We start from the raw sequence: 144,179 nt of genomic DNA, 5'->3' as shown, positions 1-144,179 counted from the left end.
AGGATACACGGTTCCAAAATATTGTGCATCTAATCTAATCTTCGTTTCCACAAGAAACCTGATCTGCAAACAAACAAAATAACCATCCTGTCAGTAAAATGTCAGACAATGAGGATGAAAGAGAGGCAGTTAGATTAGCAACTGAACTCGCAGCAGCTGATGCTACCATGCAAGCAGCAGACGGGGATATAATACTCATCCCGGTCATCAAAAGGAAATCTATAACTTTAAAACTTATAGAAAATGGACTGACACCTAGAGGTGGCGCAGTCATATTCGTAATTGATTCAGAAAAGGGGGTGGTGATGAACAGAGTGTCTGAATTAGGCAGACCACTCTTACCCAGTCCAAAGATCAGGGCTTGATCCATCACCGTTTTTTAGCTCACTGCACCATCCCAGCTCAGAACCTGGCTACATGCAAATTAGTCTGTTCCTGTCCCAGTGCATGATGGGAACAGGGCAAACCAAACTACCAAGCCAATTCTTATACTGGGAAGGAAACAAGCTTCCGGGGACCGGTTTCTGGCATTTCAGCCGTCGTCGGCCCGGCTTGCTTGAATCCTGATGGTGCAATGAGCAAGGGACTCACATCTGAGTATACCCTTCCACGCTTATGGTGGACAAAATGATTCAGAAAAGGGGGTGGTGATGAACAGAGTGTCTGAATTAGGCAGACCACTCTTACCCAGTCCAAAGATCAGGGCTTGATCCATCACCGTTTTTTAGCTCACTGCACCATCCCAGCTCAGAACCTGGCTACATGCAAATTAGTCTGTTCCTGTCCCAGTGCATGATGGGAACAGGGCAAACCAAACTACCAAGCCAATTCTTATACTGGGAAGGAAACAAGCTTCCGGGGACCGGTTTCTGGCATTTCAGCCGTCGTCGGCCCGGCTTGCTTGAATCCTGATGGTGCAATGAGCAAGCGACTCACATCTGAGTATACCCTTCCACGCTTATGGTGGACAAAATGATTCAGAAAAGGGGGTGGTGATGAACAGAGTGTCTGAATTAGGCAGACCACTCTTACCCAGTCCAAAGATCAGGGCTTGATCCATCACCGTTTTTTAGCTCACTGCACCATCCCAGCTCAGAACCTGGCTACATGCAAATTAGTCTGTTCCTGTCCCAGTGCATGATGGGAACAGGGCAAACCAAACTACCAAGCCAATTCTTATACTGGGAAGGAAACAAGCTTCCGGGGACCGGTTTCTGGCATTTCAGCCGTCGTCGGCCCGGCTTGCTTGAATCCTGATGGTGCAATGAGCAAGGGACTCACATCTGAGTATACCCTTCCACGCTTATGGTGGACAAAATGATTCAGAAAAGGGGGTGGTGATGAACAGAGTGTCTGAATTAGGCAGACCACTCTTACCCAGTCCAAAGATCAGGGCTTGATCCATCACCGTTTTTTAGCTCACTGCACCATCCCAGCTCAGAACCTGGCTACATGCAAATTAGTCTGTTCCTGTCCCAGTGCATGATGGGAACAGGGCAAACCAAACTACCAAGCCAATTCTTATACTGGGAAGGAAACAAGCTTCCGGGGACCGGTTTCTGGCATTTCAGCCGTCGTCGGCCCGGCTTGCTTGAATCCTGATGGTGCAATGAGCAAGCGACTCACATCTGAGTATACCCTTCCACGCTTATGGTGGACAAAATGATTCAGAAAAGGGGGTGGTGATGAACAGAGTGTCTGAATTAGGCAGACCACTCTTACCCAGTCCAAAGATCAGGGCTTGATCCATCACCGTTTTTTAGCTCACTGCACCATCCCAGCTCAGAACCTGGCTACATGCAAATTAGTCTGTTCCTGTCCCAGTGCATGATGGGAACAGGGCAAACCAAACTACCAAGCCAATTCTTATACTGGGAAGGAAACAAGCTTCCGGGGACCGGTTTCTGGCATTTCAGCCGTCGTCGGCCCGGCTTGCTTGAATCCTGATGGTGCAATGAGCAAGGGACTCACATCTGAGTATACCCTTCCACGCTTATGGTGGACAAAATGATTCAGAAAAGGGGGTGGTGATGAACAGAGTGTCTGAATTAGGCAGACCACTCTTACCCAGTCCAAAGATCAGGGCTTGATCTATCACCGTTTTTTAGCTCACTGCACCATCCCAGCTCAGAACCTGGCTACATGCAAATTAGTCTGTTCCTGTCCCAGTGCATGATGGGAACAGGGCAAACCAAACTACCAAGCCAATTCTTATACTGGGAAGGAAACAAGCTTCCGGGGACCGGTTTCTGGCATTTCAGCCGTCGTCGGCCCGGCTTGCTTGAATCCTGATGGTGCAATGAGCAAGGGACTCACATCTGAGTATACCCTTCCATGCTTATGGTGGACAAAATGATTCAGAAAAGGGGGTGGTGATGAACAGAGTGTCTGAATTAGGCAGACCACTCTTACCCAGTCCAAAGATCAGGGCTTGATCCATCACCGTTTTTTAGCTCACTGCACCATCCCAGATCAGAACCTGGCTACATGCAAATTAGTCTGTTCCTGTCCCAGTGCATGATGGGAACAGGGCAAACCAAACTACCAAGCCAATTCTTATACTGGGAAGGAAACAAGCTTCCGGGGACCGGTTTCTGGCATTTCAGCCGTCGTCGGCCCGGCTTGCTTGAATCCTGATGGTGCAATGAGCAAGGGACTCACATCTGAGTATACCCTTCCACGCTTATGGTGGACAAAATGATTCAGAAAAGGGGGTTTCTGAATCGTTTTTGGCCACTATAGGTGTGGCAGGGTATACTCAGACATGAGTCCCTTTCTCACTGCTCCATCAGGATTCAAGCAAGCCGGGCCGAAGAGGCTGAAATGCCAGAAACCGGTCCCCGGTAGCTTGTCTCCTTTCTGGTGAAGAATTGGCTTGGTAGTTTGGTCTGCCCTGTTCCCATGATGCACTGGGCCAGGGACAGACTAATTTGCATATAGCCAGGTTCTGAGCTGGGATGGGGCAGTGAGATAAATAACGGTGATGGATCAAGCCCTGATCTTTGGACTGGGTAAGAGTGGTCTGCTTAATTCAGACACTCTGTTCATCACCACCCCCTTTTCTGAATCGTTTTTGGCCACTATAGGTGTGGCAGGGTATACTCAGACATGAGTCCCTTTCTCACTGCTCCATCAGGATTCAAGCAAGCCGGGCCGAAGAGGCTGAAATGCCAGAAACCGGTCCCCGGTAGCTTGTCTCCTTTCTGGTGAAGAATTGGCTTGGTAGTTTGGTCTGCCCTGTTCCCATGATGCACTGGGCCAGGGACAGACTAATTTGCATATAGCCAGGTTCTGAGCTGGGATGGGGCAGTGAGATAAATAACGGTGATGGATCAAGCCCTGATCTTTGGACTGGGTAAGAGTGGTCTGCTTAATTCAGACACTCTGTTCATCACCACCCCCTTTTCTGAATCGTTTTTGGCCACTATAGGTGTGGCAGGGTATACTCAGACATAAGTCCCTTTCTCACTGCTCCATCAGGATTCAAGCAAGCCGGGCCGAAGAGGCTGAAATGCCAGAAACCGGTCCCCGGTAGCTTGTCTCCTTTCTGGTGAAGAATTGGCTTGGTAGTTTGGTCTGCCCTGTTCCCATGATGCACTGGGCCAGGGACAGACTAATTTGCATATAGCCAGGTTCTGAGCTGGGATGGGGCAGTGAGATAAATAACGGTGATGGATCAAGCCCTGATCTTTGGACTGGGTAAGAGTGGTCTGCTTAATTCAGACACTCTGTTCATCACCACCCCCTTTTCTGAATCGTTTTTGGCCACTATAGGTGTGGCAGGGTATACTCAGACATGAGTCCCTTTCTCACTGCTCCATCAGGATTCAAGCAAGCCGGGCCGAAGAGGCTGAAATGCCAGAAACCGGTCCCCGGTAGCTTGTCTCCTTTCTGGTGAAGAATTGGCTTGGTAGTTTGGTCTGCCCTGTTCCCATGATGCACTGGGCCAGGGACAGACTAATTTGCATATAGCCAGGTTCTGAGCTGGGATGGGGCAGTGAGATAAATAACGGTGATGGATCAAGCCCTGATCTTTGGACTGGGTAAGAGTGGTCTGCTTAATTCAGACACTCTGTTCATCACCACCCCCTTTTCTGAATCGTTTTTGGCCACTATAGGTGTGGCAGGGTATACTCAGACATGAGTCCCTTTCTCACTGCTCCATCAGGATTCAAGCAAGCCGGGCCGAAGAGGCTGAAATGCCAGAAACCGGTCCCCGGTAGCTTGTCTCCTTTCTGGTGAAGAATTGGCTTGGTAGTTTGGTCTGCCCTGTTCCCATGATGCACTGGGCCAGGGACAGACTAATTTGCATATAGCCAGGTTCTGAGCTGGGATGGGGCAGTGAGATAAATAACGGTGATGGATCAAGCCCTGATCTTTGGACTGGGTAAGAGTGGTCTGCTTAATTCAGACACTCTGTTCATCACCACCCCCTTTTCTGAATCGTTTTTGGCCCCTATAGGTGTGGCAGGGTATACTCAGACATGAGTCCCTTTCTCACTGCTCCATCAGGATTCAAGCAAGCCGGGCCGAAGAGGCTGAAATGCCAGAAACCGGTCCCCGGTAGCTTGTCTCCTTTCTGGTGAAGAATTGGCTTGGTAGTTTGGTCTGCCCTGTTCCCATGATGCACTGGGCCAGGGACAGACTAATTTGCATATAGCCAGGTTCTGAGCTGGGATGGGGCAGTGAGATAAATAACGGTGATGGATCAAGCCCTGATCTTTGGACTGGGTAAGAGTGGTCTGCTTAATTCAGACACTCTGTTCATCACCACCCCCTTTTCTGAATCGTTTTTGGCCACTATAGGTGTGGCAGGGTATACTCAGACATAAGTCCCTTTCTCACTGCTCCATCAGGATTCAAGCAAGCCGGGCCGAAGAGGCTGAAATGCCAGAAACCGGTCCCCGGTAGCTTGTCTCCTTTCTGGTGAAGAATTGGCTTGGTAGTTTGGTCTGCCCTGTTCCCATGATGCACTGGGCCAGGGACAGACTAATTTGCATATAGCCAGGTTCTGAGCTGGGATGGGGCAGTGAGATAAATAACGGTGATGGATCAAGCCCTGATCTTTGGACTGGGTAAGAGTGGTCTGCTTAATTCAGACACTCTGTTCATCACCACCCCCTTTTCTGAATCGTTTTTGGCCACTATAGGTGTGGCAGGGTATACTCAGACATGAGTCCCTTTCTCACTGCTCCATCAGGATTCAAGCAAGCCGGGCCGAAGAGGCTGAAATGCCAGAAACCGGTCCCCGGTAGCTTGTCTCCTTTCTGGTGAAGAATTGGCTTGGTAGTTTGGTCTGCCCTGTTCCCATGATGCACTGGGCCAGGGACAGACTAATTTGCATATAGCCAGGTTCTGAGCTGGGATGGGGCAGTGAGATAAATAACGGTGATGGATCAAGCCCTGATCTTTGGACTGGGTAAGAGTGGTCTGCTTAATTCAGACACTCTGTTCATCACCACCCCCTTTTCTGAATCGTTTTTGGCCACTATAGGTGTGGCAGGGTATACTCAGACATGAGTCCCTTTCTCACTGCTCCATCAGGATTCAAGCAAGCCGGGCCGAAGAGGCTGAAATGCCAGAAACCGGTCCCCGGTAGCTTGTCTCCTTTCTGGTGAAGAATTGGCTTGGTAGTTTGGTCTGCCCTGTTCCCATGATGCACTGGGCCAGGGACAGACTAATTTGCATATAGCCAGGTTCTGAGCTGGGATGGGGCAGTGAGATAAATAACGGTGATGGATCAAGCCCTGATCTTTGGACTGGGTAAGAGTGGTCTGCTTAATTCAGACACTCTGTTCATCACCACCCCCTTTTCTGAATCGTTTTTGGCCACTATAGGTGTGGCAGGGTATACTCAGACATGAGTCCCTTTCTCACTGCTCCATCAGGATTCAAGCAAGCCGGGCCGAAGAGGCTGAAATGCCAGAAACCGGTCCCCGGTAGCTTGTCTCCTTTCTGGTGAAGAATTGGCTTGGTAGTTTGGTCTGCCCTGTTCCCATGATGCACTGGGCCAGGGACAGACTAATTTGCATATAGCCAGGTTCTGAGCTGGGATGGGGCAGTGAGATAAATAACGGTGATGGATCAAGCCCTGATCTTTGGACTGGGTAAGAGTGGTCTGCTTAATTCAGACACTCTGTTCATCACCACCCCCTTTTCTGAATCATATTCGTAATTGAGGCACACGAATATCGGCAGACAGAGGTATACTATTCATGGATACATTTTCCAGCAGCAAATGCTGTAACAAAGTACTTCCACTATTACAAAATAGAGGAACCTCCTAATGAGTACACTCCTTTCGAGGAGGTGGAAGTACCACTCAAATTTCAAGAGCATTTGCTCTTATTTGATGGCGCCCTAAAACATAATAATCACATCACCAGGCTCGGTCCTTTAGGTAGACCAGGAGCAACGTGGCCGGTCCTAGCCGGATACACACCACATCCAGACATCAATGAGATGCCAGCAGCAGAGCTGTTAACACAGCTAAAACAATTACTAAAAATACACAGACAATTAGTCCAATATGTGATGCGGACTTCAACAATTCAGCCAGCGATTAAACTCCCACAGCTGACCCCTCACCAGGGGAACACAAATAAAATTACACCACAGAACATTCAGTCCTGCCTAGGTAAAGTACCGGCTAAACGGGAACAAATACCATTCTGGTTGGCACAGAAAATCACCCAAATAGAGGCGGTGTTTCCAGACACCACCCCGTTAGAAAAACACAGGATTCTGACTATCTGTCTCCCAATGGGAATCGCACCACACATAGAGGACTGTGACACTTGGGGTACAGTCTTTGCTTCCATCTACACAAAAACACACGGTGTTCCATCCATTTCGGTAATACCAGATGTGCTAAAACAAATTCAAGATGAATATGGTCCTGAACCCGCTTTAACTCTTGGTATGAAATTACTGAAAGACTTCAAGCAGGTCTCGGCTATACTATTAGCCAACATAAAAGGAGAAGCAGCAAACGTGGCGATCCGCCAGAGGTTAAAAGAGACAGATATAGCAGACCAACCAGCTGAAATTGCCAGAATCATAGAAAAATCCTATGAGGAACTAGGTAGAGATAGTTTAGGTGGAATACCAGTAAAACCGCAACTGATTGAAAGTCCTGAAAAAATATTTTTTAATAATAATTCTACATCACCAAAAAAGAACTGGGATGGAAACAAACAATCCAATCCTAAAGAAAAGAAATTCCAGTCCCGAGGAAGGTCTCCTAGGCGAAGAGAAAAATCTCCGAACCAGAGACACAGGTCACCTCAGAGTGACCCCTCTGGGAAAAGATATAACCTTAGAAATAGGGATAATATTAAAAAGCCTGATAGATATCAAGACATTGATACACGTCCCTCTCAATCTTTTCAAACTTCCTCGCAGAAATCGGAAAGAAGAGGACGATCAGAACAAAGAGAAGAGCACGCCAAGTCCAAAGACAAGGAACCTGCTCAACTAAAAAAGAAATTACAATTTCCAAAAAAGAAGGTAGCCAGTATCAAGGTATTTAACAATGCCGAGAATACTGAGGACACAACTGAAAAACGGAGAGTGGGCTCAGACAATTTTAGACAGTGCAGCAGAAGTGAGCATAGCTCGCAAAGTCCTTATGAATCATCTGGAGACAGTGGACACGAATGAATATCTTCAAGTGGAAACTGCGGACACCAGAGTTAGCAAACCTCACAAAATATACAAAATAACATTGCGTATAGAGGGGGATAAGACTAGGAAAATAAGGGGACTATTTTGGGATAATCTCTCCAAGGGCTATGACATCCTTCTAGCTGAAAAAGACTGGCCACCAGAGTTTGTCAGGGAGTGCCCTCATGGCGAAGAAATAATTATGCCTGCCTTCTCAAATCAAATTCCAATTCATAAAAAATACACACTTGCTAGAAAGTGGGCAGTGGCTCTAGCTCCTGCTTTATATAAAAATCACGTGGGATGGGATGAGGATTCTCCTCCTCACAAAATCCAGTTAAAATCACAACCTACTGCACAAAGGCAGTACCCAATTAAGCAAGAAGCTAAAAAACAGGTAAATGAAATACTAGATCAGCTAGAATACCAGGGGGTGATTGAAACTTGCACCTCACAAATGAACAACCCTTTGTTTCCGGTCTCCAAACCAGACAATTCATATCGTCTAGTTTTGGATTACCGACACCTTAACACATGTTGCAAAACTTTTGCAGTGCAAAACTCACACAGTGCTGCACTAATGAATAACATAGTGCGCAAAAAATACAAAACAACCTTAGACATCTCTAATGGATTCTTTTGTCAAAACATAGCACCAGAGAGCAGATATTTAACTGCGTTCTCAATAAATGGCACTCAAAAACAATTCTGTCGGTTAGCCCAGGGGTACAAGAACAGCCCGGGGGTATTCTCAGCGAGAGTAACAGAATTACTACAACTATATGATGATGAAGCATTATCTTATGTCGATGACATTTACTTAACAGATGATGACTTGGAGACTCACTTGAAGAGAGTGAACACCATAATACTTGGGTTCGCAGCAGAGGGTTACAAATTCAACTTTAAAAAATCCAGAATTGCCCATCTGACAGTCCTATTCTTAGGATATGAGTTATCAAGTGAAGGCAAAAGCCTGGCTGACAATTTCCTAGAAAAATGTGCCGTACTCCAAGCACCTAGAACACTAAAAAACCTACAGCCAATTCTAGGCTTCATAAACTTCGGAAGAACATACATTACAAATTACGCAGAAAGGGTCAAACCCCTTTATGATATAATAAAACCAGATTTTAAAAGATCCAATTGGACTCAAATACACACAGAAATTTTGAGATCCCTACAAACAGACATGCTAATTAAAACAAAATTAGAAACACGTGATAACACACGCAATCTTGTGATTCGAGTCATCCCAGGGAGATGCGGATTGACATACCTGACCTCTAATGAGGGAGAAAAGGTACCACTTGCATTCAAATCACACTTGTACACTAAGGCTGAAATGAAATTTAGCCCAACGGAAAAAATTCTTACGGCAACTCAGACAGCTATAGCAAAAGAACGAGCCCTGGCACAAGGTAAACGAATAATAATCGTGACACCAATACCAGCCCTAGAGGCGGTAACAAAGGCAAGCATTCCAAATGCTAAAGCACTCCATCCGAGATGGATACAATGGGCTAATTCTCTTGCTGCAACAGACGTGGCGTACGAATTTGATCCTTACTTAAAAACACAAGAATTTCTCCAATATGAATTTGAATGTCCTCCGCCGACCGAAATTCTGCCTCTAGACCACTACGGCTGTATAATATATACAGACGGATCAGCACAACCCGCAGTGGAGGGTAAGCAAGCTTACAGTGCTGCGTGCGCGATCGTTAAAGGTCGCTGGCACGAAGGAAAATTTAAACCAACAATCACTAAAACACAAACTTTAGGAGATTGTACAGCTCAGCGAGCTGAACTACTGGCATTCAAGATGGCGCTTGAAAATACCGATCGAGAATTCCCCACACTCATAGTGTGCGATTCGTATTATTGCGTTCAGTCTTACAATGAATACTTGCAGGTCTGGCTTCAGAATGGTTTCAAGGATGCGAAAGGTGGCACAATCAAGCATAAAATGCTCTGGGAACAAGTAGTTCTTTTACAAAAAGAACTACCAAAGACTCACGTGATACATACACTGAGTCATCAATGTGATGGCGTTCACGTTGCAGGGAATTCATTGGCTGATGAGGCCGCGAAGGCAGCTGTGCAAACGGCTTCCGTAGCTGCCATCACCCGGTCAAAAACAAAAATAGACAGCGAAATATTACAAGCTGTCAGCGCTTCAGAAAAGGATTCGATAGACACACTCCCGAAAGGCTTTCCAGTAAAATACTCATACATAACTGATGCAAACAATGTTCCTTTTGCTCGAATCCCTGGAGTGGGGGATAGGGCAATTCCAAACATGGAACATAGGTTAGGACTAATAATAGCGGCACACGAAGGGCTTGCTTCTATCCATGCTGGCGTCTCAGCCACAGTATCATTATTAAAACAGAGATACTGGTGGCCACAAATGAGAAGACAAACAAGGAACTATGTTCTAGAATGTGAGATATGTCAAAAAATGAAAGTATCAACTGTGAGACGTCCAGCTCAGACGCCCCTTCTAATCTCGGATAAACCATTAGCCTGTGTTTACCTAGACCACTGTGGTCCCTTACAAAGGGATGGTAACTATAAATATATCCTGGTCGCAGTGGATTCATGCACAAGATTCATATGGATGTGGCCCCAGCGAACGGCTGATGCCAGAACTGTTATAAAAGATTTGCGAGTCTTTATCGGCACATACGCAATTGGCATGCTGCATTCAGACCACGGTCCTGCTTTTAGCTCTCGGGCTTATAAGGAGGCCATGGTCAGCATGGGCGTGCAATTGCGGTACTCTTGTCCATTTCACCCTGAGGGGAACGGAATTGTTGAAAGAAAAAACCGTGACATAAAGCAATCTATAACGGCGAAGGTATTAGGTTCGGGAGCTGGGTGGGTCAAACATCTAATAAGTGTCCAACGTAGTCTCAATAACTTGCCAAGAAATTCTCTGAAGGGATTCAGTGCGTACGAATTATTATTTGGAACTAGGATGATGATCTCTGACATTGATAGTCAGACTTCAGTGGTGAAAGAAAAAAGCTTTGATATCAAAGACCGTTTGGCTATTTTGCAGGACTTAAACAAAACAAGAAAAGACCTGAGCAACATAAAGTTGAAACAACAGCCAACAACCACTGAAGAACCACCACCTGTCCCAGCAAGACCTGTCTGGATTCCAAAAGTCGGGGATCTAGTCAGGGAGAAGATCGCGGTAAAGAAGGAATTTGGGCCTTCTTACAGAAAAGCAGTTCCTGTCTTGTCTGTCAACGGGACAAGATCAGTTGTACTACCGCCACTTGCTGGTAAAAAGGAGAACCGAGTTGTATCCATCGACCTGGTAAAACCACAATCATGTGGCCGATAACAAACAGTAGGCCAAGTGGACTCCCAATAAGTAGCAGAACACCAAGGTTTGCTACCAGTACAGAGGTCCTAACAAAAAGGCTCATCACATTCGAAACGCCTACAGAAGAACAACATGGACTATGCAACAATGCAATAGAACTAAGACCTCTGAAATCCCAAATAAAAACATTTAGCAGAGACACACCAATCTATACTGAAGTACCAAACGAAAATGCAAGAAACAGAAATCCTGAACCAATTGGAACAATTGACAGAACTGCATCCGGCTACTTCATAAACTTCGATGATTCCTCTGAAGGCTTCAGTGAATCAAAGACACAGCCATCATCAAAAACCTTTAAAGATAAAGCTAAAGAACTTTTGAAACAACTGAAAGAAACATATCTGATTTCTCCATGGATTGAATTTTGGGTGGGTTTTGGTGCATTTATCCTCATACTATGGCTCATCATGATACTAACTTTGGGACGCTTCATTGAGGGAAAATATGCTAAAATGGACACAGCAAGTCAGAAAATCAACTTGATCCTCAAACCACACACATCTTCACATGTCGAGAAAAGAGAACTTTCTTCAGCCAACTTCACAGCCAATCCGATACCTGGTGGGGTAGCTTGGGACAACACTGACTATGAAATTTATGGTGCGGTCGAGATCCTGAAATATCCACACCAAATTAAGATCTCCTTGAGTGACTTTGTAAAACCAAACTCATTTGCTGATGATTGGGACTTCGAAAGCATTAATAATATGATGTCTGACTTAGTAATGTCTGCTAAATTTACCAAACATGATTATTTGCAGGGTTCTACAAATTATGATAGTATGTACTGTTATAACCACTATGGTAACCATTTTTTTACATAGATCTGCACAACCTAGAAATGTTTTAAATTATAATCAATGGGAACATTGTGCAACACCTCCAAAAGGGAGCTCAAGAACCGTTTACGACAAATACTCATATTTTTCAGGTTTTAACACAAGTAATGCTGAAACATTTTATTTTAAATTGTCAAACAAAACAGGGACCAAGACCATGATAACCAACACAAAATTGTTATATTCAGACTCATTCTTTGAAAAAATGAATACTTTTGGTTTTGATTATTGGGACAAAAATGTTGAATTGAAAAGTGTTTGGGGTACCAAAGATTGGCAAGTACAGGGTATAGAAGCTTTGTTTAGAGCCTGCATGATCCCAGAACAAATGATATTTTTAAATGACACTGTTCAACAAACCACCTGTCTTGGCCTAGCCAAAATCAAAGATTTAATTAAACCGTCTATTCCAAAGCCAACAATGTTTAGCAACACCTCTACAGATGAAGAGATAGACGTAAACCATATATTAAACCAAAACAGAACACATCCTGATTGGAAACAGTGGTTGATCTGGCCCACAGATACTAATAACTGTCAAGACAGATTCCTGAACAAAACACAGGGGTTCAAAATGACCAGGCCAGACCCTAGATATCCTCAAAGACATCACCCAGGGATAATAACCACCTACAGTGTGGGCAAATTATGCCTTCAATGGCTACAAACTTCCACACTGGCAGAAATTAAGCAACACCTAACTTTACTTACTGATGGTGCTGACTTGCGTGATTTCACTTTGGGACCACGCAAACAGCGTCAAAAGAGTTTCATAGCAGCCTCTGTATATGCAGCATACAATGAGGCCTGGAAGGTTACTCAAATTGAGACAGCAGAGAGAATACGGGAAATTGACCGTATTAATTTGGAAAAATCACTTTCTGTAGTGGACAATGGGTTAATGACTCTGTCCTCCAGAATTTTTTCTTTGGACAGCATTGTGTCTTCAGCAATCGACATATTATCGCAAGACTTACTGTTATTACAACACGGTCAGTCCCAATTGCGTTCTATTGTACAGCTTGGCTGGACGTTACAAAATCTGCGTTCAGGCTATGTGCCTTGGCGTTTAATCAACACAACGTCACTATTCTATATCTTTAACCTTACTGATAGACAAATCAGTATGGCCCAGAAGGGTGCTGATTATACAATCCTGAGCATTGAGAAACTTGAGAGATTACCAATGACAATGTCAGAACGACCTGTCAGTGAATGGATAATACATGGGATAATAAATATTCCGATCTCAACCTTCAGGTTTCAATACTGCCAAAAATATATACAGGCTGGCATGTACGAGAAATTGGGAAAAGGATACCTTAAAACAACATGGAACCTGCCCTATTCACATGCATGTGTCAGTAATAAAGGACAGAAAGTGTTTCTTAGTGGCAATAATTGTGCGATGTCACTAAGCGGCACGTTTCTGTGTAACGGAATTAGTTTGCATGGAGCCTGTGAAGGGAATTCATACAACCTTTCATGTCACCAGCAAGGCGCACCTGCAACAGAAATAGAACCATTCTTTCAAAGACTCTATAATGGGAGTTACATTCTTATTGTAGACCGCAAATGTTGTAGTCTTATGCCCGGGACTCCTTATCTAGTAACTACGACTGCGAAGGTCAAGTGCTGTGGACGCTCATTGTTCCCCAGCTCCTTCCCAGACAGGGAGGCAAGGGCATGGCCCGATTTGAAAATTACTTCTATTCGAATAGATACTTTAAGCAGAATGAAAACAGTGCTTCTTCAGATGCCTACCAGGCTCTCGTCATCAAAAGAAACGTATGATCTACAAGTCGCAAGGACGACTGCAGAGATACATACATTATTATCAACTAATTCCCCCGTACATTTGGCGGAAATCCTGAATGAAATCTTAAATATTTCTGATACCAATGGGGTCTCAAAGGTATTTAAGACAGTATTTTCGATGGCATTAACACCATTCAAAGCCATACTGGGTATTTTTCCAGATTTCGTCCATTCGATTTTTGGCGGACTTCCCCTGATCCTGGGACTAATTGCAGGAATCCTATTCTTAGTCCTTATTTTTCGTTATGGCAAACCATGTCACAGACAAAACTCTTGCGACAAGGGAAGAAACAATCCTAGCCATTGGATACCGGGACCGGATATCAAAAATCCTGGGACTATCCCGGCTTAGAGACCTGAACATGACTTGGTTTCTATCATTTCGACCAATGTGGCAAAGATGTGTTTTACCTGTATTGAGGTGTCTGCTATGCGGAGAAGAATGCGTGTTAGACACCTGTCTAACGCTACAATCGGATGCGCCAATGGATGCAGAAACATTGTTGAGCCCGATCAAGGTTCATGCTTTGTGCTGCCCTCAAAGGCTACCAATCCTGATGACGGCATTCGTGGAAGCTTCACCACTACGATTGATGGGTAGTGAAGTTCAAGATGAAAGCAGCATCGAACAGGTACGACCTTCTGTCAGTAATGCAAATCAGAATGTCAATGGAGACAATCATGCGCAAGAATGCATGATTACACCTATTTCCGAGTTAGTGGAACTTTCCCAGGAAGCTGTTGACAGTTTTTTCGAAAGCCTAAATGATATGATGTTCTCACCAGAGCAGAAATAGAGACTTTTGAGCAAGCTCGCACACGGAGTTCCCTGAATTCGGCCTTCAACTTTAAAAATAAAGTCACATGAACAGATTTTCCCTCCAGTTCACGGACAGCAATTTTTCAGCAGCCCCAAATATTTTTGCATATTTTCGGGACACTATCTTCTGCTTAAAGTAAGAACTATTCTTAAAGAACTAAGGTTTCTAAATTTTAGATAGCTTATAGACATTAGCTGCCCGCTGATACGTTCATAAATATTTTATTCTGTGATGGAATGGTCTCGAACCTTTTTCTGTATTAAGAAGCCATTTCATGTGTAATTCTCATATACCAAATAAGCAATAATGTATACAAATGCGATTACTTTGGCATTATTCTTCAGCTTGAGTGCATACAATACATATGTCTGCAATTTTTCCGTATATTTGAAAAATTTCGAAATGCATTTATGTATTTTGGGGTGGTAAGGTATACACTATACTCTATAGTATGTTGTACTATGTTATACTATGCATAGATTAGTAAATATGTACATAGTTAGCGTGGAGTGGGTGTGATGTATTCCTATAGGTTCTGAATCGATCCCCCTATTCCTGACCCTATTCTGGTTAGTAAACTAACAAGTTAACTAGTAATCAGCCCATGAGGCAGAAAATCCCCATGATGCAGATACCGTTATCTGACGCAGTCACACTACGGCACAGGAACGTGTTATCTGATTAGGTCATAACGCTTGCGATCCAATTAGACAAGCGATATTCCTCCAGCCCCTGATAAGGCATACGGAGTTCTCATAACAAATCAAACCTATGACAACCTGGGCAAAACCCTGCGGCCATTGTTTTGATTTCACCGAGAACTTCAGTAAAAGAATGTGCTAACGAGCAAGTCGTATGACATCCTTATTGACGTATCTATGTCCATCCTTACGTCAATCTCGGCACCTTAAAGGTATAAATATTACCGATCTTGCCCTATGCAAACACACGCGTGGTGACGAGACGGAGCAGCCATACTTGCCGAAGCCAAGAGCAGAGCAGACCCCGCTGGCAGCAGCCCCGCCTTCCTGACGCGCTGAGAGACGCGCTGACTTCTCCTGCCGAGAATTCCAGCCCCGGCGTTTCTGGGTAGCCCTCGCAGGCAGCCTGGAATATCGAGACCAGAAAGAGAGATACCATTCCTCATTCATCCTAACTTCCAGGTACAGAACTGAATAACCCCTCACAGAGAATTCTTTAGTCATTCACTTGGCAAAAACAAACTTAACTTAAACTGTAACTTTCTATTCCCGCCCACGTATTAGACTTAGGTCAGGTACACGGGGTAGGCGTATCTAGAAACACCAGTTGAGTACGTTTAGTCAAATGTATATGTGTATGTAATATATTTTATTCATTTTAAAACATCTTATGGCTTAGAAACCATATCAATGTTTTTACAGTATTATTTTATACTTCTGCTTCTAATGTATGCACTTTACTTAACTATAAGTATTGCAATAATATCGATCCATTTCTCTTGTACGAGAAAAGAGACTGATCAATAAATAACACCTTTTTATTGAACACGCCCGTCTCCTCCTTTTCTCTACAATCTGATGAGACTAAGAATGCACGTACTGACTGAGTAAAATAAATTGCCTTTTGTTCACACGACTCTCGAGATATACTCTTGATTAGGGGAGAGCAAAGTTGTCATGTTCTATGGTTGTCAGAAACTAAATCCCTTCTTGTCTAATCAGGGAAGTTAAGTCCTCCTTGAACATTCGAGAAAGTTTCTAGTGAACTCTGAGCTAAGCTGGCAAACCCAAAACTTTAAGTCTAGTATCGACAGTAGTAGACCTAGTTAACGTCTGGTCTAGGCCTTTACTGCTGTAGGTATTATTCCAATGCGCAGAGCCTATTGGGATGATAGGAACTACACTACACCGTGAACTTCACAGGTTCTAGGGAGCCCCTGGCTGTCTTGGTTTTTCCTTTGTAAGTGTTGCAAGGTACTGTTAGGAGATATTGGAACCGGGCAGCGTTGTAGCAGATTCTACTGGGGACATATCAAAAGTTGTTTTGCAGCGATAAGTTGTCGAACGGTGGACCATAGGAGGTAGTTCCTCATGGATCCTCCAGAGATGTGAATGCTTGCGATCACAAGACAAGCACAGGACATGGTTATCTATAACCTCGCCACTAAAACAATTCTAATTCTACCCAAATCAACAATGTGTCCTTGTTTGGGCTGCAGGAAGCCATTACCCTAGAAAATGCTGCACAATATCCACATTAAAACCATGACCATGCATCTAGCAGATGTGAATGCCAAGCATTTTGCTGAGCATCACAACAAACATTCCCTGTTGGTCTAAACATATCCTCACTCTAACCCTTACCAGGTCCCTTTGGCATACCAGCAATAGGCACAATAAAACATATTGTAGTGTAGCTCCTATTTTCCCAATAGGCTCTGCGCATTGGAATAGTACCTACAGCAGTAAAGGCCTAGGCCAGACGTTAACTAGGTCTACTACTGTCGATACTAGACTTAATTTTTGGGTTTGCCAGCTAAGCTCAGAGTTTGCTAGAAACTTTCTCGAATGTTCAAGGAAGGAATTAACTCCCCTGATTAGACAAGAAGGGATTTAGTTTCTGACAACCATAGAACATGACAACTTTGCTCTCCCCTAATCAAGAGTCAATCTCGATAGTCGTGTGAGCACAAGGCAATTATTTTACTCAGTCAGTACGTGCATTCTTAGTCTCATCAGAATGTAGAGAAAAGGAAGAGACGGGCGTGTTCAATAAAAGATGTTATTTATTGATCAGTCTCTTTTCTCATACATGAGAAATGGATCGATATTATTGCAATACTTATAGTTAAGTAAAGTGCATACATTAAAAGCAATAGTATAAAATAATACTGTAAAAACATTGATATGGTTTCTGAGCCATATGATGTTTAAAATGATTAAAATATATTTACATACACATATACATTTTGACTAAACGTGCTCAACTGGTGTTTCTAAATACGCCTACCCCGTGTACCTGACCTAAGTCTAATGCGTGGGCGGGAATAGAAAGTTACAGTTTAAGTTAAGTTTGTTTTTGCCAAGTGAATAACTAAAGAATTCTCTGTGAGGGGTTATTCAGTTCTGTACCTGGAATTTAGGATGGATGAGGAATAGTATCTCTTTCTCTGCTCTCGATATTCCAGGCTGCCTGCCAAGGCAGCCCGAAAGCGCCGGTGCTGGGTCTCTCGGCTTGAGATAGCAGCGCGTCTCTCAGCGCGTCAGGAAGGCGGGGCTGCTGCCAGCGGGGTCTGCTTCTGCTCTCGGCTTCGGCAAGTGTGGCTGCTCCGTCTTGTCACCACGCGTGTGTTTGCATAGGGCAAGGTCGGCAATATTTATACCTTAAAGGTGCCGAGATTGACGTAAGGATGGACATAGATACGTCAATAAAGATGTCATACGACTTGCTCGTTAGCACATTCTTTACTAAAGTTCTCTGTGAAATCAAAACAATGGCCGCACGGATTTCCAGGTTGTCATAGGTTTGATTTGTTATGAGAACGTCGTATGCCTTATCAGGGGCTGGAGGAATGTCGCTTGTCTAATTAGATCTCAAGCGTTATGACCTAATCAGATAACACGTTCCTGTGCCGTAGTGTGACTGCGTCAGATAACGGTATCTGCATCATGGGGGTTTTCTTGCCTCATGGGCTGACTGTTAGTTAACTTGATAGTTAGTTTAACCAGAATAGGGTCAGGAATAGGGGGACTGATTCAGAACCTATAGAAATACACGACAATATGCACTGACCATGTGAAAGCTAGACAAACACATTCCAGCTTACTCGTGTGGGTCTGTTGGTGACACGAATTTTAGATTGGAGAAGCACACCTTAATTTTGCCGTCACTGAACTATTTGTGATGAATAATCTATGCGTGCAACATCGGTGGCACGTTTGCCCTCACGTGCCCTCACTAGAACCAACCTAACTCGAGTGAATAACACCCGACCAATGTGCACAGTTGCAAACTCTTTTGAGTTTATTTTCAAAAAATGTTTTAAACCTTTATCAAATTCAATTTATACCAACGTAACATCTCAATTACAAACATTGAACATAACAGTGTTTGTTATTCAAACATAACAGTTCTTTTCAAGTTCAGAACATTGCAGCATTTATAGCATTACACATCTTTTCACATGAAACAATGAACATTTGAAAAGCCCGATGCATTTCGAGCCCTTTGAGGCTCTTCCTCCGGGGCCTGAAATCTAAACAAAATGTTGGAAAACAGCGTTACAATTTAGGGGACCACTGCTGAATTTAAATCAAAAACAAATAAAAACGAAGATATTGTGCTCCACCACCATCTCCCCGTGTATAAATTGTGTGGGGCTTACCCTCTCCTTCTATGACTGAATGAAAGAACCTGAATAGTGAAAAACGCAACATGAACGCTCAAAACCATTGTGTCAAGAGACTATTGATTGAACACCCGCAGGTCACGTCTATCTAACATCTGAACTTACCCTCTTAAAGACGCATCGCCGCAAACTGTTTCTACGAAGGAAAATAAATCATAATCAGTCTACCGGACAACTTTGCGAACTGAAATACACTTCCCGCTAACCAGTCCTCCAAGCTGCATACCTTGTGAGAAAACGCTGTCAGCTCATAAATCACTCTGGGCTGTTGCCAGACGGTCATACGAAAATGCCGAAACCTCGCGCTTAAGACTACACGTCATCTACGCGACTCCCGATGGAAGTCGCAATACTGCCTCTCACGTCACTCTAACAGCTAGAGCGGGCGGCTCTCTCTGAGGACGGAAATACTTCCTTAACAATAATCCTCACATCATACCCACGTGTTGGTGACACACCACGTAGACATTGCACATTTTAACATGAATTAATAAACAATACTGCTTCACATGGCCTACCACACCTCTAATGTTACATGCGTCCATGCATTCTAATTCACACTGCAAATTCTCACCATGATGTGATTATGATGCACCCAACCAACTCACTACAAATTCCAGACAAAGGGAACTCACCATGACATTGCTGTAGATGGTGAGTAATGATATATCAGGACACTCATAACTGCAGAACTGTGAACTGCCCATCACAGCCCTCCTAAGCCCAAACTAGAGCTTCTCTCCATGTATGACCCAGGATAGAAAGGAAACGCCATCAGCCTATTGCCCATCAAACTCATTTTTATTGTAGTCAAGACTGACACACTTGTAACTTGAGGAAGGAACCCGGCAGCAGACTGACCCCGCTCCTAAAGGGTAAACCAAGAAAGGGGTACAGAACCTGGCAAACACCTTGATTTTACCTCTACCTATTTTGTAAATATTTCTCTGGCCCTGAGCGTACTGAGTATTATAGGACCCCAGGTAAGGTGCGGAATTCACTTGACTGAATCCCATGTTCTCACTTCCCAATAAATGCTCCAGTATCCCTCCATTCATGCTTCGATTAAAAAATTATTGTGCTGCCAGGTGACCATCCTCTGCCACCATGATCCTTGATTGCAAGGCATCATGTAATGTGACTGTGTCACACTCTGGGTTTCTTTCTAGTACACACTGCTCCTCTCCATCCACAGCCTGGGAGAGATTATGTGCCTCACTCAGTGCCATGCAAACACAAGGAGATGATGGGCGGAGCGCTGAAACTTTTCAGACACTCACCCCCATTCACAGATCTGGGTTGAATCCATCATCGTTGTTTAGCTCACTTCGCCACCTCAGTTCAGACCCAGCTATATGCAAATCAGCCTTGACCCTGTGCCTCATGGGAACAGTCCAGCCCAAACTGCCAAGCCAGGTCTTCCCTGAACCGGAAATAAGCATCCTGGTACTGACTGGCTTCGGGGTAACACCCCTCATCAGCCAGGCTAGCTTAAATCCAGTGGCAAAGTGAGAAAGGGACCCACGTCTGGGCATACCCTGCTAACTGTTGCAACCAAGGCAAACTCAAGGAGATGATGGACGGAGCGCTGAAACTTTTCAAACACTCTCCCCCAGTCACAGATCTGGGTAGAATCCATCATTGTTCTTTAGCTCACTTCGCCACCTCAGATCAGACTCAGCTCTAAGCAAATCAGTCTTGACCCAGTACCTCATGGGAACAGTCCAGCCCGAACTGCCGAGCCAGGTCTTCCCTGAACCGGAAACAAGCATCCTAGGACAGGTTTCAGGGTAAAATCCCTCATCAGCCAGGCTAGCTTGAATCCAGTGGCAAAGTGACCCACGTCTGGTCATACACTGCCAATTTAGGGCAAACAAAGTAAACACAAGGAGATGATGGAGGGAGCGCTGAAACTTTTCAGACACTCACCCCAGTCACAGAACTGGGTTGAAACCATCATCGTTCTTTAGCTTACTTCACCACCTCAGTTCAGATGCAGCCATATGCAAATCAGTCTTGACCCTGTGCCTCATGGGAACAGTCCAGCCCGAATTGCCAAGCCAGTTCTTCTGTGAAACGAAAACAAGCATCCTGGGACCGGTTTCGCGGTAACACCCCTCATCAGCCAGGCTAGCTTGAATCCACTGGCAAACTGAGCAAGGGATCCACATCTGGGCATACCCTGCCAACTAAGGGCAAACAAAGCCAACACAAGGAGATAATGGTCGGAGTGGTGAAACCTTTCAGACACTCACCCCATTCACAGATCTGGGTTGAATCCATCATCGTTGTTTAGCTCACTTCGCCACCTCAGTTCAGACCCAGCTATATGCAAATCAGTCTTGACCCTGTGCCTCATTGGAGCAGTCCAGCCTGAACTGCCAAGCCAGGTCTTCCCTGAACCGGAAACAAGCATCCTGGAACCGGTTTGTGGTAACACGCCTCATCAGTCAGGCTAGCTTGAATTCAGTGGCAAGGATGCCACTGGTCCCAGGATTCTAATTGTGTGGCTGTAATACCTGCACACCACAGGACTGCACAAGGTCACTCATCTCTGTGCATGGGTCATGCATGACCAGTTTTCAGTGCGTCTTTGTGAGGACCACACTTCCTTCATAATTATGCAAGCACGGGTATTTGTAGCATGCAGGCCTAGCAAGAACACATAGTAGGAAGAGGGTTAGGTGGCTTTTAAGAGGTGGGGGAACGCAAACAGGTTTTATATTCTGTTTTATGATTCACTACCTTAATTCATAATCACATCTGAAACGCACTGACAACACCTGGGCACATTGATATGTGGAACTAACCCTTTTCTCCCTCATTCCTTTCTCTGAGTGGGTATTGTGCAGTTCACAATCTCTGATGGTTCCCTATGGTAATTCATAGCTGCCATGTTTGTGTATCTATGGTATCTCTGCTCACCAGGTGTGCCCATCCCCGAGGCATGCTGATCTCTGTGCCTTGGCACTTAAGACGTAGATTTTGCAAATCAGCTTGTTCAGTCAAACTTGCATATATTATTGCTACTTGGGAATGCCATGTACTCTCATGAGCTCATGTTCTTAGTGAGAAATAGACCATGTGGTTGATATTAGAAACCATCTGTAGCACAGTATAAATGTGCAAGTTGGCTTTGCACTGGCAGCTTGCCTTTATTTGCCTATGAGGGGGAGCCCCTTGCTGGTGGCCTTTGTAACTCACTGATGATTAATATTTACAATAAACACCTTACAGACTGACGGCAAATGTGAGATGGCGTTTTCTTCGATAACTCTTGGTACTTTGGCTGGGAATTCCAGTGACTCGACCGAAAAATGCAACTGATGGTGGATTGGACAGGCGTCACCCCACTGCTTTTCGCACTGTAAATAAAGGAAAAACAAAATGATAATAACTCAACGTTATTTTATTTTGTCCTGCTGCAGCAGCTTTGCAGGGCGGAGCTGCTCTGATCTTAGAGCAGGGGGAGGCGTGGTGGGCACACCCTGTAAGTGTGCATGAATATTTTACACCCAGGCTGCCTTACAGCCTAGGTGTTGGGTGGAGAAAATGCCCAGGCTTCAATTCTCTGGCTGAGCGCTGAACCACGGCACTCAGACTAATCACAACGCTGCATTTCAGCATTGGGATTGACTATGGGGAGCCTGGATGCTTGTTGTTACCAGCCAGATGCTATAGACGACAGAGGAGAGACGTGGCATTAAGGTAAATCATTTTTCTTTTACATCCCGTCCCCCACCCCCAGTGACCCCTGATCTGTGCCAGCTGTCACTGGATTGGATATCCACTTGATGAACCCAGATGCCAATGGTAAGACAGTCTTAATGAGGACATGTGTGGAGGATGCTTCAGAATTCGGCTGGCCATCGGATCAGTCTTACAAAACCTGAATTTTGAAATGCGAGTCTGTTTGTAGTTATTGATAAACACTTATTGCCTTTTCTTTACGTTAACTTTGGAAAATATAGCTGAGCAGGAGATGGAAAGAAATGTTTGTGAAAAGAAGAGGGGAGTCTTGGAGCTAGGACATAAAAGTAGGAGTGATAATTCAGAGACAGAGCAGAAGGGTGATAAGGACAGCAAGGGTATAGCTTGGATCCGCCAGTACATACCCTATTGAATGAATGCTGTTTAAAGAGATAGGCTGGTTCAGCTGCCCTGGGCCTACCTAGGGGTTCTCCTTGCATAGAGGACAGTGAACAAGCATGAGTGCATTCTCACCCCCCCGCCCCACACCTCTAGGTTCAAATGATGGGAAAACCTGTCAGACTCATCCTTTCCCTCTTACCCAAAAAGCGTTTTTCCAACCTCCCTCACCTTCACAGTGATGAACTGTGGCGATAGGTGGCAGCATACTAAAACATCTTACCTTTGTAAGGGGGATGGTACATTAGGAACATTGGAACCGGACAATCACACCAAACCAAGGGGCCACCCAGAGGGACTCTGCCACATCTGTACAACCTTCATGTTAAAAGGACATGAATGTTCAAAATGAACAGGGATCAAGTGCACTGAGGATGACAGAAGTAGGTGTTTCCCCAAAGAAGGTATAGTGAGCATATAAATAACCTTAAACCAAAAAATAACCCCCACATGAACAGCGATTGGCCCCGGGAGGGGCATGATGTGAGCTTGGTCCTCCACTGCAGCGCCTCCCACACACACATCTTTGGCCAGATTACTGAGGAGGTGCAGGAAAACAGAACAGGATATCTTAAATATCTTGGGTTTCCCATTCCGGCTGACATGGTTGAGGGCGCACCAGCAGATATGCCTGTTGTAGGGTCAGCCGATGAGCTGGGCGATGGGGTCCAAGCAGACAGTGCAGATAGTGTGGGCACAGTTGGATGCAGTGAAAGCACTGAGCACCACAGTGAACACAGCCTGGAGAAGCGAGACCGGCTGCAGTGCAGCTGGTGCCAGTGTGGCCAGTGAGAGGACTGGCCAAGAGACAGGCATGATGACCACACGTAGCACTGTCGCAACAGGAGGTTTGATCTTCTGTGGTACATGTTTGGAGCGATTGGACGCATAGACTGATTATTAACTGGAGTAGTGTGTGATCGACTGACTGCTCAACAAAGGGCCAGAAACCATGAATGTGTAGAATGACCCAGTAGATGAAAGCTGTCCCCCATTAATGAAGATAGCAATGGCTACTGTGCCCTTTCTAATACCCATCCATACGCTCTCCTGACCTTGAAACAGTATTTAGGTCCAGGAGAGGGAAGACCGATTACCAAACATGCTCCTCGCTCCATGTCCATCTTTTTAAATATCACCTGAGAATTCCACCGAACTTCTGAAAGGAACTGAAATGTGTGTTTGAATGTTATATTTCTGTGGTCTCATTTATGAGACCCCTTGCACTGCCGAAACGTCCCTTTTTGTGACGTTCTGTGGTGCAGAAGCCATCTCCATATTTACGAGGTAGAACTAAGCCACTTTTATTTGGCATAATTCTGCTTTGTAAATATTGTCCCCTTTAACACAGTTTTCTGCGTTAAAGGGGAGTGCAATAGGTGTTGCTGGCGGTGTTCCCAGCAACATCCATGGCATTTTGACACTGCCCCAGATTTACGAGAAATCGTAAATCTGAGGTAGCTCCAAAAACCTACGCCTCCCAGTGTTGGTGTAAGGGAGGCACAACAAGGTAATATTTTTATTTCTCTTTTTTTCCCCTTTTCTATGTATGCTGCATTCTGCAGCACACATAGAAATATGAAAAAGCCTCTTTTGATTGTTTTTGAGCAGAAAGGTTTCCCTTCCTGCACAGAAATAATCATCAACTCAACGCAGGCACCCTTGCACCATGGTGCAAAGGTGCCTGCATTGGCGCAAGGCAGCCCATTTTGTGCAGGCACAGGGGAAAATGATAGGAATGCACAGTATCCAATAGATACAGCACATTCCTGCCCCTTTCTTTTACCATAGGGCAGCACCACATGAAGGCCTGTGGCGCTGCTCAGCTGCAAAAACTCATAAATGAGGACCCTAGATGGGCGGACATAAATGTTAATTGGAATTTGTAGAGCTCATAATCACCGGCAGGTCTCTAAGCGCTAAGAGAGAGTAGCTATGGCCCACCCCAGTGAGTGACTGTTGGTCCCAGGTCAAAGAGTGCATTATGTCCAGGCTTCTGTAAAGGGGAGGGTCTTCAGTTTATTTCTAAAGCCGAGAAGGGCTTTTTCTGTACGAAGGTTTCCTAGTAGCTCATTCCACAACTGCGGGATCAAGACCGAGAAGGCTCGACCCCCTTTGGTTGCTGTGTTGAACCGTGGACAGGGCAGCCGGCCTGTCTCGGCTGACCAAAGGGTACGTCCTGCGAAGTATCTCCACAGGCGCTCCTTGATGTATCCTGGAGCCTGTCCATGAAGGGCCTTGTGGGCAGTGCAGAGACCCTTGAACCTGGCTCGCTGTTTGACGGGGAGCCAATATAGCTGTTGCTGTGTGGCCCGTGCCCGTCTAGGGAGCTTGAAGATCAGCCTGGCTGCATCATTCATTGCTACTTGCAGCTTACCTAGCAGCTTTTCAGGTAGTGCAATATATAACGCATTGCCATAATCTAGGCGGGACACAATCAGTGTGGTCACCACCGTCAACAGGGTGGAAAATGAGAGGAGGGGTGATAATTTCCTCAACTGCCTCAGCAGGCCCACACTGGTCCCAACCACGGAGGACACTTGATTAGACAATGTGAGTTTGACATCTATTTTAATGCCTAGGCTTTTTACGACTGGAGCTGGAGGAGGTGTGGCACTCAGCTCTGGTGGCCAGGAGCGGCCGGTCCACTGGTTGCTTCCTGTGGTGATGGCTAGGACCTCAGTTTCGTCCAGATTAACTTTAAGTGAGTTAGCTGTCATCCAGTTGACCACGTATCGGAGGATATTTTGCATGCATGCGTGGGCTTGTGAGGTATTGTCAATTTGAAGAATTAATTGTGTGTCATCGGCATAGTTAAAGACCTGGCAGTCCATTTGGGCCAGGGCCCCCACCAAAGGTCTGAGATACATATTGAACAGTAGCGGAGATAGTGTCGACCTTTGTGGGACTCCACAGGTTAATGTCCCTTTATTGGATACACAGTCATCCATCTGGATCCTTTGAGTCCAGTCTGCCAGGAAGGAGGTGATCCATTGATATACCATCCCACTGTTGCCCATGTCCCTGATTCGAGCCAGGAGTTGGCTGTGGTTGACCGTGTCGAACGTAGCCGAGAGGTCTAAAAGGACCAAGGAACACAGCTTCTTGCTGTCTGCCATGAGCCTGAGTTCATCCAGCACCGACAGCATCACCAGGTCTTTGGTGTGGTGGGCCCTGAATCCTGCCTGCCGAACCTCGATTTACTGATGTTTCTCCATAAATAGGGATAGAGTTTTAAGGACATGCTATTCCACTATTTTAGCCAAGAAAGGAAGTTGGGAAATGGGCCTATAGTTCTTAAGGTTAGCGACGTCTGCCCCACTTTTTTCAATAGGCGGGTACTCTGGCGTCCTTGAAGTTACTTGATCAGAATAAGGATCTCTTCCTCAATCACTGGTAGAGCCATCTTGAATATCCTTGGTGGGCATAGGTCCGCTGGTGAGCCTGACTAAATTCGAGCCGTAGTGTGGGACAAGGAGTCTAGCCTTGGAAATAAGGCAAGAGGCTCCCTGAAGTCACATTGTGGCTCATCCATAACCAGGGGGTTCTGGCTGGTGGGGGTGTTATGTATGTCAGTTAGGATGCCCTTTACTTTATCTAGGAAAAAGGTCAGCAACCTGTTGCAGTGTTCGGGGCTAGCAACTGTTTCCTGCGCTTGCTTTTGACTACGTTCCTTCAGAATTCTAAAGGTTTATTTTTGTTTGTTATCTGCTTCCATGATCCTGGCCTCATAGCACTCTGCGTTTCCAGCTAAAATTGCTCTTTTGTATGTGGCTAGCTTGGCCATGTATTTCTTGAGGTCATATGACTTACGCCACTGCCTTTCATGTTGGCTTAGGGCCTGTTTCTGCCCCCTTAGGTCCTCCGTGAATCAGGGGGCTCCCTTGCCCTTATTCCTCACTCTTTCTCTACCAGCAGGGGCCACCCTATTGATGGCTGCTCTCAACTGGTTGGTGATGGATTCACTCCTCTCCTTGAGATCCGCCGGCTGTAATCTCCTAGGCGAGTTGCCTTGCAGAGCGTCCCCTAGGCTGCCTGTCTCAATTTTGCTGCATCTTCGTATCATTCTCCATTCTGGAGGGGGTTGCGTGGGGCATCTATCTTGGGGGATCTGGAACCTGATCAGGTAGTGGTCCGACCAACTACAAGGCCTGATATCCGTCAGTTTGGCCGGTGGCTGAGTGGACCAAATGAGGTCTAGGGAATGTCCCTTCTCATGGGAGGGGGAATCCACGAGCTGCTGCAGCCCTAGTGTGGCCATGCTTTCCTCTAACTGCCTGGCCTGTGATTCTCTGGGTATCTGGTCCCAGCGGTAGTTGAAGTCCCCCACAACCAGGAGTTGTTGGTACCGGGAGCGTAAGTCGGTGACTGTTTCAGTGAGAAGGTCGTTGAACCAGGGGGTCCATGAGGGAAATAAATTGTGGCACATTGTTATTAAGCTTAAATACATATGGGACCAGTTGTTCAACAAGGCCTGTTGGCCACAAAAGGCACTCATGGACATTGCTGCATTTACAGCTGCTAGAGATGCTTTTCTGCATGCAACAACAGACGTATGCCGGAACAAAATAGGCTTGAGGAAAATTAATAATTGTAAGCGAAATAAGGGTGAATCTCCCACTGATTTCCTAGATCGAGAGAAGAATATGTTTGATTGTCACTCTATACTGCTAACAGTGCTGAAGTTGCTCTATTGACAATGGGGGCAGCTTTTGAACAGAGATGTCACAGAAAGCGCAAGAATACCTATGAGCAATATGCGTCCACTGGTAAAATAAAAATATATTTGAATTGGTTTCTGTACCCAATTGTGTAATTGTTAAAAAAACGAAAGAAAGAATCTGCTGAAATAACATTGAAATTGTTGCAAGTGTAATCTATACAACAAATAGTGAAAGGAAGGGGCTAAGGAGGACAAGGAGACAGAAAGGCAGTGAGGGGTCAGTGTTGGACCAATGTGGACGGCCTGAACTTGCGACTTTCCCCATGTCTAGCATGACCGGATGACAGCGAATAGTGCTTTGTGCTTTTAGGCACTATATCTACTTAAAACTCTGGTTCTACTGATTGGATTTTTGTCATTCTGGTGTCATTTTATTTTTTTAAAGTTACTCTGTGTTTCCAAATTGGTGTGCGTCTTGTCTTGTGTTGTGTTTTCACTTTATTACTGTTTGTGTGATGCATACATACATTGCACATTGCCTCTAAGTTAAGCCTGACTACTTTTGCACTAAGCTACCAGAGCATTAAGCACAGGTTAATTTAGTGACTTTTATTATTCACCCTGACAAGGATTGTGGTTGTTGTTTGAGTATGATTTCCAACCCCCTTAATCAACACCCTGATTCCTACATTGATGTTTAGTGGTGGGATTCTTTACTTGTATTTGTGCAGTGCCACTCTGTAATTTGGTGTAACACTAAAATCCCCAAAATACCCTGACATCAAATGTGATTGTTTTTCGTAAATTCTCCTTAATTTTAGATTTGGCTATTTTTTTTTCCTTTTTCCGAATTTAGTTTTTGCTTTCCATCCCTTTTGCTACAATAGACATGGAGCTGATCAACGTTAATGACCTCAGCAAGGCAGAGCTGCAGAGGCTTTTCGAGGAGAGGGGGCTGAATGTGGGGAGGAAGACCACAAAGGTGGACCTCCATGTAGCTCTCTGAGCCTTAGTGGAAGTCAGAAGGAAGCAGACCACCTCTGAGGAGCTGGAAAATGATGACCATGAGGATGAGGACTTAGAGGAGGAAGATGTGGGCTTGGCCATAGGTGCTGAGCTGCAGCACCAGAGGAGGAGGAGGACATCTTGCCTACAGGATTGGAGCTCCCTGCCAGGGTGTGAAGTACTGTGTCCTCCCACGACCTATCCCCTGAGGAACTGGAGGACAGGAAGGCTATGGGATGGAGGATAACATCATACGAATGGCTTTCAAGCCTATGAGGCAACCCTGAGGATGCACAAAGTTACTAGAGGAGTATATCAGGGCTTATCTATGGAAACATCCCTACAGTGCGGAGGGATAATCTGTGCTTACTAGATGTAGAGGGCAAGATGAGGTATGCTCCCATAAAGTCCATTATTCTTACTAAGTTTGGACTGATCCCAGAGAAGTATCGCATGAGATTTAGGTACAGTCAAAAGTTGTGAAACTTGTTTTGGGTGGATTTATTTTATTACTCCAGGAAGGCACTGAGTGGCTGGGTGAGGAGCAACAAAGTGAGTGATTTCAATAGGCTGCATGTCCTGATTTTGAGGGAGAACATGCTTTGAACTTTGTTTACAGAGCTGCACAAAAACCTCAATGACAACAAGCTCAGTTCAACTAAGGAGCTTGACCAGGAGGCGGACCTCTGGGTCAGCACTGAAGTGTCCAAGACGGTACCTGGGAGTGACTCAAAGAAGGTTGATTCATGTTATCCCCAGCAGAGTGAGGGGGAGGTCCAGGGAAACCCAGACTTAGGTAGTGAGAAAGGATTCCCAAGCCGTTTTTGAGAAACAGAAGGGAGATTCTGGTGGGCAAGGACTGAAGGCGCTCCATTTCCAACCCCGTGCTTTTAGTGTTTTCACCAATGAGCACAAGCAGGGGAACTCTGTCTGTCCCAAGAAACCACCCAATGGTGGGAATTCTATAGGAGTGGCAATGTGGCCTTAGGGGTAAGTAGCCCCCAGGGGCAAGTGGCAGAACATACCCCAGTCTCCCTTAGTTGGGAGATAGACTCAGAGGGTGAGCTCCAATTGCCAATGGTTAGACAAGTTGCAAGCATTCCTCCCATCATATTTTGTGTGTTTGATGTAAAGTCCTAAGTGGCCAAGGGTATGCCTGGAGATGGGTCCCTTACTCACTGTGCCACTGGAACCAAGCTACACCTAACTGAACAGCCCTAATTAGACCAAAACCAGTCTTGGGTTGCTTGTGTTCCGTTTTCAGAGATGACCTGACTTGAAAGTTAGGACTGGACTGTTCCTATTGGAGCAAGACAGAGGTTGAATTGCATATGGCTTGGTGTAATCTGAGGTGGCACGGAGGGCAAAAGAATGGTGGATTGGAATGCTATTTAGCAATTGCAAGTGGTTAGACAAATTGCAAGCATACCCGCCATCACCTTTTGTGTGTTTTATAATCATTGGCAGACCAATAATTCTTTAGTCCTCCCATCCAGTGTCTCCAGCTTTGCCTGATTTTAACCTGTCTGATGGTTTTCAAGGCAGAAGATTTGCTGTCTCAACAATTTACATTCTGAAGTAGAAGCTATGCTACCCTTCATCCTGAGGGAAGCCTGTCTTGACCTGCAGCCAGGTGACTGGAGTCATGTGAAAATTCACCAGCGAAAAACAGTGCTTCAACTCTGATGGCAAGGTCCATTCCACCTGCTTATCAAAAAAACTGCCTTGAAGTGCTGAGGATTGCTCAGCTAGATCCACGCGTCACTCTACTAGCACACCACAGAGCCAAGAGATGTTGGACCTGCCCACAAGAGCAGCTCTTGCAGGCAAATCATGAAGATGCAACAAAGATGCAGCCCCTTCTCCTCATGGCTACTGTCTGCGACTGTAGCAGAAAGCCTCCCAGCTACCTGAAACCCTCATGCTGGATGTATTCCAGGGTGCCCACTAACTGAAATGGGTGTGTTCTCATTATCCCAATCAATTTGAATTGGAGGAACAATGCACTAGTTTACACTCCAACTTTATTACCGAGTATGATACCTTGTCACTAAAGTGGATGTTGATGAGCTGCCTGTGCCCCTGCATGATCCAGAGGTTCTGCCCCTGCCGTTCATCTAGCTTCACCTGCCCATTGACTGGTTTGCGAGGAAGCAAACAACAGCATCCTTATGTGATGCAGTGACTGTAATGTGACCACATCATGTGTAAAGAACCCATTCCGCTATCAATGTCTACCCACCTTGATGTTCCTAACACCACTTTCCTGAGTCCTGTACACCCACAGTGGTGTCTCCAATCAAGCTCGGGCTTCCTGTGCATGGTGGTGGCCTATGTGTGGCTGTCCAAAGACTGGTCCTCTTCATGCTGTCCTGGGTAAGCGATGCTTACAATGAGACATTCAATGAGACTGCCTTCTGCCTGTGCAGAAGGTAAAAAAAGAGACATTTCAGAGCCTGCATGATTCTACGCCATCTTGATACCCCTCTGTGGAATGGGCCTAATATTCGGAGATTCAAGAAGTGGCTAATTCAACTGTGAATCATCTTAATCTCATAACAACTAGGCCCGGGTAAAATGTGTGTTATGCTGGCGTCATTAGCATAGTTTTGGTAATGTAGCATTACTTTGGTTATGCAAAATTTCTGAAATTAGACTATTACACCACATCATGTAATTACTTAATGTTCTGATTAAGATTTACTACAAAAGTATTGAAAATTATTCGCCAACGCACAGGAACAACATGAGTGTGTGTGGCTGTTGTTCGCAGCTCTTTAGTGTTTTATGCACTATTTTCCCATCTTAAAAGGCATCCTCGCATCCAGAGTGGACAGGAGGATGCATTTCACACTAAACTACAGAACCTAATGCCAGTGCTGTGTTTCACATAATTTCATTTTGCCAACATTTCACATAATTACCCAAAACAAAACTAAGCGAATTTTGCACAAACATAAAAACGACTCAATTAGTGACACTAAGAACTGCAATTTTAGAGAACAGGGTGGCTCTCAATTTCCTTCGATTGATTAAGAGTAGAGTTTGCATATTTTTTGGTGGTGGATGCTGTGTATATATTCCCTACACCTGTGTAGGTGTTAACAAAAGATTAATAGTATTTGCAAACGACTCAAAGACTTACATACTGTGGATAAGGGATTTGAGTGGAGGGACATTGGTGGGGTTTGCACAGTGTATTGTGTTTAGGCGATGAAGCTATTGAAGATTACCTTGATCATTACCATACCTGTGTTCATTCAATTTCTCATCTAAATTTATATCACCAAGAAGCAAGATAAGTTCCCTGTCTTACCACATAATGGCTTATGATGGCAATGCTTATGATGAACATCATGAGGACACCGTAGAAAGTAGAGAAGGAAGAGGAAAGGAAGTGATTGGCGTAATGAACATGGAGTTGCTTCATGAACAGAGTTGTGCATTAAAATAGTGCACGAGGGAAGAATTGTGAAATGTAATAACTGATGCTTGACAAAAGAACCTGCAGCTGCCATGTTTTTCTGCTCATGCTATCTTTGCTTACCAGATGGGCTCAACTTTGAGGTAAGCTGTGCCTTAGCACCTGATATGTAGATTTTGCTCATCCAAATGTATTTATATAACTGTTGTTTGTGAGGGTCTTGCACTAGTTAATCACTTACTTGTATTCTTGGAGAATGTAGTAATTTCACCAGTACTACAAACCATCCGTTACAGTGCTATTGCATGATAGGATGTGGCTCGTCTAGATGATGCTGACTGGGTGGTGGTGAAGAAGGTCCCTCAGGGACTCACTATATCTATACATGTTAGGATCATTGAAATGAAATTCTTACATCAGGTTTACTATAACCCACCACTCTACGCAGGATGAAAGAGGAGGTCCATCCACATTGTCGATGATGTAAAGACGAACTAGGACCTTTGATCATACAGTCCGGTGTTGCACGCTCATACGACCATACCGGATCCAAGTACACCATACACTGTCCAGAATCCTGGGTTGAACCCATGCTGCTAATGGCACTCTAGGATTATTGGAAGAATGGGGGGCCCTAGAGGTCCAAGACATTTGTAGCAGCCAGATTACTGATGGTGAAAAGAGACACCATCTGCCACTGGAGACTAGACACAGCCCTCTCCCTGGGGGGATGGACCAGGGCAATGGACCACTGCGTGAAAGCTGAGGAACATGTGTGTACACCCACGGTTGGTCTCAGAAGTACCATAAACTGTGGGGTATGTGTTGGGACTATCATCAGGGACTGCATACTACATAGGGGGCATTCTACATGCTCAGTAGAATACTGGAACTATTCTGTTTATATTGAGCATGACTATGTTGCATAAAGCTGTAGATTGTGGTTTATAGAAAGCAATAAAATTGAAGTGTTTAAAAAAAGAAATCATCTGTTACAATATAAATCTGTGTCTTGGGAGCTTGCTGCTATTTGCTGTTAAGGAGGATCCCTTGTTGGTTCACTCTGTGGCTCATAGAATATCCTTTTTGTAATAAACAACCCAAACGAGAGACAATTCCTTTGACAGCATCCAGTTTAGAGGAGTCATTCTAAACCTGTTCCCATGCCTCTCCAGCTTACCAGTCATTTGTTTTAATGTACTAGCAACCACTTTGTATTACCGTTTGCATGCTAAGAATATTTAAGAGATAAAGAATGGCTAATAAAGTCCATTTAAAAAATGTCTCCTCTTACGAAAATTCATAGCAGTACAGATCAGACCACCATAACGAAGTGCATTATACTGCATCTCAGACATTGTGGAAATAACCAAAGATCTATGTTCAACTCAATATGAATTCAGTTTATTAGGAAAATAATTTACTTACATTGGTCCATTGCATACAGCAAAATAAAAATGTCCTGCATTTTAACACTGCTGTTCATACATAATAATATACAAAGCAAATATAACACTGATTTCTGATCAAACATTTTGTTGTCTCCAAGTAAAGTGCCTACAACATTCTTTTTTTTCCAACCCACCTTGCAGTTATCGGAATTTGTGATACACCAACCTCTGCCCGGAGTCCTGATTTCTTAAATATTTCATTCTCTTATGTGCCTCCTAACAATATTGACAGTATAATTTCCCACATCTTGGAAAGTCTTTAAAGCAACGGCCTTGAAACCCACAGTGTTGTACAAAATCAGTAGTATGGGTTTCTGAAAATCTTTATCCTCAGAGAACTATCTACCAAGGATCCTGTGAGGACAAGGCAGCATGATTGAATTTTGTGGCAGGAAAGTTACTCTTAGTTCTTGAGCAGTGGAGGCTCCTCCCTGCTAAAAATGAAAAATAAAATACTTTATCATTTTATTTTTGCCTACCTGAGGCGACGCGAACCTTCAGTGGGGCCGGCCAGGCAATCCCCTGTAACAGGCAAGGCAGGGGACTGGTGGTGGGCATTTTTATGTGCGAATGACAGTTTGGCCGGCCGTCTTAGGCCTGCCAAACCGCCATATGCACTTAGGTTTCTCTTGCACAACAAGGTTGGAAAAACGCCACCGACTCCCAGTTACTGTCTGAGCGGCAAACCAGGCTGCTCAGACCAATCCCAGCGCTTCTCTCATGGTGGGAATAGTATTTCCAGCAAGAGAGAAGTGCTGGGATTGGCATCTGGGAGCCAGCGCATTGTGCAGCTGGAGTCAACGATCATCAGTTGAGGAGTGAGGCGGCGTCCGTCGGAGAGGCGGATAAGTGCAATTTTATTTATTTTAGTTGTTTCATTTTGTTTGTATTCCCTCTCACCTTTACCACCACTAACTAATGCCAGACGCTCCAACTGTTCTTTAGGGCAGACAGACAAGGCTGACAATGGTATCTGCTCATTATCCCAATTTTCTACGATGATCTTGTGTCTTTTATTGGCACTGCTGTTTGGGGAGAGGATTAATGGCCTCAGGCAGGACTTAGTGTTATGGGAACTGTGCCACACATTTGTTGGCTTCAGGCCCCGCTTAACTTACTGTTCACAAGCCACGATTGGAGGGGGATGAAGGTCTAAGTTTGGAAGAGCCCAGACTTGCCTGTCTTTGTTGTTGGAAGCTCTTGACTAAATGAGCGGGCAGTCTGTTTCCGGGTGCTGAAGGTGAGGGTCTCTGCTTACCTCAAGTTCTGACAGGCTGAACAAGGCATGCTCGCGTGCGTCACCACAATTCACTATACAATATAGAAGATTTAACATAATAAATAACTATGCTGGCTATGCATTCAGCCTTTTATCAGAAGTCTGAATGCAGCCTCACAAGGTGCATCACATCAGGCAAAAGTTAATCACGCCCTGGACAAAGTGTCAACTTATGCTAGGGTTTATCTTCCAATATGCCCAAAAAATTGAATCTAATTATGTGGCATTTCATGTTGAATCTTGCCAGCTTTGGAGTACTGCGAATGCTACGGAAGATCCTCCCTCTCATTCCTGAACACACTCGCAGAACCGTGGTCCAGGCCCTAGTGGTGTCGCAGCTGGTAACTCCCTGTATCTTGGTGCACCCAAATACGTTATAAACAGACTGGAAGTGGTTCAGAATGCCGCAGCTAGGATACTGCTGCGCATTCCCAGACAGCAGTCAGCCAAGGCAGCCTTGAAGACACTACACTGGCTCCCTATTCAGGTCAGGATCAAGTTCAAGTCACTATGTATCTCTCATAGAGATATGAATGACAAAGGTCCAGCCTTAATCAAAACGCTTGTCACACACTACATCCCTGGCAGACCCCTAAGATCCTCTGCACAACTACTCATGAAACAGACTAGGATAAAGAGAGCCCGATGGGGAGACAGATCCTTCTCGCAACTGGCTTCTGGCCTATGGAACTCCCTACCTAGGGAACTGCGTATGCTGACTGACTAATTGCTATTCAAGAAAAGACTCAAAACTTGGCTCTTCCCTTAAATCTCCTATGCACCCTGACTGCTATCTTTCTCCTAGCGCTTGGAAGCCTTCGGGCAGCCATGCACTTTACAAATCCATAAACACATAAACATCTTCACATGCCCTGCCACTTCCAATTAGTATGCAAATGTCTCATGCACAAGCACAGACAAACCTGCTTGGAGGGCAGAGTTCCAATGGTTACAACATCATTAGGCTTTACATAAAACCTACTTTAGTGGCAAAATAAAACTTGCATACACACATAAATACAGAAAATTGCATATGCATGCAAACAATATACCCAGGCACGTCCTCCTTTTCACATTTACCGTATTGAATACCATGGTCCATACTAAGCTGTGCAAAAAACATTCCTATTCATTTTGTGAGGTAGTTGTAACAATAATCAATCTATAAAGACAATTCACACTATTGTTAGCACTGTTGAATAGGCAGTTTCTAGCACTTTGTAAACATTATCCGGATTCTTCCTCAGCATCCACTGAACACACCAGAAGCAGGTGCTGTTGGATTGCCTGTCCTTCCAATCATTATACAGATGTCAAAACAGGAACCTATGGAGACAAAACAATCACGTCAGAAAATTACATATAGTTTTGCGCCAACTATTTATCACATCCTGAGATGATGATAACAGACATGATCACATTAAACTAACCAGCAGTCAACAATGTCTCACTAACCAGCAGTGAGTCACCAACAGTGGACTACATTTACAACAGTTGCATTGCCGTAAAGCAATCCAAAATGGGCAGTGAGTGCTGCCCCTCCAATGTACCTGAATGATATATGTTTGGCAAACTCAATACTGAGAAGGCAGCCCTGTCACCGATGCCGGCAGCAGCACTGCTACCGCTGGAGCAAACATATTGGGAATTGGAGCCACTAATTGACCAACTCTTTCCGTATGTTTTTCTTGGACTGATTAATCTCAGGTTTCGATTTTTACAATTTACTTAATCTCTTTTTTTGGGGGAGTTACGCTATAAATTAAAAAAAAATCTTTAAGAGAGGGGGCTCCCCTTTAGAACCCTTCTTTCTCTTAACATAAACGGTTTCTGTTTTTCCCCCTCTTGCATTGATAGCTCGGTACCCTTCTAATTTTTATGGACAAGACCCTCTTCAACTCTTTCCTCAGCTGATTCTTTTTAAGTTTTGCCTGCACAGCGTTTGTGCTGTGCTTGTGAAATCTATTGTGAACATACATCTTAAAAGGGGCATATATCCTGTCACCTTGATTTTCATTGGTTCCTGTGCTTGCCATTTACTTTTCCTCCGTTTCTATTGGCTGTAGCATGCTTTTCCTGTTCTTCCTTTTGTGTTTGCTCTCATCAGTGTGCTGAGGCCCAAGTACTGTTTTAATCTGCTTTTGAAGCAAAACTGTTTTTTTTCATGTTTTGCCTACACAGCGCTAGCGTGCATACCCGCCAGCTCTCAACCCGCCTCCCCCGTCATACGGAACTGCATGTGCCTCATCAGTTTCATGTCGGCTCTTCTCTTATTATTATTATTATCTTCATTGCGCTCACACAGCCTGACTTTAATATGTACGCCTCTTAGGACGTTGCCTTGAATGAAAGTACGCCAGTTGACTATTGGATCTCTTGGATCTCGCGGGATATTATTATCTTCGTTGTTCTCACACAGCCTGAGTTTAATATGGCCGCCTCTCAGGATGTTGTTTTGCATGAAAGCATGCGAGTTGACTCTTAGATCTCACAGTAATGATGTCATTTCCCATGGAGTTTCCTGATACTGGCCAATGACCGTGCACGTCATTGTGAAGAAGCGCAATTCAAACCGGAGGCAGGTCTAACAGTTGAGACCAGGCAGGAATTGAACCTTGCTATCAAAACTTGCTCGTAGAAATCAACTGAGAACCTGCATTGTGCAAGTGCACAGTTGCAGGAAGAGGAGACCTTTGTCTCTGGTTAGCACGAGGCAGAGGTATAGGTCATCTCCACTTGCAGCCTGTTGCCTGGGCCCCTTTATGGATGTTTTGAAAACATAGGGGAAGATCCTTGTTGTAGCGCTTACTTTAGTTGTGTCCTGGCATGTGCAGGAACAGATGAATTGACAGCACATGCTGAGAGTCTGTCAATTCCGGTTACTTTTGATTACAAATGTTTTTAGAGGCCACATGAGCACCAGCTCATGTGAGGCCTTACACATATTATTAGCTTACAAGATTGATAGCTAAGCATGAATAAAATGTTAATGTTTCACACAGGAAAATATGAATAATTATGTGCATAAACGTGAGTTGCATATATGTAACTTGTTCAATCCCTATATTATATATGTTTCTTACTGAGCATTCTAATCACTGTAATTATCATGTGTTACTAGCACTCAGTTTAATGTCACTCAGTTGTCCTCCATTGGCATCATGAAGGGCTGAGCCAGACTTACCAGAACGCGTGAACAGAAGGTTTATATGCATTTTTCGAAGGGATTGTAAATTACCATCAACTTGAAGTTGATGGTAATTTGCGATTCTAAATTGCGATAATGTATCATATTTAGGAGATCGCAATTTGCGATTCCCTAACTGCATTCGCAATTAAGGGAATCGCAAAAAATTGTGATTTCCTTAATTGCAAATTGCAAAAAAGGGATATGCATCCCAAAATTTACTGAATGTAAAGATTTACTGAAGGTAAAGAATCCCGATCTGGTTTTTATCACCGAAACCTGGCTGCCCGATACTAACGCCCCAGATTTGGCTAATGCACTGCCTAGCAATTATAAAATTATTAAACAAGACAGAGCCGGAAGTAAAGGAGGGGGGGTTGCTATCATATTTAGAGACCATCTGACTTGCCTTCCGAAGCAGATAACCTCTTACAACGAGCATCAAATTCTTCCTTTTCAACTACTCTATGACGGCCTCATCATTCTAGCAGGAGCAGTAATCTATAAAACCCAGGCCAACAAGTTAACTTTAGTGCCAAACTGCTCACCCAACTCCTACCAATTTGCTTAAAATATAAAAACTACCTAGTAAACGGAGACTTCAACATACATTATGAGAAAAAGGACACCCTAGCTGTCTCCCAACTGGAGAGTGACATGGGGATCCTCAATCTTAAACAGTGGATAGAGGGTCCAACCCACATAGCAGATCATACGCTAGACCTACTCTTCACCAACATCGAAGCCACAAATATCGGTCAGGTCATGCCACTACTCTGGACTGACCATTCTCTCATAATTTTTACAGTGGACTTACCCACTAAATCATCGAAACCCAGGGCAACCCACCAGATCTCTAACCGAGCCTGGAGGCTAGTTAATGATTCAAATTTTGATACACATTTCCTGGATGCTAACATAGATGCTCAGACGATACCTCAGTATGCTTAGACGCAGCCACTCTCGAATCTGAGATTTATCAAATACTAGACAAGCTGGCCCCTATTCGGAAATCCAGGAAACGACCCCATACGGAAAAATGGTATACCCCACAATTAAAAAGCCTCAAAAGGGAGTGCCAGAAACTAGAACACCTATGGAGGCAGTCCAAAAATGAAGCTGACAAACTAAGCTATATGCTCACTGGAAGTCCTATAATCTCTCCATAAAAAATACAAAAAGAAATTACTTTTCCCAGCGTATCCAGGAAAATTGTAACTTGGCCAAGGAACTTTTCAGAATTGTTAAGGAACTTAACGAACCGTCTAGCATTACTCAAACCCTTACCCCTTCGGTAGAGGCCTGTGAAAGAATCAGTGCCTTCTTTACTGAAAAGATCAGAAAGATCTACTCCTCCTTTAGTCCCCAGAGCCCCTCTAGCATAACAGACGTAGTAAATACCTCTATTACAATTAACGCAGTAAAGACCATTGGGGCCGTCCCCTACTCGGAAGCCACTCCAACCCCTGGCAGTTTCAAGCCCTTCACAGCAGATGAGGTTCTGAAAGCTATGAGTTCCATAAAATCTGGCTCTCCACTGGATCCCTGTCCCCATTTTGTTTTCTCTAAAATTGCCCCCACGCTCTGCCCCTTGATTACCCAACTCTTGAATAAGTCTTTAAGAACCGCCATCTTCCCGGACTTGTGGAAGCATGCCTCAGTGATTCCCCTTTTGAAAAAAGCTGGGACGGACATCCACAACCCCGAAAATTATCGTCCCATTTTCCAGCTCCCATACCTTTCTAAGGTTCTGGAGAAATTGGTGAATGGCCAGTTGACCAGTTACCTGGAAACGAAACATCTCCTGGACCCCTCCCAGACAGGTTTTAGAGCAAGTAACAGTACAGATGCAACGCTGCTGGCATTGTCGGACAGTATCAGATTATGCACCGACCAAGGTGGGGCGGTGGCTCTGATACTGCTTGACCTGTCGGCAGCGTTCGACACGGTCTCCCATAACTGCCTGCTGAACATCCTCCAGGAAAAAGGAGTTCACTCTACTGCCCTAAGCTGGCTATACTCTTTCTTGAGCAACCGCACCCAAGCAGTACATATGGGCTAATTCCATTCTAAACCCAGCCCCATCAGTTGCGGGTCCCCAAGGGGCCTCACTAAGCCCCACCCTTTTTAATGTCTATTTGTCATCTTTAGCTAAAATTGGCAGGAAGTGGGGCATTGGCATCTGCTCCTATGCGGATGATACGCAACTGATGGTGGCTTTCGACGAAAAACCAGACATCACCAAATCTAAACTGCACAACTGTCTCTCTGAAATGGCACAGTGGATGCATACACATTGCCTGAAGCTGAACGCCGGCAAATCCCAAATCCTTCTGTTCGGCGGTGCCAAACGAGTGTGGGACCCTACTTGGTGGCCACCCACTCTAGGTAGGGCTCCCACCCCAAAACAACACGCCAAAAACCTGGGCGTCATTATGGACGACGCCCTGACCATGAAGGATCATGTGCGATCCCTCTGTGGCAAAGGCTTCACCATCCTTAAGCTTTTAGCTAGACTATTCACATGGATACCACTGGACTGCAGACGCTCGGTCACACAAGCTCTGCTGGTCAGTCTCTTGGATTATGGCAACGCCTTATTTGTAGGCATGAATGAGCATTTATTCACTCGTCTACAAGTACTGCAGAACGCAGCGGCAAAACTTGTCTGCAACAAAGGAAAGCTTGAGTCTGCTTCAGGCTGTCTGAAGAAATTGCACTGGCTACCAATGCGTCAGAGAGCAGCTTTTAAGCTGCTTAGCCATGCTCATAGAGCTCTTCATAAAACTGGCCCCACAATACTCCAGGAGAAGATTGAATTTTATGTTCCCACAAGAAATCTACGATCCCTCCAATCAGCCCTCATCAGAACAAGATGCATACATAAAGTAAGGACAGGAGGACGCTCATTCTGCTATCTAGCAGCCAAGAAATGGAATGAGCTTCCTCAGGACTTAAGACACACCGCCAACTATCTTCAGTTCCGGAAAAAACCAAAAACATATCTTTTTCACAAACCCTAATGCATCCGCTTCTAACGTCAGTTCCGCAGAATTATCAGCACTGGTATAAGCGCCTTGATATCCCTTGGGATGAGTGTCGCGCTCTACAAAAAAAATATAAAAAAAATAAATAAATACAATTTTGAGATCGCAAATGGCCGAATTTTATGATTCACACTATTTGCTATTGCAAAATGTGCTCCAAAGTCTGTAATACCTTGCTTGGATATTTCATCAGTTGTTTTAGGTGATTACTGCCTGGCAAATGTATACGTCTGATATGCAGCTGGTGGTAGAAAGTGTTGTTGGATGGCTTGACAGCAAGGTAGTTTCATAATCGGGATGAGTTGGGTGCATGTTCTGTGTTTGGTTACAGTGTGTACTGTGATATCTGAGCAGCAAACCCTTAAGTCAATGTGCCATGCTGCTAGCTAAGAATAGTTATGCAACAGTATGGTATAGTTCTGCTAGTTTCTAAGGAGTGGCTCAGAGCGGCAATTATAAATGATGCTCTGTCTACACCAATAAGAGAGAAAGTCTTGCAGCTGGTTGAATATTTCACCAAACAAAAGCAAAGATTCATCCCTGTATTTTGCTTTTAATAAAGTGCTCTTGTTACATGATTTCATAAACCTGGACATTTGGATAGGGTGTATTAGAGGACATAATTGTGCATTGTTTTAACTAGATTTTCATGAAAGAGGTCATCTTTCTGTATTATAAAAGTTTATTTTGCTGCAAAACGCTTACATACCATGTACCTACTCTAAGACACCACTCACCCTGCACACTCATCCACCAATTACTCTGCACAGTCATCCTGACATTGCACTGGCAGTCGGATACTTCTCACCCAGCACTCACACAGTGCTGACTCTGCTGCTCTGCACTCACATGCCACTGACATACCTCGCATCCAGCACTCACATTCCTCTTACCCTCCACCCACACCTCTCACCTTGAACTCAAACTGCTCATCCTGTACTCGCACACCTCTTACCTTGTACAGCAGCGCAGAGTGGAGGTTTTCCCCTTACACGGGTAGCCAACGTTCGGTTGGCGAGTGCAAGCAAGGAAATTCGCTAGACCAACTCCTGGCGAGATTTCTCAACGCGGGCGGTCGCAGTAGGTCACTACCGCTCGAGTTGAGAAACCTGCCGGTCACGTTGAGGAAGCTGCTGCTCGAGTACAGCATCTACTTTGGCAGCAGAAAGAAGCAGCACCCTCTTGTGCTGCGAGTTGTGCAGTTCGTGTGGATTTTATAGCACGGGACAAACTCCAGCCGATAAAAATCAGCGGGAGTAGCTCGACTTAACTCACTCAGCCGCTTGCAGAACTCCGTGAACTCCGCCCAGGCCCACTAAACACACAATAATCACCATGCATTGAGACACTTTCACCCTGCACTCGGACACTTATCAACCTTCATTCATGCACCACCCACCCTGCACTGAGCGCACTCACACAATTCTCCGGGCACTCATACACTGCTCCTATACCTCTTATTAGTAATCTTAATGGTGAAACCTAATGCATTTACCAATGCCTGTTCTGTTTCTTACTACACAAACCTTTCTCTTATGCTATACCTTTCCCTCAGCATTACTGGAAGGCTTGTTCTTCGGTGTAAACCAGCAGTTTTCCTTTGACTCTGATGTACTCTTTATTTTAAGCAACAGTTTGATGGGTCCATTTTCTCTAAAAATCACTTTTGATGGAGCCCCAGATTGGAGACCCCCAATTAGTTTCCATACCATTAATCTCAGTGGGGTATTCCCTCCCTCACCCCATCAGTTTGAGCCACGGCTGGTGGGAGTATTATGCATAGTTTTTGGGGTGGCAATCAGGGAAGCTATCTATTTGCCTTGCCATATGGTTCATGGCCACAGGCTCGGGGTAACAGGGGCCCATTTATTTTTTATTTTTAAGAAATCTAATGCTTGTTAACATTATGAACACCCCCATTATTACCATAATGTTTTCCTAACAGTATGAGTGAGGTATGATAGAGAGCAGCGGTTCTTAACCTGTGGTCCAAAGACCCCTTGGAGCATGTGAAACCTACTCATGGGGTCCGCAACAGCTTAGAAAAGATAATAATACTGAATAATATTGATATTAACAGATTAATAAAGTGCACATAAATAAAGAATCGAAATGTGCAATTGGAAATCTGTAAACATTCTGTAAATGTGAAAGAATTTGAAATGGGAGGCTAAAATTTCAGTTAGTATTCTGAGATTGATTTCTGGGAGCGGTGCAAGTGCATCAGACGGACAATAAGTGGTCTCCGTTAAATGTAGAAAAGCTCCAACCTTCCCATTAAAATTACAATTTTGATTTATGTTTGTCAATTAAATAAAACATTTCAGCATTAATGTATTTGCTTGCCAAATGTTTGTTTCTGTATTTTTTGTTTAATGTTTTGTGGTTTAAATAATTGAAAATGCTCAGGCTGAAGCTCAGACTTCCAGTGGGTGTTCCCAGACTCCAATAATGATTCATTAGGGGTCCCGCTGTTCCAGTAATGATTAAGAGGAGGTGTACAGAAGTCAGAAGGTTAAGAACCACTGATATAGAGTGTCACAAATATTACTTGTGCACCTGGTGTTGGTGTTATTCTGTAACTATCTGTGAAGGTTTACTGTAAGGTAAAAATGAAGTTTGCAAGATGGAGAGCGAGTGCTGCTCACAGAGGGCACCCCATCCCTATTTCATCATGCCCTCTGCTGCTGTGTGTAGAATTCTGGGAAAGTTGCAATCAAATCATCCTCTGTGACACTAGAAACTCTGATTCACTGACAGCTTGGAACCTTGAGATGCACTGGACGCTGAGAGGCAGTTGGTATCTACCCAACTGTTCATTTTATTTTGAAATATAAACTGCTGCACCCCAAGTATGGCTTTATTAAGTACAACACTTGTGGTAGGGGCCTATTTTGTGCTTGAATTTGACATTTTAGTGGTTCCCAGTATGACAGAAATATCAGTTTGCAAAACTACATCCCAATGAATCCAAGCACCCGCTCACATGGGTCATTTGACTGCAGGTGCAGTGGCCTCAGCTCCCACTTTCCTGGACCAGTCTTAGGCCCTTTTGGCCCTTGCCATGCTGACTCGAGTCCCTGCGCCGCTCTTGCACTCCTTCTCCTCTCTTGCTCTCTGCTCCTTTCTCTCGTCCTTCTCTCCAGTGCCCTTCTCTCTGTCCTTTTTACTCTCTCTCTCACTAGTTTGCCTTCGTCCTTGTGGCCACTCTCCACTCTCTCTTTGTGCCTGTTCCCCACTCTCCACTGTCTCTTTGTGCCCATTTTCCACTCTCCACTCTCTCTCTTTGCTCTTGTTCCACTCTCCATTCCCTCTCCTTGTTCCTCTTTTTGCCCGTTTTCCCTGCACCTGCTTTTCCTTTGCTCCTGTTCTCCTCTGGTTCCTCCTGTGCTTTCCCCGCTCCCACTGCTCCTTACCTGCATCCCCCTTCCGTGTTTTCTCCCGCCTCCTGCGCCCTGCCCTTGCCTTGCCCCCCTCTCTGCCCCCCAGCAAGCCCCCCAGGACCTACTTAATGGTGGCTGCTGCACGACCCCGTTGAGCAGATGCCTAGGCCCCAGTTCCTACTTACCCGGACCGGTCCTCTGTCCAGTCTAAGGCCCTTTCGAACCTGGACTGGCTGCCTCGAGGCCCTGCCTCGTTCTTGCACTCCTTTTTATGTCTCGCTCTTTGCTCCTTCTCACCCTTCACGCCTGTCCCCTTCTCTTTGTCCTTTTCACTCTCTCTCACACTCTTTTGCCTTTGTTCTTGTGCCCATTATCCATTCTCCACTCTCTCTTGGTGTCTCTTTATACCCGTTCTCCACTCTCTCTCTTTGTGCCCATTGTCCACTCTCCACTTTCACTCTTTGTGCCTCGTTTTGCCGTTGGTTCATTCTCCACTCTCTCTCTCTCTCTCTTTGTGCCTCTCTTTGTCCATTTTACTGGTGCCCGCTTTTCCTTTGTGCCCATTCTCCTAACTAACTTAGGACTAACTTGCATGCGTTCTCCCGCATCCAGCGCCCTGCCCTTACCTAGTCTGCCTCTCCCCCAAGACATGCTAATGGCCGCTGATGCAGAACCCCATTGAACAGGTGCCTAGGCCCCAGCTCCCACTTACCTGGATTGATCCTCCGACCAATCTAAGGCCCTTTTAGACCCGGCCTCGCTGCCTCTAGGCCCTGTCTTGTTCTTGCGCTCCTTCTTTTCTCTCGCTCTCTGCTCCTTCTTCTTACCCTTCACTTCTGTGCCCTTTTCTTTGTCCTTTTAACTCTCATTCTCACTCTTTTGCTTTTGTCCTGGTCCCCACTATCCACTCGCTCTTTGTGCCTATTTTTGCCCATTTTCCTTGAGCCTACTTTTCCTTTGTGGCCTTTCTCCTCTGGTTCCTCCTGCACTTTACTGCCTCCCTCCTCCGCTCCTTACCTGCATCTGACCTCACATGCCTTCTCCCGCTTCCAGCGACCCACACTTCTTTAACCCCGCCCTCCTTCCCTCCTTCCCTCCTAGGACCTACTTAATGGAGGCCGCAGGGGGACTGCGCAGTGGGCGCACTGCTGGAGCGCTAGGGAACACCAAAGGCATGCCCGTCTGCATCTGGGAGCCCGCCCAGCACCACGGACCCTAGTCCGAGTGAACGCCACAGCTGCACAGACTCCCTCCTGCATGCACTCAACACTGGGCACCACGACAACAGCTGCTTCAATGCAAGACAAAAGAACTCATCAACTGGCTGCCCACCACCACCACCAAATCAGACCACCAGATCACAAACTGGAAACCCCTCACCCCAGAGGACACTACTGAAATCATGAGAATAATCCACTCTGGGGCCCCCATTGACCCTTGCCCCCACCATATCTATGAACTAGGAGTAACTCTGATGAGCTCACACCTCACCACAACTATCAACACATCCATCCAAAGTAGAACTTTCCCAGACAACTGGAAACATGCAGAAATGACAGCTCTCCTGAAAAAACTCACGGCAGACCCAAAAGAGCTCAGCAACTACACATCTCACTCCTGCCCTTTCCATCCAAGGTCATGGAGAAAGCTATCAACAAACATCTCACCAACCATCTTGAACAACGCCACCTGCTATGTCATGCAAATGCCAAAGATGCCTCAAAAAATATAACTGTAGTGTTAAGCTTCTAACATTTACTTACACCATTGAAGACGAGAGACCTTTTACAGCAGTAATTGGGAAGCCTATTTCCTTGGGCTAAAGCAGAATGTGGTGTAAATGCTCAAATATACTTACACAGGCTGGGTGAGCTTTTTGTCTGTCATGACATTTCATCCAGAAGAAAACCAAAGCACAGACACTGCAAGCATTATTATAATTGGGGACACAACCAGCACCAGCGGTGATGATGAAGCAATATCTGTGGAAAGACAAAACCATTCAGGAGTTAAAGTTATGAAGCTTGATTTATTCTGAACATACACCACACACACACACACTATGGTAGAGATGTGGATAGATGCTACTCTGCAGCTTTATGGTGACACCCCTATTATAATCAAACGTTCTCTTTTCCTGAAAAGCCTAGAAAAGAGCTGATACCAAGTACAGCTAATAGAATTTTGTATTTATAACAAAATCAAAAATGAATAGCACAAATGTAGGAACTGTGTGCCAGGTCTAAACCTAAGTATCTATTCGGGTAGTGGGCACATTACTGATGTTAATATTAATGTTAACGAAATTTATAAAGTGCACAGCTGCCTCAGCAAAGAGGCGTCCCGGCCCTGACAGCAGAGAGACAAGGAGGGTAAGAAACTGGGCGAAGCAGCAAATAAAAAGGTGAACATAAAAAGGAAGGATTAGGCCGCGGAGAAGAGGTAAGTCTTGATGACTTTATGGAAGGCCAGCAAGCCATCCAGACTACGAATCTGAAAGGACAGGGAGTTCCATAACCTAGCTGCCAGACAACAAAAGGACCGCCCACCCGGCACGGAGACAGTTCACTCGAGGGATCACAGTCAAGTATTGCCCCAGAGAGCGCAGCAGGCGACTAGGAACGTAAGGTACCAACATGTTGGCCAAAAGCCTGGGAGACGCAAGCTTAAGAATTTTAAAGGACAGACAAAGAGCCTTAAATTTGATTCGCTTAGCCATGGGCAGCCAATGTAAACGCCGGATAGCACCAGCTGTTGAACATCTGCGCGGGAGCCCCAACAGGGCTCTAGTGGCTGCATTTTGCACTCGCTGCAAGCGCACAACCTCGGCCTGATTTGCCCCAAGGAGGAGCGAGCTGGTGTAGTCCAGTCTAGATAGTATAGCCGCTTGAACAATCAGCTGACAAGTGGGTGGATCAAAGAACCCCAACAGGGGTCTAAGTCCACGAAGAAGGCCGAAACAAGTACCGGCTACCTTCTTGGTGTGATCCTGGGAGCTGAGGGTGGAATCCATCCAAACCCCTAAGTTTTTAACCACTGTCTTGGGGACGGGCGCACTACAAAGAGAGGTAGGCCACCATTGCTCACTCCACAAGCTCCTATCTTACCCCACCAGCATCACCTCGTTTTATTGGTGTTAAGATGGCGGCAGTTGGAGGTCATCCACTCCGCGACTGCCACCAGACCACTTCTAAACTTGGAAGCGTCCTGCATACAGTTGTCGGAGAGGGCCACCACCAGGCTTTTGTCCCTAGCCACCGTAGCACTGGGTTGAACGTACAGATTAAAAAGCCCTGAGGTACCCCCTGCACGATGGCCTGGACACGGGAGAGAAACGGGGGCGGTCACTTGGAATGTTCTCCCTGACAGGAAAGATCTAAACCATTCCAGGGCTAAGCCAAGAACACCCGCGTCCTACAGACGACGTAAAAGAATCTTGTGGGAGACCGTGTCAAATGCGGCACTGAGATCGAGTAATATCAGTGCCGCAGTGTGCTCTGTCTCAAGAATGATCTGCAGATGCTCGGTCACAGCCAAGAGAGCAGTCTCCATACTGTGTCACGGGCGGAAGCCATTCTGGGAGGGATCCAGGGTGCCATTAATATTCAGGAACCCCTTTAAGATGTTATTCACGTGAGCCTCAGCGATCTTAGCTACCCATGGTAGAAGAGATATGGAACGAAAAGTTTCCAGCTTAGCCGGATCCAGCGAAGGTTTTTCAGTAGCGGAACCACAATGGCCTGCTTCCAAAGCTCAGGGACAACGGCAGTAGAAAAAGACGTATTAGCGACATAGCACAAAGGAGCCAGGAGCACAGATAGGGAGTCCCTGAACTGGGCAGGCTTCAGAGGATCTACCGGAGAGGCAGATTTAACTTTACCACACAGCAGAAAGAACTCTTCCTGTGAGATGGGAGAGATAACCTCAAAAAATGGGAAGGAGGAGGTCCGTGAGGAGCAGTGAGAGAAGAAGGCAGTGAAGGGAACGACCTATATAAAGAATGTCGCCAAGTCTTCACAATGTTGCTCAGAAATAATCATGGAGGCAGTAGAGTTTTTTTCTGACTCTGAGATCCTCGAGTAGTTTAAAAATGCACTTAGCCGGATTGCGGCTTCGCTTGATTTCATTGGCAAAATAGGCTGACCGGACAGAGTGTAAAGTCTTGTGATAGCTTTTAATAGCGGCCTGATAACAAGCTTTAGCCCCGAGGTCGTAGTCCTTTCTCCAGGTGCGCTCCAACTTTTTACAAGATTTACGAATAGCGGCCAGAGATTCGTTAAACCAAGGATTGGGGTCAGAATTACGGCCCTTAGACCATTTGGCAGGGATTAGAGCGTCAAGGGCTTCAAGAATCCAATCACATAGTCATCTATAAGACAAATCAGGATCATTATGCAATTGATGCGGTCAATCAGCAGGCTAATGGGTCACGTCACCTGCAAAGAATCTCTATATCGATTTCATTCGAGAAAAAACCTGAAGATAGACAAAATGGTACAGGCACATTCTCCACTACAGACCCCTAAAGGCCTACCCTGAAACCTGGAGACTCCAGCTCATCAGTCAACAGTTAGGCCAATTCACAGACCCAACCTATGCTTCTGATATAATCTCTCAATGACTCCTTCGAGCTAGGATGTGTCCCAAAGGTCCTGAAAGAGTCACTTATCACCACATCCTACAAAAGGCCTATTTTGATGTAGCCAAGCTGACCACTAGCTTTGCTATAGAAGGCTTCCATGGGACACTGATATAGTAGAAAGGGTGGACACATCCCAACAGCTGCCCCAACGCACACTAGACAGGTGCCAATACAGTGTCCACTCATGGCATGAACAGAATCTGGACTTGTATCAGACCAGGTAGAGACAGTAGAGCCCTGGTCCTGCCTTTACCTGTACACTTCCCTGCATTATTTGACACTGTGGACCACAGCATCCTCCTGAAAAACCTGCAGAGGGTGGCCAGAATCAGGACTCATGCAGATATGTTAGTGCAGTAGCACTGAGCTCCAGGTTTGGGAAGGGGCTGGTGGCCAAGGGAACATTGTTCCTCCTCAGTGCATGGATAATCTATGGCACCCATAGGACTGCACTGCCCAATGCTTCAATTCATTCCTCCTTGTAGACCTGTCGACCACACTCAGCGTGCGTGCCCAGTCATCATGGCTAACCCCAGACATATCAAATCCCAGAGTCCTCACCTTACAGCGCTTTTTGGGGCACATTGCTCGCCCTGACTATTTAACTAATGCTTTACGCTCCTCTTAAACCACTGGTCTCAGGACTTTCGTTCCCAAAACTACGCTGATGACACTCCAGTGCACCTGGGGGTCACAGGCCAGCAGGACTTGTTCTCAGCCATTTGCATGTGCCAGGAGGACATGATTGCTGAGTGAGGAAAAACAGCCTTAAAGTAAGGATCTTCAAAAACATAAATCCTGGTCCTGCCCCCTCTAACACCCCAACCAGTTTTACCTTCTTTGAAGAACCGGTTTCCATTAAGTTAGCAATTTGGGAGAAAGGCGGGTCCTGGCCATGTAAGTGAGTATAATGTTTAAGCCTGTATCTTGCCATAATAAATAGTCTGAAATGGTACACTTTTGTTGTTACTTCCATTGGCAGGGCTATTAGCGACAATGTGTGGTGCAAGCTGAAGTGGCCTCTTGAAAATTCAACTAAAATTCCACGCACCCCAAAGGGCCCCACGATGAGCCCAGCTCCCCTACGCCGTGGTCCCCCCGCACCAGAAGGACCAGATCAGGAGGCCTCTCCTTCTCCTTCCGCGCGGCTAGAGCCTGGAACGACCTTCCGCTCCACCGTAGACAGATAACATCGCTCCCCATCTTTGCAAGAAACCTCAAAACCTGGCTCTTCGACAGACCCCCTCCTTGATGGACTGGAACCTGTGACCCCTCCACCCCCCAGCGCCTTGAGACCCTTATAGGTGAGTAGCCACACTTAACAAACACCTGATTGAATTGATTGATTGATTGAAAAGGGCCCGGGCACGTACTTTAAAAAAAAAACAAATTAAGTGCTTTCTCTCAATCTACCCTGTGCAACAATGTAGCCAAGATGACTCACTGCTGTGGGCCAAGAAACACTAAGTTGAGTGATGTGTGCTATACAGCTAAATGAACCACATTTATATTTTATACCCACACAAAGCGAGATTGTCAGTAACATAATTCTATCTGAACAGCTCTGCATTAGCGTCCAGTGACTAACAAATACTATGCTTTGTGGTAAACAGAAAACTGTGGCATGTACCTGGGTAAGTCCAACTTTAAGAGAAGGGTGTACCAACGGTTGTTGTAGCTTTCATCTCACCTTCTCTTAAGACTCGTTATAACTTTCAATCAGACATTTCACCTCTGAGTACTTACTTTGCATCTCGGTTTCAACAGGAAGTGTAATCTCCACATTGAGCGCTGGGTGACGCAGCACGCACGTCACAAGGTTCTCAGGGCTGAATCGAGAGGAGACATAGGTGAAGTTGCTGATGACGGTGATGGTGCGGTTAGGGTTGTCGATGAAGTAGTGCTGGGGTTTACCCCGGAGGCTCTGGGTGAGGTTCCACGTGATTTCTGGGGCTGGCTTCCCTGTCGCTGAACAGCTCAGTATTATTTCTTTCTCCAGGCTCTCTGGTTTCGACAGAAAACTTGCTTCGAGTCTGGGTTCAGATATTGCTGTAAATTAAATTAAATGGATGATTATCCTTTGTGCGTTATTCTCATACCAGACATTTCAAATATAAACCCATTCCTTCTTTATTGTACTACAGGCCTTGTGACTGAATAACTTGTAGCAGAAAATAAATTGTTTAAAAGAATATTGCGGATTCCCCCAGAGTGTACCAGAAGAAATAGTGCATGAAGAGTTGGGAGCAGATTTTATTTCTGATTTTATACAACTCTGCCCACTACTCCTATGGCTTTCCAGCTGGCTTAAAAGTGATTTGGAGTTTAATAGTAGGGCTATTCGCGAGTGTATGAAAATGGAATATAGTCAAACTATACCATGGTTGAGTAACATTAAAACTACCCTGGGGGCGATGGGTAAACCTCAATTATTCAGTGCACCAGATATGATTTGTAAATCAGATATTGCATGGACTAAAGGGGCTTTAAAACGGTTACACAAGAAGCAAGGGCCCTGGTGCCCCAGCAAAATAATAGCTACATGCAATACATGATATTGGAGTTTATGAACAATTTGGAAATGTTCTTAACATTGGAATTGACGGCTCTGAATACAAGATTATTAAAATATGTTTGTTTAAATGTCTTCTCACGGTTGCTAGTGAGCTGGCATAAGCCTTCAGATCGCCCTCTTTGCACATGTGATATAACTTCTGCACTAGACACTTCACATATTATTTTTATCTGCCTTAAATGGGCTGCTTTGCGTCATAAGTATGTTTTTCCTCTTCTTGTGCCATTGAATTTTATGTAAGTAAGACCGCTTTATTGTATCTGCAATTTTTAGATAATTTGAATGTTTGCTGTTTTTTATATATATCAGTGTATTTTAACGGGGGTGTATCATACCCATTTATGAAATTGCACAGACATGACTGATTATGTTTTTATTGCTGTTACAAATTCTTTTTATTGTACTTTTATGATTCCTGTTGCAAATCAAATAAAGATATCTTGAAGTTGACTAAATAATTTTTAATTGGTGAAAAATATTGTGACTTGGGTGCCCATTGAACTTTGATGAACAAAGTCCTTTCATAGGGCCAGAAAAACTGGCTAAGTCACCAAGTATAAGATGGTGGTGCCCGCTGACAAAGGCAGACTACAGCTTTTGGAGGGACGGCGCAATCACGAAGACACTCAGGGGCATATTTACTCATCTTTCATACAGTACAGGGCAGCAAGCAAAGTTGCTGCGCTGAATGAAAGGGAGAGGGCAGAAATGAACCATATTTACAAAGATGCGGAGCATCTCTACTCTGTCCTTGTGCTGCCTAGCGCCAATGCAGGGACCCTTGCTCCATAGTGCCAGCATTACAGGCAACACTTTTTTGTGCAGGAAGCAATACCTTCCTGCACAAAAACAATCCTTAGAGGCATTTTTCTCTTTTTACGTCTGCTGCAAAATGCAGTACATGTGGTAAGGGGAAATAATAAGGGGAAATAAAGATATTTCTACTCATTATACCTCACTGGGAAAGGCCTAGCATTTTGACACATTCACAGGTTTACTAGCTTTAGTAATTCTCAGAATGCACCAAAATTCATGGGTGAATGAGTGGGAACGCCCATGCTACACCCATGGAACGCCTCCCAAGTTCAAATGTTACGGAATGCAGCACAAACAGATGCATTGCGTTACAATGCTTTAACAGCCATGCAAGGTAATGCAAATCAGGCCTTGTGTGGCTTTGTAAATTCCAAATAAGACTTTGGGTTGCCCTGCGTCCTCTTACACAACACAAAAGGATCAGTAAGTCTCGGCCTCAGTGTGTAAAAGAACCCTTTATTGTGACAGGGCTGTGTTTGTAAGACATGCTCAACCAACTATGGCATCTGACAGTTTAAGGAAAAAAGCTAATGTTTGCACAATTATCCTAACCCCGCCCACCTTAAAACCCATCCACTTGGCGGTTTATCTGACGGAATATCGAGGAAATAAATATTGTTTAGACAGAATATTGTGTCAAAAATATTGACAACCAAAATATAGAGAAGGTAAGTTTAATGAGATATTTAGTATTTTTAACTTCACCTTTATGTACCTTGAAGATATATATATATATATATATTACCTACTGGCGGTCGCCAGTAGGTATATATAGTTAGGATTTTTTCTCTATGGGATTTTTGAAAATTCTATGTCTAATAACTTTGCCGTTTGTGGACGGAATTGGCTGAAATTTTCAGGAAAATGGCACATTTTGTTTCTGAGCAGCCCTTGAAAATTTGGGGGGGGTTCGTCAAGGGGGGGCCGAGAAAAAAGGGGGGTCCCAAAACGTGTTTTTAACATTGAGTTTTCCATAGGGCGGTTGGCCTCACTTTTAGCCCGAACGGCTGAATGGATTTGCACGAAACTTGGCAAAATTGTAGGGACTGGTAGCCCGATGTGCCTTTTGTAGGTCTCAATATATGTGCTCCAGTGGATTTTGAGAAATTAACGTTTAAAAAAAGATATATATCTGTAACAGCGGACCTGGCAGCGTCCCAGGACGCGTACTTTACGCGCAACGGAGCTTTGTGAAGCGAAGCTGATTGGTTCTCCGGCGTCTGTCAACATTCCAAAAAGTCCGTAGCGGCCGCCATCTTGTCTCTCGGTAGGATCGAGAGACAAGAGGAGGTCAAAACAAAGGGGGAAATAACTATAAGGGGGCATAGTAGATCCTCGCTGACCCCCTAGGTTTGATGTGGAGGTTTTAAAAGGGCCCCGCGGGGCAAAAAAAAATAATAATAATAATAATCGAACGGCTGAATGGATTTGCACGAAACTTGGCAAAATATTAGGGACTGGTAGCCCGATGTGCCTTTGCTAGGTCTCAATATATGTGCTCCAGTGGATTTTGAGAAATTAACGTTCAAAAAAAGATATATATCTGTAACAGCGCTCCGCTTCGCGTAACGGAGGTTTGCGAAGCTGATTGGTCATTCTGTCACTGGGCTATAGTTGGGCTACATCTGGCTGATATTTGGGCTACATTTGTTTTTTTGTGTGTCTGGCGGCCATCTTTGGGCTACATTGGGCTACATTGGGCTTCATTGGGCTACATTGGGCTACATTTGGGCTCCAACATATATATAGGCCAATGTAGCCCAATATATATTTTTCAAAGTTAATTTTCGTAAAAACCACTGGAGCATATATCTTGAGACATAGCAAAGGCACATCGGGCTACCAGTTCCTACAATTTTGCCAAGTTTCGTGGAAATCCATTCAGCCGTTCGAGCTAAAAGTGAGTCCAACCGCCCTATGGAAATGAAGGAAATGAATGGGTAATTTGTAATTAGCAAATAGCTCATCGCAAACTAGGAATGGTAAAGAATCGCTATTTATTCCTTAAAGTTCGCTATTTAGGAAATGCAAAAAACTTTGATGATACATATGGCGGTTCATCTCTAACAAGATAAGAAGCATAGGGATACATTTATGATGACTGGCGCATCACCAGGGATGTGTTAGTCATTCTGTGCCGCTGTTCCGTCACCTATGGTGTGCTGCATTTACAATGCGGCGCATCATGGGGCAAAAACAGCACAGATGCGTGATGTATCTGTGCCGTAAAGGTGGCGCATTGCTGGAGTTGTATCGCAAGTGTAATGAAGCTCCAGCAAGGGTCGGGGGTGCCCCTGTCGCAGGGTTTCTGTTCTCACACAGAACTGTGGACAGAGGATTGGAACCTCGGCGAATTAGGGTGTCCCAAAACTCACGTTAGTAATCAAAAACTCCTTAGCAAGCTAGGTACAGTGTCACATTGGATATAACAAACTCTCAATGTTTAGACAATCCAGAATATGAACTTATAGTACCTCAGGATACGTGGAACTCATGAACAGTCGGTCGTTATATATTTCTTAGAAACCAGAACATGGAGTTAAGAAGAACACATGTGTATTTGAAATGTTTATTTACTAATGCCGTCTTCTCAGGCGTAGTATCTTAGATAATAGAAGTACACATATTATCAGTAGCAAAATTACCAGCATAGTTACTAGTACATAAAAAGCGAATGGTGATAGTATGTTAACATGCTGTAAATGAATAAGAGTTAGCAACACTTATAAGCAGCCGCGGGCCGTGGAGGGAGTTACGGTGAGGCAGGGAGGCGGGGAGGGGGAGAAGCAGGGTGGAGAATACAAGTACACATATTATCAGTAGCAAAATTACCAGCATAGTTACTAGTACATAAAAAGTGAATGGTGACAGTATGTTAACATGCTGTAAATGAATAAGAGTTAGCAACACTTATAAGCAGCCGCGGGCCGTGGAGGGAGTTACGGTGGGGCAGGGAGGCGGGGAGGGGGAGGGGCAAGGTAGAGAGGGCTCCACCCTGCTTCTCCCCCTCCCCGCCTCCCTGCCTCACCGTAACTCCCTCCACGGCCCGCGGCTGCTTATATCTCACCCTCCCTAATATACATATTATATTATTTGCTAAGAAGGTCTCTTTGTGTTGGTTTAGGGCGTGCCCATACTTTAGTGTCTTAGATTTGAAGGAATCACATCAGCATACACCAGCTCTCTCTTCATGTGAACCGCATTAACTGTTGTGTATGTGTGTTCGGCAAAGCAATATAAAACCCGCCTCATGCCTAGAATTGGCAGAAGTTGCACTTATGTTATGAGTATGAAGTCGTGGAGATCAGACCTCATAACAATTCTGTATCGTGTTGTTCTTGAAACTTTAGCACTCGCTGTACAGATATAGTTTAACAAGCAAAGCAGATAGTAGAGCAATAACATATTATTCTCATGTAAACCACGATGAACTACTAGGTGGAAAGCTAAAGCAACAACTAAGTGTCGTGTGCAGAAGTTGCAAAAAAGGAAAAATGGCGTTTAAACCGGTAATGAGCCCATGCTAACTTAACACGGTGTAAAGATATCCAGGACCTAGATGACACCTCCCCATGATCCGGAAACAAACTGAATAAGATAATAGAAGTGCCATCTCATGAGAGCAGATTGCAAGTTTATATGTGGACGGTCCGCAAGGTAAAGCATTAAAAACTAGGAAAATTTAATGCTAAAGAAAAATAAAACAGCCAAGTACTTTATCGAGTCTTAAGCCAATAGGCAAGGTAAATAATAAAAACTTGACAAATAAGTCAATGAATTGTCAATGAAATGCTAGTACTCAGCATATCAAACATGAAAAAGGTCTATGACATAACTGTGTATGCAAAATAAGCTGCAACAGCCTCCAATAGGAAGTCACCGTCTTCATCCGAAAACAGTTCAGCCATCCAATTTAAAAGCGGAAAAGAACATACGTGCTCTCCCAGCACCGGATCCTCTATCACCATCAGAGGACAGCTCGGTGGGTTTTCAAGAAAGCTCTGTTCCAAGAAAGACTGTGCTGCCGCCAGTAAATTCCAGGGACCAAGTAGTCCATGCATCAATGCCACAGCCATAATCCTTTCGCCAGGACAAACCAACTCGTGAGTAATGATAGGAGTCATCAGCTGATTAAAGTCGACGTCAGGAGAAACCGGTCCGCAGAGACACAAATCAATGGCCCAATCGAAATCACAGGTCAGGCAGTGAAATACAGGCTGGACACAGGTGAAGTAGGAGAATCGAAAAGATAATCCATATGCCGTGCTTAATATCGCCAACGGCATTGTGCCATAATATTCTAGCATGCGATTGCGGAACAGTGTCAGCAGCTGCAGGGTGGGAGGTTGCATAGGAGGGACATCCATATTTAAAAATGTAAAAAAGCACAAGAGCGTCCGCTGGTAATGCAAGTAAAAATGCCAATCCACGAACCAGAGTGGAGAAAATAGAATGAAAGGAAGCAGGGATGACTCCAAAGATTTTCTCAAATGAAGTCACGAGACCACTGGTAACAACTTTAAAAAAGTGCGCCAGGGTCTTTGTGGAGGATGCGTTAAAGATAGTCAGAACCATCTTGCTGAAATTGAAAGGCAAATCTGAATTAAAAGTATTCCTTTTATCGTAACAGTAAGTGAACGGGTTATTTGCTGCAGAAATGTTCTATTTCCTCCCACACATGAACATAGGGAGTTTTCAATCTGGCCACAAATACCAACCTTGGGACAGATTTCAACGGCATGGCAAGAATAAGAGCTCTTTTGTCTCAGAGAGAGGTGGCCTTGAGTTCGGCCCGTGAAACTTTCGTGCTTCACATAGCGAACACCCGTACAGAGGTGCAGACCCTTTTCAATTAACTCAGAACAATCTTCATTATTGAGCATCAAATAACTACCATTTTCCAACAACTTGAACGTGGGGATGATAGCAGGAACTGGCGTGCCTTGCAACACGCAAGCCATATTTGGTCGGTGTTTGTTGCATGAACCGTGTAACTGTATGTGCCTACACATTAGTGAATGATCTGGCGTCTCAGTGCATTCCTCTCCATTCAGATAAACTTCTTGATCATCTTTGAAACATCTGTATGTGTATGGAAGCGACCAGACCTCATGAAGAAAAGCACTACCTAAAGGTTCATAACGACCTATTGGTATATATTTCATACAATTTGAAAACTTATATAAAGCAAAAGGCAGCGTTATTAAACCGTGGATAAGGCACGTTGCCAAAAAACCCGCAATCCTCTGCTGATGATGTCACTGAGCATGTCATGAATGATGTAATATGTGACATCATCAGCAGTGGATTACGGGTAATAGTATCTCTAGTTTACTCCCCTATAGCTGTCTTTCTTTTAACATAAGTGTCTGTTTCCTTCCCTTATACTTACTGTTTTTGGTTCGCTTCTAGTTCGCGTACCGGCGAGCGAACTGGGAAGCGAACTAAGAGAAATAGAGGTTGGCACAGTTCCAAATATTGTACCAATTTTTTAATAACGGGGAGGTAGTTCTGAAAAGAACTTTTTTTTTTATTGTTTTTGTTGTTTTATATTTTTTTTATTATTTTTCGGAACATTTTTTTACTTTTTTTGAATTTTTCTGAAGTTTTATATTTTTTTGGGTTTTTCTTGGAGGGGGCAATGAAAACGATTCATTGTAAAGGGCTCAACAGGAGCAACAAAACAAAAAAAGAAGTATTTATTATTTTGGGCGTTTCGTACAAACTTGCATATGATAGTCAATAGCTCTGTTGATCAGAGTGATGCTTTTTTCTCCGTAGGAAATGAATCCATCGCAAAATACGCAGGTGTGTTTTACTTCACCAAATTTCATTTGTATATTTGGCACCATCTCCCTGCCCTCTGGTCCCGTTACTTCCGGTACAACAGATCTTCTGGCCATAATAGGGAGATTATCTAGGTCGTTCCGAAACTGTGCAGCACTGTAGTTGTTAGGATGCCACCTAGTCATATGGCGATGCATTGTGTAGTTTCCGAAACTGTATTTTTTCTCGGTTCCTCTGGACAGTCTATCTTGACATATAAGGCAAGTTACGTATCTTGCATTTACTTTTTTCTGACCTTTGGGAATTTTAAAAAATTGCCAAATGAAGTTTTCTTTCCGGTGAGACGTCCTGGGCTGCTCAGGCAAAAACTGCCTCTCTTCGTGCTCATCGTCCTGTTCCTCTTCTTCTTCTTCTTGTTGAATTATAACTTGAGCAGGTGGTCCACTCTTCCTTGGATGTGGTGGAGGTGGTGGGGAAGCACCAGCTGAAGCTACTAAAGAAGTCATTGCTCAGTGATCACAAAGGGTCTTTCTCTCACAATGATGAAAGTCAGAGTGAGGAAAGAAGGAGGGATTTTCATCATTTGGGAAAAACAAGAGTTCTCAACCAATCAAAAGTGTTCATTTTAGATTATATGACCTAGTCTTACATCATTAGGAAACCAAAAGTGAAATGAACCAATGAAAAGTGTTATTACCAAGTCACATGACTTGCTGTGTTTACGTTAAGCGCTTTGCAGGGCCTCCCGGTTTGCTTCCAGAAACCTGCGCTTTGCGACTCGCTTCGCGTACCAGTTCGCTAACGTAGCACGTCATATGACGTATCACGCGACAACGTGAAACGTCATGCGGACGGGAGGCGTCACGATGTTGTTTTCTAACGCGGCACTTGCGGTAAAGAAACGTTTACCGGCTCGCGGTCTATTTCGCGGCATCAAGGTCAGCTAACGGGAAGCTTCCCGATTCGCGAAGCGAGAACGAAGAAAAAAAAATATTTAAAAAAAAATTATTCATAAACATATAAAATATATTTTTGGATTTAAAGAAGAATACATTTTACAGCTACAGATATTAGCTGCTAAAAAACCAATGAAATTCACAGAAAAAACCATAGGTTATAGACCATATATAGTTAGGAATTAGCATTTACAAAACCTTGAAAATTCACTGAAAAAACCATAGGTTATAGACCATATATAGTTAGGAATTAGCATTTAGAAAACCTTATTTTACTCACACAAAACCATTGAAATTCCATATATAGTTAGTTGCACTAACTATATATCGCGCACCCGCAATCCACTGCTGATGATGTCACATATTACATCATTCATGACATGGTCAGTGACATCACTGATGACATCACTGATGACATCTCAAATGACATCACTGATGACATCACTGATGACATCTCATTTGACATCAATGACCACATCACTGATGATATCATTCATGTGACAATACAATGCATCTCCTCACATTTTAATATAACCTCTGTTTCACCCAGTGTTAAAAAGAGAGTATAATTTTTGAAACCATTGACACACCAATACTAGTTACTACATACGCACTCACTGATTGCTACGTCTACACACACCTTCACTCATTCACCCATACAATCATTCATACATACAATCACTCATCTTTACAACACTATCATATGCACTCATACACCTATACAGACACTCACAGTCTGCCACTCATCCATGGAGTTACTCACACACCTAGTCAGTCCTGTAAAGAATCAATGACACTTCCATTTTCTTGTCTATACAGTTAAACATAGAGCACCTTACATTTTCAAACATATACTAACACATACTTACCTTCTTATACAATCATTGATACAAGTACAGATTGATCTGCACAGAGTCACACACCTCCCAGCTAGCCACACACACACTCAGTCTCCCATACAAATACTTGGGCAATCAATCAATAACCCATATAGTTACTCATATAGCTACTGATCAACACATGCAGCAGTTTACAGAACAACAGACATAATGATGCACAAATTAAGACAGTTTAGTCACTAACCCATGCAGTCAGTGAGACACATTTAATCACTCACTCATACAGTCAGTCATGCACCTACTAAATCCTTCGTCCAGACACTTACACATCCACTCATTCTTCAATATGTAAGACATATTTAAACTTTATAGAAACAAAAAATCACTGGATGTTGTTATCAGTGATGTCACTGACCATGTCATGAATGATGTAATATGTGACATCATCAGCAGTGGATTGCGGGTGCGCGATATATAGTTAGTGCAACTAACTATATATGGAATTTCAATGGTTTTGTGTGAGTAAAATAAGGTTTTCTAAATGCTAATTCCTAACTATATATGGTCTATAACCTATGGTTTTTTCAGTGAATATATATATATATATATATATTGTCATGGTACATATATGTGGAGTTAAGCATAATTAGAGTTTGCTTACCGGTAGAAATTTCCCTTCATAATATTTTTGTCCTCTATGTTCTTGACACAATATTTTGTCTACAAGATATCTTTTCTGCTATATCTTGTGCAAAAATGTGCTTGTCCTCACCCCTTTCAGACTACCAGGTGCTCCTAGTGTAACTTGGCTGTCTGTCCTGCTTTTTCCTCATTCATCTTTCCTACTGAACCCTGCCTGAGCTTCTAGTGCCCTCTTCTACTTCTATGTATTCAGACCTTTTAGTCTTCAAGAAAGCTTCCCCTTCCACAGTTGACCCACCATAAACAAACCTATCAAAGAATACCACCTAACCTCTGCTCTTCTCTCACCCAAAGGTGGGTTTCCTGCTCAGCTGTCACACTCGGTAAACAGCGTTTACCTCGATTCTTTTTCACCGCAGGGAATCACAACGCGGTCGTTATCACGACCGCATTGTGATTCCGCATACCATTACTCCGCACGTCGGAACAACGACTTGCGGAGGGGGGGGGCGGAGGTGTTGGATTTAAAATCCAACACCTTCCCTAGTGTCCGCACAGACTTGAGTTGGAATAGTAAATTATATTATTCCAACTTCCAGCGCCCCCCTCCGCAAGTCGTTGTTCTGACTTGCGGAGTAATGGTATGCGGATTCACAACACGGTCGTGGGAACAGCGTGTGATTCCCTGCGGGGAAAAAGAATGCGGGATGTCATCATATAATCGTCACAATCACGATCATCAACACCAAAAAATGTTCCGTATAAAAATGCCCTTCTGCAGAACGTAAAATAACCTGAAACAAAAGCCAAAAGCCCCGGGGGCATTTTCAGCTGCCCCTACTTCTCCAGGCCCACTGTCTGTGCAGGTAAGAGTGGTGGGGTGGGGACTCGACAGACGACGAAGAAGAAATATTTTTATTATTTATTTAACTTACCCTAGTTTTCGTCTGTCAAGTTCCCCGTGACACCTCTCTTACCTGCAGGGGACACTCCCGAGTGTCCTTCTGCAGGTGTCACTCCGAATCTTGAGAACCCCCCCCATCAATTTGTAAGGTCCCTTGAGTCCCCCCCCCCCCTCCCCCTCCCCCAGCAGACAGGATAGAGAGGCTTGAGAGAGAGAGACAAGAAAGGGTAATACATAAGCGAGATATATTGAAATGACATGGAGAAAAGAAGAGGAGCAATGAATGAGAGAATGGCTAAGCAGTGACAGGCACTGAGACTGAGGGGTGAGGAAATAGGGACACAGGAATAGAGGAATGGGCGCACAAGAGAACGGCTTCGGGGACAAGAGAGACAGCAGTCAGACAGCCTTCCTTCGAAAATATTACTCTGCCATGGAAGTGGAGTGGGTCAGGTGAAGCTGACTACGGTCAGTCATGCCGATTTATTACCACACCCACCACCAACCCCACCCATGCGTGGGCAGGAATAAGATAGCATGCTCTCCAGAGATCTTCCTTTGGAACCTTCCACAGTTTCGGAAATGAAATCTTATCTATGGGAAGAAACTGTCTTATCATGATAAGGTAAGGGTAGTGGGAGATCTGTATGCCGGGGCTAACGTCTCTACTTTGAAGATCTCACAGAGGAATATGGGGTGACAGGACGCCACTTTTTGGTCAAAACGGGGTAGTGTGGGTGAACAACAGAGCTGGGGACAGAAGACAATGAGCAGGGCCGGCTTTAGCGCTGACGGCACACTGTGCGACAATGCTTGTTGGCACCCCCAAATGACCTCCATCTCCGCAGATTCCCTCACCACCACCCTTTAACAGTGCCTCTTAAGTCTCCATAACCACTCTCTCTCTCTCGTGCATTTCTTTTGTTTTATAGCACCACTCATACCACTCCATGGTGTCGGGGCACTTTACATCACACACACATTACACAGAGACAATAAATCATATGTGTGTAAGTGAGTGTATAAGAAACGTTACATAAAACAGAGGACTACAAGGTGTAGCAGTCACATGTCACCATACTGGTAGACAGTATAGTTTAAGAGTGCTTGGTCTGGAGAAGCATAAACTCTGAATTTAAAACGTAACACCTTGGTTGGGGGTTGTCTTTACTAATAAGAATGAATTTCTACCCAATTGAACCCTTTATACAACATTAGGATAATGAAAGACTGTGAACAAAATCGTAGCCCTACAACCTATACCTTGCAGTTTGCATTCAGCTATTTGATAACACTTAATAGCAACTGTTCTATTTTAGGACTTTAACCTATTAACTGCAAGTAACAAAAGGATCTCTGACAAAAGCAGCAACTCACTGAACTAGCTTCATAATATGCACTTTGTGATCTGCATGGTACACGTACTTTGCAGCAGGAAGATTAACCCTCTGTTGCCTTATGATGAGTCAAAACTGCCACTAGACATAACTCCATCTCTCTCCAGGAAGAACATTAATCACTGGAGTTATTTTTACATTTTTATTGTTGCCTGAAAATAGCTCAAGGCAAGGAACGCGGCAGCAGGTGCTTTTAAAATCAAAATATACTTGAAAACAGAGGCGGTGCCCAGTGCGGTGGCACAGGTTGCACCGCCCTAAAGCCCGCCCCGACAATGAGCCTGGCGGTGTGGGATTGCTGACAACAATTTTGACTTGGAGAAATAAAAGCCAAGCAGTGACAGCTTTAATACAAGTTTTAGCACCCACCTTTTATCTAGACATAACCCGGCTGAATCAGAGATGGAAAGATAAACTACCGAAGGGGTCACGCACAAGGACTGGAACTCCATCTGGTAATATACAAAGAAGGTGCCACACAATTCTTGATTTAAGTTTACCCAATAAAATTATTTGAATCAATCATACTTGTATGTGAGAAAAATTGTGAAGGTGTATTCTGGGGTGTCTGGTGGTTGGCCCAGGTGTGCACACCCTTTTGTTGACTTTTACCGTATGGTATGGGAATGCCAGCAGATCCAGAATTTCTGAACAGTGGGGTGAACTGGATCAAGGAGGAGACCGAGTGGGACTTGGGAATGGATCCAGGCGTGTACTTACTAGGACAGGTACCAAGACCTAAAGCACATTTGTAAATGTATAGCTCTTGCCATGATACTGGCCAAAAGAAATATTGTTATGGGGTGTAGGCAAAAAAAGCACCTGATGTTTGTAAATGGACAATGGATGTGCATAAACGGTCTATGGCACAGGTGGCGGCCCGACATACACAAGTCAAAAAACGGGTAGAGGTCCTCCCAGTGATGCGTGAGACATGTTCTTGTTAGCTACAGCGCTAAATTGTATGTGTGTCCACCGTCGATGTTTTTTAATCTGTTGGTGGAATAGCAAAATAAGACTTGTTACGAATGCCGATAAGGGATAACATTATGTTGAATAAGGGCCAAGTTATAAAAATGTGAGATGTACCCGTCCATATAATGGAAGGGGGTGGTCCACGTTTACTGTTATACATCGAACAGCAAAGACAAGATCATTCTACTGTTGTCAATGAGATGCATTTGGGGTAAGAAAAGGGGCCCTCTACCTGAATTTGGATTGTTTACCTGTATTACATGTGAAGATGTTGACTGTATCCTTGAAAAAACGAGAAGGGATTACTTGGAATGGTACAGGACTATCAGTTCATTGCAGGCAAATGATATTGCAGTTCCATGGTCTGGGTTTTTTGTTCTTCTCCTAGCCAGTAGAGTTGTAGGTTTCTTGAGGCTCCTGATTGATTTCTGTTCAGTGAAACGTCCTTCACACTGATTCTCTAGGCAGCTTGGCCTTCTTCAGGTTCTTCCTGGGAGTAAGTCCACTCCTCTCAGCAGGTGTAGTCGAGCTCCACCTGCAAGCAGATATGTTCGTCATTCCTCTCGGGTCTGAGGAGCCACCACTTCATGCGGGATTGTCAGACATTGGCCCAGTCTGGATGGAGAGTGGCAACCCAGCAGATGTTACACTCCTGGCGATAGGTCTGTCCATAAATGGTGTAAAATGACTCGTTAGTTTCTGAATGATGTACCAAATACTCGCCCACACTGGACAGGACAGTGTTTCTCCTTTTCTGGTAGCCAAGGCAAGAAGCCACAGCTAACCAGAGGGTTATTACCTCTTTCAAAGGTTACAGAACTCCTCCAGTTCGGATGAAATACACCTTCCTGTTGCTGCTTTAGTGTTTGAAGGTTCTGAAACAAGGAGTAACAAGACAAACCAGTTTTCGACGGCCAATGTGATTTTCAATATTCCAGGTCAGAGAGAGCTCTTGACTAAAATGATATTTGTTCTAGTTCATAGAGAATACATAGAACACAAATGGTTGCGAAGAAATAAAGCTGGAATGTAAAACAAGCATTGGCAAAGCAAATAGGTCCAACGTTGGCTAACCCTTTTGATTATGTCAATACTTGTTTGGTTTTATCATGGCTTTTACAAAACCTTATTATAAGGGAACCTGCCTGGACCACTCAAAGAACAAAATTGTTTAAAAGTGAAAATATATTTTGGTCTCAAAAAGTAACCATTGCATCACTATTCCTGGGCACTGAAGGAAACTACCTTCAGTGGGTGTGTGCTCTAGTGAAAGGGCAGAATGCCACCAGTAACAGGGAAGATAACCAAAGGCTTTTTCCTGTAGCTCTCCTGTGGCTTTATGCTGTACTGAGCGGAAATAAAATGATGACAAAGTAACAGACAAACGGATGAATAGGGCTGCCTAAAAGACACTGGAAGGATATTATACATGTAATTTTAGTAAATTCAAAAGATCTTGGCTAACGCCAGACCTAAAGACGGCACACAAACTTGTATATAGGGTAAAAAAGACATAAGGACATGGTTCATTCTTATACTTGTAACCTATATTATTTTCTTTACCTCTACCTGATTTTCAAAATTAACACATGAAAACAGCTCCTCTAGCTTCAAACGACTTTCAAAAGACAAAGTACAACCTCTCATGCTGACACCCACCTTTAGGGAGACCAACTGTGCTGACAAAAGGCAATCTCCAATAGACAACAGCCACTCATCCAATTCGGCAAGGCTCTCCTTCTAAGAAGATTTTGTTTACTCTTCAACCCCCACCCACACTGAATGTATGTTGCGGCGAAAGAGGTTTTCAGGATAACCTCTTAAGGTAAATTTACATTCGATACATCTAAATAAAGGCCAACCACATAATCTGAGGTTATGCCGAAAATCTGGAAAAGTTCCAGTTCTCCTGCACCTGTGTTGGATGCCCTTGATGCTATACCAAACATTTGCATGCAGACTTGCTGCTCTGATTCACTTATCACGATACATGCTATGCCGAGCCTGGACCCCGGTCCTCAGAGAGGAAAGGCAGTTGGTCATCATTTCTATATCCTAAAGTATACAGAACAGTGATAACAGGAAGGATGAATTAATCTCAGCCACTGATAATCACTTGTGGCTGCATACCAGTCCATCTTTTTCTGTACTCCGTGCCACCTCATTTTGGACCCAGCCATATGTCACTCAGTCTTGACCCTGCTCCAATGGGAAAAGTCCAGCCTGAACTACCAGGCCAGGTCCTCCCGGAACCAGAACACAAGCAACATAGGGCCAGCTTCACCCTAGTTAGGGCCTCGAATGGATGTCAGGTTTTCCTGAAGATTATTAGGGAGGGACCCAGATGTGCAATTTAAGGGAGGTCCAAATTAGGGGCAGGATCTGTATGAAGAAATAGCAACTATCACATGTTTTAAGATGGAACTCAGGGATAGCCTTTTGGGAATATTGAATGCCCACCAGCATAGCCAGGATGAGTGGGGCCTTGGTGGGCATAGGTAACAGTGACCGAAAAAAGGGACATTTCTTAACACTCGAAGTCAATGTCTGAACCCCCTGATAGATGAATGGGGTAGAGCCATGGACAAATTTGCAAAGTTCGAGGTACTTATTTACAAATAGCCCAGGTGGCCCCCATTAGTGCCAGAAGAGCAGGGGGGGGGGGGGCGAATTACTTCCGCATTCAAAATCCCTAAATGAAGAGTTTTCAGCAATTAAATTGGTTTAGGTATGATTTGTCATATCCATGTTCTTTGCTTGGTGCTCTGGGCCATACTGTTGTTTTCAAATTAAACAAATAAAATAGGGTCACTAAAAAATCAGGGAACCTGGGCATTGATAATAGGACCTTCTTCATAATATGCAAGCTAATACTCAAAAGATGTACCCAGTACACTCGTAAAACAAGTGCTCCTGCAGTGTTTGTACTAGGCTTTTGAGAAGGGCACCTGGCACAGGAGTGCACAGAAACCCAGGAGGAATAAGTAATTACACAAATACAAGCACCTGTGTGAAGATTAGACCGAGACTGAAAACTCATCTGTGGGGCAAACAGCAGAATGAATGTCATGTCAAACAGTGCTCAGTTTCATGCCCTCTTTTAGCACTGTGCTAGCACAGTTACAAGTTAGCACCAAAGATAAGGGATCACATCTCTGACACTAGAATAATACCCACTGCGTCCTATAAAGATCATACTATGAACATATACTGCCGCAGCCGCACGCTACATGGTGTACAGCTCTTTACACGAATGTGCCAGCGTGCACCATGTCAGCGCTATGAGCCAAGCTCTGAAGTTTCCCAGGTCCCTTTATAAGCAGGTCATTCAGTCCAGGGGTTTCCTTTACATTGTAGTTCTGATCTCTGAATGGGATCTAGAGGACGACAACTCCCAGAGTTCAAATAAAAACCTGGCCTGGCTGAGGCACTGAAGCATGAAACTGGAAAACATGAGCGCTCCCTCTGGGCCCTATATTAGGGACGCCCAGGATGGCAGGGGAATGCCAGATTTCCACAATGTCTACAAGAGGTAAATTTGCCTACAAATACATTTAATGGAATAGAATACGTTTTCCAGAAAATATGGCGTTAATCTCACTCTTTTGTAACTAAGTCGTACAGCCCTAAGGTTAGCAGGAGACTCCATTTTATTAGGTACAAAATGTAACAATCCTAGGCTCTCCTAGTCCAATTCATTGTTTTAAGATCATTAATCATTTGTGTCAGAATGAACTAACACTACAAATCCCATAATGCATATTGCTTAAAATTTAGCTCACGACTGAAAAATTGTGTAACATCCACAAATTCTGTGCACGTTGCAGTGTGAGTGAGGATCCCTAGAAGTTGTACTATATATGCTTGTATGTTAGAACCGAAAATACGAATGTTGCAGTGTGAGGGAAGACAGAATGTACGACCGTGGCGCCCGGCCAAGAGCAGGTAGCGGCTGTCTGACTTGTTTATAGAACGCGCTCAACCTATCACCATAGCACGCAAGCACGACTCACCGCCCACGGGAAACACACACAAAAACTCCCTGGCAGCGCCAACAGGTCACGTCTGTATTTAATATACACAAGAAACCGAAAGCTGCCAGACCGCGAAATACGTTAAAACTCCCCGGTGTTTTTTTTTCATAATGGACGGCCTTCAATTTCTATTCCCCTTATTCGTGTGCCTCTGCGGCTGTCTCATAGGCTGTCGGTCTGCACTCACGTAAACGTCCGCAGCGACCTCTGTGATGGCTAGAGACATTCACTTCTTCACGCACCATTGCCTTTCTGCTCCTTTGCTTTGAGGTGATACTACTTTTTACCCGATTCTGCCGTCCTCACATTAATTCCTCCTCTCTTTCCGTATCGCGTTGTCTCCCCTTTGTCTGTTGCTCTCTGTTCTGTAGCCCTTCTATTCTCTTTCCATATCCTTTTCACTTTCACCTCTCCTGCCCCACCACTAATTTCCTTTACTCCTTTCTGTGAGCCTTCTTCTTTTCCCAACATTTGCTATTCTTTCTTTTGTTACAACACCCGGGCCCTGCGCACTGCACTATATGAAATAACGAGCATTGACATTGCCAATAGGTCTCGTCTTTGGGACTTTATGAGTGTATAGCCAGATCTACTGGCTTTGCCAATGTCTTTAAGCTATGGTGTAGAGCAGTGTGGCTGCTGTGCTGTATCTTGAAAAGTTATAATAAAAGCGTGTTGTGAGCATTTTTTGTGTGTATATATAACGAAGGACGTATTATGTAGAACTGTACGACTCTATTAAAAAAAAGTATTACCATCAAAATTGTCTTCTAGTTTTTTGTTTTTGCTGTTCTGGCAAATCTTACTGGCTGTTCAAATGCTTGTTTGGTATAGTTTTTTTGTTATGGGGGGAGCGGGTGGGACGACCTTAGACAGCACTGGTAGCAGGGTGGTGCTGCAAGTGTGTGTAGGTGGTGCTGCATATGTGCAGAGGTGTTGCTGCACTGAATCTGAGGTGTTGCTCAGATAGTGCTGCGCTGGTGCTAAAGTGGTGCTGTGCTGGTGCTGAGATGGTGCTTCGCTGTGGCTCAGTGATGCCGTGGTGGTTCTGTGGTGGTGCTCAGGTGCTGCTGAGTGATGCTGCAGAGGGATGGAAAAGTGGTGCTTAACAACGCTAACTGGTGCTGCGCTGATAGTGAGGTGGTGCTGAGTTGATGTTGCACTGATGCAACGCGAAGTGTAATGAAATAACCAGCAGCTCGGCTAAAGGGAGCCTGCACTTCTCACCATCACTGAGAAGGGAGGATGGTAGGGCAGGGAAGGAGGACGGGCACTGGGTGTTCAACAAAAGGCATTTTCTAATCAAACATAAATTCTGCTTGGCTGGGAACACATAATGTAAAAGTACTTAACTTAATCAGTTTAGTGGAGATGTACACATAAATAGATACAATCGTGGAAACAAACGCTATATTTATGCACATATAGTGTGCACACATGATAAATACAAATACATGCTGCTCACACACACTACACGTATACACGTGTACACAATCCTGGCAACATACCATGCCTTGGCCACACTCAACATACTTTATGGCTCTTGACTTGTCAGCAAAGTTAATGTCACTGTCTCCCCGTTGATGTGTAAATAGGGTGAACATATGGCCCCCTACCTCCTCAAACCAGCGAATTAAGGAAACGAAAGCGAGAGACCATTTAAATAAACAATCAGATACTTGGGCTGTCTCTCTGGTTACTTAGAGGATACCGCAGGTGCCAATGATAGGGGAGCTGTGCTTCAGAATGCCTTGGAGTTAAAGGCTTGCACCTTCCTCGGCATGGCAATGACATTGTTTAGAAGTGCTTCATGTAGCGCCTAACACTGAGCCCCATGTTGCAAACATGATCAGTAGATGCAACTTGGTTAAAATGATGTTGTATATCCGGAAGGCTGGCTGCAGGCCGTTATGCCAACTGGTATTCGTTTAAGCCATTAAACACTTCAGAGGTAAGATTCTGCTGTGCTTACCAGTAATATACCAGTATTGTTTGGAATACGCACTTTGGATCAATAAACTTGGCTCCCATTCCTACATCTTACAAAAAACACAGTCTAAACAGAATAGTTATGGTAAGGAAAAGCAGTTCACTTATAAGTTACCACCCCACTGAGAGAAACTCGCACTGCCTTCAGCTACAACCCTATTGTGCCCCTCTATAAACACCTGTATGCAACTAAATTCAAAGTATGCACTAGGCAAGAGTAATATGCTGCCTGAAAAAATAAGAATACTGGAAAAAGCAAACACTCATAAGGAATGCAAGATTAAGTAAAGTATGTGAAATGTAAGCAGGAACAACATGGTTACCTTAATGCATTTACACTCATTATTCAGAAATCAGTGAGTGTTTTTGCCTGAAAAGTTAAGGGCATGACTACATGGCCCTGAAGGGTCCAGTTTCAATGTCCATTGCTTATATCCTTAGCAGTATAGTATGAAAAGACCACATCCCTGAACACTTTATCAACTAAAATAAGCAAAACAGCTGAAAAGGATCACATTAAACGTGTTCTACTCCAAACATCAACCAGGTATTGCAGGACCAAGAGAATGGTGCACTTTTCCAATCGGGAAAAACAATGTTGTTCACAGAAAGACGAGAAAACAAAAGTAGCTCTTCACTGGCAAACTCTGTAAAGTGGTGCTAATGTGTTTGGTTGTGAATAAAACCAATCTGGTCACTTTGCGACTGCTCTGTCTTGCTTTATTTAGTTACTTTTCGTATTTTGAAACTTTTTTTCTATCCATCCCCAACCTGCACTTTGAAATAGAAAAATTACAGAAAAATAGATTTCCAGCAAAAGTGTTTCTTTCTTTTTTTGGATCCATTTCATAGCGGAGCAAATGAGGGAAAGGAGAGAAAAGAGAGGGTAAAAGCTGTTTCTCCAAGTCATGGTTTTCAGCATGTGTAGAGGAGCGAGACAGAAACAGAAAGAGAGGGAGAGGAAGAAAGAGAGAGGGGAATATTATTTATTCTGAGGACTTTCAAAACAGATGGCGAGAGTGAGTGTGCATTTTTGTCTGAGTGCCCTGGGGACACCGGACTGACATCTCACAGTACCCTACTGAAATCACCTGTACTCAACTATTTATCAGAAAATACATTTATTTGGGGGGAGGGGGTGTAACCACCCTTAATCCCCTTAGGCTATGCCCCTGATAACACATGCTGAAGAAACAAAAAGTAATGGTGAGGGCAAGTAGAGCAACAGAGGAACTGGTAGGGAAGCAAAAGCGCTGGAAGCGCAGGGAGGATTGACAAAACAGCAGAATAATTGGTGAAGGAATAAAAAGCACTGGAAGAGCAGGGAGGAGTGACAGAGCAACAGTGGAATTGGTGAAGGGATGAAAAGCACTGGAAGAGCAGGGAAGGGTGACAGAGGAATTGATGTAACAGAGGAATTAGTGAAGGGACGAAAAGCACTGGAAGAGCAGGGAGGGGTGGCAGAGCAACAGATGATTTGGTGGAACAGAGGAATTGGTGAAGGGACGAAAAGCACTGGGAGGGAAGGGAGGGTTGGCAGAGCAATAGAGGAATTGGTGAAGGGATAAAAAGCACTCGAAGAGCAGGGAGGGGCGGCAGAGCAACAGAGGAATTGGTGGAGGGATGGAAACCACTGGAAGAGCAGGGATCGATGACAGAGCAACAGGAATAGGTGAAAAGACGAAACGTGGGGAAGGGTGGCAGAGCAACAGAGGAATTGGTGCAGAGATGAAAAGCACTGGAGGAGCAGGGATCGGTGACAGACTAACAGAGGAATTGGTGAAGGGATGAAAAGCCCTCGTAGAGCAGGGAGGGGTGGCAGGGCAACAGAGGATTTGGTGGAATAGAGGAATTGGTGAAGGGACGAAAAGCACTGGAAGAGCAGGGAGGGTTGGCAGAGCAACAGAGAAATTGGTAAAGGGATGGAAAGCACTGGAAGAGGGGGGCGAGGCGGCAGAGCAACAAAGAAATTGGTGAAGGGATGGAAAGCACTGGAAGAGCAGGGATTGGTGACAGAGCAACTGAGGAATTGGTGGAACAGAGAAATTGGTGAAGGTATGAAAAGCACTCGAAGAGAGGGCGGTTGGCAGAGCAACAGAGGAATTGGTGAAGGGATGAAAAGCCTTGGAAGAGCAGGGATCAGTGACAGAGCAACAGAGGAATTGGGGGAGGGATGAACAGCACTGGAAGAGCAGGGATCGATGACAGAGCAACAGGAATAGGTGAAAAGACGAAACGTGGGGAAAGGTGGCAGAGCAACAGAGGAATTGGTGCAGAGATGAAAAGCACTGGAGGAGCAGGGATCGGTGACAGACTAAGAGAGGAATTGGTGAAGGGATGAAAAGCCCTCGAAGAGCAGGGAGGGGTGGCAGAGCAACAGATGATTTGGTGGAACAGAGGAATTGGTTAAGGGACGAAAAGCACTGGAAGAGCAGGGAGGGTTGGCAGAGCAATAGAGGAATTGGTGAAGGGATGAAAAGCACTCGAAGAGCAGGGAGGGGCGGCAGAGCAACAGAGGAATTGGTGGAGGGATGGAAACCACTGGAAGAGCAGGGATTGGTGACAGAGCAACAGAGGAATTGGTGAAGGTATGAAAAGCCCTCGAAGAGCAGGGAGGATTGGCAGGTCAACAGAGGATTTGGTGAAACAGAGTAATTGGTGGAGGGATGGAAACCACTGGAAGAACAGGGAGGGGTGGCAGAGCAACATAGGAATTGGTGAAGGAATGAAAAGCACTGGAAGAGCAGGGATCAGTGACAGAGCAAGAGAGGAATTGGTGAAAAGAAGAAAAGCCCTGGAAGAGCAGGGAGGGTGGCAGAGCAACAGAGAAATTGGTGAGGTGGAACGCAACAGAAGAGCGGGGAGAGTGACAGAGAAGCAGATCTGGATTTGAACTTATTTACAGTGTATTAGACCCACTTACAAAGCAAAAAAACTTTCACACAAGAAAAATACATATTGAAGTGAATCTTACAGCACTATTTACAATATACAATGTGCATTAACATAATCGATTAAACATGCAAATAAGGCACAAACAATTAATCTTTAGTTTTGAGAAAAGTCGCAAACCTTCTCTGTTTCTAGAATGAATCAAGCCCTCACCCTGCGATATGGCTTTAGAGGCCCGGGGCAGGGCCGGTGTAAACCCTCCTCTGCTACAATGTTATTCTCCATTTCCAGCTGCTTCTTAGTAATCATCCAGACCATTTTGTTACCTTCCCAGACAAGTCACTTAGAAGAAGGAACATTTGTTCATCCAGCTCCCCAGGATGTTCTTGTTTAAGCAGCTTGGTAAAGGTACTCTTTCTCTCAGAACTATACAGGGTGCAGTCTAATAATAGGTATTTCAGATCTCCTGTGGCATGGCAGAAGCAATTTACAGGTATTTCCACATTTACCTCACTCAGAGTTTTGTTTAATAGCCTTTGACAGTGTAAAAGACCTGTTTTCACTATGATTTGTCATCAGGGTTAAATATTGCTGTGCACTTGGCGCGAGATCTAAGATACCTACAGGAAAGACTTCCCAGTACTTTCATTCTTTGCACTTCTGCCAGGTGCGCAGAGTGCTTGGAAATTGAGGATTTTTTTTGCCTCTTTGAAATCATTTGACGATTATTCGTTGCTTCGGGTAATATCAAGTTGTCTCTTGAGAGCAACGGGCTAGAGCAATGGAGGAACCAGTGGTGTGAAACGTAATGGAAGACCAGGGAGAGTAGGGGGAAGTTGGGGTGAAACCAAGATAAACAGAGGTAGTAATGGCGATGAGCTATGGGGAAAATGAAAAACAATGGGACAGCAATGAAAATGTAAAACAAAACAAGCACACAAGGGAGAGGATGAACACATGCACACCCTTGGAGTGCTGGAAAAAATAGACACCTGATTGTAAGCTGTGGAAGGGTACTACTATTCATCTGATGAGATACACAGTGAAACAGCAGTGATCCCGGGGAGGGACTACAACAGGAAAAGAAAAGAAAACCATTAAATATAAAGCAAGGACATTAGATTACCAAAGTAGTCAACCAATGGTAAGCAAAGCCCACTAGGTGTATTTATTTTGTTCACAATGGGTCTTTGGACCTCTTAAGCTAAGTATAAACAAAATATAAAGTTGTTTCTAGGCTAGACCGAAAATCTGTTCTGCACAGCTCTGCTAAGTTAAGATCAGGTAATTTATGCCAGGTGCTAGTAGAGGGGGGTGTGACCTGCCTAGGTTTCTTTGCTTTTATCTTAACACTCCTCTTTAATGTACTTATTACTTACTGGTAATTTTCATTGCAGTAAAAACGTAGGCGAGTAAAGGTGTAACATTTGCAATTGTTTGTCAATCAGTTATTCTGGGTTTGCAAGTTTTTAGAAAAGCAACAGGCTGCTTCCGTTTACTATGTCTGGGCTAGAAACAGCCTCACTGTTTCTCCATACAACGAGTGGGCAACATGGTAGCCTCTTGCTGATGTTGATTTCCTGCCAGTGACATTCACATTTTTAGGTAAGCTGTGAGAAATCCATACACTGCTTGCACGGACAGGTAGTGTGAGTGATGGTGTTTTGCCCCATTACTGTGTGCATTCCCAGGAAGCAGCTGGAACAGGCAGGAAAATAAGTCGCTTTCCTTGATGGTGAGGACAGCAGTACAGCCTTTATTTGAAGATGACTGGTGAAGTCTACATCATTTTAAAAATACAGCTTGGGCTCCATATTTATGATCTCTGCTCATTTAGCACCTCAAAGAATTTCTCTTTTGACTATAATATTCACTACCATAAATCACAAGGTCCTGATAACGAGTTTAGGTGTTATTTATCACACCTGGTAAATAACAATACCACAGGCTACATTATATATCCCGTGGGAGTTGGTGGGGAATAACATTCAGATTTTGGTGTTTAATGGACCAAAATCCACATTGATACAGTAAATACTGTATAATTTTTCCCTGCTTCATTTTGGCAGGTTTGACCAACTGAAATGTCATAACAAATGAGGTGTTTAACATATCCAATAATTACCGGATGTGTAAAATACCTACCAACTCGTAATTCCGACCCATGCATAAACAGGGGTTTACTCATGCATCAGAATATAACAAGCAAGTCTTTATCAGGGCCTAATTCTTCCTAGTGTTTTAGACTGAGTGTCCAATGGAGCAGTGCAATTGTATGGGGGAGAAGGGTGCAATTACTCAAAGGCCTTTATATGGTGTATTTTTGATACATTTTGCTGTTATCTATATTTAATTTTGGATATGATTCACCTACTATGCTCTTGCGAGAAAATGCAAGAGGAGAGGAAACTTCTTTTGAAACAACATTTTATTCGGTTTGGGATACGTACACGAAGGAGTGCAGTACTTACCTGTTTTTCATCTCAGGACCCTCAACTGAGTTGCGGCCTTGTAAAATGTTTAAAGGCTGTGGAGGAAAAAATGCCAGGACTAGAATCTTGAACCGTTCTGATCCCATCCTGTTTTGCAATACAAACTATGTCTACTTCCAAATACTGTGTGATAAATGAAAGGCTAATACGATTTTATAACTATGAAGAACAGAACATCATTGTTCATACTATGATGGTTTTAAACATATGTGATTTTATATTGTGTTTTATTTTAATTCATATTTTGTATCGTATTGCATTGGTTTTAATTAACTGTGCAAATAAAATTACTTACTTACTTAATATTTAATTTTGTATTATCATGAAATCTTTAAACATGTTTTGTGTGTTTGAATATAAACAGGTAATGAGTTACCCTTACTGCGGTTCTTTGCTGCGGTAAACACATTTCTTTACAACTTAGTCTTAAAAACCCTGAGCATACTTGGGTAATTCTCCTGTAGCACAGAGGTTTGGTTGACTGAACGAGAGCATGGAGAGCAAAAGTCGAATTACCTACTTCAGTTCTACAAGACCTGTTTATTTAATTTCATCTATATATTTGTGATGCAATTGTGGTATTTTAGGTTTCAGCTACACAGCGCATTTGCTGTCTTGAAGAGACATGTATTTAATCTGTGGGCTTCAGCCTGCCCACAGGCTTTGCATTTGCTTGCTCCATTGTCTGTATCATATTCTTTGTCACCATTTGTCTGTGGCATGCATGGTCATGCCTCTTCTTTTGTTTAGACCTCCCCCCAGAGCATGGACCAACTACTTGTAAACATCCACTGCTCCCATTTTTTGCACTATTTCAGGACATACTTTTTTCTATGTTTAAAGGCACTCTACACAGTACTCTTGCTTTCACCAATACCACCTGCCCTCACACCCCCAAATACTGTTCCTACTATACGCCACACTTTACTGCTCTCTTGACTTGCTTGTTTTATTAATGATCAAGCATGCCACTAGAATGCTGCTTCCGTGATATCCAATTGTTCGCTTTACTGAACCACCTGCTTTACTGTTCCCTTGACTTACTCGCTCTCCTTGATAACAACTCCACGTGTGAAGGTACCATGATGGCGCTGCGTCTCTGCAACACGAGTAAGATTTCAATGCGCGCTGTGTAAGTCTGATCCATGACCAAGGTACGATCCCATCAACAATTTCAACTTCCGCCAAGGATTACAAAACTACCGGTTTTGTTAATGCAATTCTTTATGAGTGTGTGCAGTGGAAAGCTTGCCTCCTAGTTTGTTAAAAGCTTTCCTCTTTACTGTTCCTCTACGCTTCCTTTTATAAGCACTGGGGAGGATGTGGAGTAACGGCTTGATCGGCTGACTTTGTTGGGGAACTTCATTCGAGTCTCTGCAGCAGCAGGCTCAACATCCTGTGATTCTTAGCAAATCCTAGCTCGTTTTATACCAGCAATTGCTGCTTTCCACCACCCATATTTATTTTCACCTGACCTGTGCAGTGCAAAAGCTGCTTTCTGAGTTGTGAAAAGCTTTCCTCTTTACTGTTCCTCTCTGCTTCCTTTTATAAACCCGTGGAGAGGATGTGGGGTCAGGGGCGGCCTTAGACATGTGCAAGCTGTGCACCTGCACAGGGCCACCAAACCCCAGGGGCCACCACGCCAATATGTATCCGTAATATAATAATCCTCTGAGGATGGATACATATTTGCGTGGCGGCCGCTGGCAGGGATTTTGTGTCCTCCAGCTCTGTTCCACTTCCAAACACCCTGAACCGACCCCCCCTCTTCACTGGCTTCTGCGCTCCGCCCCGCCCGGACCCCCTCTTCCGGGGCCCCCTACCTACGCTCCCTGCCCAGGGCCGCCATGAGCCTAGAGCCGCCCCTGGTGGGGTAGCTACTTGAGCAGCCAACTTTGAAGCTGGGGAACCACGTGCAAGTCTCCGCGTGGCCTCCACCTCCTGTGATTCTGGGCTAATCACCTTCTCCGTTCCTAAAAATGAATGAATGCAACTGGTGCTCATGTACAGCGCTCCAATACCTTCCGGTCAAGTTTGCCTAAAATAGGGAATGTGATTCAGTTTGCAAAGTTCAAATGATTCGCCTTTGCAAAATGAAAGAAATCACTGAGAGCTATGCAGTGCCTCATCATAAAAACGCTCATACACATGTTATAAATAATCTTTGGAGCCATGACCGTCGCACATCGCCAGAACCAGGTTCCCGCCTTTCCATACTGATCGCTTGGAAAAGCTGACGGCAGATTCCATCACAAATGGTGAGGTATAGCCGTCGGTGCTCCTTTCATGACCTTAGTTTCATTTTCCTCTCACTCTGGCAATCGTTTTCCCACAATGCACCCATAGGCCACGTGGCAGAAAGTAGAAACATGGCCGACGCCATAATATGGGAGACTTTAACATGGATACGTAGAAATACTGTGCTCCGTCCTAGAATATCTCTTTGTTGCTGAGAAAAGTACTGTGACTCTCCCTTTCAAATTTAACAAGTGCAGGTACCCAGCACTTTAAGTTCCTTCTGAAGTGGATAAAAGGAGTGGCAGCAGGGAGCAGGAGGAAAGTTCCTTCTGAAGTGGATAAAAGGAGTGGCAGCAGGGGGCAGGAGGAAAGGTAGCAAAAGCGCCAAGAAAAGTCAGTTGGTGAGAATGAGGCGGGTACTAACAGTTGTACAATCTGTGTTGACAATTTTGTATATAAATATATATACACACACATACATACATATATATATCTGAGTACTCCGCTACTTTCCCACCATTCCCTGGTGCAGATGAACGGACACGGACCATAGCACATGTATATATACATACATACACACACCTCCCAATATATGATCACTTCCAAAAGGCATCAAATGCAATATATTGGAAGTGACCGATCATCCTGGAAAGTACCTTCATGTCAGTGACACTATGGGATATGAGTCAGTCGGTTTCACTGTAGAATGTTATCACAGTTCGCGTGGTGTGACATCACCTCTGCACATCCTTGAACACCGCCCCCCATTGTCATGATTTCTTTTGATCCTGACCACTTCCTCTTTCATTGAGATACTAATAATAGCTTTTCTAAACATAGGTGCATCACGTTGGAATGCACACGTGGTAGACACTCACCCCGGAAGTTCTGCACGAGGAAACGAGTCACGCCTTCCCTATTCTGTTCATTGTTCTCTAAAGAGGGCCTGCCCAGGGGTTCTCCAGATGGCCTGGGAAAACATTTCTACTGGATGCAATTGGGTGGCATGTGGCTTTGACACATCTACTGAGATTTGAAGGAGGAAATTCCTGCTCTTTGCAATTACGTCATAGAACTTGTTAATAGTAGGTAATGGCTACTACTGGTTTCAGTAGGCATTTCTTGTAACTTGTAGAATTTACCTGTTTTTCCCTACAAGAGATATATTCTACAATTCCCAAGACTTTATAAGCCAGCACCCGGGACTAATAGAAACCATTTGTAACTGGTCAACCACAATTTCACCAGGAGAATAAAAACCTACTGAATACTAATGCTTAATCCGCATGGATACCAGCTGTATGTATTTTGGCAATCTGAGACAAACGCCACACCGTCTGCTGAGAGTCACTGAGCAGCTTTGCAGAATTAGGTCGTTTTGGGTAAACGTAATTTAAATCCTATTTTTATTTTAGGTAATACATATAGCTCTAAAGTAGCAAATAGGAGCCAGGGAGGATTTGGCACAGACTGCAATCGGAACATCTTAAATGCGAGATACTGTATGATAAACATGAATACTATACAATAAACAGTATTGTCTTTAGGAGCCCAGTAGCACCAGATACTGGGTACCAGGATGTGATACGAGGGACATGATATTTTTTGCATCGCACATTTTACATATCATGAAGATAGGACTTTTTACATCACACATATTTTCACTTAGAGGCACATGGAACAGGGGTAATTTATCTCGAGTTTCTCAATATCTGGCCAAGTAAAAAGGCCGAATTAGCACCTGGGGGCCGATTAGGATGGCGGTAAATCTGCATCCTCCGGAAGCCACCGCCAGCCTGGAGGATGCGGATTCACCGCCGCGGACATTTGAAACACCCACCGCCACATTAGGATGGCGTTGGGATCAGCGGCGGGCGGCAAGTCCGTCCGCCGCTGATCCACGGTGTGGGCTGGCAAATATGGTGGCGGTGTCTGCAAGACACCGCCAGCCATATTAGGATGCACGCGGAAACATGCTTTTCCACGGCGGCTTTTCCGCCGTGGAAAAGCATGTGGTCTTTTGTTTTTGGGGGCCCGTTGCGGGCCCCCAGGGTGTCAGGGGTGTGGGGGGTGCACATGGGGGGTACCTATGGTACCCCCCCAGCATTTACATGCACAAAGCGGCAGGCACCGCGCGGTGCCTGCCGCTTTGTGCATGTAAATGTAAGGCATGCATTTTTTAACCTTGCGGCGGGTGCTGCTGCAAGCAGCACCCGCCGCAAGGTTAAAGATAAGGGATGTGACCGCCAGGGTGGCAGTCACATCCTAATTGCACCGGAGGCACGGCCGCTGCCCCTGCGGACGGTCCCTCCACCTCGGGGGTGGCGGACGGACGCAGGTCCGTCCGCCATCCTAATAGGCCCCCTGGTTCTCCAGGATGGAAGAGAGGTGACATTATGAATGCTTGTTGCAAGTACAATATTTGTGTTATCTGTGCATGAATGAGAGCTGAAGAATTTAGTTTGTTTAGCAATACCACATATATACATACATACATGTCAAAAACATGCATATTTTCCTTACAGTATGAGCTCCCTTGGTCTGACCGGCTCTCCTATAACAATGTCACTGTGGATGGCCACAATACCTCGAAAGGAAAGCGATCTACACATTTAAGACTCTACTGGGTATGAGCGGGTCATATCTCACCATAGACATGGAGGCACGTCCTTCCTATGATGGCTCCAGTTGGGAACACATTGAAGATGCACTTGTAGCAGCCTTCGTCACCCAAGCTAACAGAATGGAGTGTTATTGCTGTGGAGTTCAGTTCCGTCCTGGAGAAGTCGACTACACGACTCTTGTAGTGACCCATAAGTTTCCGCCCATAGGCTTTGCTGTAGGTGGCCATGGTGCCACTGAAATCTCCAGGGTCCTTCTGCCACGTGACTTGAAGTACATCATGGGCGTGTTTGAGCTGGCACTGGAGGGTCACTCGGCTCCCTTCCGTTGCAGTCAGAGTCTTCTCGTGAATCACCATGGCAAAACCTGCATCAGAATAAGAGACAAGGTCACTTGCGTCATACGTTTACTCTAGCACCTTACCTAAAGCTTTGTTTCCACAAATCAGAAGGTTTCTATCCTCTCCATGGAGATGGTCACCTCTCAGCTTTGTGTACATCATTATCATCATTCTTGAAGAAAGTCGTCAATTTGCAACCACGGGTCTACGGCATCACATACGGATAGGTTCTTGCTTTCCAGAATTTACAAAAGTTTCCAGAAGCTCCCATGGAAGCCTGCCACAGCTGAATAGATCCAGGGATACTCCTGGAAACTTTCTGAGAATTTTTGTTTTTGCATAAGCAAATATATAAACATGCAAAAATCTCTTAACTGTTTTCTTCTTCACATTAAAATAATTTTTCTCCGTAATGCGACCTCTCACCTAGCCCTGCCGACCCAATTTTGTTGATGTAAGAGTCTCCTTCCTACCCTAGAAAGGGATTACTCCTACCATTTTCAAGAGAAAATGTCTGGCCTTTTGCATATTTGAAGGTGTCAAAGAGAGCTTCTTAAGTACACACAGATATGCCAGTCAGTCGATAACTTTATTTCGGTCACAACGGACCATAAAGGCACATTACTAAATACACACATACAACGACTATTGAGTTAATAAATAACATAGAACAGTACAAAACAATCATATATTCAACATTATTAACAAGTTAAAACTATACGTTTAGCGATCCCATAATAAAACAGAGTCAAAATTCAATAAGAGTTATCAATAATAGTCACTAAGTTAATGGGGAGATTCCAGCTACCCAGATATGTCAATACCGGAATACTTTTCTTTTAACAGGAAACAAGTATACAGCTCTGCAAATAATTATTTTAAAAAACTCCTACGCTTGTGCCACATCCCGTTCAAAAAACGCGAGACAGCAACAACAATAGGGGGATGGGTATCGTACTTTAAAACCCTAAAAAAGCTTGAAGGCAATGTCTAAAACCTAAGTTACAACAGATTTGAATCACCCATCGTTTGCGTGATGCATAATATGCAAGGCAGATAAAAAAGACATGAATTTCTGACTCTAGCCTATATTTACATGCTGGACATTCAGTGTTCTTTTGACTCTCCCATTTGCTAGTAAATGGCATAAGAGGGAGAGTCCCCAATCTAAAGTGCATATTTAATTTCCTAGCCGCAGATGGATAAATCAGGTCTAGAAACTCTTCTTTTTTTATATTCCGCTTTCACTTTGAGAAACTCTATTGCAAACGACCGACTGTGGAACTTGCATGAAGGGATAACAGATTATGGTGCTTATAATATTGCACCAAATCTGCCCTAGTTATTGATTGGCACGCTACATCTGGAACTTCCCAAAGCTCAGGCCTTCCTATCCTACTATTAAGTGCCCTAATGTAACTGAGCTACAGGGTTTTCTTGGTGCTCACACTTAGCCAAACCTCCCTAAATTCATCTCTATAGGAGGCTAAATCAGGAACTACCCATATCCTTCTCCAGTACATGAGTGGCCTTAGAGCAGCTTCTTCCTCAATGGGAAGTAACCCTAAATCCATGTGGAGGGGTACTAACGGTGTACTAGATGGAAGTCCCACCAAATTCCTCATGAATGCGTGCTCTACCTTCATGAGGTTGGCGGGCCTACAGTGCCCCCATAGTTCAGCCCCATATAGGGTGGCCGCCCTAGCCTGTACTTTATAGATTTCAATAACAGGGACAGCTGGCTTGAACTCAGACAATCTGTACATTTTCATTATCCCCCCGCCATTTGGGTTAACTTTAGAGATGCCTTTGCTAATTGGGTGTCCCATTCTAACTGTTCTGATAAGGTAATGCCCAAATACTCAAAAGTCTTTACTCTCTCCAGGGGAGTGCCATCCAGTAGTGGATTCGGGCGAGTAGACCTAGGAGGGTTGAAGATCATAAATTTAGTTTTAGTTAGATTGATCTCCAGACCTCTCGATATGCAGAAGTCGGCAAAGCCGTCCAGGGTGCGTTGGATGCCCGTTGATGTTTTGGACTACAACAAAGTGTCGTCCGCAAACATCAACGCGGGCACCCTCCCCAGACTAACCTTGGGGCATCACTATCTTTAACTCAAAGTAGGTGGTATATAAGCCCATTAATGTATAAACAAAATAAAGTGGGGGCCAAGACACACCCCTGGCGCACCCCCTGTTTCACCGGGAAACGTGCTGACAATTCAGCATGCTTCCCGCACCTAACTTGTGCGTAGGTCTCCTAATGCAACCTCACCAACACATCCAGAAGATATGGTGGGATACCAAGGTCATACAGTACCTTCCACAGCTTTTCTCTGGGGACCAGATTGAAGGAAAACTTCAGGTCAACGAAGATGAGGTAGAGGCTGCCACCCTCTATTCTCACTGTCTTCCAATATAAGACCTGAAGTCTGAATATCTGATCGATAGTCGATATACTCGTCCTGAAACTAGCCTGGAAGGGACTCAAGATCTCTTTCTCCTCAATCTAGCCCTGGACTCTATCTAGAATAACCCGTCCCATTAGTGTTTGAGTGGTGTCTATTAGGCTGATAGGCCTATAATTGGACGGTAGGAGTGGGCAACCTTTTTTGTATATCGGAACTATCTCGGCACCACGCCAAGTATCCGGCGGGTCCATACCCTTTAAAATAGCATTGAACAGAACACACAAATACGGTGCCCACATTTTTGGTTCTGTCCGGATAAGATCCTCAGGAAGCTTATCTAAGCCTGGCGCTTTGTTTGGTTGTAATTTGACAATGGCGGATTCTACTTCGCATAAAGTAATCTCCCAAACCCCCTCCAATCGATGCTCATGGATGAGGTTCATAAGCGAAGAAGAAATACCGTCATTGCCCGAATTTGCATACAATGCTCCAAAGTGAGCTTCCCAGACTGCTGGGGCTATGTTAGGTTCTACAGCAGGTCTCCACTCCCTGCCCCCAGAGCTGACTATTTCCCAAAAGGCTTTTAGGTCTTTTCCCAAGAGGGCATTCCTAAGATCATCCCATTTGTCGGCTTCCCAGTTTTTCTTTTCTGAATGGATAAACTGCTTTTACTTTATCCTACACAGATTAATTCTTGACCTGTCCTTAGCCTTTACTGCAATTAACAGTTCTGATTTGGCCTTGCGACAGTTAGCGTTGTACCAAGGATGGACTGGGACGGGTTTCGCCCTTTGACTTCCTACCTGATAAAACACACCAAGCAATTTGGATGTCAACTGTTTATGGATTTTTAGAGGCCTATCCACCATCCCCGTTTGTGTGTCCATTTCTCCGGCCTCTCCCATTTCTATTAAGTGTGGCAGGACCTGATGGTAAATATTTGCCAATTTAATTGGAGATCCCTGGATATAACACCACTTCACTCTCCGCCTGTTCTTGGTTAGAGACAATACATGTTGTGTTTGGTTGGGCACTGGTGCGGAGTTAGACAGGCCCAAACTCCCTGGTATGAGAGTCATTACTAGGGCGTTATGATCGCTATCTTGTCTCGGGTGGATCTGAAAGTCCAAGACCCTATCCACAGATATGTAAGAATCTGTACACAAACTCAAAGGAGACTCTAGCCTTGTAAAGCTTACTTGTCCCCCCCCCTCCCCGAGGTAGATTTGCTTACAAAAACAACTTTGCATAAGAATCACTTAATGAGTATAAAATCCAAATTAGTAGATAAAAAAATTAGGCTTGTTCTCATAAACAAAGCTATTTACGTGCCTGAGTGAAACGTATTTAACAACAAGAGGTGGTGATGGACAGAGTTTCTGAATTAAGCAGAATACTCTCACCCAGTCAAGAGATCAGGGCTAGATCCAACACCGTTTTTTTAGCTCACTGCACCATCCCAGTTCAGAACCTGGCTATATGCAAATTAGTCTGTTCCTGTCCCAGTGCATGGTGGGAACAGGGCAAACCAAACTACCAAGCCAATTCTTACACTGGGAAGGAAACAAGCTTCCGGGGACCGGTTTCTGGCATTTCAGCCGTCGTCGGCCCGGCTTGCCTGAATCCTGATGGTGCAATGAGCAAGGGACTCACATCTGAGTATACCCTTCCACGCTTAGGGTGGACAAAATATTTAACAACAAGAGGTGGTGATGGACAGAGTTTCTGAATTAAGCAGAATACTCTCACCCAGTCAAGAGATCAGGGCTAGATCCAACACCGTTTTTTAGCTCACTGCACCATCCCAGTTAAGAACCTGGCTATATGCAAATTAGTCTGTTCCTGTCCCAGTGCATGGTGGGAACAGGGCAAACCAAACTACCAAGCCAATTCTTACACTGGGAAGGAAACAAGCTTCCGGGGACCGGTTTCTGGCATTTCAGCCGTCGTCGGCCCGGCTTGCCTGAATCCTGATGGTGCAATGAGCAAGGGACTCACATCTGAGTATACCCTTCCACGCTTAGGGTGGACAAAATATTTAACAACAAGAGGTGGTGATGGACAGAGTTTCTGAATTAAGCAGAATACTCTTACCCAGTCAAGAGATCAGGGCTAGATCCAACACCGTTTTTTAGCTCACTGCACCATCCCAGTTCAGAACCTGGCTATATGCAAATTAGTCTGTTCCTGTCCCAGTGCATGGTGGGAACAGGGCAAACCAAACTACCAAGCCAATTCTTACACTGGGAAGGAAACAAGCTTCTGGGGACCGGTTTCTGGCATTTCAGCCGTCGTCGGCCCGGCTTGCCTGAATCCTGATGGTGCAATGAGCAAGGGACTCACATCTGAGTATACCCTTCCACGCTTAGGGTGGACAAAATATTTAACAACAAGAGGTGGTGATGGACAGAGTTTCTGAATTAAGCAGAATACTCTCACCCAGTCAAGAGATCAGGGCTAGATCCAACACCGTTTTTTAGCTCACTGCACCATCCCAGTTCAGAACCTGGCTATATGAAAATTAGTCTGTTCCTGTCCCAGTGCATGGTGGGAACAGGGCAAACCAAACTACCAAGCCAATTCTTACACTGGGAAGGAAATAAGCTTCCGGGGACCGGTTTCTGGCATTTCAGCCGTCGTCGGCCCGGCTTGCCTGAATCCTGATGGTGCAATGAGCAAGGGACTCACATCTGAGTATACCCTTCCATGCTTAGGGTGGACAAAATATTTAACAACAAGAGGTGGTGATGGACAGAGTTTCTGAATTAAGCAGAATACTCTCACCCAGTCAAGAGATCAGGGCTAGATCCAACACCGTTTTTTAGCTCACTGCACCATCCCAGTTCAGAACCTGGCTATATGCAAATTAGTCTGTTCCTGTCACAGTGCATGGTGGGAACAGGGCAAACCAAACTACCAAGCCAATTCTTACACTGGGAAGGAAACAAGCTTCCGGGGACCGGTTTCTGGCATTTCAGCCGTCGTCGGCCCGGCTTGCCTGAATCCTGATGGTGCAATGAGCAAGGGACTCACATCTGAGTATACCCTTCCACGCTTAGGGTGGACAAAATATTTAACAACAAGAGGTGGTGATGGACAGAGTTTCTGAATTAAGCAGAATACTCTCACCCAGTCAAGAGATCAGGGCCAGATCCAACACCGTTTTTTATCTCACTGCACCATCCCAGTTCAGAACCTGGCTATATGCAAATTAGTCTGTTCCTGTCCCAGTGCATGGTGGGAACAGGGCAAACCAAACTACCAAGCCAATTCTTACACTGGGAAGGAAACAAGCTTCCGGGGACCGGTTTCTGGCATTTCAGCCGTCGTCGGCCCGGCTTGCCTGAATCCTGATGGTGCAATGAGCAAGGGACTCACATCTGAGTATACCCTTCCATGCTTAGGGTGGACAAAATATTTAACAACAAGAGGTGGTGATGGACAGAGTTTCTGAATTAAGCAGAATACTCTCACCCAGTCAAGAGATCAGGGCTAGATCCAACACCGTTTTTTAGCTCACTGCACCATCCCAGTTCAGAACCTGGCTATATGCAAATTAGTCTGTTCCTGTCACAGTGCATGGTGGGAACAGGGCAAACCAAACTACCAAGCCAATTCTTACACTGGGAAGGAAACAAGCTTCCGGGGACCGGTTTCTGGCATTTCAGCCGTCGTCGGCCCGGCTTGCCTGAATCCTGATGGTGCAATGAGCAAGGGACTCACATCTGAGTATACCCTTCCACGCTTAGGGTGGACAAAATATTTAACAACAAGAGGTGGTGATGGACAGAGTTTCTGAATTAAGCAGAATACTCTCACCCAGTCAAGAGATCAGGGCCAGATCCAACACCGTTTTTTATCTCACTGCACCATCCCAGTTCAGAACCTGGCTATATGCAAATTAGTCTGTTCCTGTCCCAGTGCATGGTGGGAACAGGGCAAACCAAACTACCAAGCCAATTCTTACACTGGGAAGGAAACAAGCTTCCGGGGACCGGTTTCTGGCATTTCAGCCGTCGTCGGCCCGGCTTGCCTGAATCCTGATGGTGCAATGAGCAAGGGACTCACATCTGAGTATACCCTTCCACGCTTAGGGTGGACAAAATATTTAACAACAAGAGGTGGTGCTGGACAGAGTTTCTGAATTAAGCAGAATACTCTCACCCAGTCAAGAGATCAGGGCTAGATCCAACACCGTTTTTTAGCTCACTGCACCATCCCAGTTCAGAACCTGGCTATATGCAAATTAGTCTGTTCCTGTCCCAGTGCATGGTGGGAACAGGGCAAACCAAACTACCAAGCCAATTCTTACACTGGGAAGGAAACAAGCTTCCGGGGACCGGTTTCTGGCATTTCAGCCGTCGTCGGCCCGGCTTGCCTGAATCCTGATGGTGCAATGAGCAAGGGACTCACATCTGAGTATATCCTTCCACGCTTAGGGTGGACAAAATATTTAACAACAAGAGGTGGTGATGGACAGAGTTTCTGAATTAAGCAGAATACTCTCACCCAGTCAAGAGATCAGGGCTAGATCCAACACCGTTTTTTATCTCACTGCACCATCCCAGTTCAGAACCTGGCTATATGCAAATTAGTCTGTTCCTGTCCCAGTGCATGGTGGGAACAGGGCAAACCAAACTACCAAGCCAATTCTTACACTGGGAAGGAAACAAGCTTCCGGGGACCGGTTTCTGGCATTTCAGCCGTCATCGGCCCGGCTTGCCTGAATCCTGATGGTGCAATGAGCAAGGGACTCACATCTGAGTATACCCTTCCACGCTTAGGGTGGACAAAATATTTAACAACAAGAGGTGGTGATGGACAGAGTTTCTGAATTAAGCAGAATACTCTCACCCAGTCAAGAGATCAGGGCTAGATCCAACACCGTACACATTTAAATAGCTTTGTAATTTGTGCCACCTGTGTTTTTCCTTCAGCAGTTGATATACAGCGTGATTGCAATCGTTATACATTACTGCAGAGATACTACTATTGTCTCACTACTCCAATCCCAGGAAGATTTGTATTCAAGAAGAAAAGCCACTGATCTAAAAGATTCTTGACATTACTGTGAACATTATCTTCGCCCCATCACAAAGCTGACCATGTGAAACAACTCAACTACGACAATATCTCACAGATCAAAAACCAAACAAAACTCAACCAATCAACAAGCATTGGCAAAGCCAATAGGTCTCAATTATGCAAGAGCTATTGGCCTTGCCAATGTGTTTTAGCCATGTTGTACATCAGCACTACTGCTGTTCAGCATGGCTAAATGTTAGTGGCGTAGAAGAGAATGGCTTGGAGTGGAATGCTATAGTGTGGAGTGGGTAGGGTGGAGTATAGTGTCAGAGTGGAGTGGGTAGAGTGGAGTAGAGTCTCATGGCATAGAGTGGAGTAGAATGTCGTATAGAGGAGTAGAGTGGAGTATGCATGGTGTGGTAGCTCACTGCCATTGCCATTACAGACAACACATTTTCAATTGAAATTTCCATTACATCTACACAGACACACAGTTTTACTGCTAAAACTATACAGCGCACAAATGATAATGTGTGGAAACCGGCATCACATAGTTTGTTGTTTTCTTTTGACTGTATTAAAATATTTGTTTGTACCACACTCGGATTTACAAAAAAATTGCCTAACTTGTCCTTTCCTAATTCTTTTATATTCTAAAATATTTGCACATTTAATGCACTGGCATTTAAAATGGTGCTGTGTGCTAGACAAATTACATCATACAACATTCCACACCCCAGTACCGAGCAAGATGGTCAAATAAATGCTCTCACTTTGCAGTCAGCAAAAGAAAAGTAAACATCAACCGCCCTCAGAAGAGCCTAACATTCGACCTTTGACAGCAAATGTCACAAGAAAGAAACAACATTTAAAGGTATGTTTATTGTTCATTCATTTCTTGTTTAAGTTATGCTATTAGTAAAGAGCACTGACCAACATGAACAAGCTCGCTGACAGATTGTTATTCCTCACATGCATGCAAGATTGATGAACTGATAGTGACAGGGTTAAGACGATTCAGTGAAGCAGAAGTACAGAAGGCAGGAAACCTTTTCAAAGATATACAGTACGTTTACTGTTGTAAACTGGCATACAAGAGAGACAACTGAAAACAAGTACACTTCTGGAGTGCCTCACAAAACAGTTTTAAAAACAGTTCTCAGAATGCGAGCATTCGTTGAAGATATAAGGAGTCAGTCAGAAAGGTGGTAAACAGGCTTTGCTTCAGGGGAGGTGCAAAGATCTGTTGGATAGTCTCAAACAAATGAAGCCAGCAAATAGAAAGCAAGCAAATGTGAGCTGCAAATTATGTTGAATCCCAATGTCGATCATTATTTAAAATTACTTTTATTTTACTTTTATATTTAGGGAGGAAGAGGAAGAAGGAAGTATTTATAAAACAACGTAAAACCCAGAAGAACTAATATTTATTCTAACTATGAACATATAGGGAAATTAACCCCCATTCCCACGAAATGTTGACATAATATTCCTAAAACTTTTCTTTATTCTTCTGCCTTAGGATGGACGAGAAGCTAAATTGGCCACTGTCGGATTTTAAATTAAACCAGCAGACTGAGCACATTTCTGTTCAACTCCATCAAGTACCTAATCATGAATAACAGACTCTCAGTCTCAATAGGAGGATATTATACTTCTTTGTAAAGTTGCTAGCGGAGAATTTTGGATTCTTGTTGCATTGTTGGAGAAGGATTGCTTTCCACACTTATCTCATTTGGAAGTAGGAGGCTCAAAGAGAAGAGATTCTGCTTTGCTGAACCCCAGTTGACCAATAGAGATTTTCAGTTTCTCGGCCACACTAGAATGAGGGAGATGTGTAGGGGTTTGTGAGTTGTGCAGACTGTCTTAAATTGCACTTTTACATCAATGAGGACTCACTGTGGAGTTAAAAGGACAAGACTAATGGTCAACCCTTCTGAAATCAGAACAAACAAGAGCAGCACCATGATGCACAGCTCTGAGGGAAGGAGGGGAAGCGAGATGAACTTTTGGTGCATCAATGAGAAGACATTCTCTTAGTCTAGTCTAGAAAGAATGAGGTTCTGAAATACAGTCATTAAGACTTGATCAGGGATAAATTGTCTAATGCCCCAGAGTGTGCCAAGCTGAAAAAGAGTGGAAAGTCAGTTGTTTAGGATGAATACCATGGATTTGCCACTGTCCACAATTGTTAGTTTACAATCCACAGAGAATGTGAGTCAGTCCACAGGTGGATGGGCATGCTGGATTTTTTTCAGGTAGATTAGTGGGAAATTTGTTTTTTCTGGGGTTGAGTTTTAGGCTTTAATAGGGCAACCAGTTTCGGCTTTTTCTCAGGGTGTTGAACAGCAAAGAAACGTTCTTTAGGGATGAAATCTTAAGAAAGATGTGGGTCTTTCCCACATCTTAGTAAAATAGGGGAGGTACAAACACAAAATGGACAAGGAAAGCCATTGAATACAAATGAAGCAAATTAGAGTGACGGGCAACCTATGTAAGCAATGAGTTGGGGGAAAGCTCACTGTAAGTTATTTTTATATACCACATTAACCTTTCGCCTGCAGTACCACTAAAAACTGTGGGGCCGATTCACAGAACTAATCTGAGACAAAATCCTAAACTTACTACTTTTGGTATTCACAGAAGACATTTAGTAGTGGTAAAGTTGGTATTTTATCTTAAGTTAGTATTTTGTCTTAAGTTAGGATTTTGTCTTTATTTAGTATTTTGTCTTAAGTTAGTATTTTTGTCGTATTTTTTGGTCTTAAGACAATATACTAACAAGACAAAATCCTTAAGTTAGTATATTGCAGCTGGGAATTTAGGCGCAATGTAAGAGCTTTGGGAAGTGCTGCAGTGCAACAGTTAAGAATTGAGGTCCTATAGAAGATCTGTTTGGAAAGACAGCATTTGGTGCTGCAGGTCCAAATTGAGGTGCCCTAGTATTGGTTTTTGTGGCATCATGCACCACATTAGAAGTTGTTGTGGCTCCTTCAGGGGAGGACTGAAAGCTGACAACAGTAAGCTGTGAGCTGCGTAGCAGCTTCCCCCATCATGGCTTCCTGACATCATGTAGAAATCTCTCATATTTAGGACACATCTCAACCTTGGGCATTGGCGTATTTCACACACTGTGATTCTTTCTTGTTTTGTGGGTCTAAATTCATAACTGAGGGCTTCCTGTTGGTGGTGTTGCTCTCAACCTGTGCCTGTGTGAGCAAAATTTGTTCCTAAAGAAACTAGGTCTGGCCCTGTGGGTGCAGAAATGCTTGCTGTCTCTAGATCTGTAATCCCTCTCATGTGAGATGGCCTCAGATTTCATGTTTTTGGCCAAATGAAGCAGCCTTAAAAAAGGCTTTTAGCAGTCCTCCAGTTTCTACTGTTGACCCACAAAGGCTACCACTGCTTCCAAGATACTGCATATTTAACACACAGTTACTGTAATTTAGCTTAGTACCAGGAGCACAGCTATCTTTGGTGCAGCAGGTGCCCAATGGATTTATATTATGGCTGGCAGGGGTTTAGGGCCATTTCCTTTACTTGCATAAGGGCCCACTGCACACTGGTTATGCCACTAGTTACTGCCTATAAGAAATTAGAGCATTAGTTGAGGAAGTGAGAACCCAAATGATATTAACAATCATTTTCAGGTTGAAACCACTAAAGTCACTAAACAAACCTGTTTTAAACCTTCTGGGAGCTTGGCACAAAGCAACAAACCTTAACTTAGAGGCAATGTGTACAGTATTTATGCAAAGCTTAAACAGTAATAAAGTGGAAACAAAACAAAAAAAATCCCAAACTAACTTAGAAAAATAGGGACTATTTCAATAAATAAAATGACCCCAAAACAACAAAAATGCAGTAAGTAGAACCAGAGATATGATTTTTTAAAGTTTGAATTAAACTAAAAAAGCCCCAACCGCAGTTATATGGTCGTGCTAGACCATGTCACAGACAAAGGTTAACGCCGACGGCGATGCAGCGTGGGTCAGATACAGAAATCAACTTTATCCCTGAGAAATGTTTTCCTCCAGGCTTCGACATTTTTCAGGAGAAAAGGTGGTCATCAATGAGTGGCCGGCAAGGCAAGCTCCTAGCCAGATCTGAAGCTGGGCTAGATGATAGAAAGTTGCTGAAGAGCGGGGTCTCGGTACGATCTTCGATGAACGTGGTAAAGCTCAGAGCGGTGGAAGTTTGAAGTCTCTGCCCAAGAAAGCCTTGATGTCGACGGGTTGCTGTTCAGCATCGGTCCCAATGAAGCCCTGTACGTTTGGACTTAGAAACTTTTTGGGAAGTCAGATCTCCTTCAGCAGGGCACAGCAGCAACTGGAATCTGACAGGCAATTAGACGTCTTCGAATTAAGTCTCAGTCGCCTGTTGGTTCTCTGAAGGCAAAAGTTAGCTAAAAGTTTCAAAGTCCCTGCTCTTGCAGTTGGGGTAAGAGGAGCACACTAACACTAGCCACATGTCAGGACCTAGGCGGACACAACTTGTGGCTTAGGACTTATTCCAACAGAGGCAAGCAGAATGGTCCAGGGCAGGAAAGGTTGGAACTGGGCAGTTACAGGTAGAGCAGCCTCTGGAGTCTTGTTGTGTCCCTGTAGCTCAAATAGGAGGTCAGCTAACTGACCCTTGGAGTCACGTCTAGGGTCCTGGCGCTTCAAGGTAAGCAGGTCCAGTCTTCCTTCAGGTTCTTCAGACAGCAGGTAGTGTATCTTCTGATTTTCCACCAGTCCTGTGGTGTCCTTAGGACAGAACTGGGGTAATACATTTATGCCCAGTGCCAGCCTATGGGTGGAGAAACTCCTGGCCACTCCCTAACCAATGAGGTAAAAGTTCCCAGGGGAAACCTGATCCACTTTTGCTTCCTGTGTGTTTTACTATAAACTATCCCACAGTACTCCTCTCTCCCTAAAACCAATATGGCAGAAGGTTTCTTCCCCTGGTCAGAGCGCTCTGTGCCCTCCCAGAGATAAGGCTATGGAAATGGGCAAACCCTCCCTTTGGTCACTCCAAACTTGTTTTTGGAAAGCCTACCCTCCCATTGGATTTGGAACCAACCTGGCTAGCAAGACAAACAGGAGGCAGGCCTAGGTGTGCGCCACATGTGCCAGTGGCATGGTAGGCATCATTTGGAGCTCAGTAAGAGGCTCGGTACAGTCCCTTCAGGCCATCAAGTACAAGGAAGAAATCCAATTCCCCACACACAAGACCTTTGTCTACTGTCTGAAAGCAATCCACATCTCACCACAGGGTAGCCATTTAGGAGTAAGGTGACACTGGACACTGGCAGAAAGGCCCATTTGGCTTAGTCTGTTAAAAGAAAACTTTATGAAAGTGTCATTTCTAAAAATAGTAATATAGAATATGACTTAACCATTTAGTTGGTTTTTAAATTGCTATTAATATGAGTCCTTGAATAGTTTTTCTAGCAGCTCCCAAACAGAAACTAAGTACCATAAGTTGTTATAGTGTATCTCAGTGTTTTTCAATTTCTGAGCCAGCCTTGCCAAAGTGAAAAAGCACTGAGAAAGCCAATAGGCCTGTTGTTGGCCTCCAGCCTTCTGGCAAGTTTTGTTTTGTTGTTCCTTACTATTGTGTGGGAATATACTGGGTCCTTATCAATCTAAAAACAAATCATTTGCTCAATGCAAAAGCACACATTACATAGTGCTCTCTGGCACTGAAGGGGACTACTTTGTGTGTGGATGTGTTCCTTGTGAAAGAGCAGCATGCCATAACTCATTGTCAAGTCAGCCAATGGCTGAAGTGGGCTAATGCACTGCCCATTAATGCATGCTGGAGTGGGTGAGAGAAAAATGTGAACAACACCAACCACAGACTAATGAGTGAAGTCTGTCTGAAACCCCACTAAGTAACTATGTTATACACAACATTTTAGTAAAATTCAAAGGTCTTGGCTAACAGAGACCTAATAAAAAATCAATCGTGCTGGTCCTGGCTGTAAGCCTCTTACCTTTGAGAAAGAAAGGTTTTGAGGATAACCGGTGACTTCGTAAATAAGTTCCATTTAAATTCACTGTATCTAAACGGACCCAACATTGATATGCTGGAAAGGTATCACAGAGCTGACCCCCCTGGGCCTAAGTTGGGCACCCCCGGGAACAGATGGTCAGGCACTATTAATTCTAAACTTGAGTGAGTCTTAGCTACAGTTGGGCAAACTATTTACACAAGAAAATGTCTACCATTGATCATTGACCCTATGTTTATTATTGTCTCTCACAGTCCAAACTAAAAACAGTGCAAACAACAGTTTGTAACAAATAACTGTCTGATGTTTAAAAACATAATAAACATAGGGTCGGTCATAGTTCAATTTTAAATTCACATATCATTTTTGTTATTATGCACTACATCTATTTCTATCAATTGCTCTCTTCTGGTAATCTAGACAGAAGTATAGTTTTCTCTTCTGACTATCAGAACTAAAACATCCTCGGGCTCCCCGATCCCTATGATGGGGTTGTAGCCCATAGTGTCACCAGAGTGACTTTAAGAGAAGACCAGATGATGAAGCATGTCACCAATTGGTGAGTGATGGGAATCCGTTTATTGAATTAGGACTTCTTATCTAATTGGGATTCTTCATTGCAGTGGCGTACACATTTAGATTTGTTTCCAGAGTTTCTGGTGCTCAGAACATTATTATTGTATTTTAGACCCTTGGATATTTGTGGTATGTAAGAGTCCTCAAGTGTCCCTCATTTCGAGTGAATACTCATACATTTGCTGCCCGTAGCCCAGTGGCGGTTTGTGACATTAGAAAATGGTGCGGCACACAGACAAGCTCACAAACACACACACACATACAGTCACAATCATAAACACACCCACACAAACACACACAATCAATCACACATCGAGTCAGGAAGGCAAAATATAAAAAGGTTTCACTTACCTTGCAGCATGTCCTCACGCTCTCCAGTCCGTGGCTCTGACTCCTCCGAGGATAAGGTGACGTAGGAAGGCAAACAGAACCTTATCCAACACAGGCATTGCTCAGAGCAGCGTCTGGTTTGGTTGGAGCAGGTTGCCTCAATGCTCCAAAAGGCACTATTCCATGTGCCTGCTTTCCAACCCAGTTGGCTGAGACAGCTGGGTTGGAAAGTTTGAATTGCACATGTCGGTTTGGCAGTAGCATGATAACCAGCCAAACCTACATGCACAATTCACACTGAAGGGACCTTCCTCATTGCTGCCAATTACTTGCCAAGAATGACGCACGGCCCGACCCACACACCGGTCGGCAGAAAGCTAGAAAAGTAAAATGGTAATAAAATCATTTTTATTATCATTTTATTTTTCAAGCTTTTAAGCAGCAGTGCGTGTGTGTGGGGGGGGGGAGGTGGGAGCGGTGACTCTCCTCCGCTCGTACGGAGGCACCACCACTGCTGTAGCCAGAAGTATTTTCTTTAGGGGGCATGGCCCTCAAAAAATGACCAAACATTAAAGCTGTGCTCTATCAGTGCCTCCTTTCCCAAACACTGTTTGCACTTCTTAATAATGACACTCAGAATATTGTGGTACAATAATATTGAAGACAGAAATTGAAAGGTAAGTGCATATAGCAGGTGTGTGGAATTTAATAAAATATTTTCTTGTCCGTGGGAACGTTTGCTTCATAAATCTACTTGTACTGTAATAAAATCCACTTGTCCTTTTGATGCCATGTAGCACGGCCACAAATTATGGCAACAACTTTGTTATGTAAGAGCTCTTATATTAACCTCTATGATTATGCCAGAGCACATACCATAGTATGGTTTGAATACTAGCAATTCCCTTTTTTTGCCACTTTTCTGCAGATCTACATACTGGGGATAGAGATAGTTGTAAACAATGGTTCTCCATGGTTAGAATGCCCTTTTGAGTCTGTGCAGACCTAATAACCTGTATGTTTTATGGTTTAGTCATCAGCTCATCTCTAATCTTTTCAAATGCAGAGAAAAGCTGGAAATGTACTCTGAAAAGGGGAAAAGTAAAATGTCTTCCAGTGTTGGGGCGAAAAAGTGGTTGGTGGAAAATGGACTTGTTACCGCTCAACAGATTTTTGCATGAGAAAATCTAAACATGCATATTTGCTCGTGGTAAAATGCAGATCACAAATATTTTCTAGGAGTACGATTTCCTGACATACTTTAGTATATTCTTGTGAATTCAGGATAGCTATATACCTGCACTAATGCAAAGACATATACCAGGAGTGCAATTTTGTGACTTTCTTTGAGAATTGGGCCCCTATTTAGGTCTGGCATTAACCAAGACCTTTTGCTTTTAATAACATTCTGTTTTGCTCTATTTACTGGCTGGCTTCACTGTGATTGACATCATTCTGCTCTTTCACAAGTAGTATTTCATGATGTAAAGTAGTTGTGTTCAGCGCCAGGAACTACTGTGATAATGTGTGTTTTTTGAGAATAAACATATTTTAGCTTTTGCCAATGTTTGTTATAATGATGAGGGCATGGCAGCTCCTACAACAATAAATCTGTGAAATAAACCATGTCAAAACAAAACATGCATTAACAAAACCAAAAGGCTGAAAAACAATGTCATACCTATTGGCTTTGCCACTGCTTGTTTATTTCACGTTTCCTATCATTTTGTTGAAACTGGCTACACTGATTTTCCATTATGAGTATTTTTTGGAAATAATAGCACGTATTAACACATTTTACTAAATGATGCTTCAGAGAAATGGTACCTAAAATTTCACCGTAGTTTAGCATTTGTTTTATTTTTAATTTTTTTGCTTTTTTTATGAACATTTTATTTTGAAAGCAAACATTCCTCAATCATTCTTTCAAAGCTTTTGCATATATTTGCATTTAATCAGAGAGCATCCTGGAAGCATTATTTTCTTAGCTTCATATTGTTCAACTTTGGAAATGTGTACACATTTGTAAACTGGAACCACTGTCAGTAGTGCAGTCTGTACTTACATTTCCTTAGAGCACTCACCCTGATAATCAAGGCTTTCTATTAATGAATCATAAATGCAAGATCGAACAGCATTTACATAAGGACACAAAAATTACTTTAACTGCAGATAATGCTCTTTCCTGATCTATAATGTGGCTCTGTAATCGGCAGCCAAAGGGTTTGTGGTGCAGGAGGTTAGGCCTACTTGTCTCAAGGACAAACGGCTATAGGAATTCCACTCCCCTGATATCCTTAAATGATTTACTATTCCCAACTCCACATCTGTATACTTTGAAGATATCTATATAGGATTGTACTTTTCAACGACTATATCAGAAAATGTAGATATGGCTGATATGCATTAAAAGAGAAGGTGTGAGCACTTCTCACCAAGAGCATATAGTAACAAATACCAAGTGGGTGCCATTGTTTAGCAATTGGTAAAAGCAATGTCGATCAAGTAGCAATAAACAGACTGTATTATGGTTTTAAAGACCACTATGCAAGGTGATTTTTCGGATCTTACACTAAGATCCCATTTAAAGAATAAATTGCAAAATTGTGCTTTGAAATAACATTGGGCCAGGTCTATTGGCCAAAACTAATAAGCTATAAATTCCACTTAAAACTGTGTACGTAGCTCTCATTTTGCTCCATGAGGCTCTCTATTCTTTCTCTATACTCTCCCAATCTCCTAACCTTTGACCCGGTTGCCTTACTAAATATTCTCCCCACTGCCCCTTTCTGTTTGCTGCTGCATCTATCTTCCCATTCCTGCCTCTTCAGCTGTCTCTCTTGTTCTTTCTATTTACTGTCCTTTCTTGCTCCTAATCTTCTCTCCTCTTCTAGAACCTCTTCTCTACATCGTCTCTTCTATCTTCTTTGTACTTCACAATATTTTGTATTCTCTCTCGAACCCTCTTCTCATTATACCATGCATGACAACTGTTGGCTGTGTATGGCTTTTTACAGCACCTGCCACCTTTCTTGGAAGACTGTGCTTTTCTCTGTTCCCCAGTCCCAGATGCCTACCATCCTGGGGGCCTCCTGGAACTGAAGAAGTCCACTACGATCATGGAACAAAGAAGTTAGTGCAATGTGGGCATCATATCCCTGCAGCTTGTTGTCAATTCATGTTTGAAAAGACATCAGACTGCATGGATTTGTTGTTTTTTATCTGCTTTAGGGCAGACGACAACACATTGATGCCCACCACACTACTTCCACAGCACGGTGGACTCCAACGTTCCTCCACAGCACTGGAAAACAAATTCTGGTAAAAATGCATTAAAAAATTAGTTTTACATAATCAAAATAAGGCATGCAATGAAAAAGCTTCTCATGCGTCCCAAATTTGATACATTCTTTTTGCTGTATTGCGCAAAACGGCAAGCGCACCAATGTTACACAGCAAATCAAAAGTGAAGCAGACCGCACTAATGGAATCTGCAACGATCCACAAATGTCCAACTGAACAGCTTTCCTACTCTTCCCCCAGTAACAATAGTAGCCCACTTGTGTGACTGCGCCACTACCCGCGAAAGGAAGGCTCCAAACGGTCCTTATGACACAAGCAAAGATTATGATTTTGCATTGCAAATTGGCCAGTTCTAGTGATGTGAGTAGCTGTGGGATTTCGGTCAGGGCTTCGTCAGCACCCAGGGAAACTTGTCGGGCTGAGATATTTCTGAAAATAAGCTTGCTAGCGTAGTCTGGGGTGTTGTAAACTGAGTAGATCCCAAAACTCTTTCTTAACCAGCAATCCTGCGAACGCCAAACTTTGCTATATCACATATTTTCCTGATATTTCTGTGATGGAAAATTCCAGAAGCTGTGAGAAGCCATACATTTTTACCACCCTGTGTTCTCACATGTCTCCCATTAAAGATGCTACCCCAAATGTGTACCAGATATTATCCAGTTAGTACGTTAATTACCTATCACCTCATAACTGAAATTTATTTGCTATGACCATAAATCAGACAAATAAAGTACAATTTTAATTGAATCAATCAGTTTCAAAAAGAAGAATCACACTACATACCTCATCAATTAAAATATGCAAATATTAGAAAATGATGGTCGATGTTTTGTGGAGATGCGTACAGAGGTCAATTATAACACAAATACTTTCAGCCTCAGATGCCCTGATTATGGTTTCTACAATATTTTGTTCAAGGAGATGAATCCTAAGCATGTTTAGCCTGGCAGAGTTATCTAGATATTAAACCATCTTTGAAAGATTGTCTGCCGTAGCATCCCTTTGTGACGGGACAGGCTATATTGGGTCATTACAGACTTACACCATTGCTAGTTAGGGTTACGCCTGGGTGTGAAATTCCGCTCCACACACAGAGTTTGCAGAGTATTTCCCACTCTGCATAGCTCGCAGAGTTCTGAAAAATTCTGCTTTGCTATGCAGAGCTTTTTCCTCGCTGGCGGTTGCCAACGTTTAGTTGGCAAGCATGAGTGAGGAAAATCTTACTCCAGATCACATCCCAGTTAGATTTTGAAATGCATGCGGTCGTGGATGGTCGCTACCGCTTGCGTTGAGAAACCTTATGCTCGTGTTGCGGAAGCTGCCACTCGAGGATAACATCTACTCGAGCGGTTGAAAGAAGCAGTGTTCTCTTGTACTGCGCGTGGTGATACAAACACTCAGCACTAAAAATCAGTTCAAAGGGTGTGATATAATGCCCTCCACATAGCAGACCTCTGTGAACTCTGCCCAGGCCTAGTTAGGGTATTTGCAGCTGTCTGTACCGGGCACATTAGCCTAAGAAACTATCTGGTTACTGCAAAAAAAATAACAATCTGTAGAGCAGATATGTTATCTCAACAGGCTATATTTTACAACAGTCCAGTGTAGGGTGGAGCAATGTCAGCCAAACTTAAATCATACCGAACTTGTGATAACTCTTTCCTAGCACACCATGCTATATTGGAATCTGGAGTTTCCTGATTGAACATTCCTTGAAAATGACTGGTAGGTTTAGATAGTGACAACTACTTATGTGTCAGGAATAGGATTTGCCATGAACGTTGCTGGCTTAAGAACAACATGACCCTATATGAAAGGGGAGAAGGGAGTTCAGCTAATGCCCATTGAATTATTAGCCCCTAAAATTAGCTACGCACACACAATACTGTGGTGTCCCATGGGGTTCCATCATATCTCCCCTATTATTCACCATCTACCTAACCCCCTTACCAAGCTTGATTTAATCAATCAACCTCATCTGTAACAACTATGTAGATGACACCCAAATAATATGTTTTAAAGTATAGACTGAAATACCTCTACAATTTAAAACTTGATGATTGCCTTCGGACCATAAACACATGAATGATGAATATCCATCTAAAGCTAACTACTGCAAATACAGTACAGTACAGGACCTGCAGGCAATGACAAAAACACCAGCTTACTCTCACTTGGCTTAAGGAACACGAGGCCCCTCCAACAATGTCAAGAGAAATCAGAAACCTAGATGTAACCATGGATTCAGATCTATATTTGACACAATATGTTAACATAAAACAGAGTGCTTTCACCTTTCAGGCCCGGGCCGGCTCAGCCCCTGCCTTTATCTCTTCAGAAATCAAACCCTACGCCCCTGCCAGGGAGCTACGCTCATCCGCCCAACAACTGCTCATTGTTCCTCGCTTTAAACGCAAAAAGTGGGGAGGCACGAAATTTTCTACACTTGCCCCTGCTTTTTGGAACTCTCTCCCTGCTCACCTCAGATCCTGCGCCCAATACACACTCTTCCGTAAGGTGCTAAAAACATTTCTCTTTTCACAAGCCTTCTCTCCATAACTGTTTCTCTCTATTTTCCTTTGCCTTCCTGCCCTCCTGGGCTCAGTACTTTATAGCGCCATGAAACCGCCAGGTGTACGCGCGCTCTACAAATATTTTAAACTCAAACTCAATCTCAAAAGACTGCACTGCATCCTCTCACATCTTGGTTATCAACAGAACCTACAACCCAACCTCACACTCGTAATCTACAATCTTGACTTTGCCAATGGCCTATACCTTGGCGCATCCACATTTATGTAAAATGTAAATGTAAATGTAGTTGAGCTTATATAGCGCACAGCTACCCGCAGTGGGTTTCCCGGCGCTTGCTTAGGGAACCCGTCCTGGTATTCCCCTGTGAGATAGCAGGGTATCCACAAGGTGAAAGTCAGGCATCCCGCCGCGAGGGGCCGTTGTGGAGATTAAGCAAGCTATTGCCCAGAGTCGCAGAGTGTGAACCCGTGAGTCGAGGAGGCACCGGGGCGAGAATTATCGAGTCCGTGGAATTTTTAGGCCAAGACCTGCCGAGGCGGGGAATTGAACCCTGGTCCAGGACCGATCTCAGCTTCCGGGTCTGCTGCCTCTAACCCCTGAGCCACACTTCTCTACGCAAATTACAACTCATCCAAAATGCTATGCTACTGCAAGACATCTTCTCTTCCCTTACAAGAGAACACATGACTCCAGTCTTCCAATCACTCCAAAAGCTACCTACAGAAATAAGGACAATGTTCAAGGCACTTTGCATTGTACACAGAGCCTCCAAGGAAGTGGACCACTATACCTGTACTCTAACTGTACTCTAACTGTACTCTAACTTCAAGCTATAAAAACGAATCAGGGCACTGAGCTCTAGGTTTCCACCACTTATAATCATACCACCAAGAAATCCATGGGAGGCCCTGCTTTCCAAGTACAAGCTACCAAGCTCTGAAACTCCCTACCAGCATGCATTCTGTGAATCCAGAAGCATATGCACTTCAGCAGACAGTTTAAAACATGGCTATTTCCAAGACAACTACACCACAACACATTCCGGTAACAGAACCTGGAAAAACAGTTGCACCCCCTAACTCAATCTTTAGCTTACAATCCACAGATTGGAAACAACTCAACCAGCAAACTTCTCTTGATAAGCAGGTATGTTAAGGAGGGCAGAACCATGCTTTGCCTCGGTATTACATAGTTATGTTAGTTAACACATCACATTTCTGGCCCACGATAATAATGCCATAACACTCAGAGTTCAGTAGCCAACTGAAACCTATACCTCTTTTATTCAATTTAGGCATATATGTTACAAGGGTTGTTCTTCACTAGTACTGTGCAGCCAATAACCTAGCCGCCACTAAATGAACATGCATAGAATAACTGAAGAACTCTGTCACGCACTATGGGTTAATCAGAGAACTTTAATCTAGTTTATGACTGCAAATCCAAATATCGATGCATTATGGCTGCTTCTTTACATGGCTTGGCAGTTCGGGCCGGACTGTTCCCATGAGGCACAGGGTCAAGGCTGATTTGCATATGGCCATGTCTGAACTGGGGTGGTGTGGAGTGCAAAAAAACGATGGATTTAGGCCCAGATCTCTGTACTGGGGTGAATGTATGACATTGTTCTGCATTCTGTCCATCAACTGTTGTTTTGCATTTGCCACTAAATGAAGAGGCATAGAATAACTGAAGAGCTCTGTCACGCACTACGGGTTAATCAGAGAACTTTAATCTAGTTTATGACTGCAAATCCAAATATCGATGCATTATGGCTGCTTCTTTACATCTCACAATGGCGTTCAGATATGGGATGATAGGAACAATGCCCATCCCAGTAAATCTCTCCACTTCTCTCTCCCTCCAACACTGCCAGCTCTGACCCACTAATGGGGGCTCTTCTCTTGCCCTCCAAACCACGGGTCAGCTGACAACCCGCCAACAAACCATAGCCTGAACACAAAATCTCATCTAGCCTTCACAGCAGCAGGAATGCCCAGAAGGAAGCAACCAAATCACTGCACGACAGCGGCTGAGGAGGAAGATAAGAGGGAATCTTACTCCACACCTACAACTAGCTATACACTAGGGGAAATTTTACGTCTTGCAGGTGCTGCGCCACTTTTGTGGTGGCAGCTCTGAAGCAAAATTATTTTTTGCATTTACTAAGTCATATAAAGACGCTCTAAGTGGTTTAGTAAATACAAACGCAAGGTAGCACTTATCACTGCCTTGCATTAACAAGATGTTCCACGGGTGGGACTGGGACTTGGACGTTCCCAAGCATCAACCTATGGATTTTGGTGCCTTCCCAGATTTACAAAGGCTAGTAAGCCTGGGACTGTGTCAGAATGCTACACCTTCCCCAGTGTGATGTAACAAGGATAATTATTTGTATCCCTCCATGTTGCTTCTTCATTCTATGGATGAAGCATTTTGCAGCACACGTAGAAAGAGGAATGAGCCTCGAAGGATTGTTCTTGTACAGGAAGGTGTCCCTCCCTGCACAAAAACAATCCTGCTCGTAACACAGGCCCCCTTGTACCGTGGTGCAAGGGTGCCTGTATTGGCCCTAGGCAGCACATAGTGCCCCAGCGCTAGGAGACAGCAGAAATTCACCGTATCTTTGTAAATATGGCACATTTCTGCTGTCTGCCTTTCACGCAACCCAGCAAAGAAAATTGCCTTGATGTGTTGTGTTGAGTGAAATATAAGTAAATCTGCGCCGACATTTCTTATTGGACAACCCAGTGGAGTAACCAGCTAAGCTGGCTATAATCATGGGAAATACAATAAAGGGACCTGCAGAGCTGTTCGAAGCTGCCAGAGTATTGAAAAATTATAAATTGCGCATATGTGTCTCTCACTCCTCATCATCCACCACACTGCTACGTATTGTGTCTCATAACACTATAACCATGCTTCTGTGGTCATCACGCATGACATGGAAACACTTCCCACATAGGATCGCAAAACAAAAGGCAACACACTTCCAACCACAATCTGCCTTATATGGTGTAGCTTGCTGCCCATGTAGGTAAGTGATTCAGTGCCACACATAGGGGTAGTAAGTGTGCAATACAATACAATATTTTTCATTTCTGATTCACCAAGATTTGTTTTGTTCTTTGGAATCCTTGTTTCCATCACTCTTCAAAATTATTTACCAAATTGTGCTTCATTTGTGCTTTTATAACTGCTAGTAGATATGGACATATTTGCACAATTCATTTACAGGTATTTCAATGTTTTGTGAATTAGAAACAAATTGACATCCTACAGTACAGCACTCCCTGTACACAAGGCCACCAAAATGACCCACTTTTGCAGCTACGGTGTTTTCCACATAATTAGAATGTTATCACATTTTCCGCATATTCCACCATCCGCTGAATAATCTGCAGTTTTAACAAAAAACTAATTTTCTTTCCAGCTCAAACAGATCAAAAGTTACAAAAACTGTGACAACAGGTGCTGCCATGCAGAGTAAGGTCCTATGGAAAGGTTGACTGGTCAGGTCACCTTTCAGTTACTTACGGCTATATTTGGATGTGGAACAGAATGAAGTAAAACCTTTGCCCAGTCAGTGCTAATGTGTAAAAATACCAAAGTAATGAAGTGATACTATCACGAAATGTGTTGCATTAAGCCGCAGCATTTGTATTCTTGCCACATAATTTTGGCAAATTGACCCATAATTGAGGCTTCCCATACAGCTTGATTTCAGTGGCTCAGTCTGTACCCCAGAGAGATTGTCACAGATCTCACTTTACAAAATCCTCTCATTTTGCATTCAAAGAAAGAAAAGTAAACATCTTCACATTAAAAGAATATGCAGCAATTAATCAGAAGACATAGCCTGAAATTAAACCTGTCTAGCAACATAAAAACAAACTTTAAAGGCATATACGTGTTCATTCATCTTCTGAACTTCTCCAGCACTCTATACTGTGTCAGCTGCTTCTGTTATCTGAGGGAGGGGCAAAGATTATTACGGGCTCGTCCGCCCCCCCTCAAACCACCAATCCCATCCCACCCAAGACCCCCCCACCCCACCGACCCTCTTGTTGCTACAGCCCTGTACATTTGACTGTTAGGTTGATCTCTCACTTACAGGAGGCTAAATGTCACACATAGATTGAAGATCTTGAACCAAAAATGTAAATGTGATTTAATTCACATCTCTGACGTGCTGCACGCAGGCTTCAATAGCTCACAGAACCACAAGCCTCCAACACACACCTTCAGGTGACAAACGTAACATTAGAGTAAGTTGACCCACCATGTTGGCATATTTCTTATGCAAAATAAACCTGCAGCAATGTTTTCTCCAACAACCAATGCGTCTTGTGTGTTCTTCATTGTGGTACTGTTGTGTTTGCGGGTTGGGTGTGTTGCCATTATTGGCACTATGAATGTTGTGCCACTGTTTTTCCAAGGCACAAGCAGGGCACAAGTCCTAAAAAAAGAAGTGGGGGGGACGCTGATGTCACGACAGGAAGTGACGTCACGAAACGTGGCTTGCAGTTTATAGTTCTTGAACTCCTGGTAAAATAAGTGGGGGGACGCCGTCAACAGATGTATGACGTTACAACGCATACTTTTAACAACGCCTACCTTTACATCGCAAGTTTTACAACGCATACCATTACAACGCATAATGCTTTTGGGCGCTGGATAGTGAATAGTTTAATTTACTATTCCAACTCCAGTCCCCGTGGATAGTAGGGAAGGTGTTGGATAGTACATTAAACCTATTCCCTATCCTAGAGCGCCCCCCAGCGCTATGCGTTGTAATGGTTTGCGTTGTAAAAGTTGCGTCGTAATGGTAGTGCGTTGGAAAAGTTTCGTTGTAAAGGCTGTTCACCGCCGTCCACCTGCGTGGTACCCTGACTCGAGCCCTGGGCACAAGTCTGTGTACTCTAGTGAGGATTTGGTGTTATAGTTTATCCATTTTCCAGTTTGATTTTTTTCATCACTTCCTGGGTTGTCAAAAGCTGTGTTACTTTAGTTCTCACTCCTAAGAAGTTTAAAAACTCGAGAGCAGGATCCTTAAGATCCCTTAACGGGGCTCTACAAATTTCGTGGGGTGTGTGCCCCTGGCTGCATATCTGTGTTACCCGTAGTTACAATATCTACGGTACAGTGCACCAACGTGCGCGCGTCCCCTCACCCGGAAGTACAGCAGACGTTCACATTGTGAATAAAATCAGACGTAATGCATCCATACTTGCCTGCTATGAAGCTGCAGATAGCGTGTGCCAGGAAGAGGCGAGCAGCCTTCACCTTCATAGCAAGTTCTCGAGTTGAACACTGCTCCCAGCAGCTGCTTGTTTCCGCGTGTGAGCACTGCCTTATATTTTTAGCAAATGAAACCCGACTGTATGACTCAGAGGAACTTATTGTTTTCATTTTGTCGGGGGCGTCCCCTGGAAATTACAGTCCTCTCGCTTGTCTTAGCTAATTGACTCATTGACTTCCCCCGCGCGGGCATTCCCCATGTCTGGGAAACGTCACGGAGGACGAAGGGGCTGGATCAACAGCCTACTGCTACAAACGTGATTCAGAGCAACTTCCATGCCCCCAAAATTCAATGGGTAACGCAAAAAGGTGCCTCCCCGAAGAATAGGTGCCCCAGACTCTAGTAGGGCAGACTAGGGTGACCACCTGGCAAGGGTGCAAATTCAGGACGGTGAGTGTAACAATTCAGGACAACGGGTCGAAATAAAGGAGAAAAATTTAGGACTGCAGGTCAAACATAATTCAGGACAAAACTTCGGTACAAAACGTAAGTTCTACAGACACATCAGTTCCAGAGGCGCAACTAGAGCCACATTTTGGGGGGAGGGGAGTGCTACTGAAAATTTCGAGGGGGGGGGGATAATTCTTCCAGCGATAGTCAGAGTGGAGATGCGGGGGCTCTAAGAAGGGGGGGGGGGGACAAAGCCCCGTCAGCAAGTAAATGCTCTTTTAAAGACCTGTGAAGTACTCGGATGTGGCTGTGAGTGTGCCCGGGAAGCTGTTTCAGCCCAGGCGGTCCCACATGATGAGGGGAGGGGGGGGCTGAAGCCCCTTAAGCCCAATGGGTGTTGAGTGCCTGATCAATGCCTTTGTGAGATGTAAAGTTACACGCACAGGATGTAGCTAATTGGGACCTGCAGTGCTGGACTAGAGGGCAGTCCTGTGAGTGACCAGCTGTATGTGTCAGATCGCTTCAGGTATTCCATGTCTGTTCAGCTGGTGATAAGTGGTTCAGGGGCTGGTACAGTACTGAGTGATGGATAAGACCCATAGTGGATAGGTCTTGTGTGAGGGTAAGAGCATGAACCGTGAAAAGGAAGTTATTAATCAGCCTGCATGAGCTATAACTGGCTGCACACTGCTGAGTGTTATTGAATTATTGTGGGCTAGAACGGTTAGATAGGAGTTGACATTACTATATAATGACCTGGCTTGTGGCTAGCCATATATCAGTCCTCCTTATTTTACCTGTATTTTGGAAATAGCCTACTGCTTGGGCTGTTTCATTTCTGTAAGCTGTAAACTGATGCACAGAAGTGTGCTACAGACTAGAAACTATATACACTGTGATTGTTTAAGTAATTGAATGTGCTGTATTTTAAAGTGTTACTTTTATGGTTTCTATGAAAGAATGCCGAATAAAGTATTGGAACTACTCTATACACTGTTAAGGCATAATTGTAGGGCAGAAGAAGGCACTGTCTTTTACATACAGTACATTTTCTATTGAATGGAAGCAAAATGCCAACATGCAGTTTTACTGACAGAACTATATGACAGAACTATATAGCGCACACATACTAATGTGTGGAAATGTAAAGTGCCTTGATTGTTTTGATCCTATTAAAACTCTGTCTCCAGCACAGTTCTGTATTACAAACAAGTGGTCAATTTGTGGTTTCCTAAATGCTGATATGATTTGAAACATTTGCACAGTTCATTTGCAGATTTTTAAAAGTTCTGTGTTACAAATAAACTGACAACTTACAGCCTTGTGTTCACAGCCCCAGTAACATTTGTGAAAATGTGGTGCATTCTACAACACATTTGTCATTACGTATCAATTGTATACGCTTCTAATGCATAGTAAATGATGACTTTACTGTGCACTAAGATACAACATTCTTTGATGGGGCTCTTCAATGATCCTCTCACTATCACCAACATTGCCTCTCTCACATGTATTTCATTTCTTTTATAGTGCCTCATACCATTGTAGGGTGTCAGGGCACTTAACATCACAACACACAGACAATGAATCATACGTGTGTAAAATAATGTATAAGAAATGTTACATATGGAAACGGGCACTACAAGGTGTAGGATGCACGTCACCCATGATGGTAGGCATTTTGTAAAGATACTTGGCCTGGAGAAGCACAGACTCAGGATTCAGAACATAACACAGTGGTTAGCGTTGACTTTAATGATAAGAATTTATTACTACCCATACAAACCTTTTTTTTAGCAACATCAGGATAATGAAAAACTGGGAAGAAAACTTAACTTTGTAACTTGTACCATGCAGCTTGCATGCAGCTCAATGATGGCAGTTCATAGCTCACTGTGCTAGATTACGTATGTAACTTATGAACTGCACAGTAACAAAAAAATCTCAGTGACAAAATCGGTAACCCTTAATTGTTAAAAGTAAAGGGTTGTGGTCACTGAAGATTCGTGATAGCCTTTCAATTTCTACTCTAGATAATAAATCATTTGAAACTAAAAAATAATCTAATCGAACACAGATACGATGTGGTGCAGAATAATACGTATATCCTGCTTGATCCGATCTGATGCTACCCCATACATCTCGCAGAGTATTATTCTCTAAAAGTTTAGTCAGTGCCTTGTACACTCTTTTCTTTCTGCCTTTATAGGACCCTGCCTCCAACCTATCTGCCCCGTTAATGTTTAGATCGCCTCCTATAACTACCCGTATTGGCCATCCTGCTAGTTCCGCGTCTAGAAACTGCAATATTTCTGGATCATCCTGGGTCGAGCCGTATACTGACACCAGGGTTGTCCATGCTCCATCTATTAATACCTCAGCTATTGCCCATCTACCCCACTTATCCTCTAGTTTCCTACCAGTTACCACATTTTTGTTTCTTGAGAGGATAGCTACCCCTCTATTTTTTGCCCCAAGCCTAGATCTTGTTATTAAATGAAATCCTAGCTGTTTAAGACAAAACTCCTGTGTAGTCATTATATGAGTTTCCTGTAAGAGGATATAGTCCACATTCATCTGGCGAAGTCGAGTGGCTATCATTTGTCTTTTTTGGATATTATTTAGTCCACATACATTCCATGTTACCATTCAAAGTGTCATAGATAGATTTTAAGATATCCGTTGAAAAGAAAACCAGTAATAAATGTATAAGTAGCTACATTTCCTCTTACTTTAGTTTCAAATACTGTCTTGACATTCTTAACATTCTTATACCTTGTACTTTTCAATTCAAAACATAAAAGATAATACAACAGATTTATGCCTATGTCTAGTCTTCCTTTTTCTCCTACGAACCTTATGTGCCCTGCCCATTTCCCCTCCCTCCCCCACCCCTGACTGCCCTCCCACAGAACCCCCCCCCCTACGGGCAATTAGGTCAAGGAGACCTATGTCTGACCGACGATGCCAACAGGATGTCCCATCCTCCCCAACCCCCCTGCTGTTCTTATACCGAAAATTCCCCTTTTTGGTGCTCTCACAATGATACTAATAAGTCTCGAGCCCTTCTTATTCTAATCCCTCTAATCCCTCACCCCATCTACTCCTAATCTCTCGAACCCCTAATCTTTTCCCCTTCATTAAATTGTGCAAGCAAAGAAAATAAAGAGACATCGAGTGCTTCCCTCTTACGAGGAGTGAGAAAGGAGTGAGAAAGCACCTCCGAGTCTAAGTACTTAGAGAGCGATAAACATTACTTTGCCTAACAGAATATTATGCCCTTTCCCTCTCTATTTCTTTCTAGAGATATCCTGGATAGCCACCACCTGTGAAGGACGCTCTCCCAGCTCTTTATCTTTTGCCTTGTGCTTGCTCCTAGTCTCCCGTAGGAGGTTAAGATACTCCTGAGCCAGAATTTCAGAATGGAAAACTCTAAAAATACCATTTACCCCGATCTTCAAGCGAGCTGGAAATAGTAAATAAGCCTCGCACCCCAAGTTCTGGAAAGGGGTAATCATTTGCCTCATCCTCCATCGCCTTTCGACTGTGGTATGGCAAAAGTCAGGGCGAGCAAAAAAGACAATGTCCTTATAGGTACACCTAGCTTGTGGTTTTGCCTTGGCCATAATTTCTTCACGTAATAAAAAATTTCCCACATATATCAAGATAGCACGTGGTTTAGTCTGTGACTCTTTCCGCATCAGCGGGAACCGATGTGCACGCTGGATCTCATGCTCCCAGTCCCATGCAGTCATCTCGGGGAAGGCTCCCTTCAATAGATCGATCACGAATTTTCGCATATCGCCACCTTCCTTCCCTTCCTGTACGCCAAGTATCCTTATATTATTACGTCTCTGCCTATTCTCTGATTCCTCCAACTTCCAAAGTATGTCTGCTGTGGTCTTATCCTGATCTCCTTTATCATCTTGTAGTTTTACCATATCATCCTCCAGCTTGCCTGTTCTTGCCTCCACCTCAGACACTCTTCCAACTACCTCATCGTACATTTTATTTATTTTGTGGAGTGAAGATTGTATTTTTTTATTAGCGTGCTTGGTTCTTTTACTAGCCCTTTGACTCTCGATGTGTGCCTCATCCTGTATTTGTTTTAGGGTTGATAATAAAATTTCAAAGTTAGAAGGATCTGTTTCAGGACTCTGAATATTGAGTTCTACCATGCTCGTAACTGTATTAGGTACTCCCGTCATAGATGATGATGCGGCACTTTCTTGTGCATTATAGTCCAGTTTTTTTGTAAATGTCTTTTCTAACCCTCCATGCGCTGCGCTGGGTAGTTGTTTTAGCTTAGGCATATTTTTTTTATCTTACTCCTGGTCTTTCTCCTGCATTTAGGTTTAATCTTAAATACTGATTTAACAGATTCTGCGGTGGTGGGAGGTTGAAGTTGCTTAGGGCCCTTTTGTACTGTCTCGCACTCCAGGTCAGTAGATCCTAACTCCTTATCGGTAGTGGAAGAGACGCTATCGTCTTCTATCTCTCTATCCGTGTCTGATTCGTTACCAGATTCCGAAACCAAAGACGTTTCCAGATCTGAATCCGAGGCGGGAACACTTTCCGAGTTAGTATTTGCTGCTTCGTCCTCTCCGTCATCTTCATCGGCCTCATCATTACCAGTGAAAAAAACATCCTCGCTTGGAGAGGCCAGAGCTATTCCCATTGGTGCTGGTATACTTTTAGCCGATCTGGGGCAGGGCGTTATGCATTGTATATTTGGTAAATCCATATTTATATCCTCCCCCCCACTTTGCTGAAGTGATTCTAATATCAGTTCAGTACCCGTGGTAGTCTTGTCAGTACCTGTACTTTGTTCCTCCTCACGGGTAAGACAGATGTCATTTCTGCAGTGTTCTGTGGGGGTGAGCGGTAATGTGTCCATCTCGTGCACTGTGCCTTTAAGGAGTCCTTCAGCTTCTGTCTTCGAGTTCTCTGCCCCGCCCCCTGCAGGATCCGCAACAAAGCCAACCAGTCTCAGGTGCTCTGTAACTACCGCATTGCTCCCGGGGATGGTCAAGAGAGTCATCTCCCCGAGTCCGCTCTCTTTATTCATCGAACCTGTCCCGCTCACCCCGCCGTCCAGCTGCCTCCCCCCGGCCACCGCACTACATAGTGCGGCTAGAGACGGTATTTCAAATCCTTGGGCCAGAGCTGATTTTGATGACTGAGAGACACTCGGTGAAGGTAACGGCAAAAATGTTTCGACAATGGTAGTTTGGCGGAATACAGACTCTCTCCCTGCCGCCTCGTTCGAAAGGTGTTGCTCGCTGCATCTCTTTGGAGCCGACAACGTCTTTTTTCTCTCCATTTCTTTTTCGCGTAGCTTACGTATTTTGTTTTCTTTGGCAGCTTCCCGCCTCTGCTGTGCTTTTGTTCGCACTTTACCTCTTAAGTTGGAAGCAGGGGCTCCATCTGCGAAAGATTCCTCATCCTCTTCATTCCTGCCTCTTCCTTGAGGATCACGAGTTTTTTTAGGTGACCGAGGAAGTTTAGGCGCCATTAGTTTTAACAAAGCCCTCCAGTCGGGTCTACTTGCTTGAGCTGCTGTGCGTAACAGGGAGATTATTTTAGAAATAGTCTTCTCCTTGAACTGGGAGACGGATTCTAATCGTAGCCACAATATTGGAAATCCGGTCATTGCCACCCGTAGCTGCTGTGATGTACTCTCTGGTTCTGCATTTGGTTGCTCCTGAATTCGCCTGTCCTTCTCTCATAACCAAGTCTGATCAAGGTTTTTTGCTGTTGATTTTTACTAACGAAGAGGCGCCCATTTCTGGAGCATTTTAGTTTTTACCGTGGGAGGGCACCACAGTTCGTTGTGTTTATCCTTTCAGCAGGAGGGAGGTCAGATGCGACTTTCCTCTACGGCGTCTCGACGGCCATCTTGCCCCCGATGATCGGATCAAGCAGGATATACGTATTATTCTGCACCACATCGTATCTGTGTTCGATTAGATTATTTTTTAGTTTCAAATGATTTATTATCTAGAGTAGAAATTGAAAGGCTATCACGAATCTTCAGTGATCACAACCCTTTACTTTTAACAATTAAGATAGAAGGAGGAAGTAGATTAAGTAGGACCTGGACTTTTGAAAGAACACTTCTCCTAGACGATACTTATATACAGCATATGTCTAAATGGATTAGCGAATTTTTTGAAAACAATAGAGGAAGTGCCCCTGTAGGGGTTGTATGGGACGCATTCAAGGCTGCTGCCCGTGGAGAGACATGTAGTTTTAGCGCATATAAACGAAAAACTGCCCGCACTAGAGAGAGTAATCTGGAGAGGGCCGTACTCGAGGCAGAGGAACAGTTCCATAATTGCGTAATAAGGGGTGAATCGTCGGAACAATCAAGAATAGATCTTATGAAGGCAAAAAGTGAAGCTGAGGAAGAGTTGGCAAACAGGGCAGCGCAGTATTATACCATAAGGAAAGAAAGGTGCTATGAATATAGTGAAAAAGTGGGCCATGATATAGCTATGCGGACTAGACAGATAGCTGCATCTGGCACTGTTAGAGAGATTAGGGATGAGCACGGAAGGATGCACACAGACTCGATTGAAATAAGAGAAGTCTTCAGGAAATTTTATCAGAAATTATATGACCAGCAATATTTCTGTAGCCCAGAAGAGATAAGCGATTACCTTCAATGTATTCCGTTTGAGGGGGTGGATACTGAAGACGCAGAAGGGTTGGAGAAACTGATGGATAAAATAGAAATTCAAGAAGCTATGGCTAATCTTCCATCTGGAAAGGCTGCTGGTCCGGATCAACTCCCTTTGGAGTTTTATGCAAGCCTGCACAAGCACCCTAGTTGCGCAGGCTTAAACAGAAAATTTGACCCGTCTAAATAATACTTTTGACAGGATTGAACGTTACTTTTAACTATTGATAAGTCACCATTAGGGAGGCCTTCATGCCCAATAAGGCAAGGTGCATGATATATAAAAGTAAGAATACGAAAATAGAATTTGTGGCACTCCTGAACGTGTTTAAGAAGGATGCTCTGTGTATCTTATTTTTTGGAAACTGTGTTGGGTGCAGTTATGTACCGCCCACTGATCAAAGGAGTTATTACTTAGCCAAAATGATTGCATTATCCTAGGAAAGAACAACATCCCAACTTTGCACTCCGGTTTGAGAAATGTGCATCTTGTATATACTTATATAATCCTTCATTCAATTTGTAATCATTCTGTAGTTAATGTAATGAATTGTAGATCATCATTTATTCAATTTCAAAGATTTATATTCATAGTGTTAGAACATCACACTTTAGTTGAAACTTCATATGCATTAAATAGGAATCCCAATGTATTTCGGGACTAGCCCTTCGTCAGGGGAATATATCCTGTAATGCAATCAACAACTAGTGATTAAATATCCCGGAATGGCATAGCATGCGAGTCAAATATATCTTCAAGTAAAAGTGAAAGCATTAATGTCAAGTCTTAAAGACAGTCGAAAAAGCCTGTGAAAAAAGTGTCATTAAAAATAACCGACTTGTCTCTGCACGGAAAACGAAAAAGAAGCGACATTTCATGTTGCAAGCCGTATGTACAACTAGTACATTAGAAAGTGTTCCAACTTAAATGAATCGTGAAACATGGTAACAGAAAGCGTTGTCAACCAACGTAACAACGTGCAATATCAGGTATGCAAAAAGTACTCACTAGTGCAGCCTGTCAATAAATAAAATGATATACAGCAGAAACCAAAGATTCAGTACAGGAACATCAAAAACGTGCTCTGCAACATAAAAAGAAACCTGAACTGGTAGCATAATCATTCTCATTTTGTGATGTTGAAAGAACAAAAAATATACATCATGAACAACTTTTAGCATAATTCTTTAGTGTTGTTTTGTTAAGCAAACATGATAAGAAGTGAATTGCATATGGAAAGTCAACAAACAGATTAGTGCCTTTTTCTTCCTATTCTTGCACTACTTTTCTCAGCAGGTCCGGCATGAGGAGTATCACGAACATCTGTATTAGATGTGGGTCTGCATTTGCGGCTAGGGTTGGATACATCAGGCACAGAGAGGCTACTTAAGCCTGATGTCTCTTCACTGTCCCCTAACCCTACTTCTGCAGGCCCATGTATTTCTAAGGCAGATGTAACCTGCACCAAGCCACAGGCTTTACATAACAACAGCTGTGACCTATCTGAGTTTCTATGTTAACAGTGCCCTAGATAAATTGCTAGTAGCCTGTGCCAGTCGGTTTATGGATTGGCTTAATGTATAAAACCTCACCATGTGCAGGTAATGCCTACACATTTGTTTTGAGTGGTTCTGTTGTATTGTTGTAACAAGTTTATCTATAGATTCAGTGAGTCTAGCAAAGTTGTTAGTTATCATGATCTGACCATTCTTAACGGTTGTCCTACAACTTTCTTGCCCATCAAGCAATTGTAACAGTGTGCGATTCATACGCATTAGTTGGCAATTCACAGTTGAAGCATTTTCTGCAGCATGTAGACTGGCATTACGAGAAGCTGTGGCATGACGACGATGCTGCAAAAACCTGCGATGCACCTGTCTGTCTCTCAAAGATGTTGCAGTTCTTTCCCTGGCTGGGGTTGGGTCATCTCTTAAATCTGGAAAATCAGGAAGTGGTGAAAAGGTAGCTCTTCTTATGGTTGTTGCTTGCTCTGTCAGTGTGACAGGTAAGTCTGTGGATCGCCCAATTTCGGAAGGAATTTCATCAGTGCCATCTTGCTCTGTGTCGTGCTTTATCTGTTGTGATACATCTAACAAAAAAATATAGATGGACTTTAGCACACTGATTTTTTTACATGAAAATCAAAGCTATTTTGTAACTCTAAATTCACTTCTTTAATTATTGGCTACTTTTAATGATAATGTTTTTAAGGGCAAACTATTTTACAAATTTCTCATGATTCATGATTATTGTTACAACTCCCAGAATACATTTCAACGTTTAAACAACCATTATTAAAATAGAGTGACTGTTCTGATTTACATTAATGCAAGATCTATATTTCTTATACTATCATGATTTCGTGAAAATCTTGAGAAACCTTTGTAGACGGTGGATTTGAGGTATCTATGTTGGGCACACCAACAACACTCTCCAGCTGAATTGTTGTCTCAATTATGGCTTCCATGGGTGTTGGGGTTGGCTATTGAGATGGTCCTCTGCCTGTCCCACGTGCCTCCGCCAAGCAACTTGCTACCTTATTTGAACAATTCCTCATAGTGAGGTTATCAGTCTGTTCGCAAAAAGTGACTTTTCCTATTTGCAATTTCCTCATACCAATTCCTAAATTTTGCGATTCCCTATTAGGAAGTCACAAAGTAGCGAATGTGATTCTTACTGATTCACAAATTGTGGAAAGTGAACATGTGTACATTAGCATTAGCAGTTTCCTAACAGAGATTCAGATAGAATTGCTATTTCAAAATTGCTAATCAAAACATACGTACATCTGGCGCTTAGTCCAAACTTAAAAAATGTTGCCGGACCCAATGCCGAGCAGCATCTGATTGACTTTTACGACTTTGCGGATGTAAATTTCAAGCTTTTCCTACCTTCGTTGACAGGGTTCACTGAGACCTCGTCCTTCGCCAACCTGTCACTGACGAGCCCATTTTCAGATCCAGCCTGCTGAGGACTCTACATTTTTGAAAATGTTTTAAGTACGGAGGTAACTTTTTGAACGTGACCCATATATATATATATATATATATATATATATATATATTCTTCCCACCACCGCTGGTTAGGGGCAAGCTGGCGTGGGCGGTCCCGTTGCAGCCACCAGCTGGCTGTGTAAATTCACTCCGACACCATCGAAAAATTACCGATGAAGAACGGGACACCCAGGGCTGCATTCATCAAGAAGTTTATTTGGCAGATCTGCCAAATAAACTTCTTGATGAATGCAGCCCTGGGTGTCCCGTTCTTCATCGGTAATTTTTCGATGGTGTCGGAGTGAATATATATATATATATATATATATATATATATATTTATTATTTTTTTTTCACAAGAAAACACGAACCAGCCAGGGCAAAAATCAGCGCCTGAAAAGATGCAATGAGTCACAAAGAAATACATACATACATACATATATATATATATTCACTGAAAAAACCATAGGTTATAGACCATATATAGTTAGGAATTAGCATTTAAAAAACCTTATTTTACTCACACAAAACCATTGAAATTCCATATATAGTTAGTTGCACTAACTATATATCGCGCACCCGCAATCCACTGCTGATCATGTCACATATTACATCATTCATGACATGGTCAGTGACATCACTGATGACATCACTGATGACATCTCAAATGACATCACTGATGACATCTCAAATGACATCACTGATGACATCACTGATGACATCTCAAATGACATCACTGATGACTACATCCAGTGACTGTATGATTCTGTAAAGTTAAAATATATCTTACATATTGAAGAATGAGTGGATGTATAAGTGTCTTGATGAATGATTTAGTAGGGGCATGGCTGACTGTATGAGTGACTGATTAAATGTGTCTCACTGAGTGCATGGGTTAGTGACTAAACTGTCTTAATTTGTGCATCATTATGTCTGTTGTTCTGTAAACTGCTGCATGTGTTGATCATTAGCTATATGATTAACTGTATGGGTTATTGATTGGTTGCCCAAGCATTTGTATGGGAGACTGAGTGTGTGTGTGGGTGGCTGGGAGGTGTATGACTCTCTGCATAGATGTGTGAGCAGTTGATTGACTAGATGTATGGGTTCAAAAGTGCATGTGGAAACAGCTGTATGGGCGGTTGACTGTGTGCATGAGTGTATTGGTGAGTGAATGGATATCTCAGTGCTACATGTCAAAGTAAGTACATATGTAAAACACAGTACATGTGAGAGTTGACATATATAAATAACTGTGCATAAGAGCCAGTGAATGTGTGAGTGGCTGTATGGATCATTGTGAACTTGTATCCAGGATTGTATAAGTGAGTAAATATGTTTTAGTATATGTTTGAATAAGTAAGGTGTGTATAACTGTATAGTTGAGGAAATGGAGGTGTGATTGATTCTTTGCATGACTGACTAAGTGTCTGAGTAACTCCATGGATGAGTGACAGTCTATGAGTGTCTGTTTACACTGAGTGTATCTAAGGTTATATTAGAGTCTGAAGAGGTTCATCGTATTATCACATGAATGATGTCATCAGTGATGTGATCAGTAATGTCAAATGAGATGTCATCAGTGATGTCATCAGTGATGTCATTTGAGATGTCATCAGTGATGTCATCAGTGATGTCATTTGAGATGTCATCAGTGATGTCATCAGTGATGTCACTGACCATGTCATGAATGATGTAATATGTGACATGATCAGCAGTGGATTGCGGGTGCGTGATATATAGTTAGTGCAACTAACTATATATGGAATTTCAATGGTTTTGTGTGAGTAAAATAAGGTTTTTTAAATGCTAATTCCTAACTATATATGGTCTATAACCTATGGTTTTTTCAGTGAATTTTCAAGGTTTTGTAAATGCTAATTCCTAACTATATATGGTCTATAACCTATGGTTTTTTCAGTGAATTTCAATGGTTTTTTAATAGCAAATATCATAAGCTGTCGAATGTCAAGTACGTGGTAAGTGAAAACATTTTCGTGTTTATGCACACTGATCTGCTTTGAATGGTGCCCCCCCCCCTCATTTCTATTAGGAGTACTCTCTCTTTGCAGATAGTGAAAGGTAGTTAACGCAGGCCTTTGCCCCCGTTGTAATCCGTCGTGCCTGCTTCTCTCTCCATTTGATTGATTGTTATCCAAGTATTTACTGTTTTAGAATTAGTTCTCTTTGGTTCATTCTCTATTTACAAACAAACACAGAGTCGCAATACTCTGTTTAGTCTTTGCAGATAACGAAAAATCGTGTAAAAAAAAAGAAAAGGAATCGAGCAAAATCAGTAGGCCACTAATGGGATCTCTTTTTGACCTCGCTAAAATAGAAACATTAGGAACAACCCCTCATGACAAATACAAAACTAGTGAGATGAACTGAACTCCACACAATGATGGCTGCAAAACAGCTCGGCTCCGCCACCCACCCCGCCCAAAATAACGATAAAGAGCGGCTGCCATGATTGGTTGCGGAATGGCCACGACGGAGCTACGAAATGGTGCTGCTCTCATGCTAACCTCAGCTTCAGTCTGAAACATCCAGAAACACTGTAGACTACCAATTCGATCAGTTCCGGTAGCGCCCCAATGTAACCCGGTAGAGAAGAACTAGCCCTCCCCTCTTTGACTGATGGTTCTTGTTGCCTGTCCCTTCTGTTGTCATTTAACAGAACTATTTAGCCTGCTGAAAGGGGTTGTGTTCCGACCGCTGGTTGGTGGAGACATTTTGACTATATTCTGGACCTGCGTTGTCGCGTAATGCGTCATATGACGCGCGGCGTTAGCGCATCCGGAAGTCATCCGGGGCGCGCAGTGCGTAACGTAAGCATAACAAGTCATGTGACTTGTTAATAAAACTTTTCATTGGTTCATTTTACTTTTCTTATTGTAATGATGAAAAGCTTGGTCATATGACCTAAAAATTACGCTTTTCATTACTTCCGAACATTATTTTTTCTTAAATATATGTTATAATGTTCCAGGCTAATGTACTTTCCCGGAAATTTTACAACTGTCCTGCAAGTAAAATATATTCTTTTTTCGAGAAAAAGAGCGTTTCTTCGTCCCATGACGGAGCCGTTGAGCAAAAGAGGGTCGACCTGCTGTCTTAGTCGCCGATACGCCTGAATATGAGATTCTTATCGATCACTTTATGTTGCAGGAATAGAAAACACAACAGCCCTTGACCATTTATCTTTACTGCGTTCCTTCGTATTATACCTTTTACCCTTCATGTAATTGGTCTGCTTTATTTCACTTGCCTTTTAATGATTCTAAAACAGTGACTATTATCAAAAACTTTACCAATGTATATACTACTACCATGTTTTCCTTTAAAAACCTTTATTGTGAAAATTTCATTATACAAATACGAGCCTATAACCACGTGGGCCTGCCACGGAGCAAACTGTAATCGTATATGATGAATAGACATTTACACTGTAGAGGAACGTAACGGGCGGGCCATTAGGTTGCAAGAACTAAGGTGTCTAACAGTTACGGAATCGGTGGACGTACATTTTATAATTAAAATACGACAGGGCCAGTTACAATAAAATTATCTAGATATACATTTGCGGGCAAGTACCATGGGTGACGTTAATTCGAACTTTCAACAGTACAGTAATCAATAACACATCAGAACTTAATATCAATAGGGATGTCGAAATATTCAATCAATTCTCGTCCCCGCCCGCCATGTGCTTCAAAACTGCATACGTATCTCGTGATTTCAAGGTTCTGCAACCAGTACACAACAAGGAGTTACGAGTCCCATTTATTCCGGCGCCATTTTGGGCGAGGACGGGCAGGTCCAGGATATAGTCAAAATGTCTCTACCAACCATCGACTATGATGATGTTCATATGCTGTATTTATTAGAGTAACACTCATCTGTCCACATGAAATTAATTTGCCACAATCTAAACATGTCATTTTAATCTTTCCAAAGTTCTTCTAAATATTTGGGACCGTTTCCCTTGCCTCTGAAGCTCTCAGTGCCACTTCTTTGATGAATGTACTAGCAGGTCAGGGGTTCTCCTCCAAATCTCTCTTTTATGCAGCACTATAATTAATTGGTGCCACCTCTCCATATGACGATGCATGGTATAGTTACCACAACTATATTTTTTTTCGGTTCCGCTAGAGAGTTCATCGTGGCAGATGAAGCGTGTAACGTACCGGGCATTTACCTTTTTTTGCATGTACAGGAAAGGAAAAAAAAATCGAGCGTCCGAGTTCTAAGGTGTCCCAGGGCCATTTTAGTGGACCAGGCCCAAATCCAAAGAACAGGCCGCCATTTTGAGAGTCCTCTTGCAGCCGCCTGTCGCTGTAGCATCAAGAGCAGCCGAAACTCAGCTGAATGGCAACTGAAACGGTAAAGGGGCGCCCCACTACAGCAGACGAGCCTCCACCTAGGAAGGCCCATTCACGCCGCCTCCCCCCCCCCCCCCTTCGAGCACCCCACGCCGTTATTCGGAGCAGTATTGTAGGATGGCCACACCAGTGCGGCAACTTGCTAGACATCACCTCGGTGGTAACCGAATCTCAACGCCTTGTGGTGTCTTCTATTCAGAAAACATTGTTATGCTGCCTTCGACCTATTCGCCGCAAGTGCGCACACAACTCAACTGCATAGCTTGCTAGACACCACCTCGGTGCCATCCGGATCTTGGAATGTCAGCGCCTTTTGGTGTCTTCTCTTCAGAAAATATTGTTGCGCTGCCTTTGGCCCCATTCGCACATCAGTCCGCTACTGACGCCATCTCACAGGCTAATGGGGCGCCCCACGCCAACTTTCAGCATTGTAGGATGACCACACCAGTACAGCAACTTGCTAGACATCACCTCGGTGCCATCCGGATCTCGGCGCCCCACTGCAGATGAAGTGCCTCTCAACTATGAAACCACCACGGTGACATCCGGATCTTGGCGCGTTGTGCTGCCTTCGGCCTATTCGCACATCGGTCCGCTACTGACGCCATCTCACAGGCTAATGGGGCGACCCACGCCGAGTTTCAGCATTGTAGGATGACCACACCAGTACAGCAACTTGCTAGACATCACCTCGGTGCCATCCGAATCTTGGCATCTCAACGCCTAGTGGTATCTTCCATACAGAAAATATTGTTACGCTGCCTTTGGCCCATTTCGCACATCAGTCCGCAACTTAGACATCACCTCGGTGCCATCCGGATCTTGGCATCTCAGCGCCTTGTGGTGTCAGTCAGAAAATATTGTTGCGCTGCCTTTGGCCCCATTCGCACATCAGTCCGCTACTGACACCATCTCACAGGCCAACAGGGCGCCCCACGCCGACTTTTACCATTGTACGATGGCCACACCAGTGCCACAACTTGCTAGACACCACCTCGGTGCCATCCGGATCTTGGCATCTCAGCGCCTTGTGGTGTCTTCAAATCAGAAAATATTGTTGCGCTGCCTTTGGCCCCATTCGCACATCGGTCCGCTACTGACGCCATCTCACAGGCCAACGGGGCGCCCCACGCCGACTTTCAACATTGTAGGATGGCCACAGAAGTGCGACAACTTACTAGACACCACCTCGGTGCCATCCGGATCTTGGCGTGTTGTGCTGCCTTCGGCCTATTCGCACATCGGTCCGCTACTGACGCAAACTCACAGGCTAACGGGGCGCCCCACGCCGACTTTCAGCATTGTAGGATGGCCACACCAGTGCGGCAACTTGCTACACACCACCTCGGTGCCATCCGGATCTTGGCATCTCAGCGCCTAGTGGTGGCTTCTATTCCGAAAATATTGTTGCGCTGCCTTCGGCCCCATTCACACATCGGTCCGCTACTGACGCCATCTCACAGGCCAACGGGGCGCCCCACGCCGACTTTCAGCATTGTAGGATGGCCGCACCAGTGCGGCAACTTACTAGACACCACCTCGGTGCCATCCGGATCTTGGCGCGTTGTGCTGCCTTCGGCCTATTCGCACATCGGTCCGCTACTGACGCAAACTCACAGGCCAACGGGGCGCCCCACGCCGACTTTCAGCATTGTTGGATGGCCACACCAGTGCGGCAACTTACTAGACACCACCTCGGTGCCATCCGGATCTTGGCGCGTTGTGCTGCCTTCGGCCTATTCGCACATCGGTCCGCTACTGACGCAAACTCACAGGCCAACGGGGCGCCCCACGCCGACTTTCAGCATTGTAGGATGGCCACACCAGTGCTGCAACTTGCTGGACACCACCTCGGTGCCATCCGGATCTTGGCGCGTTGTATTGCCTTCGGCCTATTCGCACATCGGTCCGCTACTGACGCCGCCTCACGTGCCAACGTATTTTCTCCGCATTTTATACCCTATGCCGCATAACAGGTCATGTGACTTGTTTATAAAACTTTTCATTGGTTCATTTTACTTTTGGTTTCCTAATGATGGAAGGCTTGATCATATGACCTAAAAACAACACTTTTCATTGGATGAAAACTTTTTTTTTTTCCCAAACGATGAAAGCCCCACCTTGTTTCTGGATGTTTCAGACTGAAGCTGGCGTCAGCATGAGAGCACCACCATCTCGTAGCTCCGTCGTGGTCATTCCGCGAGCAATCATGGCAGCCGCTCCCCACCAGAAGCCTGCAGGAGTCGGGGCCCCCAAAACTTTTGATGAATTCGGAGGGGACGCTTTCGAGAATGGGGTCCAAGACCTAGCAGACAAGCGTCCGATTTCCAAGGTGTCCCAGGGCCATTTCAGTGGACCAGGCCCAAAAAGGAAAGAGCCTGCCGCCATTTTGAGAGTCCTGTGACAGCCGCCTATCGCTGCACCGCAAGAGTGGGCGCAACTCAGCTGAATTGCGGCTTTTGACACAGTGGACCAAAAACGGACGGAATGGCAACTAAAACGGTAAAGGGGCGCCCCACTACAACAGATGACACTCCACCTGGAGAGGCCCGTTCACGCCGCCTCCCCCGGGGCGCCCCACGCCGTTATTCGGAGCAGCATTGTAGGATACCAAAACCAGTGCGGCAACTTACTGGACATCACCTTGGTGCCATCGTTCTGCTGCCTTGGAACTATTCGCACAACAGTTTGCTACTGATGACCCACCCCCCGCGACGCCCCACGCCGTTATTTGCTGGGTGGCAACTTACTAGACATCACTTTCGTGTCATCTAGATTTCAGCGCGTTCTGCTGCCTTGGAACTATTCGCACAACAGTTTGCTACTGATGACCCACCCCCCGCGACGCCCCACGCCGGAAATCTGGACGTTGTGCTGCGTTGGGACTATTCGCACAGCCGACCGCTACTTCGTTGTTTTTCCCTAAAAATGTTTATATGTTATTACTATTTTTGTTTTCTTGTATATATTTATAAATTATTAAAGTTTTATAATCTTACTACTTTGTCGGAGTGCTATATATTTTTAATGTGACACATAATTGTAAAAACTTTGATGTACAAAGAGTCATCCCTGGAATCTTCCGCTTCAGGCTCGGTCCCCTCCCCAATCACAATACAGGATGGTTTTCAGATAATAGCAACGCTTCTGCTGTGACGGATCTCATCGAGTGTGGGCCTTGATCTACTATAACTCCTTTGAAGAGGGGTGATTCTTTACAGCTGTGGCCATAAACTACATCTGCAGGGCTAGCTGATACCCTAGGACCAGCCTGGACAATCGGACACAGAGGAAAAGGAGTGTCAGAGGGTGCGGTAGTGAATAGGGCGAAAGGGAGGTGTCGGGCGGGCACAGGGTGTGATTCTCAGGGAAGAGCAGCGCAGATGGGGGGAGGTTTATTACCCATGCATAAGACAGAGAGCGGGGGTGACCACTGCCTGGGGGAGATGCTTGCGAGGGTGGGGAGCCATGCTAAGGATCAACAGCGTGCACAGAGTGGGTCTGGTCAAGGCATCTAAAATGGCTGCCGTGCACGACAAAAGTGTGGCATTTGAAAAAAGACAAGATGGCGCAGACAATGTTTTTCAACACTTCCTGATTTCCTTCGAATCGAACGTTAACAGACGTTGGGGCATATTACCAAAGTTAAGCGATATTTATCCCTAACGATGCTTAGCAACGATTTTTTTACCGTCAGAAATTATCGCAGATAAACCTTGCTATTATCAAGGTTTATCGCAAATACGATAAAAAACGACCGCAATGCATTAATATCGCTGAAAACTCAGCGATATTCATGCATTACCGAGCTAATGCTCTTAGCCATGTTATCCACCTCCCATTGGATAACATGGCTAAGAACTGCTCAGGGCAGGTGCTAGCTTTTGGAGATATTCGCGCTTATCTCGAATATTTCCAAAAGTTGATAATAGGAGATAGCGATGTTAGCGACTGTTTCCAGTCGCTAACATCTTGGCATGCCCACTTTGCATGTCATTAGTGATAAATATCACTCACATGCAAAGTGGGGCCCAAGATGGTCGCTATCTCCTACTAGCCGTCGCTAACTGGTGTTAGCAACAGCTAGGTAATACAGATATAATTTTATCTCCGCGAAGCGGAGCGCTGTTACAGATATATATCTTGTTTTTGAACGTTAATTTCTCAAAATGCACTGAAGCACATATATTGAGACCTAGCAAAGGCACATCGGGCTACCAGTCCCTAATATTTTACCAAGTTTCGTGCAAATCCATTCAGCCGTTCGAATATTATTATTTTTTTTTTTTTTTGCCCCGCGGGGCCCTTTTAAAACCTCCACATCAAACCTAGGGGGTCAGCGAGGATCTACTATGCCCCCTTATGGTCATTTGCCCCTTCGCTTTGGCCTCCTCTTGTCTCTCGATCCTACCGAGAGACAAGATGGCGGCCGCTACGGACTGTTTGGAATGTTTACAGACACCGGAGAGCCAATCAGCTTCGCTTCGCAAAGCTCCGTAACGCGAAAAGTACGCGAAGCGGTGCGCTGTTACAGATATATATCTTTTTTTGAACGTTAATTTCTCAAAATACACTGGAGCACATATATTGAGATCTAGCAAAGGCACATCGGGCTACCAGTCCCTACAATTTTGCCAAGTTTCGTGCAAATCTATTCAGCTGTTCGATTATTATTATTATTTATTTTTTTTGCCCCGCGGGGCCCTTTTAAAACCTCCACATCAAACCTAAACGGTCAGGGAGGATCTACTATGCCCCCTTATGGTCATTTGCCCCTTCGGTTTGGCCTCCGCTTGTCTCTCGATCCTACAGAGAGACAAGATGGCGGCCGCTACAGACTGTTTGGAATGTTTACAGACGCCGGAGAACCAATCAGCTTCGCTTCACAAAGCTCCGTTGCGCGAAAAGTACACGAACTGGAGCGCTGCCCGGTCCGCTGTTACAGATATATATCTTTTTTTAAACGTTAATTTCTCAAAATCCACTGGAGCACATATATTGAGACCTACAAAAGGCACATCGGGCTACCAGTCTCTACAATTTTGCCAAGTTTCGTGCAAATCCATTCAGCCGTTCGGGCTAAAAGTGAGGCCAACCGCCCTATGGAAAACTCAATGTTAAAAACACATTTTGGGACCCCCCTTTTTTCTCGACCCCCCCTGGACGAACCCCCCCCCCAATTTTCAGGGGCTGCTCAGAAACAAAATGTGCCATTTTCCTGAAAATTTCAGCCAATTCCGTCCACAAACGCCAAAGTTATTAGACATAGAATTTTCAAAAAACCCATAGAGAAAAAATCCTAACTATATATACCTACTGGCGACCGCCAGTAGGTAATATATATATATATATATATATATATATATATTGTAGCTCCACGGTCCCCTCACCAGTTGGAAAGAAGACCTTAACCACTCCGGTTATAGCACTGGATGTTTAATCACAACACACACAGCAAGATGACAAACGCGTTTCGGACAGCAGTCCTTCTTCAGTGTCATCGACACATAGTTTCTCATGAGATTTTATGGTTGTATCGCCGTAGAAACTAAAAACGGACGACATTACAAAGGAATTCACCATATGATATCGAAACAGTGAAAACCATGGTGGCCATGTTGTGCTGGGAACCCAAAGGAAAACGTTAATGCTAAATCATACTTTCACGTTTACATGAACCTTTAAGTAAATGCGTTTGGTATAAAAAGACCAAATAAATCACCACAATGTCAATAATTAGAGAAACAGAGAAACATAGTGCCGTGTATCGGCATGCAACTATACATCAAAAGAGGAATGAGCCCTCGTGTGTCCAATGATAAACTCACTATACTTAAAACACCGAGGACAGAAAGGAGAAGAAGAAATCTAGCCGTGTATCGGCATGTCTCCGGTAACATCAGTAATTAAATGTCATCCGGAGAGAAACCCGTGCATAGTGCAATCCAAAATAATACAGTGCATATACAAAAAAGTGAGAAATCATCATCCGGGAATTTCATGTAAGGTGGTTGTTACTCCAACATCAAATTATATCTTTACACATTTCTTGTTACTGTAGGGTATGTCAATAAATTACTAAATTCATGTGGGTCAGCATACTATTCTACAACAAGAAAATGTCTATATCACTTAAACATATGCAGTACACAGGTGATGGAACCAATTAAAAACTGGTGAAGAGCATAAGGAAACATATTTTCTAGGCAGATTGTTACTGAACTGGCCAGTTCTGATTGCGATATTGGAATTATCATAGTGTTTTCTGGGATTCACTTCAGTGTGAGTTACCAATATAGACATCATCTGAATCCCCAACTTAATGTTAGAGATGAACTGTTCATCGTCTACCCAGGTGCACTGTTAATTCTTCCCCTATATTGAGTCCAGAGGGGTTCTTGGTTTGGAGATCTATAATGTATCTGGATTCTAACCTTCTTAGACTTAATAGTCTATCTCCTCCTCTGGGATGTAGGGGCACATGATCAATGCCAAAATATCGAAGCAATTCCCTATTGCTATCGTGCATCTTGGCAAAGTGTCGGGCAACAGGGTAGGCAGTGTCTTTGTTGGAAATTGCCCTTTGGTGTTCCAGTATACGTAATTTGACATTGTTGATTGTACTGCCGATATACTGTAACCCGCAGGGACAAACCAGACAATACACAACATAGGGAGTTGTGCAGGTAATGAATTTATTAATTGGTCGTGGTTTGCTAAGGCCAGGTACTGTGTATGATAGAGTTCTTCTGCTGTGCTCGCAGGCTCTACACTTCCCACAAGGGAAAAACCCCTCCATGTCTTTTAGAGTGTTTGCCCTTCTCGGTGGAGGAGGCAACAGATGACTCTGTACTAGGGTGTCCCTAATCGACTTTGATTTCCTGAAGGTTATCAGTGGTTTATCTGGGACATCATTCCCTATGACAGGATCCGTGCGGAGGATATGCCAATTCCTTGTTAGGATCTGCCGGAGCTGACTCACTTCATCGGAGTAGGTAGTAATGAGACGGAATTTGGTTTTAAGATCCGGTTCATCAGTAATCAGAGGTTTTTGAGCTAGCAAGTGTTTTCTGGGAATTTTCTGTACTCTCCTCAGTGTGTTATCAAGGAGAGCTTGCTCATAGCCTCTCGCTAGAAATCTGGCAATACATTCGTTGGCGGCTATGGTGAACTCTGAATCCAAGGAGCAGTTCCGTCTCAATCTCAGTAGTTCCCCATAGGGGATACTACGGATCAGACTAGGGGGGTGACTACTTTCAGCATGCAAGATGCTGTTGCCTGCCGTCGGCTTCCTGTATAGGCTTGTTTCAAGTTTCCCTTCGTGGACATAGACCCGTAAGTCTAGATAGTGTACCTCTTGGGTGCTTATTTCTGAAGTGAATCTCAAATTCAGATCGTTTTTGTTGAGATCCTTAATGAATTCCTCTGCCTGTGTGGAGGAGCCCCTCCACACCAGGAAGAGGTCGTCGATATATCGACGCCATGCGATGATGTGTTTAGCCCATCGCTGGTTCTCACCAGCTAGGGCAACCTGCTCCTCCCACCAGCCCACGAAAAGATTCGCGTAGCTGGGGGCGAAGCAGGTTCCCATCGCTGTGCCACTGATTTGCCTAAATAGGTCGCTCTGGAAAAGAAAAATGTTGTTACGTAAACAGAAATTCAAACATTCGATAATAAATTGACCATGCAACACAAATTTGGCTGGTCTCTTATCTAAAAAGTATCTGATAGCCTCTACACCCTGGTCGTGTTGGATGCTGGTGTAGAGGCTGGCTATATCCAGAGTGATCAGCACATAAGATGGATCCCACACGATAAGATCGATCTGTTTGATAAAATCCTTAGTGTCTTTCACATATGATTGTAGGTCAGTGACAAAATTGGAGAGAAAAGAGTCAATAAAAATAGATAGATTCTCCGTCAGGCTCCCCTTGGAGGAGACGATCGGTCGTCCTGGTGGATGTTTTGAGTCTTTATGAACCTTCGGTAATTGATAGAAGGTTGGAAGGATTGGGTCTGGATTTCGCAAGTACATGAACTCATCAGTGTCTATCATGGATTTATTGCGCCACTTGGTTAGTAGATCGTGATAGGCTTTGATACTGCTGGTATATTCATCTTTGTTGATTTTTTGGTAATTTCTGGGGTCTTCCAGTTGCTTTAGGGACTCTTGGCAATACTGGTTACGAGTTAATATATATATATACACACACATATATATATATATATATATATATATATATATATATATATATATATATATATATATATATATATATATATATATATATATATATATATATATATATATATATATATATATATATATCCAACAAAACTCCAACTCCAACAAAATGCTGCACACTCCAGGCTTGTGTTTTTAGCAATTCTTTATTGCATGCAACCTGGAAATACTGAGAAACGCATGTCAGCCTCCTGGCCTTTGTCAATGTCAGTAAGATGAAAATACAAACCATTCTGTGAATTCATTGGGTAATGTGAAATATCAACATAGAGGACGGACCGCTGTGTGACATTGCTGGCATTCATTAGTCAAATGAGTGCGGTCATCTTATCATGGTAAAAAACAAACTATTGCCATTCAAAACAATCGCGTCTTATGATATTATTAATACATTTGTTGCCCTTATGCTGTACAAACATTGATGAAACCTTCAATTTATTTAGAGAATCATGTGTTTGATGTTGATATTTATCAACCAAATTCATTCACATGTTCTCCTTCCCCTTTTTTATAATTATTTTTTATATAAAATACATGGCTGGATAGGATGAACACCCTAATTTATAATCACTAATGTAAAATTCATGAATGCCTCAAGTAACTTAAAAAATAGATAAATATACTTATTTGGAGACATTTATCTACAAACACCATTGATTCTATTCAATCCTACTATGAGTCTGAGTATGCCCTGAATGGACAGGTTTCCTTCCCTCGCCACTCTCAATCCAACATGTCTAATGGGGGAAATAACAATAACATTATTTTACCTAATTCTACAAGGGATTTTTTAACATCTCATTATTAATGATACTGACCCCATGGACCACCTCTCTAGTAAAATAAAAACAACCCGACCCCTACAACTCATGACACCCTACACCAAAACTACTGCTAAGAAAGAACCTAAATAGTATGATGGAAAATATGTCCGGGTCAGCAGAACCCAACAGAATTAATCAAATTCAGGGATAAAACAGTGCTCACTCAGCCTCTTATATTCATCCTATATGAGTCCATAGCTCCTTTTCACAGTTTTTGTTTCTTCAGATTTATATAGCAGGAACTCGACCCGAAGGTATTGGAGCGCTGTACATGGGCACCAGTTTGTTACACAAGGACACATTATTTTATTATTTTTTTGGGTAGGCGCGGGAGATTAAGTGAATTGTCCAGAATCACATGATGTGGAGACGACCAAGAGGCTTGAACCTTTGTTTCCCAGCTCCAAAGTTGGCATTCTAGCCATGAGACCACATCCTCTCCCTGTTGAGGCCCCACAGCACCCGAGTCCTTAATTCAACAATGTATCTCAATTCCAACTGTACAAGTGATCTGACTCTGTCACCAGCCCTGTCTTTGTGGGATATCTGATCTATACAATAGAATCTCAGCTTATCACTCCTACTTTGATAGTTTTCAGAAAAATGCTTTGCCACCAGATAAGTGGTGTCATGGTTTGCTATGGCGCGGCATCCCCTCCCATCCCTACCCCCCAGACCTATACAGGAGGTCACATGAGGCAGGCGCTAAACACAGACTTTACTAATGAGGAAGTTGCTTTAAAGTGCACTATGATAGAGCAGGAAATATATTTACATAAATGCAGCTCGCATTAAGGTGAAAACATTGCTCAGCTCCTCAGGGTTATTCTAAAAGCAACTATTCTTCATTGGGGGGATTTCTGCCCGTGGAGCAGGGAAGAGAAAGAGAGCGAGAAAAAGAGGAGAATGGGTGGGCGTGGCAAGGGTAGGGAGGAAAGGAGATAGAGAGCGAGAGAGATTTGCACTGGTATTTGGTAGGCTGTACCTCTTTTATGTGTGTGGAGTTGGTGCTCCATTTCCTCTACCTGTTTTGTTCATGCATGGGGAGTTTGCATCTTGTACATCCCTCTGCCTTTTGACCTCTGTCTTTGCACTTTGTCCTCGCGATTGCAATGCGATAATTGCAATCGTTTTGGTGTTCTATAGTGACACGTGGCCTTTAATTTAGTCCACCACTTCAGATCCCGACAAACTACACACTATGACACTTCTTGACATCGCACAATGACAACCAGATATGGGAAAATATGACCAAAGCGCTTTTCAGCATATCTTACCATGTCTTCCACCAGCCTATGCCTGCTCAGGGGGAAACAGTATTTACAAAGCGGCATGAACCAAGCGCTGCCATTACAATGCAGGCGTTACAACTAATGTGTCTTTACCACACATTCCTTTACCACACATATTGTTACAACAACATGCATTAGGGTAAGTGGAGCCATACTTTATAATCCAATGCTTTTCCTACTGTTATGCGACTGGAGTTGGAACAGTAAATCATACCACTCTAAAGTCCAGCCGCTTTCCCTAATACATGTCGTTGTAACGATATGCGTGGTAAAGGAATAAGTGGTAAAGAAACATTCTTTGCGAAGATTGCATAGCAATGGCATGCGTAGTTCCGACATACAACCCTGCTACGGACCATCTACTTTAAACAAAATACGTCAGAATGGACATTCCAGTGCAGTAACCAGCTAGTTGGACTATGAATATAAGACAAGTCATAAACAGACTTACAGAACTGCTGAAAGCTACCAGCTGACTGAAAACCATTAACGTCCTGCCTCTCTCTCGCAGTTCTTCATCCATCACACTGCGAAGTGCTGCATCCCTTAACTCAGCCACCACACCTTGGTGATATCACGCACAACATGCAAACACTTTCCTCATAAAATAAAAATAAAAACATTCTTCCAGTCACACACCATATACGGTGTAGCATTGCACCCATACAATACAATACAAGCCTCCCCTAACACAAAGCGCCATTAGAGGACAGGCATTAGGGTGACCAACTGGCATGGGTGCAAATTCAGGACGGTGAGGGTAAAAATTCAGGACAAAGGGTTAAAATTCAGGACAAAAATTCAGGACAGGAGGTCAAAATTCAGGACAAAACTTCTAGACAAAAGGTAAGTTTTACAGACTCATCAGAGGAGGGTGCGTAATAGTATCAGTAAGTAAATAGACAACCATTTAAGCACTAGTCAAAATAAGTTTATATAAGGTTGCAGTGCTTAATTTAAGCCGGTGCTTTCCGGTGCTCAGCACCCTCTCTTAATTGGTTTCCGGTGCTCTACCACGGCACCTGAATGTCAACACCATACTCAAAACAGTCTACCACATGGTGGTGTTGTTCATCTGATTTAGAGATGCGCAGAACAAGGGTGGTTTAGGAACCCTGGGCATAGCAGGCATAGTGCCTCAACGCGTATTTCCACGAAGTAAAAAAAAACTCGGTGGAAATACGCTACGCTCTGCTACGCCCCCTCCCAAACTCCTTAAAAAATGTTAAAATAGCCACTTACCTGTTGTCTGCCGCCTCCACTGCCTGGTCGCTCCCCGTTCTGCTCCTCGCATCTTCTGTAATAAAAAAAATACTACCTTCTATGTCTGACTCGCTTGAGCATGCATGTCAGACGTAGAACGTAGTGTTTTTTTTATTACAGAAGACGCGAAGAGCAGGACGGGAAGCCGCCAGGCAAGGGAGGCGGCAGACAACAGGTAAGTGACTTTTTAAACATTTTTAAAGGGCTTTGGGAGGGGGAGGGGGCAGCTAACTCCGCCACGGAGGCACATTTTTTTGCCTAGTCTGCGTTCGCCGCGGATCGCGCCGTAGGCAAATCTCCGCAACATCTGCTGGCAGAGTGGAGTTACCCACCCAGGGTTATACAATACCCATTAAAAATGCTAATACCTACCTCCACAGCCATTCCTTTAGCTTTGGGGACCTGGAATAATCTGAATTGGCGCATTTACATGCGAGAGAGATGGTTTGTAGTTGTTTTGGCAGCGATGACAAGGGCGATGGGTGGTGCAAGCTGTAGTGGCCTCCTTGTCTGAGCCCTGGCACTTAATATTTTACAAATTAAGCACAGTTAGGTTGAAACAATCGTATACTTCATAGTTTTTCAGTATGCATGCAGCTTTGATCAACTGTGCAGGTCTTTTTGTGGTATTTCATATGATAATAATCTATATATGGTTACAGCACTGGGTTGTCCAATCTGATATTTTGTTTACAATTCATGGTCCTGAGCAGGCGTGTTTGGTGAGAGTAATGGTCGGAAGATCTGCCCGGATAGATAGTGTGAGATGTAAAGTGGCAAGCATAAGATGCAGCTAATCCATATCCAAACATATTCAACCATTTGCAAACCTATTCATCATGTATCCTTCCATCCATCATTTCACTCATCCATCCCTCCATCCACCCTTTTACTCATCCATCCATTATCCTTCCATCCACCCTTTCACCTTATCTATCCACACACTCATCCATCCACTCTTCCACCCACCCATCCATCTATTCACTCATCCATCCAACCATTTAAACGTTCGCCTATCCAGCCACCCTTTCACTTACTCATCCATCCAACCATTTACACTTTCACCTATACAGCCACCCTTTCACTTACTCATCCATCCAACCATTCACTCATCCTTCCACACATTCACCCTTTCAGTCATCCACACATCCATCCTCCCTTTCTCTCTCCACTGACCCTTTCACTTAGGCATCCATCCTTCCTTCCATCCACCCAACCATCCATCTACTCATCCACTCATGAATCTACCCATTGACCCTTGAACTCACCCATCCTTTCAATCATCCATCCATCTTTTCTCTCATCCATCCACCTTTTCACTCATCAATCCAACCTTTTGCCCATGTACCCTCCCTTTCACTCACTCATCCATCCTTACATCCACCCTTTCACACATCTGTCCATCCATTCATCCTTTCACTTATCAATTCATCAATACATCCATCATTTCATTCATCCATCCACCCATTCTTTCTCATCATTCACCCTTTAATTCATCCATTCACCCTTTCACTAATCCATCTAGCCATCCACCAATCCCTTCACTTATTCTCTCACCCACCTTTTTACATTAATTGTGAGCTGAGCCTTTGTCTGCAGAGTTGCAGACAGAAGAGAAAGACTCATCAGCAACTTATCCCACCTCCCCTCCCCCCGCGCTGTAGTTCCTAAAGAAAAGGGAGGGGTTCAAGATGCCCCTGCACATAGTCAACCTGAAACCTTGAACGTCCTGAGTCATGCATGATGCACAGTGCCAGGACGTGAGGTGACTGTGGCATGGTGTTGTTTCCAGGGCTTTATGTGGGATGACAAAACAGGGGTGTTTCTCCAAAGGGGGTGTTCGATGTAATTAAGGGCGTAGCTTAAAACACCTAAGCTAAAAATCTGTGCTTAGCTTAGTGTTCCGCCCGACTGGTATTTTGCTGTTTCTGATATATAATACAACATATAACGTTACAGCTGCAACAAGCCAGAACTATAGGCTTTGTCAATGGTTGTTAGTTGCATAAAGTAAAAAAACAGCAAACATTACTTCCTTGAATAGAATATTAAAAATGCATCAGTTCCAAAATGAGGATACTGTGAAAAAAACTATAACGCTTTTTTTTAAACTTCTTTCACCGCCTTATTTTGATTAACTGGATTCTCTTGTAGCAGTAAGGGTGTTATCCTACATGTCTTCCTTCTGAAAAGAGGCCCGAGGCTGGAGGAAGCCCACACATGCTTTTCAATCCAGACGTGCCCATTGTCAATCTGTATGTGGCAATCTGCCTCATTTAGAATGACAATGGGCGGGTGGGGCTGCTCTTGCATTCAGAGGAGTGCGAGGCACCCCATCAGGGGTAGAGGATTCCTGCACCTTCCTGCCTGCTATCCCTCCTGTGAATTTCCTGGGATTTTCCGAACGCGCGTGCGCTTCTTCAGCCAGTGCCGTTTCAGAGTCTAGTCACGTGATTGCTGAGAAAGGCAGCTGCTGACTTATTGTCACTTCCGCATTATAAAAATTCCAAACATTTTTAACAGTAAGCGATTCTTGTATTGACAGCTGGGAATACAGTTTCTCTTTCGATCCACTTCTAGTAAATCAGCACAGTTAGGGAACTATATATTACGACATGCACGAGGCCGGGACAGCACAATCTTGCCACACATTTTAATCATGTTTTAATACCAGACTACATGTGATTTATATTAGCGATTAACTATTCGTAACCTATTCAGGGGTCCCTGACAGTGTAGAAGATTAAATAATATTTGGAGGTTAGTAAACTATAAGCACATACAAAAACAGCATTTAAAATGGGCTAACATTAAATCGGTATCCTTAGCTTGACTTATGGGAGAAGCACAGAGACAGCAACCCGGATCCAGTCTGAGTGCCTGCTTACATGCCAAAATTTTAGAAGGGAAAAGTGGGAGATTTTTGAAAAATAATCCGAAGAATTTATTTTTCCCATTGACTTCTATAGCGCCCTGCATCGAGTCTATTGGCATGTATGGGACTTGCAAGTGTGCAGCTGCAGGATCAGAGATCAGAAATTCAAATATAAAGTCAGGAGCACAGAAAAATGGTAATGGCACACAGAGAAAGTGTGCAGTTGCTTGCAGGAGCAGGTTACTGGCAGTGCATACTGCGAGTCACACAAAACCAGCACCTGCCATCTGAAACCCTCTGAGGAATCAGGTTTCTGCATGCAGGAATCGGGAGGCAGGAGACTAGCCTTGAAATCGGTAATCTCCTGTCTGAATAGGGAGGGTTAGCATGTATGTGACTGGTGCTGGTGGTGGCCTCAGTGGAATCATTAGTCTAAGCCGACAGAAAGATAGCACGCAGTAGCCACAAGAAATACAAGGGGGGACCTGGGGAGAGCCGTGCGCGAGCCGGTCTCTCCCCGGGTAGATTCGCGCAGCATCAGTGGCCACGGCAGGTGGGTCTTGATGAGCGAGGGCCAGGTGGGTTAATTAGGGCCAGGCAGGGCAGGATGGCATTGCGCAATAGGGAGGCGGGCGGCGAGGTTCGTTTTGTGTGCTTTCCCTGGGCTTTACCTGGAGATGGCGGACTCGGAGGAAGAGCGGAGCGCGGTCCGGGTCCTTTGCAGGGCCGGGCGTGAGGATTTGCTGTCCCCTGGTGTCTCTGGCGCGGCGTGGGTGGGGCTCGCCCGCCCCGTTCGCAAGGCGGCTGGGGGAGTTGCCAAGGCAGTATCGGCATGCCTTTCTCCACCGGCTGAGACCGAGGACGACGTCGAGGCGGCGATGCCGGAGGCGGAGCCTTCAGGCGAGGCGGGTCCCGAGGAGCAGTTCCACGCCCCCTCTGGAGTGCCGGGCCCCCTGCCACAGGTATGTCCCCCCCCCCAGTGGGGCTGCTGTTGTGCGTGGGGTGTCCGGCGGGGTCGCTCCGGGGGGAGGCTCCTTCGGAAGGGGAATACTTTTCCAGCATGCAAGGCCCTTAAGCCTACCTCGTCAGCAAGAGGTCGGCGGGGGATGAGCCTGGTGTCTGGAGGCCCGTCCTCCGAGCCTGGTTTGCGGTCTGCTTCAGTGCCTGCCCCCCCTCCGGTGGTGGAGCCCCTCCAGCCTGGTTTGGGCCCTTTCCTGGTTTTCAATGGGCAGCGTTATCTGCTTTCGCCGGCCCCATGTGCTGCACCTGGGTTTCCTGCAATGTCAGAGGCTTCTGAGGGTCAGGTTGTGGGCCCTGTGGGGCCTGGGGGCTGTGTTTCCGGGCCTCCTTCCCCCTTTTCCCGGGGTTGCTCGGTTGCTTGTGGGGAGTCCACCCCGCCTGCTATTCTCCTGGATGGGGTTGCGCGCGGGCCTTCGGAGGGGGTGGTGGGCCCTCTTTCGTTTCCTGTTCTTTTCCCACAGCCTTCTGGGGGTGTGCATTTTGTGGGGGATGCCTCGGCTGCTTCTTGCCCTCCTTCCACTGTGTCCTTTCCCAAACCACGGGGGGCGCCCCTTGCTGTGCCTGTCCAGTGGCGTGGCCCTTTGGGTGGTGGCCGGGGAGTAGGGTTGGGCGCTGGTGCGGATTCGGAGGCGGCTGGGGGTTTCGGCGCCTCGGCATCGGTGCGGTCCGGTCTGAGCGGCCGTGGACGGAAGACTCCTCTTACTGCGGGTCCTCAGTTTCCAATTCAGAGTGGTTCACGGGCTGCCCCAACGGTGGTTTCTGGGGAGGGGAGAGCGGAAGGGGCTTCTGGAGCGGACCCCCTTTTTCAGAAACAGGGCGCGGTGCGCAGTACTGGTCTTCCTGCGGGTCCTCAGTTTCCCATTCAGAGTGGTTCACGAGCTGCCCCAACGGCGGTTTCTGGGGAGGGGAGAGCGGAAGGGGTTTCTGGAGCAGACCCCCTTTTTCAGAAACAGGGCGCAGTGCGCAGTACTGGTTTTCAATGGGACTCTTATGATGGAGGTGTGGGAGATGGGGAAATTCCTGGTGGAAGTGGTGACTATGTTGAAGATGATGTTTTACATTTGGATCTTTATGATGATGATTGGGAGGAGGGAGAAGTTCGGGATGAGGAGGTTGCTCCTGGGGTACCGGTCGGGACCGGGGGTTTGGGGCAATCCTATGTTCTCAGTGTTTTGCAGGAGTCTGGAGCGGACCCTGCAGCAGCGAGAGTTCCGGCTAAGCAGCCGTGCCAAGGGGATCCTGCGGTGTTTCGGCAGAAGTTGGCACAGTTGCCTACAGGTAAGAAGGGTTGGTGGTCTGTGTGGCAGCAAGGGGAGAGTCTCCCCGTTAAACGGACTCGTTCTATTGGTGTTGGGGATGGGAATGTGGGGGAGCAAGTTGCTCATCCAAAGCTTTCTGAGCGGCAGGCTACTGTGACGGCTACGTCTCGAGGGGAGGAGACCGCTGCTTCAGCGGGGCGGTCAGGTGATGTGGCTCCTGTGGCCAGTGCAGGGGACCCGGCTGTTCCCACGAAATTGCCATATTATGGCATTGGTATGCCGTTAGGTTCCCACTTGTCGGAAAAAACTAAATCTCGCATTTGGGGTAATGAGTTTGTTGATGTTTTTAAATTGCTCCATCGGGATTTGCAGGCAAAAGAAGGGTCTAAGGAGGAGGAGTTGGAGTTGGCGCGGAGGCCGCGGGTTCCCAAGTCCATTGAAAATTGGACGTCTGCCTTTTTGATTTATGCTAGTGTCTACTGCCAGCGTCATGCGGATAAGGCTGTGGCCATGCTGAAATATGTGGACGTCATCAGGAAAGCCTACAGCTATTTTGGGGGTTTTGCTTGGCTGTCGTATGACGAGGAATTCCGTGCGCGGATGAGTTTGTTCCCTGAGCGTTCCTGGGGTGAGGTTGATACCGAGTTGTGGTTGCAGTGGATGTCTTTGGCCCATCCCCCCGCCACTACTCACACGGTAGTTTACCGATAACGTATCGGCCCTTTCCTTCTCGCCCCGCTCACATTGGGGCGGGGGTTCTGGGCAGAGGACAGTCCACTCTCTCGGGCACCTGTTGGCATTACAACAGGGGCCTGTGTGCCCGGCCTTTGTGTAGATGCAAGCATGAATGTGCCCAGTGTGGTGGTCGGCACGCACTCACCCAATGTTTCCCGGGCCACCGCGGGGGCGATGCAGGTTGGTGTTCTTGGGGCAGAGGCCAGTCTTCTCACTTTGGCACAAAGGGCTCCTACTCCTATTAATGTGGTGCTGTTGGATTGCTGGTTGCAGGATTACCCAGATGTGGATGCGGCAAAACGCTTGTCTTTGGGTTTCAAAGTTGGTTTTCGGATTGGGTACCAGGGCCCTCGGAGTGGGAGGTGGTCCGACAATTTGAAATCTGCTAAAGAACTCCCCCAGGTTGTACAGAGGAAGTTAAATGCTGAGGTGGCTGCGGGCAGAGTGGCTGGCCCCTTTTCGCACTGCCCGTTGCCGGATTTGATTGTGTCCCCTTTGGGAGTTGTCCCCAAGAAAGCGGCTGGTGAATTCCGGCTTATTCATCATTTGTCTTGGCCCGAGGGTTCTTCCATCAACGACTTTATTGCCTCAGAGGATTCGAGTGTTTCTTATGCATCGGTGGACGATGCTTTGGGGTTGGTGAGGACTGCGGGTTGGGGTGCTCTGCTTGCAAAATGTGACATACAGTCGGCTTTTCGCCTTTTGCCAATCCATCCCTCTGATTTTGGCCTGTTGGGGATGCATTTCCAGAGGAAGTATTATGTTGATCTGGTCTTGCCTATGGGGTGTGCGGTGTCATGCGCATTGTTCGAGACATTTAGTACTTTCTTGCAGTGGCGATTTTCCTTCATCAGTGGCCATGGGCTGGTCTGCCATTACCTGGACGATTTCCTGTTCATTGGGGCGCCGGATTCCGGTCAGTGTCGGCTGGCATTGCAGACTTTTCAGGCGATGGCCGGGGAGTTGGGGGTGCCGTTGGCTGCTGACAAGATGGAAGGTCCCAGCACCACTTTGACTTTTCTGGGAATCGAGATTGATACATTGGCCATGGTGGCGAGATTGCCCGCTGCTAAAGTGCAAGAAATTTCTTCCTTTTTGTCTTCTGTGGTGGTGGAGCGCAAGTTGGAGCTCCGGAAAGTGCAGAAAGTTTTGGGGTACTTGAATTTTGAGTGCCGAGTGGTTCGAGCGGCAGGACCTTTTGTAGGAGGTTGGGCATGTCCTTGTCCGTGGCATATCTTCCGCACCACAGGGTGCGCATCACGGCGGCCATCAGGGCGGATCTGAGTCTCTGGTTGTCTTTTTTGCGGGACTTTAATGGCGTGTCTCTCTTTTTCGCGGAAGAGGACATGGTTTGGCAAGTGCAGATCTACACGGATGCCTCTGGTGCCCATGGGTTTGGTATCTTCTGGGAAGGGCGATGGTGCGCTGCCAGCTGGCCAGATCATTGGCGGAGTCAAGGCCGTAGTATTGCCTTTTTAGAGTTGTTTCCCCTGCTAGTGGCTCCGTGCATCTGGGGTGCTAAATTTCAGGACAGATCTGTGTTGTTCCACGTGGATAATCTGGCGGTAGTTCAGCTGATTAATCATCAGAAGGCAAGGGATCTGCGTGTCCTGAAGTTGCTGCGTGCGTTCATGTTGCAGTGTATGAAGTTGAATATTGTTTTCAAAGCGCAACATATACCTGGGACCACTAATTGTATAGCGGACGCTTTATCTCGATTTCAGTGGTCGGAATTCCGCAGATTGGCTCCTGGGGCAGATCCCAAGCAGACTCCGATTCCACAGTACGTATGGGCCTGGGGGGAGTGAGAGTCTCTCAGCTGGTGGAGCATTCGGTAGCTGCTTCTACTCGCCGGAGTTATTTACAAGCTTGGAGGGAATTTTTGGAATTTGGTAAAGGCTTTGCTGTACCGCATGGAGGGTTGTCCGCAGAGCAGTTTTTGTTGTCTTTTGTGTTACATCTTGTTGATAAAGGTCTGTCTCACACGACCATTTCCAGCAAATTGGCAGGGGTTTCTTTTTATGGTCTGCTGCACTGGGGGAGGGATCCAGTTGAGGGGGTGTTGGTCAGGAAGGTTTTGAAAGGGCTGGGTAGGTTGCAGTCTGTTTCCAGGTTGTTGCGCCGCCCAGTCACTTTTGACTTGCTTCAGCAGTTGTTATCTCATTTAAGGGGTTGCTGTTATGATGATTTTGAGTTTTTCAAATTTCGTTTGTGTTTTGTATGGCTGTTCTTTGGAGCCTTTCGGGCTTCTGAGCTTCTAGGTTTGCGCACCAGGGTGGGTTTGACCAGTGACGTAGTGATTTTGGAGGTATGCAACGGTTACCACGCATTTTTTACAACGCGGTACCGTTAGCACGCTACTTTTACCACGCAGGTCACTACAACGAAATGCGCTGGGGGACGCTCCAGGATAGTAAATACTTTAATTTACTATCCAACTCCTTTCCCTAGAGTCCACGGGGACTGGAGTTGGAATAGTAAATTAAATAATTTACTATCCAGCGCCCCTCCACGCAAGTCGTTGTAACGACTTGCGTGGTAAAAGTAGCGTGGTAACGGTACGCGTTGTAATAGAACGCGTGGTACCGTCATACATCCGATTTTGGAACATGATAGGTTGCGCAATTGGTTGCGCGCTTCCAAAACGGACTAGTTGGGTAGGGGTAAGTGGGTTTTCTTAGGTAGGAGTGGTGTTGTGGATTGTTGCCCGGTGCGTGAGTGGGAGTGTTTTTTGCAGTCTTGGGTTTTTTCGCCTGGTGTGGTTTTTTGTCATGCATGTCCCCTTACCGTTGCCCAGTTATTGGCTGTGCTCCGAAAGGTCTTGTTCACTTTGGGGTTGGAACCTTCCCAGTATGGTACGCACTCCTTTAGGATTGGGGCGGCGACGGAGGCTGCTCGTTTGGGGTGGGATTGGTCTCGGATCCGTACAATTGGGCTTGGAGGTCGAAGTGCTGCGAGAAATATGTGCGAAAGTAGTGCATTTTTGCTCTGTTAACATTTCTTTTTCTTCTAGGTCCCTGGCTCAGGCGGGCTGGCTTAAAACGGAGAGTGTGGATTATTGGACACTCCTTCGTGAAATGGGCTGCTGTGGCTGCAGAAGGACAACTTTGTGGGCGCTCTCTGGGGCTCGGCAGTTTAACCCACGAGGTTGTGTGGCATGGGATTGGGGAAATGCGATGGGGGGGGTTGCTTCAGTTGCTGGCTACTCTTTGTCTGAAGGGTGGGGTCCCGCCTGACCTGCTAGTGCTTCATCTGGGCGAGAATGACCTTGTCTCTTTATCTGGTTTAACTTTGATTAAGTCTATGCAAATGGATCTGGAAGTACTCAAGGTAGCATGGGAAACCACCATGTTAATCTGGACTGAATTCGTACCTCGACGTCACTGGACTGGTGCAAGGAAGGATTCTGCGATGGAAAAAGCACGGAAAAAGGTGAACCGTGCTATGAGACTCTTTTGTTAGGATTTATGTATTTATGCGTTGGCCCACCCTCATTTGCAGGTTTCGGAATGGCACCTATTTCGTGCGGATGGTGTCCATCTTTCTCCAATGGGTCAATCCTTTTATCTTTTAGAGTTACGTGATTTAATTGCCAAGGTGCTTGATGTTCAATTGTGGTGCTCTGAGCGTTCCTTTTAACTCTGCGGGTGGGGCAGGAAAACTCTAAAGGTTTTCCTGAGTGGCAGATTTTTAGTGGGGGGTGGGCAGCCTGGAGCGGGTTGGTCCATCCTCGAAAGGCAGTTGTAGGAAAGGAAGGGGTTTACATAAGAGTTAGGGGCTTCTGGTTTGTTTAGGGTTAACTTGGTGGGGGGTTTATCAGTTGGGTAGGAAGGTTCTGTTAGGCTGAGAGCTGTTTGATTTAATAATTAATGAAATGAATAAACAAGATTGTTTGATGTGTTCACACCTGTCTTAATAAAGTGGCCTTTCTTGCTGACTAAGAAGTTGTGGACAATGACTTTCTTGCGCGAGGGGGGACCTGGGGAGAGCCGTGCGCGAGCCGGTCTCTCCCTGGGTAGATTCGCGCAGCATCAGTGGCCACGGTAGGTGGGTCTTGATGAGCCAGGGCCTGATGGGTTAATTAGGGCCAGGCAGGGCAGGATAGCATTGCGCACTAGGGAGGCGGGCGGCGAGGTTTGTTTTGTCCCACCCACTCTCCCCCTTGGTTTTTCGTTGGGTCCTTTTTGTTTTTCCAGTGCCTTCATTCTGGTGGGCTAGGGTTTTTTATTATTTTTGCCACTGTAAGACAGGTTGTTTTCTTTGTAGGCGGATTTTAGTGGGGGGTGGGCAGCCTGGAGCGGGTTGGTCCACCCTCAAAAGGCAGTTGTAGGAAAGGAAGGGGTATACATAAGAGTTAGGGGCTTCTGGTTTGTTTAGGGTTAACTTTGTGGGGGGTTTATCAGTTGGGTAGGAAGGTTCTGTTAGGCTGAGAGCTGTTTGATTTAATAATTAATTAAATGAATAAACAAGATTGTTTGATGTGTTCACACCGGTCTTAATAAAGTGGCCTTTCTTGCTGACTAAGAAGTTATGGACAATGACTTTCTTGCGCAAAGACATATGCTAGAGTCTTGCATATCCTTTTGTCTTTTAGAAATAAAACCAACGTTTTAAAAGCCCCAATCCTCCATTATATTTAAAAATCCAATTTTGTAAATGTTTTGTTGTAATTAAAAAAATATTTCATAATGCTTGTCTCAGGTATACATATTTATGTATTTTTATATATTATGAGCTTCAAATAGTGTATATTACTAAGGCTAGAGTCCCCCATTTTCCGCGAGGATTCAATGGGGTCCACAAAAGTCAAAAGATCTGTGGATTTTGGTAACTAAAGATTGATTTTACATAATGGGGTGAACATGAGAGTGGAAACTCACTTAAAAAGTACCCTCTCCTACCAGGGCTTTATTGAACATAGTGCCCCGGTGTCCCAACAGGTGTGTGCACCTGCATTGTGCACCCCCAGGGCACTATGCACTATGGTATTACAGAAGGGGCCACAGACACTTGTGCGGCCCCTTCTAAAATTCTGATAGCACTGGCGCACATGTAGATGTTCCCTCGTTTGCATGGGGGAGTGCCCCATGTACATGAGAGAATCCCTTTGTCTCTCCTCCGGGACCCTATTATAGACTTGGGAGTAGAGGTAAACAAGCCCCCAGGAGGTGCAGTGATATTTAGCCACAAAAATGTGGCACATTGTCAGTGACCCCCTGAGGGCAGCCCTTTGGAGGGGGGAAGGGAGCCCATGGACCTCCCAGGCATTCCCCTTTAGGTGGGTACAATCACTCATTTCACCCACCTGCATGGGGATCTCTGACTGCACAGAGAAACACAGTACAGCACTGAAGCAGCCTCTGCATTTCACTGAATGTGCTGCCTCGAGGGCAGAATGAGTTTGTGGCTGCCAAGAGGGCAGTATATTAATCATAATTGGGTGCATGGTCCCTGTTTGTGCCATTGCACCGCTTTTGTAATACAAGCCCTAAAGGGTAAAATAGACAGTTAATGATGAAAAGGAGAGAGATAAGGGAAAGTGAAAGCCAGGCTTTGTAAGGGCTTGTGCATAAATATTTAGCGCTAAAACATTGTGCAAGAACCAGATTTGTTGCATAGCTGAAAAACACATAAAGCAATCACAACAACCGAAGTCAACTCTTACTACTGAAGTCTCTGGTGCTGTATTGAATGAAGAAGAAGAATGGGTTGGTAAAGATGGTCAGCAACCAGGGCTAGGCTTTAACTCAGATGGTCCCAGCTCCTTCCTGACTAGGTGGGATCTTGAGCATATCAATCTATTGATCTATCATCTGTGCACTGTCATAATAAGATCAGTAGAACATTTGGGATTGCTCTAGTGTCCAGGCAGATCAATGTAAGCTGAAATATATCTATGTTTTCTGAGGCATGAGCCTATAAGTTAGTTCTGCTCGCTATGGCCTGCGCTTGAAAGATTTAGCTCCCAAAGGAAATCTCTGATATTTGACATCTGCACCTGGACCTTCCTCACAGAAAGATAGCTCTGCTGCCTATAACTAAGAGAATATTTATTTACTTATTTGGCGG

At 44.4% G+C, this 144,179-nt stretch overlaps 1 protein-coding gene across 1 annotated transcript; it reads right to left on the bottom strand.

The window, feature by feature from the left end:
* Window positions 1-33,559: 33,559 nt before the first annotated feature.
* LOC144772439 (nectin-3-like) lies at window positions 33,560-106,271 on the bottom strand. The gene is made up of 5 exons (XM_078656762.1): window positions 106,079-106,271; window positions 80,352-80,690; window positions 50,913-51,215; window positions 46,383-46,506; window positions 33,560-36,233 (listed from the first exon to the last, which is right to left on the bottom strand). Exons 1-4 carry the CDS (start codon window positions 106,254-106,256, stop codon window positions 46,418-46,420), a joined length of 909 nt encoding a protein of 302 aa, XP_078512888.1. The 5' UTR covers window positions 106,257-106,271; the 3' UTR covers window positions 33,560-36,233; window positions 46,383-46,417.
* Window positions 106,272-144,179: the final 37,908 nt, after the last annotated feature.

Source organism: Lissotriton helveticus, chromosome 8, assembly GCF_964261635.1.
Source record: "Lissotriton helveticus chromosome 8, aLisHel1.1, whole genome shotgun sequence".
NCBI lineage: Eukaryota > Metazoa > Chordata > Amphibia > Caudata > Salamandridae > Lissotriton > Lissotriton helveticus.
The sequence above is the reverse complement of the archived record's forward strand: the minus strand, read 5'-3'. Positions and strand labels throughout refer to the sequence as shown.

Excerpts from the sequence above, each read along its gene's own strand:
- LOC144772439 (XM_078656762.1), bottom strand. The coding sequence starts at position 106,256 with ATGAAAACAATAAGTTCCTCTGAGTCATACAGTCGGGTTTCATTTGCT. Across the intron at positions 80,691-106,078 it reads TATCTGCAGCTTCATAGCAG|GTTTTGCCATGGTGATTCAC; the intron begins GCAAGTATGGAT and ends ATTCTGATGCAG. Across the intron at positions 51,216-80,351 it reads GACGTGCCTCCATGTCTATG|CAATATCTGAACCCAGACTC; the intron begins GTGAGATATGAC and ends TTTAATTTACAG.